The sequence below is a fragment of the Eulemur rufifrons genome, chromosome 29 (genome assembly GCF_041146395.1).
Source record: "Eulemur rufifrons isolate Redbay chromosome 29, OSU_ERuf_1, whole genome shotgun sequence".
Taxonomy (NCBI): Eukaryota; Metazoa; Chordata; class Mammalia; order Primates; family Lemuridae; genus Eulemur; species Eulemur rufifrons.
In genome coordinates this window covers 1,301,956-1,446,134 of record NC_091011.1, presented here as the reverse complement: position 1 = coordinate 1,446,134, position 144,179 = coordinate 1,301,956, and positions in this window count along the sequence as shown.

Sequence of the window (144,179 nt, the reverse complement as noted above, 5' to 3'; positions counted from 1 at the left end):
CTAACCCTAAAGCCTACACGAAGACTTATTCCTAACACTAACACAAACCCTAGCCCTTAATCTTGATCCTTACCATTAACCCTCACACTAACCCTTAACCCTAACCCTAATCCTAATCTTTAACCCTAAAGCTAACAATTAAGCCTAACACTGTACCAAATGCTAAACCTTAACCTTAACCCTAACCCTAACCCTAAAACATAACCATAAACCTGACTGTAACTGTTAAACCTAACACTAACCTTTAACCCTAACCACTGACCCTAAGACCTCACTCTAACACTAACCTTCATCCCTAAACATTACCATAATCCTACCCCTAAATCTAATTCTCAGACTTCTTGCTTTCTCAGAGTTTAGAAAGCCCACAATCCTCCCATGTCATGAGTAAAAGGAGGCTCTGCCACTGTGTCCTGCAAGAAACCCGGGGGCCCATAACTAGTGCATGATAGAGCGAGTTCCCAGTGGCAATCCAAGCCCCTAACCCACCTCCTGGTACAGACAGGGCTCGTGCGTTAATCAAAAACACTATCCCTAACAGATAACCCTAACCCCAAACATAAAACCTAACCTTGATCCTATTGCTCACCTTAAAACATAAACCTCACCATAACCTTAACTTAATCCCTTATCTTAACGTTAATGCATAGCACCCAAAGAAGAAGCCCTATCCCATAATTCTAAACCTAACCCCTAGCCAGAAGCGTAACACCTCATCCCTATTCTAAAGTGCCAACCCTAAACATCAACCTACCAACAACCCTACCCCTAACCCTAACCCCGAACCCTAAGCCCTCACCCTAACACTAATCTTCATCCCTGAACCGTGCCGTAATCCTAACCCGAAATCTAATTCTCAGAGTTTTGAAAGCCTACAATCCTACTAAGCCATGCATGAAAGCCGGCTCTGCCACAGTGTCCTGCATGAAACCCAGAGGCCCATACACTGCGTACGATAGAGTGGGTTCCCAGAGACCATCACAGACCCCTAACTTCGCCTCCTAGTGCATACAGGGCCCGTGCCCTAAGGATAAATCCTACCCCTCACCCATAACCCTAACCCAGAACATAACACCTAACCCTGATCCTACTGCTCACCTTAACAGGTAAAGCTCACCGTAACCCTAACTTTAACCCCTTATCTTAAGGGAAATGCATGACACCCTAGAACAAGCCCTATACCATAATTCTAACCCTAGCTCCTAGCCATAACCATAACACCTAATCCCTAATTGTGAAACGCCAACCCTAACGTTAACGCTACGAACAACACTAACACTAACCCTAACCGCTTATGCTAAACCTATGCCCAAAAATAACACTAACCGTTGATCCTTAGTCATAACCCCTAACCTTAACCCTAACCCTTAACCCTAATCCCAATCCTAACCAATAAACATAACCCTAACTATTAACCCTAACCCTAACCTTTACCCTAAAGCCTAGAGATCTAACTCCAACACTGACCTACAGTTAACACTAACGCTAACCCCCTAATGCTAACCTTAAACCTGAACCATACACCTGACCCTTAACCCTAAACCTATCCCTAACCCCCTAACCCTAACCCTAATTCTTCACCCTCACCCTAACCCTTAACCCTGACCCTAACCCTAAACCTGAACCCGAAACCTAAGCCTAACCCTTAACCCTAACCCTATCCCTTAACCCTAACCCCTAACCCTAACGCTAACTCCAAACCTAAAACTTACCATGGCCCCCTAAAGCAGATTTAACACTTAACCCGTAACACTAACTCTAACCCTAACCACTAATCCCTACCACCTAACCCTGAGACAAAACCTAACCCCTAACTTGCAACCCCTAACCCCAACCCTAACCCTAATTCTCACACTACTTCCATTCCCAGAGTGAAGCAAGCCTACAATACAGCCATGCCATGTGTGAAATGAGGCTCCGCCTCAGTCCTGCATGTAGGTCTTGTCCCAGGGCCCAGGGAATGATGTTGTGCTTCGTGGTGACTCCGAACAGACCCCTCTCACCATAGATTAAACAGCTCCTGTGCCCTTAAACTGACCGCTAAATCTAAGCCCTACCACCAACTCTAACCCCTGACCCTGAACCTAAGCCCCGAGCCTAAAGACCAACACTAACTCTAAACCCTTACCCTAAACCTAATCCTTAACCCTAATGCTAACCCCTAAACGTAACCCTAACCCTGAACAGTAAACCAAACCCTAACCTCTAACACAAACCCTAACACATAACTCGAACCCTAAAACTAACCCTAACCCTTAACCCTAAACCTAAACCCTAACCCTAACTCTTAACCTTAACCCTAACTGTTAACTCTCACGCTAACCTTTAATCCTAACCCTAATCCTAATCTTCAACCCTAATCCTAACACTTAACCCTAACCCTGTACCTAACCCTAACCCTATACAAAACCCTAAGCCCTCATCTTAACCCTAACCGTAAACCTCAACCCTAAACCGAACTGTAACCGTTAAACCTAACAGTAACCTTTAACCCTAACCATAATCACTAACCCTAAGCCCTCACCCTAACACTAAACTTCATCCTTAACCCTAACCAGAATCCTAACCCTAAATCTAATTCTCAGACTTCTTGCTTTCTTAGAGTATAGAAAGCCTGTAATCCTTCCATGCCATGCGTGAAAGGAGGCTCTACCACTGTGTCCTGCATGAAACCCATGGGCACATACACAGAGGACGATACAGTGGGATCCTAGTGACAATCCCAGCCCCCTAAACTCCCCCCGCCCGCCTAATGCAGACAGGGCCTGTGCGCTAAGCATAAACAATACCTGTAACAGATATCCCTCACCCTGAACATAACACCTAACCCTGTTCCTATTTCTCCCCTTAACACGTAAAACTGACCGTGAGCCTAACTTTAACCTCTTATCCTAACGTTAGTGCATAACCCATTCCTTGAGAACAACCCCTATCCCATAATTCTAACCCTATCTCCTAGTCATCACTGGAACACCTAATCCCTAACCCTAATTCTAAACCGCTAACCCTAACCGTAACCCTGCCTACAACCCTAACACTGACAGTAACCCTTACTTCTAACCCCAACGCTATGCCTAACAAAAACCCTTAACCCTTCACCGTAATCCCTACGCCTTACCCTAACCTTTAACCTTAATCCTAATCCTAACTATTAAACCTAACCCTAGCTCTTAAAGCTAACCCTAAACCTTACCCTCACGACTAGACCTAACCCTGACACTAACCTAACACCTAACCCTAACCATAACCCCTAAAGCTAACCCTAACCCTGAACCCTAAACGTAACCCTAACACTGAACCCTCACTATATCCCTAACCTCTAAGCCTAATCCTAACCGTTAACCCTCACCCTAACACTTAAACTGGACCATAACACTAAACATTAACCCTAACACTAAACTTTAACCCTAAACCTGAGCCCAACCCTTAACCCTAATCGTATCCTTTTACCCTAAACGTAACCCCTAAACCTAACCCTAACACTAACCCCAATCCTAATTCTAACCATACCACTTCATAAAACACTAACTCCTAACCCTAACACTTACCAAAACCCTGATCGCTAATCCCTAACACTAACGCTTAACCTTTACCGTAACCGATAACCCTCACCATAACCCTTAACACTAACCTTAACCTTTAATCTAAGCGTGACCCTTAACCATAAAAGTAAGGAAAACCCTTACGCCAATCTTATCCCTTATCCCTAACCCTAACACTACAACTAAACATAACCCTAACCTTTGATCCTTAAACCTAACCCCTAACACTTACTTTAACCCAAAACCCTAACCCTAATCCTAAGCATTAAACCTAACCCTATCTCTTAACCCTTACTCTAACGCCTAGATCTGAACCTAAATGTAACCTACCACCTAATCCTAACCTTAAGCCCTAATGCTAACTCTAACCCTGAACCCTAAACCTACCCGTAACCCTTAACACTAACCCTATCCATAAACCTTAACCCTGACCCTAACTATTACCCGCACCCAAACATTTAACCCTGACCCTAACCCTAATCCTTAACGATAACCCTAACACTAAACCCTAACCCTAAGCCCAACACTTAACCCTAATCCTATCCCTTAACCCTAAGCCTAACCCTAACCCCTAACCCTAAACCTAAGCCTAACCCCAACCTGAACCCTTAATCTTGACCCTTACCGTTAACCCTCACACTAACACTAATCCTAATCTTTAACCATAAAACTAACACTGAAGTCTTCCCCTGTGCCAAACGCTAAACCCAAACCTTAACCGTAACCCTGAAACTTAACCATAAACCTAATTGTAACTGTTAAACCTAACACTAACCTTTAACCCCAACCCCTAACCCAAGACCCCACCCTGACCCTAATATTCATCCCTAAACATTACCATAATCCTACCCCTAAATCTAATTCTCAGACTTCTTGCTTTCTCAGAGTTTAGAAAGCCTACAATCCTCCCATGCCATGAGTAAAATGGGGCTCTGCCACTGTGTCCTGCATGAAACCCAGGAGCCCATACCCAGCGTACGATACAGTGCGTTCCCGGGGACAATACCATCCCCCTAAACCCCGCCCACCGCCCAGTGCAGACAGGGCCCGTATGCTAAGTATAAACACTACCCCTAACAAATAACCCTCACCCTGAACATAACACCTAATTCTAAAAAGTCAACCCTAACCTTCACCCTACCAACAACCCTAACCCTAACCCTAAGCCCTAACCCTAAGCCCTCACCCTAACACTAATCTTCATCCCTAAACCGTGCCATAATCCTAACCCGATATCTAACTCTCAGACTTCTTGCTATCTCAGAGTTTTGAAAGCCTACAATCCTACTAAGCCATGCATGAAAGCCGGCTCTGCCACAGCGTCCTGCATGAAACCCAGAGGCCCATACACTGCGTACGATAGAGTGGGTTCCCAGCGACCATCACAGACCCCTAACTTCGCCTCCTAGTGCATACAGGGCCCGTGCCCTAAGGATAAGCCCTACCCCTCACCCATAACCCTAACCCAGAACATAACACCTAACCCTGATCCTACTGCTCACCTTAACAGGTAAAGCTCACCGTAACCCTAACTTTAACCCCTTATCTTAACGTTAATGCATGACACCCTGAGAACAAGCCCTATACCGTAATTCTAACCCTAACTCCTAGCTATAAACATAACACCTAATCCCTAATTCTGAAACGCCAACCCTAACCTTAACCCGACCCACAACACTAAAACTAACTCTAACCCCTTACCCTAACCCTACGCCTAAAAATAACCCTAACCGTTGATCCTTAGTCATAATCCATAACCTTAACCCTAACCCTTAAGCCTAATCCCAATCCTAACCTTTAAACATAACCCTAACTCTTAACCATAACACTAATCTTTACCCTAATGCCTAGAGATCTAAACCCAACACTGATCTACAGTTACACTAACCCTACCCTCTAATGCTAACCTTAAACCTGAACCATAAACCTAACCCTTAACCCTAACCCTATCCCTAACTCCCTTACCCTAACTCTAACTGTTAACCCTCACCCTAACCCTCAACCCTGACCCTAAACTTAAACCTTAATCCTAACCATGCGTGAGATGAGCCTCTGCCTTTGTCCTGCGTGACAGTTGAAGCCCAACACCCAGGGTACGATGAAGTGGGGACCCAGCCTTGCTCCACACCCACAGTGCCCCGTACATTAGACAGGGCCCGTGCCCTAACACACACCGTTAAACGTAAGCCCTAACCCTATCTCTAAACCAAACCCTTAGTAAGCCCTGAATCTAACTCCTAACAGTAACCCTAATCCCTGACCCTTACTCTTGCCTCTCACCCTAAACCTAAACCCAACCACTAAACATAATCCTAATCTCTAACCCTAACAGTAATCCTAACCCTAATTCTAACCTAAAACCCTAACCCCTAAACCTAATCCTAGTCCCTAACACCTAACCTTACCCTAAACCCAATTCCAATTCTCAGACTTCTTCAATTCAAAAACTTAAAAAAGCCTACAATCCACCAATGCCGTGTCTGAGATGAGGGTCCGCCCCTATGTCCTGCATGACAGGCAGGCGCCAATGCCCAGGGTACTATGGAGTGGGATCCTGGGGTCTGTAGGCTTGCTAAACTCCAGTTTGGAAGAATTGCTATAGTCATATATAGGGATGCTTACATTTACTGATAGAAAGCAACTATTGGTGTGTGATTTGTAGGCTTGCCTTACTCTAGTTTGGATGAAGAAGCTGAATCATATATAGGAATATTAGCTTTGAGTTAGAGGAAGCATCTATGGGGGGTGCTTTTTTGGCTTGTTAAACTCCGGTTTGGAAGAAGTTCGAGAGTCTTATATAGGAACGATATCATTCATTCAGAGAAAGCAATTATAGGGAGTTGGTTTGTAGGCTTGCTAAGCTCTAGTTTGGAGGAAGGCGAGAGTCATATATAGGAACGCTTACATTCACATAAAGCGTCTACGGGGGGACGGTTTCTAGGCTTCCTAAACTCTAGCTTGGAAAAAGAGGACAGTTATGTATAGGAACTCTCGGCGGGGGATTTGTAGCATTGCTAAAATCTTAGATTGGAAAAGTTGCGAGAGTCATACATAGGAATGTTAACATTCACTCAATGAAAGCAACTATAAGGGGTGCTTTCCAGGCTGGCTACACTCTAATTTGGAAAAAGTGTGACAGTCATATATAGGAAGGCTTATATTCACTCAGACAAAGCAATTATGTGTAGGTGTATAGTAGGCATGCTAACTCTAGTTTGGAAAATTTCGAGAGCCATGTATAGGAAAGCTTACAGTAACTTAGAGAAAGCAACGAACGGGGGCGGAGTGTAGGCTTGCTAAACTCTAGTTTGGAGGAAGTGCCATAGTCCTATATAGGAACGCTTAAATTCGTTCAGAGAAAACAGCTGTCGGGGATTGGTTTGTAGACATAACTCTAGTTTGGAAGAAGTGCGAGAGACATATATAGGAATGTTTACATTGACTCAAAGAAAGCAACTATGGGGGAGTGTTATTTTGGCATACCAGATGCTAGTTAGGAAGAAGTACAAGACTCATATATAGGAACGCTTACATTCACACACCGAGAGCAACTACGGAGTAGTCTCAGGTAGACATGTTAAAGTCTAGCTTGGGAGAAGTTCCAGAGTCCTATATAGGAAAGGTAACAGCCACTTTGAAAAAGCAAGTCTTGGCGGGTGGTTTGTAGGCCTGCAAAACCCTGTTTTGGTTGAAGTGTGAGAGTCATATATGAGAACGCTTACATTCCCTCAGAGAAAGCAACGATGGGGTTGTTTGTAGGCTTACTAAACTGCAGTTTGGAAGAAGCACGAGAATCACATATAGGAACACATACATTTTGACGCACTGAAAGTAACTATGGGGTGGTGTTTTATAGGCATGCTAAACTCTAGTTTGGACGAAGTTTGAGAATCACATATAAGAAAGCTTAGAGTCACTTAGAGAAAGCACATCTCTGGGTGTGGAATGTCGGCCTGCTAAACTCTATTTTGGTTTAAGAGTGAGAGTCATATATGGGAAGACTTACATTCCCTCAGAGAAAGCAACGACGGCGTGGTGGATTGTAGGCATACTAAACTCTAGTTTGGAAGAAGTAGGAGAATGATATATGGGAACGCTTACATTCACGTAGAGAAAGCAATTATGGGGTGGCATTTTTGTAGCCATGCTAATCTCTAGTTTGGAAGAAGTTAAGGAGTAATATATAGGAAAGGGTACAGTCATAGAAACCAACTCTCGGGGGATGTTTTGTACACCTGCAAAACTCCAGTTTGGAAGAAGGGGGAGAGTCATATTGGGGACCGCGTGCATTCACTCAGAGAAATCAACGATGGGATTGTGATTTGTAGGCATAGTCAACTCTAGTTTGGAAGAAGTACGAGAATCGTATATAGGAACGCTTACCTTCACGCAGAGAAAGCAACTATGGAGTGATGTTTGTATGCCTACTAAAATATAGTTTGGAGGAAGTTCGAGAGTCATATCTGGGAAGCTTACAGTCACTTAGAGAAAGCAACTCTCGGGGGGTGTTTCGTAGGCCTGCTAAACTCTATTTTCAATGAAGTGTTAGAATAATATATGGGAACTCAGTGAAAGCAACGTCGTGGTTGTGGTTCCTAGGCATACTAACCTGTCATTTGGAAGAAGCAAGAGAATCACATGTAGAGCCGCTTACATTCCGGCACCGAAAACAACTATGGGGTGGTGTTTTGTAGGCTTGCAAAACTCTAGTTTGGACGAAGTTTGAGAGTCATATATAGGAAAGTTTACAGTCACGTAGAGAAAGCAACTCTCTGGGTGTGGAATGTAGGCCTGCTAAACTCTATTTTGGTTGAAGTGTGAGAGTCATACATGGGAACGCTTACATTCACTCAGAGAAAACAACGTTTGGGTGGTGGTTTGTAGGGCATACTAAACTGTAGTTTGGAAGAAGTACGAGAGTCCTATATAGGAACACTTACATTCACGCAGAGAAAGCACTTATGGCGTCAGGTTTTGTAGGCATGCTAAACTGCAGTTTGGAAGAAGTTGGAGAACCTTATACAGGAATGATTACCATCACCTAGGGAAAGCAACTCTCGGGAGATTGTTTGTACACATGCTAAACTCTAATTTGGATGAAGTGTGAGAGTCAAACATGGGACCGCTTACATTCCCTCAGAGAAACAACATTGGGCTGGTTTTTGTAGGCATACTAAATAGTTTGGAAGAAGTACGAGAATGATATTTGGGAACGTTTACATTCACCCAGAGAAAGCAACTACGGGGTGGTGTTTTGTAAGCATGCTATAGTTTGGAAGAAGTTCTAAACCTGAACAGTCACTTAGAGAAAGCAACTCTTGGTGGGTGATTTTTAGGTCTGCTAAATTGTATTTTGAAAGAAGTACCAGAGTCATATATACTAATGCTTACATTCATGCAAAGAAAAACCTATGGGGTGATGTTTTGTGGGCATGTTAACCTGTAGTTTGGAAGAAGTTGGAGAGTCTTATTTAGGAAAGCTTACAGTCACCTAGAGAAAGCAACTCTCGGGAGATCCTTTCTTGGCCTGCTAAACTCTACTTTGCATCAATTGTGAGAGTCAAACATGGGAATGCTTTCATTCATTCAGAGAACGGAACGTTTGGGTGGTGGTTTGTAGGCATTCTAAACTGTATTTTGGAGGAAGTACGAGAGTCATATATATGAACGCTTACATTCAGGCAGAGAAAGCCACTCTGGGGTCGTATTTTGTTGGCATGCTAAACTGTGGTTTGGAAGAAGTTCGAGCGTCTTATATAGGAAAGATTACAGTGACACAGAGAAAACAACTCTCGGAAGTTTATTGGTAGGCCTGCTAAACTCTAATTTGGATGAAATGTGAGAACGCTTGCATTCATTCACTCAGAGAAAGAAACATTATCGTGATGGTTTGAAGGCATAATAACTGTAGTTGGGAAGAAGTAGGAGAGTCATATATATGAACGGTTACATTCACGCAGAGAAAGCAACTGTGGGGTGGCGCAGGTATGCATGTTAATCTGTAGTTTGGAGGAAGTGCGAGAGTCATATCTGGGGAAAATTACAGTCACTTAGAGAAAGGAACCATCTTGGGCTGGTTTGTAGATCTGCTAAATTCTATTTTGGAAACAGAGTGTGAGTCATATATGGGAACGCTTATGTTCACTCAGAGAAAGCAACCACGGTGTGGTGTTTTGTTGGCATGGTGTAGTTTGAAAGAAGTTGGAGATTCTTATATAGGAAAGTTTACAGTCACCTAGAGAAAGCAACGCACGGGGTGTGGTTTGTAGGCCTGCTAAACTCTAATTTAGATGAAGTGAGAGAGGCATATACATGAACGCTTATATTGATGCAGAGAAAGTAACTATGGGGTGGTGTTTTGTAGGCATGCTAAAATATAATTTGGAAGAAGTTCGAAAGCAGACAGTCACTTAGAGAAAGCAACTCTCGGCGGTTCATTTTTCGGTCTGCTAAATTGTATTTTGAAAGAAGTACCAGAGTCATATATACAAACGCTTACATTCATGCAGAGAAAGCAACTGTGGGGTGGTGTTTTCTAGGCATGCTAAACTCTAGTTTGGACGAAGTTTGAGAATCACATATAAGAAAGCTTAGAGTCACTTAGAGAAAGCAAATCTCTGGGTGTGGAATGTAGGCGTGCTAAACTCTATTTTGGTTTCAGAGTGAGAGTCATATATGGGAAGGCTTACATTCACTCAGAGAAAGCAACGATGATGTGGTGGTTTGTAGGCATACTAAACTCTAGTTTGGAAGAAGTAGGAGAATGATATATGGGAACGCTTACCTTCATGCAGAGAAAGCAATTATGGGGTGGATTTTTTGTAGCCATGCTAATCTCTATTTTGCAAGAAGTTAAAGAGTAATATATAGGAAAGCGTACCGTCATTTATAGAAACCAACTTTCGGGGGATGGTTTGTAGGCCTGCAAAACTCTACTTTGGAAGAAGGGGGAGAGTCATATTGGGGACTGCGTACATTCACTCAGAGAAATCAACGATGGGGTTGTGGTTTGTAGACATACTAAACTCTAGTTTGGAAGAAGTACGAGAATCATATATAGGAACGCTTACATTCATGCAGAGAAAGCAACTATGGAGTGATGTTTGTATGCCTACTAAACTATAGTTTGGGGGATGTTCGAGAGTCATATCTGGGAAGCTTACAGTCATTTAGAGAAAGCAACTCTTGGGGGGGTGGTTCGTAGGCCTGCTAAACTCTATTTTCAATGAAGTGTTAGAATCATATACAGGAACGCTTACATTCACTCAGAGAAAGCAACGTTGGGGTGGCCGTTTTTGAGCATACTAAACTCTACTTTGGAAGAGGTACGAGAGACATATACAGGAACGCTTACATTAACACAGAGAAAGCAAATACGGGGTGCTGTAGTGCAGGCATGCTAAACTATAGATTGGAAGAAGTTCGAAAGCTGACAGTCATTTACAGAAAGCAACTCTTGGCGGGTGATTTTTAGGTCTGCTAAATTCTATTTTGAAAGACGTACCAGAGTCATATAGACAAACGCTTACATTCATGGAGAGAAAGAAACTATGGGGTGATGTGTTGTTGGCATGCTAAACTGCAGTTTGGAAGGAGTTCGAGAGTGTTATATAGGATAACTTACAGTCACCTAGAGAAAGCAACACTCGGGACAGCTTTGCAAGCCTGTAAACACTAATTAGCAGCAATTGTGAGAGTCAAACATGGGAACGCTTACATTCACTCAGAGAACACAACGTTTGGGTGGTGATTTGTAGGCATCATAACTGTAGTTTGGAAGAAGTAGGAGAGTCATATATATGAACGGTTACATTCACGCAGAGAAAGCAACTGTTGGGTGGCGTATGTACGCATGTTAATGTATACTTTGGAGGAAGTTCGAGAGTCCTATCTGGGGAAAATTGCAGTCACTTAGAGAAAGCAACCATCGGGGGCCGTTTTGTAGATCTGCTAAATTCTATTTTGGAAGAAGAGTGAAAGTCATATGTGGGAACGCTTATGTTCACTCAGAGAAATCAACGATGGGGCAGTGTTTCGTTGGCATGCTAAACTGCAGTTTGGAAGAAGTTCGCGAGTCTTATGTAAGAAAGCTTACAGTCACCTAGAGAAAGTAACTCTCGGCAGATTGTTTCTAAGCATGCTAAACTCTAATTTGCATCAATTGTGAGAGTCAAACATGGGAACGCTTACATTCACTCAGAGAACGCAACGTTTGGGTGGTGGTTTGTAAGCATTCTAAACTGTATTTTGGAGGAAGTAGGAGAGTCATATATACGAATGCTTACATACACGCAGAGAAAGCAACTCTGGGGTCGTATTTTGTTGGCATGCTAAACTGTGGTTTGGAAGAAGTTCGAGAGCCTTATATAGGAAAGATTACACTGACAAAGAGAAAACAACTCTCTGTAGTTTGTTGGTAGGTCTGCTAAACTGTAATTTGGATGAAGTGTGAGAACACTTGCATTCACTCAGAGAAAGAACTTTGTCGTGGTGGTTTGTAGGAATAACAACTGTAGTTCGAAGAAGTAGGAGAGTCATATATGAACGGTTACATTCACGCAGAGAAAGCAATTGTGGGGTGGTGTATGTAATCATCATAATCTGTAGTTTGGAGGAAGTTCGAGAGTCATATCTGGGGAAAATTAGAGTCACTTAGAGAAAGGAACCATCTTGGGCTGGTGTGTAGGTCTGCTAAATTCTATTTTGGAAAAAGAGTGAGAGTCATATATGGGAATGCTTATGTTCACTCAGAGAAATCAACGATGGGGCGCTGTATTGTTGGCATGCCAAACTGTAGTTTGGAAGAAGTTCGAGAGTCTTATATAGGAAAGTTTACAGTCACCTAGAGAAAGCAACTCACAGGAGGTGGTTTGTAGGCCGCTAAACTCTAATTTGGATGAAGTGAAAGAGGCATACATGGATACGCTTCATTCACTCAGAGAAAGGTAAGTTGGGGTGGCGGTTTTTAGGTATACTAAACTCCAGTTTGGAAGAAGTACGAGAGACATATATATGAACGCTTATATGCACGCAGAGAAACCAACTATGGGGTGGTGTTTTGTTGGCATGCTAAAATATAGTTTGGAAGAAGTTCGAAAGCAGACATTCAGAGAAAGCAACTCTTGGCGGTAGATTTTTAGGTCTGCTAAATTGTATTTTGAAAGAAGTACCAGAGTCATATATACAAACGCTTACATTCATGCAGAGAAAGCAACTGTGGGGTGGTGTTTTCTAGGCGTGCTAAACTCTAGTTTGGACGAAGTTTGAGAATCACATATAAGAAAGCTTAGAGTCTCTTAGGGAAAGCAAATTTCTGGTTGTGGAATGTAGACGTGCTAAATTCTATTTTGGCTTAAGATTGAGAGTCATATATGGAAAGGGTTACATTCACTCAGAGAAAGCAACGATGATGTGGTGGTTTGTAGGCATACTAAACTCTTGTTTGGAAGAAGTAAGAAAATGATATTTGGGATTGCTTACATTCATGCAGAGAAAGCAATTATGGGGTGGCTTTTTGTACCCATGCTAATATCTAGTTTGGAAGAAGTTATATAGGATAGCGTACAGTCATTTATAGAAACCAACTTTTGGAGGATGGACGGTAGGCCTGCAAAACTCTACTTTGGAAGAACTGAGAGAGTCATATTGGGGACTACGTACATTGACTCAGAGAAATCAAGGATGGGGTTGTGTTTTGTAGGCATACTAAACTCTAGTTTGGAGGAAGTACGAGAATCATATATAGGAACGCTTACATTCATGCAGAGAAAGCAACTATGGAGTGATGTTTTTATGCCTACTAAACTATAGTTTGGAGGAAGTTTAGAATCTTATATAGCAAAGCTTACAGTCACCTAGAGAGAGCAACTCTCGGGAGATGGTTTCTAAGCCTGCTAATTTGCACCAACTGTTAAAGTCAAATATGGGAAGGTTTACATCCACTCAGAACGCAAGGTTTGGGTTGTAGTTTGTGGCCATAATAACTGTAGTTTGGAAGAAGTAGGAAAGTCATATATATGAACGGTTACATTCACGCAGAGAAAGCAACTATGGAGTGATGTTTGTATGCCTACTAAACTATAGTTTGGAGGATGTCTGAGAGGCATATCTGGGAAGCTTACAGTCATTTAGAGAAAGAAACTCTCGGGGGGTGGTTCGTAGGCCTGCTAAACTCTATTTTCAATGAAGTGTTAAAATCATATACAGGAACGCTTACATTCACTCAGAGAAAGCAACGTTGGGGTGGCCGTTTTTGAGCATACTAAACTCTACTTTGGAAGAGGTACGAGAGACATAAATACGAACGCTTACATTAACACAGAGAAAGCAAATACGGGGTGCTGTAGTGCAGGCATGCTAAACTATAGATTGGAAGAAGTTCGAAAGCTGACAGTCACTTAGAGAAAGCAACTCTTGGCGGGTGATTTTTTCAGTCTGCTAAATTGTATTTTGAAAGACGTGTCAGAGTCTTATATACAAACGCTTACATTCATGCGTAGAAAGAAACTATGGGGTGATGTGTTGTGGGGATGCTAAACTGCAGTTTGGAAGGAGTTCGAGAGTGTTATTTGGATAGCTTACAGTCACCTAGAGAAAGCAACACTCAGGAGAGCTTTGCAAGCCTGCTAAACTCTAACTAGCAGCAATTGTGAGAGTCAAACATGGGAACGCTTACATTCACTCAGAGAATACAACGTTTGGGTGGTGGTTTGTAGGCATAATAACTGTAGTTCAGAAGAAGTAGGAGAGTCATATATATGAACGGTTACATTCACGCAGAGAAAGCAACTGTTGGGTGGCGTATGTATGCATGCTAATCTGTAGTTTGGAGGAAGTGCGAGAGTCATATCTGGGGAAAATTAGAGTCACCTAGAGAAAGCAACTCTCGGGAGATTGTTTCTAAGCATGCTAAATTCTAATTTGCATCTATTGTGAGAGTCAAACATGGGAACGCTTACATTCACTCAGAGAACGCAACGTTTGGGTGGTGGTTTGTAAGCATTCTAAACTGTATTTTGGAGGAAGTAGGAGAGTCATATATACGAATGCTTACATTCACGCAGAGAAAGCAACTCTGGGGTCGTATTTTGTTGGCATGCTAAACTGTGGTTTGGAAGAAGTTCGAGAGCCTTACATAAGAAAGATTACAGTGACACAGAGAAAAACAACTCTCTGTAGTTTGTTGGTAGGTCTGCTAAACTGTAATTTGGATAAAGTGTGAGAATGCTTGCATTCACTCAGAGAAAGAACGTTGTCGTGATGGTTTGTAGGAATAAATGCTGTAGTTCAAAAGAAGGAGAGTCATATATGAACGGTTACATTCACGCAGAGAAAGCAACTGTGGGGTGGCCTATGTAATCATCATAATCTATAGTTTGGAGAAAGTTCGAGAGTCATATGTGGGGAAAATTAGAGTCACGTAGAGAATTGGAACCATCGGGTGTTGTGTAGGTCTGCTAAATTCTATTTTGGAAGAAGAGTGAGAGTCATATATGGGAACGCTTATGTTCACTCAGAGAAATCAACGATGGGGTGCTGTACTGTTGGCATGCTAAACTGTAGTTTGGAAGAAGTTCGAGAGTCTTATATAGGAAAGTTTACAGTCACCTAGAGAATGCAACTCACAGGAGGTGGTTTGTGGGCCGCTAAACTCTAATTTGGATGAAGTGAAAGAGGCATACATGGATATGCTTCATTCACTCAGAGAAAGGTAAATTGTGGTGCCGGTTTTTAGGTATACTAAACTCCAGTTTGAAAGAAGTACGAGAGTCATATATATGAACGCTTATATGGACGCAGAGAAAGCAACTATGGGGTGGTGTTTTGTAGGCATGCTAAAATATAATTTGGAAGAAGTTCGAAAGCTGACAGTGACTTAGAGTATGCAACTCTCGGCGGTTGATTTTGAGGTCTGCTAAATTGTATTTTGAAAGAAGTACCAGAGTCATATATAAAATCTCTTACATTTATGCTGAGAAAAACTATGTGGTGATGTTTTGTTGGCGTGCTGAAATGTAGTTTCGAAGAAGTTCGACAGTCTTTTATAGGAAACCTTACAGTCCCCTAGAGGAAGCAACTTTCGAGAGATGGTTTGTAAGCCTGCTAAACTCTACCTTGCATCATTTGTGACTGTCATACATGGGAACGCTAACATTCTCTCAGAGAACTTAACTTTTGGGTGGTTGTTTGTAAGCATACTAAACGGTATTTTGGAAGTAGCAGAGTCATATATATGAGCGCTTACATTCACCCAGAGAGGGCCACTATGGGGTGGTGTTTTGTAGGCCTGCTAAAATATAATTTGGAAGAAGTTCGAAAGCTGACAGTGACTTAGAGAAGGCAACTCTCGGCGGTTGATTTTGAGGTCTGCTAAATTGTATTTTGAAAGAAGTACCAGAGTCATATATAAAATCGCTTATATTTATGCTGAGAAAGAAACTATGTGGTGATGTTTTGTTGGCGTGCTGAAATGTAGTTTCGAAGAAGTTTGACAGTCTTTTATAGGAAAGCTTACAGTCCCCCAGAGGAAGCAACTTTCGAGAGATAGTTTGTAAGCCTGCTAAACTCTACTTTGCATCATTTGGAACAGTCATACTTGGGAACGCTAACATTCTCTCAGAGAACGCAACGTTTGGTTGGTTGTTTGTAAGCATACTAAACTGTATTTTGGAAGAAGTAGCGGAGTCATATATACAAGTGCTTACATTCACGCAGAGAGGGCAACTATGGGGTGGTGTTTTGTAGGCATGCAAATCTCTACTTGCGAAGAAGTTAAGAGTAATAGGAAAGCTTACAGTCTCATAGAGAAAGCAACCCTTGGAGGCCGGTTTGTAGTTCTGCTAAATTCTATTTTGGATGAAGTGTGAATCATAAACGGGAACGCTAACATTCACTCAGAGAAAGCAGGGTTGCGGTGGTGGTTTTTAGTCACACTAAACTGGAGTTTGGAGGAAGTACGAGAATAAAAGAATGCTTACATTCACTCAGAAAAAGCAAAGTTGGGGAGGTGGTTTGTAGGTGTACTATACTTTGGAAGAAGTACGAGCGTGATGCATAGGAACGCTTACATTCACGCAAACTATGGGGTGGCCTTTTGTTGGCATGCTAAACTATGTTCCAAAGTCATATATAGGAAAGCTTATAGTGAGAGAAAGCAACTCTCAGGCGGTGTTTTGTAGGTCCGGTAAATTGCATTTTGAAAGCAGTCCGAGATTCATATAAGGGAAAGCCTATATCCACTCAGAGAAAGCAATGTTGGGCTGGTGGTTTGTAGGCATACTAAACTGTATTTTGGAACTCGTATGTATGACTCTCACACTTGATCCAAATTAGAGTTCACCAGGCCTATAAACCACATTCTGAAAGTTGCTTTCTCTAGGTGAATGTAAGCTTTCCTATATAAAACTCTCGAACTTCTTCCAAACTACAGTTTAGCATGCCAACAATACACCACCGGATCGTTGCTTTCTCTGAGTGAACATAAGCATTCCCTTATATGAATCTCTTTTTCCAAAATAGAATGTAGCAGACCTACAAACCAGTCCCCGATGGTTGATTTAGCTATGTGACTGTAATTTTCCCTAGATATGACTCTCGAATTTCCTCCAAACTATAGATTAGCACGCGTACATACGGTACCCAACAGTTGCTTTCTCTGCGTCAATGTAACCATTCATATATATGACTTTCCTACTTTTTCCGAACTACAGTTATTATGGCCACAAACCACAACCCAAACGTTGCGTTCTGAGTGGATGTAAACCTTCCCATGTTTGACTTTAACAATTGGTGCAAATTAGTTTAGCAGGCTTAGAAACCATCTCCCGAGAGTTGCTTTCTCTAGGTGACTGTAAGCTTTCCTGTATAAGACTCTCGAACTTCTTAGAAGTTTTGTGGGCAGTTTAGCATGCCCACAAAACATCACCCCATAGTTTCTTTCTCTGCATGAATGTAACCGTTTGTAACTATGACTCTGGTACTTATTTCAAAACACAATTTAGCAGACCTAAAAATCACCCGCAGAGAGTTTCTTTCTCTAAGTGACAGCTTTCGAACTTCTTCCAAACTACAGTTTAGCATGCCTAAAAACACGAACCCATAGTGGCTTTCAGTGCCTGAATGTAAGAGGTTCTATATGTGATTCTTTTGCTTCTTCCAAATTACAGGTTAGTATACCCACAAACCACCACCCCAACGTTGCTTTCTCTGAGTGAATGTAAGCGTTCCTGTATATGATTCTAACACTTCATTGAAAATAGAGTTTAGCAGGCCTACGAACCACCCCCAGAGAGTTGCTTTCTCTAAATGACTGTAAGCTTCCCAGATATGACTCTCGAACATCCTCCAAACTATAGTTTAGTAGGCATACAAACATCACTCCATCGTTGCTTTCTCTGCATGAATGTAAGCGTTCCTATATATGATTCTCGTACTTCCTCCAAACTAGAGTTTAGTATGCCTACAAAACACAATCCCATCCTTGATTTCTCTGAGTCAATGTACGCAGTCCCCAATATGACTCTCCCCCTTCTTCCAAAGTAGAGTTTTGCAGGCCTACCATCCATCCCCCGTAAATTGGTTTCTATAAATGAGTGTACGCTTTCCTATATAGCTTCTTCCAAACTAGAGATTAGCATGGGTGCAAAAAATCCACCGCATAATTGCTTTCTCTGCATGAATGTAAGCGTTCCCATATATCATTCTCCTACTTCTTCCAAACTAGAGTTTAGTATGCCTACAAACCACCACACCTTCGTTGCTTTCTCTGAGTGAATGTAACCCTTTCCATATATGACGCTCAGTCTTAAACCACAATAGAGTTTAGCAAGCCTACAGTCCACAACCAGAGATTTGCTTTCTCTAAGTGACTCTAAGCTTTCTTATATGTGATTCTCAAACTTCGTCCAAACTAGAGTTTAGCATGCCTAGAAAACACCACCCCACAGTTGCTTTCTCTGCATGAATGTAAGCGTTTGTATATATGACTCTGGTACTTCTTTCAAAATACAATTTAGCAGACCTAAAAATCCACCGCCAAGAGTTGCTTTCTCTAAGTGACTGTCTGCTTTCGAACTTCTTCCAAATTATATTTTAGCATGCCTACAAAACACCACCCCATAGTTACTTTCTCTGCATCAATATAAGCGTTCATATATATGCCTCTCTCACTTCATCTAAATTAGAGTTTAGCAGGCCTACAAACAACGCCCCGTGAGTTGCTTTCTCTAGGTGACTGTAAACTTTCCTATATAAGAATCTCCAACTTCTTTCAAACTACACCATGCCAACAAAACACCACACCGTGGTTACTTTCTCTGAGTGAACATAAGCGTTCCCATATATGACTCACACTCTGTTTCCAAAATAGAATTTAGCAGATTTACAAACCAGCCCAAGATGGCTCCTTTCTCTAAGTGACTCTAATTTTCCCCAGATATGACTCTCGAACTTCCTCCAAACTACAGATTAACATGCATACCTGCGCCACCCCACAGTTGCTTTCTCTGCGTGAATGTAACCGTTCATATATATGACTCTCCTACTTCTTCCCAACTACAGTTATTATGCCTTCAAACCATCACGATAATGTTTCTTTCTCTGAGTGAATGAATGCAAGCGTTCTCACATTTCATCCAAATTAGAGTTTAGCAGGCCTACCAATAAACTTCCGAGAGTTGTTTTCTCTGTGTCACTGTAATCTTTCCTATATAAGACGCTCGAACTTCTTCCAAACCACAGTTTAGCATGCCAACAAAATACGACCCCAGAGTGGCTTTCTCTGCCTGAATGTAAGCGTTCATATATATGACTCTCGTACTTCCTCCAAAATACAGTTTAGAATGCCTACAAACCACCACCCAAACGTTGCGTTCTCTGAATGAATGAAAGCATTTCCATGTTTGACTCTCACAATTGATGCAAAGTAGAGTTTAGCAGGCCAAGAAAGGATCTCCCGAGAGTTGCTTTCTCTAGGTGACTGTAAGCTTTCCTAAATAAGACTCTCCAACTTCTTCCAAACTACAGGTTAACATGCCCACAAAACATCACCCCATAGTTTTTTCTTTGCATGAATGTAAGCATTAGTATATATGACTCTGGTACTTCTTTCAAAATACAATTTAGCAGACCGAAAAATGAACCGCCGAGAGTTGCTTTCTCTAAGTGACTGTCTGCTTTCGAACTTCTTCCAAATTATATTTTAGCATGCCTACAAAACACCACCCCAACGTTGCTTTCTCTGAGTGAATGTAAGCGTTCCTGTATATGATTCTAACACTTCATTGAAAATAGAGTTTAGCAGGCCTACGAACCACCCCCAGAGAGTTGCTTTCTCTAAATGACTGTAAGCTTCCCAGATATGACTCTCGAACATCCTCCAAACTATAGTTTAGTAGGCATACAAACATCACTCCATAGTTGCTTTCTCTGCATGAATGTAAGCGTTCCCATATATCATTCTCCTACTTCTTCCAAACTAGAGTTTAGTATGCCTACAAACCACCACGCCGTCGTTGCTTTCTCTGAGGGAATGTAAGCCTTCCCATATATGACTCTCACTCTTAAACCAAAATAGAGTTTAGCAGGCCTACATTCCACACCCAGAGATTTGCTTTCTCTAAGTGACTCTAAGCTTTCTTTTTTTTTCTTTTTTTTTTTTTTAAAGGTAAATTTTGTTTTTGTTTTTTTTTTTTGTTTAATTTTACAGAATCAAAGAGTCTAACAGTATATCTTGTTAGATACAGTATGTCCTCATAATGTATACATTATTTCTTGTACAGTGATATGAAATAATATGGGAAATATTCATGATAAATTAAGTGAACAGTGCAAGTTAAAAACAATAGTTTCATATTTTTTTCCCCACCCCCCCTTTCCCGAGTCAGCACCTTCAAGTGTTACCACTCCCCAAACGGTGCGCAATGCACTCATTGTGTAGGCATACCCCCATCCCCTCCCCCACCCCCCACCTCAGTCTGATGTGCAATTGGTGTCGTTTCCAGATTTGTATTTAGGTGATGATCAAGGAAACCAATTTTCTGGTGAGTACATGTGATGCTTGTTTTTCCATTCTTGGGATACTTCACTTAATATAATGGGTTCCAACTCTCTCCAGGAGAACCATAGAGATGTTGTATCTTCATCATTCCTTATAGCTGAGTAGTATTCCATGGTATACATATACCACAGTTTACTAATCCAATCATGTATTGATGGGCATTTGGGTTGTTTCCACATCTTTGCTATTGTGAATTGTGCTGCTATAAACATTTGGGTACATGTGCCTTTGTTACAGAATGACCTTTTTTCCTTTGGGTATATGCCCAGTAATGGGATTGCTGGGTCAAATGGCAGGTCTACTTGAATCTGTTTAAGATACCTCCATAATGCTTTCCACAGAGGTTGCACTAGTTTGCAGTCCCACCAGCAGTGTATTAGTGTTCCTGTCTCTCCACACCCACGTTGAGAATCACATATAAGAAAGATTAGAGTCTTAGAGTCTTAGAGACAAAGACTCTAAGCTTTCTTATATGTGATTCTCAAACTTCGTCCAAACTAGAGTTTAGCATGCCTATAAAACACCACCCCATAGTTACTTTCAGTGCGTCAAAATGTATGTGTTCCTATATGTGATTCTCGTGCTTCTTCCAAACTGCAGTTTAGTAAGCCTACAAACAACCCCATCGTTGCTTTCTCTGAGGGAATGTAAGCGTTCTCATATATGACTCTCACACTTCAACCAAAACAGGGTTTTGCAGGCCTACAAACCACCCGCCAAGACTTGCTTTTTCAAAGTGGCTGTTACCTTTCCTATATAGGACTCTGGAACTTCTCCCAAGCTAGACTTTAACATGTCTACCTGACACTACTCCGTAGTTGCTCTCGGTGTGTGAATGTAAGCGTTCCTATATATGAGTCTTGTACTTCTTCCTAACTAGCATCTGGCATGCCAAAATAACACTCCCCCATAGTTGCTTTCTTTGAGTCAATGTAAACATTCCTATATATGTCTCTCGCACTTCTTCCAAACTAGAGTTATGTCTACAAACCAATCCCCGACAGCTGTTTTCTCTGAACGAATTTAAGCGTTCCTATGTAGGACTATGGCACTTCCTCCAAACTAGAGTTTAGCAAGCCTACACTCCACCCCCGTTCGTTGCTTTCTCTAAGTTACTGTAAGCTTTCCTATACATGGCTCTCGAAATTTTCCAAACTAGAGTTAGCATGCCTACTATACACCTACACATAATTGCTTTGTCTGAGTGAATATAAGCCTTCCTATATATGACTGTCACACTTTTTCCAAATTAGAGTGTAGCCAGCCTGGAAAGCACCCCTTATAGTTGCTTTCATTGAGTGAATGTTAACATTCCTATGTATGACTCTCGCAACTTTTCCAATCTAAGATTTTAGCAATGCTACAAATCCCCCGCCGAGAGTTCCTATACATAACTGTCCTCTTTTTCCAAGCTAGAGTTTAGGAAGCCTAGAAACCGTCCCCCCGTAGACGCTTTATGTGAATGTAAGCGTTCCTATATATGACTCTCGCCTTCCTCCAAACTAGAGCTTAGCAAGCCTACAAACCAACTCCCTATAATTGCTTTCTCTGAATGAATGATATCGTTCCTATATCAGACTCTCGAACTTCTTCCAAACCAGAGTTTAACAAGCCAAAAAAGCACCCCCCATAGATGCTTCCTCTAACTCAAAGCTAATATTCCTATATATGATTCAGCTTCTTCATCCAAACTAGAGTAAGGCAAGCCTACAAATCACACACCAATAGTTGCTTTCTATCAGTAAATGTAAGCATCCCTATATATGACTATAGCAATTCTTCCAAACTGGAGTTTAGCAAGCCTACAGACCCCAGGATCACACTCCCTAGTACCCTGGGCATTGGCGCCTGCCTGTCATGCAGGACATAGGGGCGGACCCTCATCTCAGACACGGCATTGGTGGATTGTAGGCTTTTTTAAGTTTTTGAATTGAAGAAGTCTGAGAATTGGAATTGGGTTTAGGGTAAGGTTAGGTGTTAGGGACTAGGATTAGGTTTAGGGGTTAGGGTTTTAGGTTAGAATTAGGGTTAGGATTACTGTTAGGGTTAGAGATTAGGATTATGTTTAGTGGTTGGGTTTAGGTTTAGGGTGAGAGGCAAGAGTAAGGGTCAGGGATTAGGGTTACTGTTAGGAGTTAGATTCAGGGCTTACTAAGGGTTTGGTTTAGAGATAGGGTTAGGGCTTACGTTTAACGGTGTGTGTTAGGGCACGGGCCCTGTCTAATGTACGGGGCACTGTGGGTGTGGAGCAAGGCTGGGTCCCCACTTCATCGTACCCTGGGTGTTGGGCTTCAACTGTCACGCAGGACAAAGGCAGAGGCTCATCTCACGCATGGTTAGGATTAAGGTTTAAGGTTAGGGTCAGGGTTGAGGGTTAGGGTGAGGGTTAACAGTTAGAGTTAGGGTAAGGGGGTTAGGGATAGGGTTAGGATTAAGGGTTAGGTTTATGGTTCAGGTTTAAGGTTAGCATTAGAGGGTAGGGTTAGTGTAACTGTAGATCAGTGTTGGGTTTAGATCTCTAGGCATTAGGGTAAAGGTTAGTGTTATGGTTAAGAGTTAGGGTTAGGGTTAGTGTTGGTAGGGTTAAGGTTAGGGTTGGCATTTCAGAATTAGGGATTAGGTGTTATGGTTATGGCTAGGAGTTAGGGTTAGAATTACGGTATAGGCTTGTTCTCAGGGTGTCATGCATTAACGTTAAGATAAGGGGTTGAACTTAGGGTTACGGTGAGGTTTACGTGTTGAGGTGAGCAGTAGGATCAGGGTTAGGTGTTATGTTCTGGGTTAGGGTTATGGGTGATGGGTAGGGTTTATGCTTAGGGCATGGGCCCTGTATGCACTAGGAGGCGAAATTAGGAGTCTGTGAAGGTCGCTGAGAACACACTCTATCCCACGCAGTGTATGGGCCTCTCGGTTTCATGCCGGACACTGTGGCAGAGCCGGCTTTCATGCATGGCTTAGTAGGATTGTAGGCTTTCAAAACTCTGAGAAAACAAGAAGTCTGAGAATTAGATTTAGGGTTAAAATTACGGCACGGTTTAGGGATGAAGATTAGTGATAGGGTGAGGGCTTAGGGTTAGGGGATAGGGTTAGGGTTAGGGTTGTGGTAGGGTGAAAGTTAGGGATTTCATTTTAGAAATAGGGATGAGGTGTTATGGTTATGACTATGGTTTAGGATTAGAATTATGGGATAGGGCTTCTTCTCAGGGTGTTATGCATTAACGTTAATTTAAGGGGATAAATTAGCATTACGGGGAGGTTTATGGTTTACATTTAGGAATAGGATCATGGTTAGGTGTTATGTTCAGGGTGAGGGTTATCTGTTAGGGGCAGTGCTTATACTTAGCGTACAGGCCCTGTCTGCACTGGGTGGCGGGCGGGGGTTAGGGGGATAGGATTGTCCCCGGGAACACACTCTATTGAACGCTGGGTGTGGATTCCTGGGTTTCATGCAGGACACACTGGCAGAGCACCCTTTAACTCATGGCATGGGAGGATTGTAGGCTTTCTAAACTCTGAGAAAGCAAGAAGTCTGAGAATTAGATTTAGGGGTAGGATTATGGTAATGTTTAGGGATGAAGATTAGTGTTAGGGTGGAGTCTTAGGGTTAGGTGTTAGGGTTAAATGTTAGTGTTAGGTTTAACAGTTACAGTTAGGTTTACGTTTAAGATTCAGGGTTAGGGTTAAGGTTTGGGTTTAGCGTTTGGCACAGGGTTAGGCTTCAGTATTAGCCTTATGGATAAGGATTAGGAGTAGGGTTAGGGTTAAGGGTTAGTGTCAGGGTTAATGGTAAGTTTCAAGATTGAGGGTTAGGGTTGCGGTTAGGGTTAGGTTTAGCATTAGGGGTTAGGTTTAGGCTTAGGGTTAAAGGATAGTATTATGGTTAAGTGTTGGGCTTAGGGTTAGGGTTTAGTGTTAGCATTATCATTAAGGATTAGGGTTAGGGTCAGGGTTAAATGCTTGGGTGCGGGTAATGGTTAGGGTCAGGGTTAAGGTTTACGGATAGCGTTAGTGTTAAGGGTTATGGGTAGGTTTAGGGTTCAGGGTTAGAGTTACCATTAGGGCTTAAGGTTAGGATTAGGCGGGAAGTTAGATTAGGGTTAGATCTAGGCGTTAGGGTAAGGGCTAGGGTTAGGGTTAAGAGATAGGGTTAGGTTTAATGCTTAGGATTAGGGTTAGGGTTTGGGGTTAAAGTAAGTGTTAGGGGTTAGGTTTAAGGATCCAAGGTTAGGGTTATTTTTAGCTGTAGTGTTAGGGTTAGGGATAAGGGATACCATTAGCATTAAGGGTCTTCCTTACTGTAGGGTTAAGGGTTAGACTTAGAGTTAAAGGTTAAGGTTAGGGTCAGTGTTAAGAATTAGGCTGGACGCGGTGCCTCACGCCTGTAATCCTAGCACGCTGGGAGGCCGAGGTGGGAGGATCGTTTGAGCTCAGGAGTTCGAGACCAGCCTTAGCAAGAGCGAGGCCCCATCTCTACTAAAAATAGAAAGACATTATATGGACAGCTAAAAAATCTATATAGAAAAAATTAGCCGGGCATGGTGGTGCATGCCTGTAGTCCCAGCTACTCGGGAGGCTGAGACAGGAGGATCGCCTGAGCTCAGGAGTTTGAGGTTGCTGTGAGCTAGACTGATGCCACGGCACTCAATCTAGCCTGGGCAACAGAGTGAGACTCTCTCAAAAAAAAAAAAAAAAGAATTAGGGTGAGGGTTAATAGTTACGGTAAAGGTTAAGCATTAGAGTTAGGGATTAGCGATTAGGGTATTTGGTTAGTGTTAGGGTTAGAGGTTAGGAGTTCGTGTTTTATGAAGGGGTATAGTTAGAATTAGGATTGGGGTTAGAGTTAGGGTTAGGTATAGGGGTTACGTTTAGGGGTTAGTTTTAGGGTAAAAAGATAGGATTAGGGTTATGGGTTGCGCTTAGGTTTAGGGTTAAAGTTTACTGCTAGGGTTAGGGATAGGGTTCAGGGTTAGCTTTAGGGGTTCTGGTTAAGGTTAGGTGTTAGGTTAGTGTCAGGGTTAGGTCTAGTCGTGAGGGTAAGGTTTAGGGTTAGCTTTAAGAGCTAGGGTTAGGTTTAATGGTTAGGATTAGGATTAGGGTTAAGGGTTAGCGTAAGGCTTAGGGGTTTGGGTGAAGGGTTAGGGTTTTTGTTAGGCATAGCGTTGGGGTTAGAAGTAAGGGTTACTGTCAGTGTTAGGGTTGTAGGTAGGGTTCCGGTTAGGGTTAGCGGTTTAGAATTAGGGTTAGGGATTAGGTGTTCCAGTGATGACTAGGAGATAGGGTTAGAATTATGGGATAGGGGTTGTTCTCAGGGAATGGGTTATGCATTAACGTTAGGATAAGAGTTTAAAGTTAGGCGCACGGTGAGGTTTACGTGTTAAGGGGAGAAATAGGAACAGGGTTGGGTGTTATGTTCAGGGTTAGGGTTATCTGTTAAAGGTATTGTTTAGGCCTAGCGCACGGGCCCTGTCTGCATTGGGCGGGCGGGGGGAGTTTAAGGGGCTGGGATTGTACCCGGGAACCCACTCTATCATACTCTGGGTATGGGCCCGTGGGTTTGATGCAGGACACAGTGGTAGAGCCTCCTTTCACGCATGGCATGGGAGGATTGCAGGCTTTCAAAACTCTAAGAAAGCAAGAAGTCTGAGAATTAGATTTAGGGTTAGGATTCTGGTTAGGGTTAAGGATGAAGTTTAGTGTTAGGGTGAGGGCTTAAGGTTAGCGATTAGGGTTAGGGTTAAAGGTTACTCTTAGATTTAACGGTTACACTTTGGTTTAGGGTTGAGGTTTACGGTTAGGGTTAAGATGAGGGGTTAGGGTTTGGTAGACGTTTAGGGTTAAGTGTTAGGTTTAGGGTTGAAGATTAGGATTAGGGTTAGGATTAAAGTTTAGCGTGAGAGTTAACGCTTAGGGTTAAGGTTAAGAGTTAGGGTTTACGGTTAGGCTTAGGGTTAGATTTAGGGTTAGAGTTATGTGCTATGGTTTGTGTTAGGGGTTAGGGTTAGGTTTACTGGTCACGGTTAGGGTTGAGTTTAGGGGTTAGCATTAGGGTTAGGGTAAGGGTCTAGAGTTAATGTTGGGCTTTAGGCTCGGGACTTAGGTTCAGGTCAGGGGTTAGCGTTGGTGGTAGGGCTTAGCTTTAGCAGTCAGTTTAAGGGCACAGGACCTGGTTAATCTACGGTGAGAGGGGTGCGGTCGGAGTCACCACGAAAGCACAACATCATTCCCTGGGCCTTGGGACAGGACCTCCATGCAGGACTCAGGCGGAGCCTCATCTCACACATGGCATGTCTGTATTGTAGGCTTGCTTCACTCTGGGAATGGAAGTAGTGTGAGAATTAGGGTTGGGGTTGGGGTTAGGGTTTTTCGTGTTAGGGGTTAGGTTTCGAGTCAGGGTTAGGTGCTAGGGATTAGTGGTTAGGGTTAGAGTTAGTGTTAGGGGTAAGGTGTTAAGTCTGGGTTAGGGGGCCAGGGTAAGGTTTAGGGTTGGAGTTAGCGTTAGGGTTAGGTGTTAGGGTTAAGGGATAAGGTTAGGATTCAGGGTGAGGGTTAGAGGGTTAACAGTTGGGGTTAGGCTTAGGGGTAAGGGATAGTGTTAGGGTTAAGGGTTAGGAGCTTGGTTCAGGTTTAAGGTTAGCATTAGGGGTTGGGGTTAGTGTTAACTGTAGGTCAGTGTTGGGGTTAGATCTCTAGGCATTAGGGTAAAGGTTAGGGTTAGGGTTAAGAGTTAGGGTTATGTTTAATGGTTAGGATTGGGAATAGGGTTAAGGGTTAGGGTTAAGGTTAGGGGTTATGACGAAGGATCAACGGTTAGGGTTACTTTTAGGCGTAGGGTTAGGGTAAGGGTTTAGGGTTAGTGTTAGTGTTGTTGGTCGCTTTAAGGTTAGGGTTGGCGTTTCAGAATTAGGGATTAGGTGTTTCGGTTATAGCTAGGAGTTAGGGTTATAATGACGGTATAGGGCTTGTTCTCAGGGTGTCATGCATTAACGTTAAGATATGGGGTTTAAGGTAGGGTTATGGTGAGGTTTACCTGTTAAGGTGAGCAGTAGGATCAGGGTTAGGTGTTATGTTGTGGGTTAGGCTTATGGGTGAGGGGTAGGGTTTATGCTTAGGGCACGGGCCCTGTATGCCCTAGGAGGCAAAGTTAGGTGTCTGTGATGGTCGCTGGGAACCCACTCTACCGCACGCAGTGTATGGGCCTCTGGGTTTCATGCAGGACACTGTGGCAGAGCCTCCTTTCACGCATGGCATGGGAGGATTGCAGGCTTTCTAAACTCTAAGAAAGCAAGAAGTCTGAGAATTAGATTAGGGTTAGGGTTATGGTTAGGGTTAAGGATTAAGTTTAGCGTTAGGGTGAGGGCTTAGGGTTAGGGATTACGGGTAGGGTTCAAGGTTACTCTTAGGTTTAACTGTTACACTTTGGTTTAGGGTTGAGGTTTAAGGTTAGGGTTAAGATGAGGGGTTAGGGTTTGGTACAGGGTTAGGGTTAAGTGTTAGGTTTAGGGTTGAAGATTAGGATTAGGGTTAGGATTAAAGGTTAGCGTGAGAGTTAACGCTTAGGGTTAAGGTTAAGAGTTAGGGTTTAGGGTTAGGGTAAGGGTTAGGGTTAGTTTTAGGTTTAGAGTTATGTGCTATGGTTTGTGTTAGAGGTTAGGGTTAGGTTTACTGGTCACGGTTAGGGTTACGTTAAGGGGGTAGCATTAGGGTTAGGGTTAGGGTTAAGGAATAGTATTAGGGATAAGTGTTGGGTTTAGGGTTAGGGTTTAGTGTTAGAGTTAGCATTAAGGATTAGGGTTAGGGTCAGGGTTAAATGCTTGGGTGCGGGTAATGGTTAGGGTCAGGGTTAAGGTTAACGGATAGGGTTAGTGTTAAGGGTTACGGGTAGGTTTAGGGTTCAGGGTTAGTGTTAGCATTAGTGCTTAAGGTTAGGATTAGGTGGTAGTTTAGATTTAGGGTTAGATCTAGGCGTTAGGGTAAGGGCTAGCGTTAGGGTTAAGAGATAGGGTTAGGTTTAATGCTTAGGATTAGGGTTAGGATTTGGGGTTAAAGTAAGTGTTAGGGGTTAGGTTTAAGGATCCAAGGTTAGGGTTATTTTTAGCTGTAGTGTTAGGGTTAGGGATAAGCGACCCCATTAGCATTAAGGGTCTTCCTTACTGTAGGGTTAAGGGTTAGGCTTAGAGTTAAAGGTTAAGGTTAGGGTCAGTGTTAAGATTTAGGGTGAGGGTTAACGGTTAGGGTAAAGGTTAAGCGTTAGGGTTAGGGATTAGTGATTAGGGTTTTTGGTTAGTGTTAGGGTTAGCGGTTAGGAGTTAGCGTTTTATGAAGGGGTATGGTTAGAATTACGATTGGGGTTAGAGTTAGGGTGAGGTATAGGGGTTAGGTTTAGGGGTTAGTTTTAGGGTAAAAGGATAGGATTAGGGTTACGGGTTGGGCTTAAGTTTAGGGTTAAATTTTACTGCTAGGGTTAGGGATAGGGTTCAGGGTTAGCTTTAGGGGTTCTGGTTAGCGTTAGGTGTTAGGTTAGTGTCAGGGTTAGGTCTAGTCGTGAGGGTAAGGTTTAGGGATAGCTTTAAGAGCTAGGGTTAGATTTAATGGTTAGGATTAGGATTAGGGTTAAGGGTTAGGGTAAGACTTAGGGGTTAGGGTGAAGGATTAGGGTCAAGGGTTAGGGTTTTTGTAAGGCATAGCGTTGGGGTTAGATGTAAGGGTTACTGTCAGTGTTAGGGTTGTAGGTAGGGTTACGGTTAGGGTTAGCGGTTTAGAATTAGGGTTAGGGATTAGGTGTCAGGGTGATGACTAGGAGATAGGGTTAGAATTATGGGATAGGGGTTGTTCTCAGGAAATGGGTTATGCATTAACGTTAGGATAAGAGGTTAAAGTTAGGCGCACGGTGAGGTTTACGTGTTAAGGGGAGAAATAGGAACAGGGTTGGGTGTTATGTTCAGGGTTAGGGTTATCTGTTAAAGGTATTGTTTATGCTTAGCGCACGGGCCCTGTCTGCATTATGCGGTGGGGGAGTTTAGGGGGCTGGGATTGTACCCGGGAACCCACTCTATCATACTCTGGGTATGGGCCCGTGGGTTTCATGCAGGACACAGTGGTAGAGCCTCCTTTCACGGATGGCATGGGAGGATTGCAGGCTTCCGAAACTCTAAGAAAGCAAGAAGTCTGAGAATTAGATTTAAGGTTAGGATTATGGTTAGGGTTAAGGATGAAGTTTAGTGTTAGGGTGAGGGCTTAGGGTTAGGCATTAGGGTTAGGGTTAAAGGTTACTCTTAGGTTTAACGGTTACACTTTGGTTTAGGGTTGAGGTTTACGGTTACGGTTAAGATGAGGGGTTAGGGTTTGGTACAGGGTTAGGGTTTAGTGTTAGGTTTAGGGTTGAAGATTAGGATTAGGGTTAGGATTAAAGTTTAGCGTGAGAGTGAAGGCTTAGGGTTAAGGTTAAGAGTTAGGGTTTAGGGTTAGGGTTAGGGTTAGTTTTAGGGTTAGAGTTATGTGCTATGGTTTGTGTTAGAGGTTAGGGTTAGGTTTAGTGGGCACGGTTAGGGTTACGTTTAGGGGTTAGCATTAGGGTTAGGGTTAGGGTTAGGGTTAAGGGATAGGATTAGGGTTAAGCGTTGGGCTTAGGGTTAGGGTTTAGTGTTAGGGTTAGCATTAAGGGTTAGGGTTAGGGTCAGGGTTAAATGCTTGGGTGCGGGTAATGGTTAGGGTCAGGGTTAAGGTTCACGGATAGGGTTAGTGTTAAGGGTTACGGGTAGGTTTAGGGTTCAGGGTTAGTGTTAGCATTAGGGCTTAAGGTTAGGATTAGGCGGTAGGTTAGATTTAGGGTTAGATCTAGGCGTTAGGGTAAGGGCTAGCGTTAGGGTTAAGAGATAGGGTTAGCTTTAATGCTTAGGATTAGGGTTAGGGTTTGGGGTTAAAGTAAGTGTTAGGGGTTAGGTTTAAGGATCCAAGGTTAGGGTTATTTTTAGCTGTAGTGTTAGGGTTAGGGATAAGGGATCCCATTAGCATTAAGGGTCTTCCTTACTGTAGGCTTAAGGGTTAGGCTTAGAGTTAAAGGTTAAGGTTAGGGTCAGTGTTAAGATTTAGGGTGAGGGTTAACGGTTAGGGTAAAGGTTAAGCGTTAGGGTTAGGGATTAGTGATTAGGGTTTTTGGTTAGTGTTAGGGTTAGCGGTTAGGAGTTAGTGTTTTATGAAGGGGTATGGTTAGAATTAGGATTGGGGTTAGAGTTAGGGTGAGGTATAGGGGTTAGGTTTAGGGGTTAGTTTTAGGGTAAAATGATAAGATTAGGGTTACGGGTTGGGCTTAGGTTTAGGGTTAAAGTTTACTGCTGGGGTTAGGGATAGGGTTCAGGGTTAGCTTTAGGGGTTGTGGTTAGGGTTAGGTGTTAGGTTAGTGTCAGGGTTAGGTCTAGTCGTGAGGGTAAGGTTTAGGGTTAGCTTTAAGAGCTAGGGTTAGGTTTAATGGTTAGGATTAGGATTAGGGTTAAGGGTTAGGGTAAGGCTTAGGGGTTAGGGTGAAGGGTTAGGGTCAAGGGTTAGGGTTTTTGTTAGGCATAGCGTTGGGGTTAGAAGTAAGGGTTACTGTCAGTGTTAGGGTTGTAGGTAGGGTTCCGGTTAGGGTTAGCGGTTTAGAATTAGGGTTAGGGATTAGGTGTTCCAGTGATGACTAGGAGATAGGGTTAGAATTATGGGATAGGGGTTGTTCTCAGGGAATGGGTTATGCATTAACGTTAGGATAAGAGGTTAAAGTTAGGCTCACGGTGAGGTTTACGTGTTAAGGGGAGAAATAGGAACAGGGTTGGGTGTTACGTTCAGGGTTAGGGTTATCTGTTAAAGGTATTGTTTATGCTTAGTGCACGGGCCCTGTCTGCATTAGGCGGGCGGGGGGAGTTTAGGGGGCTGGGGTTGTACCCGGGAACCCACTCTATCATACTCTGGGTATGGGCCCGTGGGTTTCATGCAGGACACAGTGGTAGAGCCTCCTTTCACGCATGGCATGGGAGGATTGCAGGCTTTCTAAACTCTAAGAAAGCAAGAAGTCTGAGAATTAGATTTAGGGTTAGGATTCTGGTTAGGGTTAAGGATGAAGTTTAGTGTTAGGGTGAGGGCTTAGGGTTAGGGATTAGGGTTAGGGTTAAAGGTTACTCTTAGGTTTAACGGTTACACTTTGGTTTAGGGTAGAGGTTTACGGTTAGGGTTAAGATGAGGGGTTAGGGTTTGGTACAGGGTTAGGGTTAAGTGTTAGGTTTAAGTTTGAAGATTAGGATTAGGGTTAGGATTAAAGGTTAGCGTGAGAGTTAACGCTTAGGGTTAAGGTTAAGAGTTAGGGTTTAGGGTTAGGGTTAGGGTTAGTTTTAGGGTTAGAGTTATGTGCTATGTTTTGTGTTAGAGGTTAGGGTTAGGTTTACTGGTCACGGTTAGGGTTACGTTTATGGGTTAGCATTAGGGTTAGGGTTAGGTTTAGGGTTAAGGGATAGGATTAGGGTTAAGTGTTGGGCTTAGGGTTAGGGTTTAGTGTTAGAGTTAGCATTAAGGATTAGGGTTAGGGTCAGGGTTAAATGCTTGGGTGCGGGTAATGGTTAGGGTCAGGATTAAGGTTCACGGATAGGGTTAGTGTTAAGGGTTACGGGTATGTTTCGGGTTCAGGGTTAGTGTTAGCATTAGGGCTTAAGGTTAGGATTAGGCGGTAGGTTAGATTTAGGGTTAGATCTAGGCGTTAGGGTAAGGGCTAGCATTAGGGTTAAGAGATAGGGTTAGGTTTAATGCTTAGGATTAGGGTTAGGATTTGGGGTTAAAGTAAGTGTTAGGGGTTAGGTTTAAGGTTCCAAGGTTAGGGTTATTTTTAGCTGTAGTGTTAGGGTTAGGGATAAGGGATCCCGTTAGCATTAAGGGTCTTCCTTACTGTAGGGTTAAGGGTTGGGCTTAGAGTTAAAGGTTAAGGTTAGGGTCAGTGTTAAGATTTAGGGTGAGGGTTAACGGTTAGGGTAAAGGTTAAGCGTTAGGGTTAGGGATTAGTGATTAGGGTTTTTGGTTAGTGTTAGGGTTAGCGGTTAGGAGTTAGTGTTTTATGAAAGGGTATGGTTAGAATTAGGATTGGGGTTAGAGTTAGGGTGAGGTATAGGGGTTAGGTTTAGGGGTAAGTTTTAGGGTAAAAGGATAGGATTAGGGTTACGGGTTGGGCTTAGGTTTAGGGTTAAAGTTTACTGCTAGGGTTAGGGATAGGGTTCCGGGTTATCTTTAGGGGTTCTGGTTAGGGTTAGGTGTTAGGTTAGTGTCAGGGTTAGGTCTAGTCGTGAGGGTAAGGTTTAGGGTTAGCTTTAAGAGCTAGGGTTAGGTTTAATGGTTAGGATTAGGATTAGGGTTAAGGGTTAGCGTAAGGCTTAGGGGTTTGGGTGAAGGGTTAGGGTTTTTGTTAGGCATAGCGTTGGGGTTAGAAGTAAGGGTTACTGTCAGTGTTAGGGTTGTAGGTAGGGTTCCGGTTAGGGTTAGCGGTTTAGAATTAGGGTTAGGGATTAGGTGTCACAGTGATGACTAGGAGATAGGGTTAGAATTATGGGATAGGGGTTGTTCTCAGGGAATGGGTTATACATTAACGTTAGGATAAGAGGTTAAAGTTAGGCGCACGGTGAGGTTTACGTGTTAAGGGGAGAAATAGGAACAGGGTTGGGTGTTATGTTCAGGGTTAGGGTTATCTGTTAAAGGTATTGTTTATGCTTAGCGCACGGGCCCTGTCTCCATTAGGCGGGCGGGGGGAGTTTAGGGGGCTGGGATTGTACCCGGGAACCCACTCTATTATACTCTGCGTATGGGCCCGTGGGTTTCATGGAGGACACAGTGGTAGAGCCTCCTTTCACGCATGGCATGGGAGGATTGCAGGCTTTCAAAACTCTAAGAAAGCAAGAAGTCTGAGAATTAGATTTAAGGTTAGGATTATGGTTAGGGTTAAGGATGAAGTTTAGTGTTAGGTTGAGGGCTTAGGGTTAGGCATTAGGGTTAGGGTTAAAGGTTACTCTTAGGTTTAACGGTTACAGTTCGGTTTAGGGTTGAGGTTTACGGTTAGGGTTAAGATGAGGGGTTAGGGTTTGGTAGACGTTTAGGGTTAAGTGTTAGGTTTAGGGTTGAAGATTAGGATTAGGGTTAGGATTAAAGGTTAGCGTGAGAGTTAACGCTTAGGGTTAAGGTTAAGAGTTAGGGTTTACGGTTAGGCTTAGGGTTAGATTTAGGGTTAGAGTTATGTGCTATGATTTGTGTTAGAGGTTAGGGTTAGGTTTACTGTGCACGGTTAGGGTTGAGTTTAGGGGTTAGCATTAGGGTTAGGGATTAGGTTTAGGGTAAGGGTCTAGAGTTAATGTTGGGCTTTAGGCTCGGTGCTTAGGTTCAGGTTCAGGGGTTAGCGTTGGTGGTAGGGCTTAGCTTTAGCGGTCAGTTTAAGGGCACAGGACCTGGTTAATCTACGGTGAGAGGGGTGCGGTCGGAGTCACCACGAAAGCACAACATCATTCCCTGGGCCTTGGGACAGGACCTCCATGCAGGACTCAGGCGGAGCCTCATCTCACACATAGCATGGCTGTATTGTAGGCTTGCTTCACTCTGGGAATGGAAGTAGTGTGAGAATTAGGGTTGGGGTTGGGGTTAGGGTTTTTCGTGTTAGTGGTTAGGTTTCGAGTCAGGGTTAGGTGCTAGGGATTAGTGGTTAGGGTTAGAGTTAGTGTTAGGGGTAAGGTGTTAAGTCTGGGTTAGGGGGCCAGGGTAAGGTTTAGGGTTGGAGTTAGCGTTAGGGTTAGGGGTTAGGGTTAAGGGATAGGGTTAGGATTCAGGGTGAGGGTTAGATTGTTAACAGTTGGGGTTAGGCCTAGGGGTTAGGGATAGTGTTAGGGTTAAGGGTGAGGAGCTTGGTTCAGGTTTAAGGTTAGCATTAGGGGTTGGGGTTAGTGTTAACTGTAGGTCAGTGTTGGGGTTAGATCTCTAGGCATCTTGGTAAAGGTTAGGGTTAGGGTTAAGAGTTAGGGTTCTGTTTAATGGTTAGGATTGGGAATAGGGTTAAGGGTTAGGGTTAAGGTTAGGGGTTATGACGAAGGATCAACGGTTAGGGTTACTTTTAGGCGTAGGGTTAGGGTAAGGGGTTAGGGTTAGTGTTAGTGTTGTTGGTCGGGTTAAGGTTAGGGTTGGCGTTTCAGAATTAGGGATTAGGTGTTACGGTCATAGCTAGGAGTTAGGGTTATAATGACGGTATAGGGCTTGTTCTCAGGGTGTCATGCATTAACGTTAATATATGGGGTTAAAGTTAGGGTTATGGTGATGTTTACCTGTTAAGGTGAGCAGTAGGATCAGGGTTAGGTGTTATGTTGTGGGCTAGGCTTATGGGTGAGGGGTAGGGTTTATGCTTAGGGCACGGGCCCTGTATGCCCTAGGAGGCAAAGTTAGGTGTCTGTGATGGTCGCTGGGAACCCACTCTACCGCACGCAGTGTATGGGCCTCTGGGTTTCATGCAGGACACTGTGGCAGAGCCTCCTTTGACGCATGGCGTGGGAGGATTGCAGGCTTTCTAAACTCTAAGAAAGCAAGAAGTCTTAGAATTAGATTTAGGGTTAGGGTTATGGTTAGGGTTAAGGATGAAGTTTAGTGTTAGGGTGAGGGCTTAGGGTTAGGGATTACGGTTAGGGTTAAAGGTTACTCTTAGATTTAACGGTTACACTTTGGTTTAGGGTTGAGGTTTAAGGTTAGGGTTAAGATGAGGGGTTAGGGTTTGGTACAGGGTTAGGGTTAAGTGTTAGGTTTAGGGTTGAAGATTAAGATTCGGGTTAGGATTAAAGGTTAGCGTGAGAGTTTACGCTTAGGGTTAAGGTTAAGAGTTAGGGTTTAGGGTTAGGGTTAGGGTTAGGGTTAGTTTTAGGGTTAGAGTTATGTGCTATGGTTTGTGTTAGAGGTTAGGGTTAGGTTTAGTGTTCACGGTTAGGGTTACGTTTAGGGGTTAGCATTAGGGTTAGGGTTAGGGTTAGGGTTAAGAATAGGTTTAGGGTTAAGTGTTGGGCTTAGGGTTAGGGTTTAGTGTTTGGGTTATCATTAAGGATTAGGGTTAGGGTCAGGGTTAAATGCTTGGGTGCGTGTAATGGTTAGGGTCAGGGTTAAGGTTTACGGATAGGGTTAGTGTTAAGGGTTACGGGTAGGTTTAGGATTCAGGGTTAGCGTTAGCATTAGGGTTTAAGTTTAGGATTAGGCGGGAGGTTAGATTTAGGGTTAGAACTAGGCGTTAGGGTAAGGGCTAGGGTTAGGGTTAAGAGATAGGGTTAGGTTTAATGCTTAGGATTAGGGTTAGGGTTTGGGGTTAAAGTAAGTGTTAGGGGTTAGGTTTAAGGATCAAAGGTTAGGGTTATTTATAGCTGTAGTGTTAGGGTTAGGGATAAGGGATACCATTAGCATGAAGGGTCTTCCTTACTGTAGGGTTAAGGGTTAGGCTTAGAGTTAAAGGTTAAGGTTAGGGTCAGTGTTAAGAATTAGGGTGAGGATTAACGGTTAGGGTAAAGGTTAAGCGTTAGGGTTAGGGATTAGCGATTAGGGTTTTTGGTTAGTGTTAGGGTTAGAGGTTAGGAGTTCGTGTTTTAGGAAGGGGTATGGTTAGAATTAGGATTGGGGTTAGAGTTAGGGTTAGGTATAGGGGTTAGGTTTAGGGGTTAGTTTTAGGGTAAAAGGATAGGATTAGGATTATGGGTTGGGCTTAGGTTTAGGGTTAAAGTTTACTGCTAGGGTCAGGGATAGGGTTCAGGGTTAGCTTTAGGGGTTCTGGTTAGGATTAGGTGTTAGGTTAGTGTCAGGGTTAGGTCTAGTCGTGAGGCTAAGGTTTAGGGTTAGCTTTAAGAGCTAGGGTTAAGTTTAATGGTTACGATTAGGATTAGGGTTAAGGGTTAGCGTAAGGCTTAGGGATTTGGGTGAAGGGTTAGGGTTTTTGTTAGGCATAGCGTTGGGGTTAGAAGTAAGGGTTACTGTCAGTGTTAGGGTTGTAGGTAGGGTTCCGGTTAGGGTTAGCGGTTTAGAATTAGGGTTAGGGATTAGGTGTTCCAGTGATGACTAGGAGATAGGGTTAGAATTATGGGATAGGGGTTGTTCTCAGGGAATGGGTTATGCATTAACGTTAGGATAAGAGGTTAAAGTTAGGCTCACGGTAAGGTTTACGTGTTAAGGGGAGAAATAGGAACAGGGTTGGGTGTTATGTTCAGGGTTAGGGTTATCTGTTAAAGGTATTGTTTATGCTTAGCACACGGGCCCTGTCTGCATTAGGCGGGCGGCGGGAGTTTAGGGGGCTGGGATTGTACCCGGGAACCCACTCTATCATACTCTGGGTATGGGCCCGTGGGTTTCATGCAGGACACAGTGGTAGAGCCTCCTTTCACGCATGGCATGGGAGGATTGCAGGCTTTCAAAACTCTAAGAAAGCAAGAAGTCTGAGAATTAGATTTAGAGTTAGGATCATGGTTAGGGTTAAGGATGAAGTTTAGTGTTAGGGTGAGGGCTTAAGGTTAGGGATTATGGTTAGGGTTAAAGGTTACTCTTAGGTTTAACGGTTACAGTTCGGTTTAGGGTTGAAGTTTACGGTTAGGGTTAAGATGAGGGGTTAGGCTTTGGTAGACGTTTAGGGTTAAGTGTTAGGTTTAGGGTTGAAGATTAGGATTAGGGTTAGGATTAAAGGTTAGCGTGAGAGTTAACGCTTAGGGTTAAGGTTAAGAGTTAGGGTTTACGGTTAGGCTTAGGGTTAGATTTAGGGTTAGAGTTATGTGCTATGGTTTGTGTTAGAGGTTAGGGTTAGGTTTACTGTTCACGGTTAGGGTTGGGTTTAGGGGTTAGCATTAGGGTTAGGGATTAGGTTTAGGGTAAGTGTCTAGAGTTAATGTTGGGCTTTAGGCTCGGGGCTTAGTTTCAGGGCCAGGGGTTAGCGTTGGTGATAGGGCTTAGCTTTAGCGGTCAGTTTAAGGGCACAGGACCTGGTTAATCTACGGTGAGAGGGGTGCGGTCGGAGTCACCACGAAAGCACAACATCATTCCCTGCGTCTTGGGACAGGACCTCCATGCAGGACTCAGGCGGAGCCTCATCTCACACATGGCATGGCTGTATTGTAGGCTTGCTTCACTCTGGGAATGGAAGTAGTGTGAGAATTAGGGTTGGGGTTGGGGTTAGGGTTTTTCGTGTTAGGGGTTAGGTTTCAAGTCAGGGTTAGGTGCTAGGGATTAGTGGTTAGGGTTAGAGTTAGTGTTAGGGGTAAGGTGTTAAGTCTGGGTTAGGGGGCCAGGGTAAGGTTTAGGGTTGGAGTTAGTGTTAGGGTTAGGGGTTAGGGTTAAGGGATAGGGTTAGGATTCAGGGTGAGGGTTAGAGGGTTAACAGTTGGGGTTAGGCTTAGGGGTAAGGGATAGTGTTAGGGTTAAGGGTTAGGAGCTTGGTTCAGGTTTAAGGTTAGCATTAGGGATTAGGGTTAGTGTTAACTGTAGGTCAGTGTTGGGGTTACATCTCTAGGCATTAGGGTAAAGGTTAGGGTTAGGGTTAAGAGTTAGGGTGATGTTTAATGGTTAGGATTGGGAATAGGGTTAAGGGTTAGGGTTAAGGTTAGGGGTTATGACGAAGGATCAACGGTTAGGGTTACTTTTAGGCGTAGGGTTAGGGTAAGGGGTTAGGGTTAGTGTTAGTGTTGTTGTTCGGGTTAAGTTTAGGGTTGGCATTTCAGAATTAGGGATTAGGTGTTACGGTTATAGCTAGGAGTTAGGGTTATAATGACGGTATAGGACTTGTTCTCAGGGTGTCATGCATTAACGTTAAGATATGGGGCTAAAGTGAGGGTTATGGTGAGGTTTACCTGTTAAGGTGAGCAGTAGGATCAGGGTTAGGTGTTATGTTGTGGGTTAGGCTTATGGGTGAGGGGTAGGGTTTATGCTTAGGGCACGGGCCCTCTATGCCCTAGGAGGCAAAGTTAGGCGTCTGTGATGGTCACTGGGAACCCACTCTACCGCATGCAGTGTATGGGCCTCTGGGTTTCATGCAGGACACTGTGGCAGAGCCCCCTTTCACGCATGGCATGGGAGGATTGCAGGCTTTCTAAACTCTAGGAAAGCAAGAAGTCTGAGAATTAGATTTTGGATTAGGGTTATGGTTAGGGTTAAGGATGAAGTTCGTGTTAGGGTGAGTGCTTAGGGTTAGGGATTACGGTTAGGGTTAAATGTTACTCTTAGATTTAACGGTTACACTTTGGTTTAGGGTTGAGGTTTAAGGTTAGGGTTAAGATGAGGGGTTAGGGTTTGGTACAGGGTTAGGGTTAAGTGTTAGGTTTAGGGTTGAAGATTAGGATTAGGGTTAGGATTAAAGGTTAGCGTGAGAGTGAACGCTTAGGGTTAAGGTTAAGAGTTAGGGTTTAGGGTTAGGGTTAGGGTTAGGGTTAGTTTTAGGGTTAGAGTTATGTGCTACGGTTTGTGTTAGAGGTTAGGGTTAGGTTTACTGTTCACGGTTAGGATTAGCTTTAGGGGTTAGCATTAGGGTTAGGGTTAGGGTTAGGGTTAAGGGATAGGATTAGGGTTAAGTGTTGGGCTTAGGGTTAGGGTTTAGTGTTAGGGTTATCATTAAGGATTAGGGTTAGGGTCTGGGTTAAATGCTTGGGTGCGGGTAATGGTTAGGGTCAGGGTTAAGGTTTACAGATAGGGTTAGTGTTAAGGGTTATGGGTATGTTTAGGGTTCAGGGTTAGCGTTAGCATTAGGGCTTAAGTTTAGGATTAGGCGGGAGGTTAGATTTAGGGTTAGAACTAGGCGTTAGGGTAAAGGCTAGGGTTAGGGTTAAGAGATAGGATTAGGTTTAATGCTTAGGATTAGAGTTAGGGTTTGGGGTTAAAGTAAGTGTTAGGGGTTAGGTTTAAGGATCAAAGCTTAGGGTTATTTTTAGCTGTAGTGTTAGGGTTAGGGATAAGGGATACCATTAGCATTAAGTGTCTTCCTTACTGTAGGGTTAAGGTTTAGGCTTAGAGTTAAAGGTTAAGGTTAGGGTCAGTGTTAAGAATTAGGGTGAGGGTTAACGGTTAGGGTAAAGGTTAAGCGTTAGGGTTAGGGATTAGCGATTAGGGTTTTTGGTTAGTGTTAGGGTTAGAGGCTAGGAGTTCGTGTTTTATGAAGGGGTATGGTTAGAATTAGGATTGGGGTTAGAGTTAGGGTTAGGTATAGGGGTTAGGTTTAGGGGTTAGTTTTAGGGTAAAAGGATAGGATTAGGGTTATGGGTTGGGCTTAGGTTTAGGGTTAAAGTTTACTGCTAGGGTTAGGGATAGGGTTCAGGGTTAGCTTTAGGGGTTCTGGTTAGGGTTAGGTGTTAGGTTAGTGTCAGGGTTAGGTCTAGTCGTGAGGGTAAGGTTTAGGGTTAGCTTTAAGAGCTAGGGTTAGGTTTAATGGTTAGGATTAGGATTAGGGTTAAGGGTTAGCGTAAGGCTTAGGGGTTTGGGTGAAGGGTTAGGGTTTTTGTTAGGCATAGCGTGGGGGTTAGAAGTAAGGGTTACTGTCAGTGTTAGGGTTGTAGGTAGGGTTACGGTTAGGGTTAGCGGTTTAGAATTAGGGATAGGGATTAGGTGTCACAGTGATGACTAGGAGATAGGGTTAGAATTATGGGATAGGGGTTGTTCTCAGGAAATGGGTTATGCATTAACGTTAGGATAAGAGGTTAAAGTTAGGCGCATGGTGAGGTTTACGTGTTAAGGGGAGAAATAGGAACAGGGTTGGGTGTTATGTTCAGGGTTAGGGTTATCTGTTAAAGGTATTGTTTATGCTTAGCGCACGGGCTCTGTCTGCATTAGGCGGGCGGGGGGAGTTTAGGGAGCTGGGATTGTACCCGGGAACCCACTCTATAGTACTCTGGGTATGGGCCCGTGGGGTTCATGCAGGACACAGTGGTAGAGGCTCCTTTCACGCATGGCATGGGAGGATTGCAGGCTTTCTAAACTCTAAGAAAGCAAGAAGTCTGAGAATTAGATTTAGGGTTAGGATTCTGGTTAGGGATAACGATGAAGTTTAGTGTTAGGGTGAGGGCTTAGGGTTAGGGATTAGGGTTAGGGTTAAAGGTTACTCTTAGGTTTAACGGTTACAGTTCGGTTTAGGGTTGAGGTTTACGGTTAGGGTTAAGATGAGGGGTTAGGGTTTGGTAGACGTTTAGGGTTAAGTGTTAGGTTTAGGGTTGAAGATTAGGATTAGGGTTAGGATTAAAGGTTAGCGTGAGAGTTAACGCTTAGGGTTAAGGTTAAGAGTTAGGGTTTACGGTTAGGCTTAGGGTTAGATTTAGGGTTAGAGTTATGTGCTATGGTTTGTGTTAGGGGTTAGGGTTAGGTTTACTGTTCACGGTTAGGGTTGGGTTTAGGGGTTAGCATTAGGGTTAGGGATTAGGTTTAGGGTAAGGGTCTAGGGTTAATGTTGGGCTTTAGGCTCGGGGCTTAGGTTCAGGGCCAGGGGTTAGCGTTGGTGGTAGGGCTTAGCTTTAGCGGTCACTTTAAGGGCACAGGACCTGGTTAATCTACGGTGAGAGGGGTGCGGTCGGACTCACCACGAAAGCACAACATCATTCCCTGGGCCTTGGGACAGGACCTCCATGCAGGACTCAGGCGGAGCCTCATCTCACACATGGCATGGCTGTATTGTAGGCTTGCTTCACTCTGGGAATGGAAGTAGTGTGAGAATTAGGGTTGGGGTTGGGGTTAGGGTTTTTCGTGTTAGGGGTTAGGTTTCGAGTCAGGGTTAGGTGCTAGGGATTAGTGGTTAGGGTTCGAGTTAGTGTTAGGGGTAAGGTGTTAAGTCTGGGTTAGGGGGCCAGGGTAAGGTTTAGGGTTGGAGCTAGCGTTAGGGTTAGGGGTTAGGGTTAAGGGATAGGGTTAGGATTCAGGGTGAGGGTTAGAGGGTTAACAGTTGGGGTTAGGCTTAGGGGTTAGGGATAATGTTAGGGTTAAGGGTTAGGAGCTTGGTTGAGGTTTAAGGTTAGCATTAGGGGTTGGGGTTAGTGTTAACTGTAGGTCAGTGTTGGGGTTAGATCTCTAGGCATTAGGGTAAAGGTTAGGGTTAGGGTTAAGAGTTAGGGTTATGTTTAATGGTTAGGATTGGGAATAGGGTTAAGGGTTAGGGTTAAGGTTAGGGGTTATGACGAAGGATCAACGGTTAGGGTTACTTTTAGGCGTAGGGTTAGGGTAAGGGGTTAGGATTAGTGTTAGTGTTGTTGGTCGGGTTAAGGTTAGGGTTGGCGTTTCAGAATTTGGGATTAGGTGTTACGGTCATAGCTAGGAGTTAGGGTTATAATGACGGTATAGGGCTTGTTCTCAGGGTGTCATGCATTAACGTTAAGATATGGGGTCAAAGTTAGGGTTATGGTGAGGTTTACCTGTTAAGGTGAGCAGTAGGATCAGGGTTAGGTGTTATGTTGTGGGTTAGGCTTATGGGTGAGGGGTAGGGTTTATGCTTAGGGCACGGGCCCTGTATGCCCTAGGAGGCAAAGTTAGGTGTCTGTGATGGTCGCTGGGAACTCACTCTACCGCACGCAGGGTATGGGCCTCTGGGTTTCATGCAGGACACTGTGGCAGAGCCTCCTTTGACGCATGGCGTGGGAGGATTGCAGGCTTTCTAAACTCTAAGAAAGCAAGAAGTCTGAGAATTAGATTTAGGGGTAGGGTTATGGTTAGGGTTAAGGATGAAGTTTAGAGTTAGGGTGAGGGCTTAGGCTTAGGGATTACGGTTAGGGTTAAAGGTTACTCTTAGATTTAATGGTTACACTTTGGTTTAGGGTTGAGGTTTAAGGTTAGGGTTAAGATGAGGGGTTAGGGTTTGGTACAGTGTTAGGGTTAAGTGTTAGGTTTAGGGTTGAAGATTAGGATTGGGGTTAGGATTAAAGGTTAGCGTGAGAGTTAACGCTTAGGGTTAAGGTTACGAGTTAGGGTTTAGGGTTAGGGTTAGGGTTAGGGTTAGTTTTAGGGTTAGAGTTATGTGCTATGGTTTGTGTTAGAGGTTAGGGTTAGGTTTACTGTTCACGGTTAGGGTTACGTTTAGGGGTTAGCATTAGGGTTAGGGTTAGGGTTAGGGTTTAGGGATAGGATTAGGGTTAAGTGTTGGGCTTAGGGTTAGGGTTTAGTGTTAGGGTTAGGGTTAGGGTTAGGGTTTGGGGTTAAAGTAAGTGTTAGGGGTTAGGTTTAAGGATCAAAGGTTAGGGTTATTTTTAGCTGTAGTGTTAGGGTTAGGGATAAGGTATACCATTAGCATTAAGGGTCTTCCTTACTGTAGGGTTAAGGTTTAGGCTTAGAGTTAAAGGTTAAGGTTAGGGTCAGTGTTAAGAATTAGGGTGAGGGTTAACGGTTAGGGTAAAGGTTAAGCGTTAGGGTTAGGGATTAGCGATTAGGGTTTTTGGTTAGTGTTAGGGTTAGAGGCTAGGAGTTAGTGTTTTATGAAGGGGTATGGTTAGAATTAGGATTGGGGTTAGAGTTAGGGTTAGGTATAGGGGTTAGGTTTAGGGGTTAGTTTTAGGGTAAAAGGATAGGATTAGGGTTACGGGTTGGGCTTAGGTTTAGGGTTAAAGTTTACTGCTAGGGTTAGGGATAGGGTTCAGGGTTAGCTTTAGGGGTTCTGGTTAGGGTTAGGTGTTAGGTTAGTGTCAGGGTTAGGTCTAGTCGTGAGGGTAAGGTTTAGGGTTAGCTTTAAGAGCTAGGGTTAGGTTTAATGGTTAGGATTAGGATTAGGGTTAAGGGTTAGCGTAAGGCTTAGGGGTTTGGGTGAAGGGTTAGGGTTTTTGTTAGGCATAGCGTTGGGGTTAGAAGTAAGGGTTACTGTCAGTGTTAGGGTTGTAGGTAGGGTTACGGTTAGGGTTAGCGGTTTAGAATTAGGGTTAGGGATTAGGTGTCACAGTGATGACTAGGAGATAGGGTTAGAATTATGGGATAGGGGTTGTTCTCAGGGAATGTGTTATGCATTAACGTTAGGATAAGAGGTTAAAGTTAGGCGCACGGTGAGGTTTACGTGTTAAGGGGAGAAATAGGAACAGGGTTGGGTGTTATGTTCAGGGTTAGGGTTATCTGTTAAAGGTATTGTTTATGCTTAGCGCACGGGCCCTGTCTGCATTAGGCGGGCGGGGGGAGTTTAGGGGGCTGGGATTGTACCCGGGAACCCACTCTATAGTACTCTGGGTATGGGCCCGTGGGGTTCATGCAGGACACAGTGGTAGAGGCTCCTTTCACGCAAGGCATGGGAGGATTGCAGGCTTTCTAAACTCTAAGAAAGCAAGAAGTCTGAGAATTAGATTTAGGGTTAGGATTATGGTTAGGGATAACGATGAAGTTTAGTGTTAGGGTGAGGGCTTAAGGTTAGGGATTAGGGTTAGGGTTAAAGGTTACTCTTAGGTTTAACGGTTACAGTTCGGTTTAGGGTTGAGGTTTACGGTTAGGGTTAAGATGAGGGGTTAGGGTTTGGTAGACGTTTAGGGTTAAGTGTTAGGTTTAGGGTTGAAGATTAGGATTAGGGTTAGGATTAAAGGTTAGCGTGAGAGTTAACGCTTAGGGTTAAGGTTAAGAGTTAGGGTTTACGGTTAGGCTTAGGGTTAGATTTAGGGTTAGAGTTATGTGCTATGGTTTGTGTTAGAGGTTAGGGTTAGGTTTACTGTTCACGGTTAGGGTTACGTTTAGGGGTTAGCATTAGGGTTAGGGTTAGGGTTAGGGTTAAGGAATAGGATTAGGGTTAAGTGTTGGGCTTAGGGTTAGGGTTTAGTGTTAGGGTTACCATTAAGGATTAGGGTTAGGGTCAGGGTTAAATGCTTGGGTGCGGGTAATGGTTAGGGTCAGGGTTAAGGTTTACGAATAGGGTTAGTGTTAAGGGTTACGGATAGGTTTAGGGTTCAGGGTTAGCGTTAGCATTAGGGATTAAGGTTAGGATTAGGCGGGAGGTTAGATTTAGGGTTAGAACTAGGCGTTAGGGAAAGGGCTAGGGTTAGGGTTAAGAGATAGGGTTAGGTTTAATGCTTAGGATTAGGGTTAGGGTTTGGGGTTAAAGTAAGTGTTAGGGGTTAGGTTTAAGGATCCAAGGTTAGGGTTATTTTTAGCTGTAGTGTTAGGGTTAGGGATAAGGGATACCATTAGCATTAAGGGTCTTCCTTTCTGTAGGGTTAAGGGTTAGGCTTAGAGTTAAAGGTTAAGGTTATGGTCAGTGTTAAGAATTAGGGTGAGGGTTAACGGTTAGGGTAAAGGTTAAGCGTGAGGGTTAGGGATTAGCGATTAGGGTTTCTGGTTAGTGTTAGGGTTAGAGGTTAGGAGTTCGTGTTTTATGAAGGGGTATGGTTAGAATTAGGATTGGGGTTAGAGTTAGGGTGAGGTATAGGGGTTAGGTTTAGGGGTTAGTTTTAGGGTAAAAGGATAGGATTCGGGTTATGGGTTGGGCTTAGGTTTAGGGTTAAAGTTTACTGCTAGGGTTAGGGATAGGGTTCAGGGTTAGCTTCAGGGGTTCTGGTTAGGGTTAGGTGTTAGGTTAGTGTCAGGGTTAGGTCTAGTCGTGAGGGTAAGGTTTAGGGTTAGCTTTAAGAGCTAGGGTTAGGTTTAATGGTTAGGATTAGGATTAGGGTTAAGGGTTAGCGTAAGGCTTAGGGGTTTGGGTGAAGGGTTAGGGTTTTTGTTAGGCATAGCGTTGGGGTTAGAAGTAAGGGTTACTGTCAGTGTTAGGGTTGTAGGTAGGGTTCCGGTTAGAGTTAGCGGTTTACAATTAGGGTTAGGGATTCGGTTTTCCAGTGATGACTAGGGAATGGGTTAGAATTATGGGATAGGGGTTGTTCTCAGGAAATGGGTTATGCATTAACATTAGGATAAGAGGTTAAAGTTAGGCTCACGGTGAGGTTTACGTGTTAAGGGGAGAAATAGGAACAGGGTTGGGTGTTATGTTCAGGGTTAGGGTTATCTGTTAAAGGTATTGTTTATGCTTAGCGCACGGGCCCTGTCTGCACTAGGCGGGCGGGGGGAGTTTAGGGGGCTGGGATTGTACCCGGGAACCCACTCTATCATACTCTGGGTATGGGTCCGTGGGTTTCATGAAGGACACAGTGGTAGAGCCTCCTTTCACGCATGGCATGGGAGGATTGCAGGCTTTCTAAACTCTAAGAAAGCAAGAAGTCTGAGAATTAGATTTACGGTTAGGATTATGGTTAGGGTTAAGGATGAAGTTTAGTGTTAGGGTGAGAGCTTAAGGTTAGAGATTAGGTTAGGGTTAAAGGTTACTCTTAGGTTTAACGGTTACAGTTCGGTTTAGGGTTGAGGTTTACGGTTAGGGTTAAGATGAGGGGTTAGGGTTTGGTGGACGTTTAGGGTTAAGTGTTAGGTTTAGGGTTGAAGATTAGGATTAGGGTTAGGATTAAACGTTAGCGTGAGAGTTAACGCTTAGGGTTAAGGTTAAGAGTTAGGGTTTACGGTGAGGCTTAGGGTTAGATTTAGGGTTAGAGTTATGTGCTATGGTTTGTGTTAGGGGTTAGGGTTAGGTTTACTGTGCACGGTTAGGGTTGGGTTTATGGGTTAGCATTAGGGTTAGGGATTAGGTTTAGGGTAAGGGTCTAGAGTTAATGTTGGGCTTCAGGCTCGGGGCTTAGGTTCAGTGTCAGGGGTTAGCGTTAGTGGTAGGGCTTAGCTTTAGCGGTCAGTTTAAGGGCACAGGACCTGGTTAATCTACGGTGAGAGGGGTGCGGTCGGAGTCACCACGAAAGCACAACATCATTCCCTGGGCCTTGGGACAGGACCTACATGCAGGACTCAGGCGGAGCCTCATCTCACACATGGCATGGCTGTATTGTAGGCTTGCTTCACTCTGGGAATGGAAGTAGTGTGAGAATTAGGGTTGGGGTTGGGGTTAGGGTTTTTCATGTTAGGGGTTAGATTTCGAGTCAGGGTTAGGTGCTAGGGATTAGTGGTTAGAGTTAGAGTTAGTGTTAGGGGTAAGGTGTTAAGTCTGGGTTAGGGGGCCAGGGTAAGGTTTAGGGTTGGAGTTAGCATTAGGGTTAGGGGTTAGGGTTAAGGGATAGGGTTAGGATTCAGGGTGAGGGTTAGACGGTTAACAGTTGGGGTTAGGCTTAGGGGTTAGGGATAGTGTTAGGGTTAAGGGTTAGGAGCTTGGTTGAGGTTTAAGGTTAGCATTAGGGGTTGGGGTTAGTGTTAACTGTAAGTCAGTGTTGGGGTTAGATCTCTAGGCATTAGGGTAATGGTTAGGGTTAGGGTTAATAGTTAGGGTTATGTTTAATGGTTAGGATTGGAAATAGGGTTAAGGGTTAGGGTTAAGGTTAGGGGTTATGACTAAGGATCAACGGTTAGGGTTACTTTTAGGCGTAGGGTTAGGGTAAGGGGTTAGGGTTAGTGTTAGTGTTGTTGGTCGGGTTAAGGTTAGGGTTGGCGTTTCAGAATTAGGGATTAGGTGTTACAGTTATAGCTAGGAGTTAGGGTTATAATGACGGTATAGGGCTTGTTCTCAGGGTGTCATGCATTAACGTTAAGATATGGGGTTTAAGGTAGGGTTATGGTGAGGTTTACCTGTTAAGGTCACCCTATCCTATAATTCTAATCCTAAACCATAGTCATAACCGTAACACCTCATCCCTAATTCTAAAACGTCAAGCCTAACCTTCACCCTACCAACAACCCTAAACCTAACCCTAACCCCTAACCCTAAGCCCTCACCCTATCACTAATCTTCATCCCTATACCGTGCCGTAATCCTAACCCGAAATCTAATTGTCAGACTCCTTGCTTTCTCAGAGTTTTGAAAGCCTACAATCCTACTAAGCCATGCATGAAAGCCGGCTCTGCCACAGTGTCCTGCATGAAACCCAGAGGCCCATACACTGCGTACGATAGAGTGGGTTTCCAGCGACCATGACAGATCCCTAAAATCGCCTCCTAGTGCATACAGGGCCCCTGCCCTAAGGATAAACCCTACCCCTCACCCATAACCCTAACCCAGAACATAACACCTAACCCTGATCCTACTGCTCACCTTAACAGGTAAAACCTAACACCTAACCTTAAACCTGAACCATACACCTGACCCTTAACCCTAAACCTATCCCTAACCCCATAACCCTAACCCTAACTCTTCACCCTCACCCTAACCCTTAACCCTGACCCTAACCCTAAACCTGAACCCGAAACCTAAGCCTAACCCTTAACCCTAACCCTATCCCTTAACCCTAACCCCTAACCCTAACGCTAACTGCAAACCTAAAACTTACCATGGCCCCCTAAAACAGACTTAACACTTAACCCGTAACAGTAACTCTAACCCTAAGCACTAATCCCTACCACCTAACCCTGAGTCAAAACCTAACCCCTAACTTGCAAACCCTAACCCCAACCCTAACCCTAATTCTCACACTACTTCCATTCCCAGAGTGAAGCAAGCCTACAATACAGACATGCCATGTGTGAGATGAGGCTCTGCCTGAGTCCTGCATGTAGGTCCTGTCCCAAGGCCCAGGGAATGATGTTGTGCTTTGGTGGTGACTCTGACCGCACCCCTCTCACCGTAGATTAAACAGCTCCTGTGCCCTTAAACTGACCCCTAAATCTAAGCCCTACCACCAACTCTAACCCCTCACCCTGAACCTAAGCCCCGAGCCTAAAGACCAACACTAACTCTAAACCCTTACCCTAAACCTAATCATTAACCCTAATGCTAACCCCTAAACGTAATCCTAACCCTGAACAGTAAACCAAACCCTAACCTCTAACACAAACCCTAACACATAACTCGAACCCGAAAACTAACCCTAACCCTTAACCCTAAACCTAAACCCTAACCCTAACACTTAACCTTAACCCTAACCGTTAACTCTTACACTAACCTTTAATCCTAACCCTAATCCCAAACTTCAACCCTAATCCTAACACTTAACCCTAACCCTGTACCTAACCCTAACCCTATACCAAACCCTAACCCCTCATCTTAACCCTAACCGTAAACCTCAACCCTAAACCGAACTGTAACCGTTAAACCTAAGAGTAACCTTTAACCCTATCCATAATCACTAACCCTAAGCCCTCACCCTAACACTAAACTTCATCCTTAACCCTAACCATAATCCTAAACCTAAATCTAATTCTCAGACTTCTTGCTTTCTTAGAGTATAGAAAGCCTGCAATCCTCCCATGCCATGCGTGAAAGGAGGCTCTACCACGGTGTCCTGCATGAAACCCACGGGCACATACCCAGAGGACGATACAGTGGGATCCTAGTGACATCCCAGCCCCCGAACCTCCTCCCCCGCCTAATGCAGACAGGGCCCGTGCGCTAAGCATAAACAATACCTGTAACAGATATCCCTCACCCTGAACATAACACCTAACCCTGTTCCTATTTCTCCCCTTAACACGTAAAACTGACCGTGAGCCTAACTTTATCCTCTTATCCTAACGTTAGTGCATAACCCTTTCCTTGAGAACAACCCCTATCCCATAATTCTAACCCTATCTCCTAGTCATCACTGGAACACCTAATCCCTAACCCTAATTCTAAACCGCTAACCCTAACCGTAACCCTACCTACAACCCTAACACTGACAGTAACCCTTACTTCTAACCCCAAATCTATGCCTAACAAAAGCCCTTAACCCTTCACCCTAACCCCTAAGCCTTACCATAACCTTTAACCTTAATCCTAATCCTAACCATTAAACCTAACCCTAGCTCTTAAAGCTAACCCTAAACCTTACCCTCACGACTAGACCTAACCCTGACACTAACCTAACACCTAACCCTAACCATAACCCCTAAAGCTAAGCCTAACCCTGAACCCTAAACCTAACCCTAACACTGAACCCTCACTATATCCCTAACCTCTAAGCCTAATCGTAACCGTTAACCCTCACCCTAACACTTGAACTGGACCATAACTCTAAACATTAACCCTAACACTAAACTTTAACCCTAAACCTGAGCCCAACCCTTAACCCTAATTCTATCCTTTTACCCTAAAGCTAACCCCTAAACCTAACCCTAACACTAACCCCAATCCTAATTCTAACCATACCACTTCATAAAACACTAACTCCTAACCCTAACACTTACCAAAAACCCTAATCGCTAATCCCTAACACTAACGCTTATCCTTTACCGTAACCGTTAACCCTCACCATAACCCTTAACACTAACCTTAACCTTTAATCTAAGCGTGACCCTTAACCATAAAAGTAAGGAAAACCCTTACGCCAATCTTATCTCTTATCCCTAACCCTAACACTACAACTAAACATAACCCTAACCTTTCATCCTTAAACCTAACCCCTAACACTTACTTTAACCCAAAACCCTAACCCTAATCCTAAGCATTAAACCTAACCCTATCTCTTAACCCTTACTCTAACGCCTAGATCTAAACCTAAATGTAACCTACCCCGTAATCCTAACCTTAAGCCCTAATGCTAACTCTAACCCTGAACCCTAAACCTACCCGTAACCCTTAACACTAACCCTATCCGTAAACCTTAACCCTGACCCTAACTATTACCCGCACCCAAACATTTAACCCTGACCCTAACCCTAATCCTTAACGATAACCCTAACACTAAACCCTAACCCTAAGCCCAACACTTAACCCTAATCCTATCCCTTAACCCTAAGCCTAAACCCAACCCCTAACCCTAAACCTAAGCCTAACCCCAACCTGAACCCTTAATCTTGACCCTTACCGTTAACCCTCACACTAACACTAATCCTAATCTTTAACCATAAAGCTAACACTGAAGTCTTCCCCTGTGCCAAACGCTAAACCCAAACCTTAACCATAACCCTGAAACTTAACCATAAACCTAATTGTAACTGTTAAACCTAACACTAACCTTTACCCCAACCCCTAACCCAAGACCCCACCCTGACCCTAATATTCATCCCTAAACATTACCATAATCCTACCCCGAAATCTAATTCTCAGACTTCTTGCTTTCTCAGAGTTTAGAAAGCCTACAATCCTCCCATGCCATGAGTAAAAGGGGGCTCTGCCACTGTGTCCTGCATGAAACCCAGGAGCCCATACCCAGCGTACGATACAGTGCGTTCCCGGGGACAATACCATCCCCCTAAACCCCGCCCACCGCCCAGTGCAGACAGGGCCCGTATGCTAAGTATAAACACTACCCCTAACAAATAACCCTCACCCTGAACATAACACCCAACCCTGATCCTATAGCTCAGCTTAAAACATAAACCTCCCCGTAACCCTAACTTAGCCCCTTAACTCTATGTGAATGCAAAACACCTTGAGAAGAAGCCCTATCCCATAATTCTAATCCTAAACCATAGTCATAACCGTAACACCTCATCCCTAATTCTAAAACGTCAACTCTAACCTTCACCCTACCAACAACCCTAACCCTAACCCTAACCCCTAACCCTAAGCCCTCACCCTAACACTAATCTTCATCCCTAAACCGTGCCGTAATCCTAACCCGATATCTAATTCTCAGACTTCTTGCTTTCTCAGAGTTTTGAAAGCCTACAATCCTACTAAGCCATGCATGAAAGCCGGCTCTGCCACAGTGTCCTGCATGAAACCCAGAGGCCCATACACTGCGTACGATAGAGTGGGTTCCCAGCGACCATCACAGACCCCTAACTTCACTTCCTAGTGCATACAGGGCCCGTGCCCTAAGGATAAGCCCTACCCCTCACCCATAACCCTAACCCAGAACATAACACCTAACCCTGATCCTACTGCTCACCTTAACAGATAAAGCTCACCGTAACCCTAACTTTAACCCCTTATCTTAACGTTAATGCATGACACCCTGAGAACAAGCCCTATACCGTAATTCTAACCCTAACTCCTGGCTATAAACATAACACCTAATCCCTAATTCTAAAACGCCAACCCTAACCTTAACCCGACCAACAACACTAACACTAACTCTAACCCCTTACCCTAACCCTACGCCTAAAAATAACCCTAACCGTTGATCCTTAGTCATAATCCATAACCTTAACCCTAACCCTTAAGCCTAATCCCAATCCTAACCTTTAAACATAACCCTAACTCTTAACCATAACACTAACCTTTACCCTAATGCCTAGAGGTCTAAACCCAACACTGATCTACAGTTACACTAACCCTACCCTCTAATGCTAACCTTAAACCTGAACCATAAACCTAACCCTTAATCCTAACCCTATCCCTAACCCCCTTACCCTAACTCTAACTGTTAACCCTCACCCTAACCCTCAACCCTGACCCTAACCTTAAACCTTAATCCTAACCATGCGTGAAATGAGCCTCTGCCTTTGTCCTGCGTGACAGTTGAAGCCCAACACCCAGGGTACGGTGAAGTGGGGACCCAGCCTTGCTCCACACCCACAGTGCCCCGTACATTAGACAGGGCCCGTGCCCTAACACACACCGTTAAACGTAAGCCCTAACCCTATCTCTAAACCAAACCCTTAGTAAGCCCTGAATCTAACTCCTAACAGTAACCCTAATCCCTGACCCTTACTCTTGCCTCTCACCCTAAACCTAAACCCAACCACTAAACATAATCCTAATCTCTAACCCTAACAGTAATCCTAACCCTAATTCTAACCTAAAACCCTAACCCCTAAACCTAATCCTAGTCCCTAACACCTAACCTTACCCTAAACCCAATTCCAATTCTCAGACTTCTTCAATTCAAAAACTTAAAAAAGCCTACAATCCACCAATGCCGTGTCTGAGATGAGGGTCCGCCCCTATGTCCTGCATGACAGGCAGGCGCCAATGCCCAGGGTACTATGGAGTGGGGTCCGGGGGTCTGTAGGCTTGCTAAACTCCAGTTTGGAAGAATTGCTATAGTCATATATAGGGATGCTTACATTTACTGATAGAAAGCAACTATTGGTGTGTGATTTGTAGGCTTGCCTTACTCTAGTTTGGATGAAGAAGCTGAATCATATATAGGAATATTAGCTTTGAGTTAGAGGAAGCATCTATGGGGGGTGCTTTTTTGGCTTGTTAAACTCTGGTTTGGAAGAAGTTCGAGAGTCTGATATAGGAACGATATCATTCATTCAGAGAAAGCAATTATAGGGAGTTGGTTTGTAGGCTTGCTAAGCTCTAGTTTGGAGGAAGGCAAGAGTCATATATAGGAACACTTACATTCACATAAAGCGTCTACGGGGGGACGGTTTCTAGGCTTCCTAAACTCTAGCTTGGAAAAAGAGGACAGTTATGTATAGGAACTCTCGGCGGGGGATTTGTAGCATTGCTAAAATCTTAGATTGGAAAAGTTGCGAGAGTCATACATAGGAATGTTAACATTCACTCAATGAAAGCAACTATAAGGGGTGCTTTCCAGGCTGGCTACACTCTAATTTGGAAAAAGTGCGACAGTCATATATAGGAAGGCTTATATTCACTCAGACAAAGCAATTATGTGTAGGTGTATAGTAGGCATGCTAACTCTAGTTTGGAAAATTTCGAGAGCCATGTATAGGAAAGCTTACAGTAACTTAGAGAAAGCAACGAACGGGGGTGGAGTGTAGGCTTGCTAAACTCTAGTTTGGAGGAAGTGCCATAGTCCTATATAGGAACGCTTAAATTCGTTCAGAGAAAACAGCTGTCGGGGATTGGTTTGTAGACATAACTCTAGTTTGGAAGAAGTGCGAGAGACATATATAGGAATGTTTACATTGACTCAAAGAAAGCAACTATGGGGGAGTGTTATTTTGGCATGCCAGATGCTAGTTAGAAAGAAGTACAAGACTCATATATAGGAACACTTACATTCACACACCGAGAGCAACTACGGAGTAGTGTCAGGTAGACATGTTAAAGTCTAGCTTGGGAGAAGTTCCAGAGTCCTATATAGGAAAGGTAACAGCCACTTTGAAAAAGCAAGTCTTGGCGGGTGGTTTGTAGGCCTGCAAAACCCTGTTTTGGTTGAAGTGTGAGAGTCATATATGAGAACGCTTACATTCCCTCAGAGAAAGCAACGATGGGGTTGTTTGTAGGCTTACTAAACTGCAGTTTGGAAGAAGCACGAGAATCACATATAGGAACACATACATTTTGACGCACTGAAAGTAACTATGGGGTGGTGTTTTATAGGCATGCTAAACTCTAGTTTGGACGAAGTTTGAGAATCACATATAAGAAAGCTTACAGTCACTTAGAGAAAGCAAATCTCTGGGTGTGGAATGTAGGCCTGCTAAACTCTATTTTGGTTTAAGAGTGAGAGTCATATATGGGAAGGCTTACATTCCCTCAGAGAAAGCAACGACGGCGTGGTGGATTGTAGGCATACTAAACTCTAGTTTGGAAGAAGTAGGAGAATGATATATGGGAACGCTTACATTCACGTAGAGAAAGCAATTATGGGGTGGCGTTTTTGTAGCCATGCTAATCTCTAGTTTGGAAGAAGTTAAGGAGTAATATATAGGAAAGGGTACAGTCATAGAAACCAACTCTCGGGGGATGTTTTGTACACCTGCAAAACTCCAGTTTGGAAGAAGGGGGAGAGTCATATTGGGGACCGCGTGCATTCACTCAGAGAAATCAATGATGGGATTGTGATTTGTAGGCATAGTCAACTCTAGTTTGGAAGAAGTACGAGAATCGTATATAGGAACGCTTACCTTCACGCAGAGAAAGCAACTATGGAGTGATGTTTGTATGCCTACTAAAATATAGTTTGGAGGAAGTTCGAGAGTCATATCTGGGAAGCTTACAGTCACTTAGAGAAAGCAACTCTCGGGGGGTGTTTCGTAGGCCTGCTAAACTCTATTTTCAATGAAGTGTTAGAATAATATATGGGAACTCAGTGAAAGCAACGTCATGGTTGTGGTTCCTAGGCATACTAACCTGTCATTTGGAAGAAGCAAGAGAATCACATGTAGAGCCGCTTACATTCCGGCACCGAAAACAACTATGGGGTGGTGTTTTGTAGGCTTGCAAAACTCTAGTTTGGACGAAGTTTGAGAGTCATATATAGGAAAGTTTACAGTCACGTAGAGAAAGCAACTCTCTGGGTGTGGAATGTAGGCCTGCTAAACTCTATTTTGGTTGAAGTGTGAGAGTCATACATGGGAACGCTTACATTCACTCAGAGAAAACAACGTTTGGGTGGTGGTTTGTAGGGCATACTAAACTGTAGTTTGGAAGAAGTACGAGAGTCCTATATAGGAACACTTACATTCACGCAGAGAAAGCACTTATGGCGTCAGGTTTTGTAGGCATGCTAAACTGCAGTTTGGAAGAAGTTGGAGAACCTTATACAGGAATGATTACCATCACCTAGGGAAAGCAACTCTCGGGAGATTGTTTGTATACATGCTAAACTCTAATTTGGATGAAGTGTGAGAGTCAAACATGGGACCGCTTACATTCCCTCAGAGAAACAACATTGGGCTGGTTTTTGTAGGCATACTAAATAGTTTGGAAGAAGTACGAGAATGATATTTGGGAACGTTTACATTCACCCAGAGAAAGCAACTACGGGGTGGTGTTTTGTAAGCATGCTATAGTTTGGAAGAAGTTCTAAACCTGAACAGTCACTTAGAGAAAGCAACTCTTGGTGGGTGATTTTTAGGTCTGCTAAATTGTATTTTGAAAGAAGTACCAGAGTCATATATACTAATGCTTACATTCATGCAAAGAAAAAACTATGGGGTGATGTTTTGTGGGCATGTTAACCTGTAGTTTGGAAGAAGTTGGAGAGTCTTATTTAGGAAAGCTTACAGTCACCTAGAGAAAGCAACTCTCGGGAGATCCTTTCTTGGCCTGCTAAACTCTACTTTGCATCAATTGTGAGAGTCAAACATGGGAATGCTTTCATTCATTCAGAGAACGGAACGTTTGGGTGGTGGTTTGTAGGCATTCTAAACTGTATTTTGGAGGAAGTACGAGAGTCATATATATGAACGCTTACATTCAGGCAGAGAAAGCCACTCTGGGGTCGTATTTTGTTGGCATGCTAAACTGTGGTTTGGAAGAAGTTCGAGCGTCTTATATAGGAAAGATTACAGTGACACAGAGAAAACAACTCTCGGAAGTTTATTGGTAGGCCTGCTAAACTCTAATTTGGATGAAATGTGAGAACGCTTGCATTCATTCACTCAGAGAAAGAAACATTATCGTGATGGTTTGAAGGCATAATAACTGTAGTTGGGAAGAAGTAGGAGAGTCATATATATGAACGGTTACATTCACGCAGAGAAAGCAACTGTGGGGTGGCGCAGGTATGCATGTTAATCTGTAGTTTGGAGGAAGTGCGAGAGTCATATCTGGGGAAAATTACAGTCACTTAGAGAAAGGAACCATCTTGGGCTGGTTTGTAGATCTGCTAAATTCTATTTTGGAAACAGAGTGTGAGTCATATATGGGAACGCTTATGTTCACTCAGAGAAAGCAACCATGGTGTGGTGTTTTGTTGGCATGGTGTAGTTTGAAAGAAGTTGGAGATTCTTATATAGGAAAGTTTACAGTCACCTAGAGAAAGCAACTCACGGGGCATTGTTTGTAGGCCTGCTAAACTCTAATTTAGATGAAGTGAGAGAGGCATATATATGAACGCTTATATTGATGCAGAGAAAGTAACTATGGGGTGGTGTTTTGTAGGCATGCTAAAATATAATTAGGAAGAAGTTCGAAAGCAGACAGTCACTTAGAGAAAGCAACTCTCGGCGGTTCATTTTTCGGTCTGCTAAATTGTATTTTGAAAGAAGTACCAGAGTCATATATACAAACGCTTACATTCATGCAGAGAAAGCAACTGTGGGGTGGTGTTTTCTAGGCATGCTAAACTCTAGTTTGGACGAAGTTTGAGAATCACATATAAGAAAGCTTACAGTCACTTAGAGAAAGCAAATCTCTGGTTGTGGAATGTAGGCGTGCTAAACTCTATTTTGGTTTCAGAGTGAGAGTCATATATGGGAAGGCTTACATTCACTCAGAGAAAGCAACGATGATGTGGTGGTTTGTAGGCATACTAAACTCTAGTTTGGAAGAAGTAGGAGAATGATATATGGGAACGCTTACCTTCATGCAGAGAAAGCAATTATGGGGTGGATTTTTTGTAGCCATGCTAATCTCTATTTTGCAAGAAGTTAAAGAGTAATATATAGGAAAGCGTACCGTCATTTATAGAAACCAACTTTCGGGGGATGGTTTGTAGGCCTGTAAAACTCTACTTTGGAAGAAGGGGGAGAGTCATATTGGGGACTGCGTACATTCACTCAGAGAAATCAACGATGGGGTTGTGGTTTGTAGACATACTAAACTCTAGTTTGGAAGAAGTACGAGAATCATATATAGGAACGCTTACATTCATGCAGAGAAAGCAACTATGGAGTGATGTTTGTATGCCTACTAAACTATAGTTTGGGGGATGTTCGAGAGTCATATCTGGGAAGCTTACAGTCATTTAGAGAAAGCAACTCTTGGGGGGGTGGTTCGTAGGCCTGCTAAACTCTATTTTCAATGAAGTGTTAGAATCATATACAGGAACGCTTACATTCACTCAGAGAAAGCAACGTTGGGGTGGCCGTTTTTGAGCATACTAAACTCTACTTTGGAAGAGGTACGAGAGACATATACAGGAACGCTTACATTAACACAGAGAAAGCAAATACGGGGTGCTGTAGTGCAGGCATGCTAAACTATAGATTGGAAGAAGTTCGAAAGCTGACAGTCATTTACAGAAAGCAACTCTTGGCGGGTGATTTTTAGGTCTGCTAAATTGTATTTTGAAAGACGTACCAGAGTCATATAGACAAACGCTTACATTCATGGAGAGAAAGAAACTATGGGGTGATGTGTTGTTGGCATGCTAAACTGCAGTTTGGAAGGAGTTCGAGAGTGTTATATAGGATAACTTACAGTCACCTAGAGAAAGCAACACTCGGGACAGCTTTGCAAGCCTGTAAACACTAATTAGCAGCAATTGTGAGAGTCAAACATGGGAACGCTTACATTCACTCAGAGAACACAACGTTTGGGTGGTGATTTGTAGGCATCATAACTGTAGTTTGGAAGAAGTAGGAGAGTCATATATATGAACGGTTACATTCACGCAGAGAAAGCAACTGTTGGGTGGCGTATGTACGCATGTTAATGTATACTTTGGAGGAAGTTCGAGAGTCCTATCTGGGGAAAATTGCAGTCACTTAGAGAAAGCAACCATCGGGGGCCGTTTTGTAGATCTGCTAAATTCTATTTTGGAAGAAGAGTGAAAGTCATATGTGGGAACGCTTATGTTCACTCAGAGAAATCAACGATGGGGCAGTGTTTCGTTGGCATGCTAAACTGCAGTTTGGAAGAAGTTCGCGAGTCATATGTAAGAAAGCTTACAGTCACCTAGAGAAAGTAACTCTCGGCAGATTGTCTCTAAGCATGCTAAACTCTAATTTGCATCAATTGTGAGAGTCAAACATGGGAACGCTTACATTCACTCAGAGAACGCAACGTTTGGGTGGTGGTTTGTAAGCATTCTAAACTGTATTTTGGAGGAAGTAGGAGAGTCATATATACGAATGCTTACATTCACGCAGAGAAAGCAACTCTGGGGTCGTATTTTGTTGGCATGCTAAACTGTGGTTTGGAAGAAGTTCAAGAGCCTTATATAGGAAAGATTACACTGACACAGAGAAAACAACTCTCTGTAGTTTTTTGGTAGGTCTGCTAAACTGTAATTTGGATGAAGTGTGAGAACGCTTGCATTCACTCAGAGAAAGAACTTTGTCGTGGTGGTTTGTAGGAATAACAACTGTAGTTCGAAGAAGTAGGAGAGTCATATATGAACGGTTACATTCACGCAGAGAAAGAAATTGTGGGGTGGCGTATGTAATCATCATAATCTGTAGTTTGGAGGAAGTTCGAGAGTCATATCTGGGGAAAATTAGAGTCACTTAGAGAAAGGAACCATCTTGGGCTGGTGTGTAGGTCTGCTAAATTCTATTTTGGAAAAAGAGTGAGAGTCATATATGGGAACGCTTATGTTCACTCAGAGAACTCAATGATGGGGCGCTGTATTGTTGGCATGCCAAACTGTAGTTTGGAAGAAGTTCGAGAGTCTTATATAGGAAAGTTTACAGTCACCTAGAGAAAGCAACTCACAGGAGGTGGTTTGTAGGCCGCTAAACTCTAATTTGGATGAAGTGAAAGAGGCATACATGGATACGCTTCATTCACTCAGAGAAAGGTAAGTTGGGGTGCCGGTTTTTAGGTATACTAAACTCCAGTTTGGAAGAAGTACGAGAGTCATATATATGAACGCTTATATGGATGCAGAGAAAGCAACTATGGGGTGGTGTTTTGTAGGCATGCTAAAATATAATTTGGAAGAAGTTCGAAAGCAGACAGTCACTTAGAGAAAGCAACTCTTGGCGGTGGATTTTTAGGTCTGCTAAATTGTATTTTGAAAGAAGTACCAGTGTCATATATAAGAACGCTTACATTCATGCAGAGAAAGCATCTGTGGGGTGGTGTATTGTAGGCATGCTAAAATCTAGTTTGGACGAAGTTTGAGAATCACATATAAGAAAGCTTAGAGTCACTTAGAGAAAGCAAATCTCTGGTTGTGGACTGTAGGCTTGCTAAACTCTATTGTGGTTTAAGACTGAGTGTCATATATGGAAAGGGTTACATTCACTCAGAGAAAGCAACGATGGTATGGTGGTTTGTAGGCATACTAAACTCTAGTTTGGAAGAAGTAGGAGAATGATATATGGGAACGCTTACATTCATGCAGAGAAAGCAATTATGTGGTGGATTTTTTGCACCCATGCTAATCTCTTGTTTGGAAGAAGTTATATAGGAAAGCGTACACTCATTTATAGAAACCAATTTACGGGGGATGGATGGTAGGCCTGCAAAACTCTACTTTGGAAGAAGGGGGAGAGTCATATTGGGGACCACGTAGATTGACTCAGAGAAATCAAGGATGGGGTTGTGTTTTGTAGGCATACTAAACTCTAGTTTGGAGGAAGTACGAGAATCATATATAGGAACGCTTACATTCATGCAGAGAAAGCAACGATGGAGTGATGTTTGTATGCCTACTAAACTATAGTTTGGAGGATGTTCGAGAGTCATATCTGGGAAGCTTACAGTCATTTAGAGAAAGCAACTCTCTGGGGGTGGTTCGTAGGCCTGCTAAACTCTATTTTCAATGAAGTGTTAGAATCATATACAGGAACGCTTACATTCACTCAGAGAAAGCAACGTTGGGGTGGTGGTTTGTAGGTACACTAACCTGTAATTTGGAAGAAGCAAAAGAATCACATACAGAACCGCTTACATTCAGGCACTGAAAGCCACTATGGGTTCGTGTTTTTAGGCATGCTAAACTGTAGTTTGGAAGAAGTTCGAAAGCTGTCACTTAGAGAAAGAAACTCTCTGCGGGTGATTTTTAGGTCTGCTAAATTGTGTTTTGAAATAAGTACCAGAGTCATAGTTACAAACGGTTACATTCATGCAGAGAAAGAAACTATGGGGTGATGTTTTGTGGGCATGCTAAACTGCCCACAAAACTTCTAAGAAGTTCGAGAGTCTTATACAGGAAAGCTTACAGTCACCTAGAGAAAGCAACTCTCGGGAGATGGTTTCTAAGCCTGCTAAACTAATTTGCACCGATTGTTAAAGTCAAACATGGGAAGGTTTACATCCACTCAGAACGCAACGTTTGGGTTGTGGTTTGTGGCCATAATAACTGTAGTTCGGAAAAAGTAGGAAAGTCATATATATGAATGGTTACATTCACGCAGAGAAAGCAACTGTTGGGTACCATATGTACGCGTGCTAATCTATAGTTTGGAGGAAATTCGAGAGTCATATCTAGGGAAAATTACAGTCACATAGCTAAATCAACCATCGGGGACTGGTTTGTAGGTCTGCTACATTCTATTTTGGAAAAAGAGATTCATATAAGGGAATGCTTATGTTCACTCAGAGAAAGCAACGATCCGGTGGTGTATTGTTGGCATGCTAAACTGTAGTTTGGAAGAAGTTCGAGAGTTTTATATAGGAAAGCTTACATTCACCTAGAGAAAGCAACTTTCAGGATGTGGTTTATAGGCCTGGTGAACTCTAATTTGGATCAAGTGTGAGAGTCATACATACGAGTTCCAAAATACAGTTTAGTATGCCTACAAACCACCAGCCCAACATTGCTTTCTCTGAGTGGATATAGGCTTTCCCTTATATGAATCTCGGACTGCTTTCAAAATGCAATTTACCGGACCTACAAAACACCGCCTGAGAGTTGCTTTCTCTCACTATAAGCTTTCCTATATATGACTTTGGAACATAGTTTAGCATGCCAAGAAAAGGCCACCCCATAGTTTGCGTGAATGTAAGCATTCCTATGCATCACGCTCGTACTTCTTCCAAAGTATAGTACACCTACAAACCACCTCCCCAACTTTGCTTTTTCTGAGTGAATGTAAGCATTCTTTTATTCTCGTACTTCCTCCAAACTCCAGTTTAGTGTGACTAAAAACCACCACCGCAACCCTGCTTTCTCTGAGTGAATGTTAGCGTTCCCGTTTATGATTCACACTTCATCCAAAATAGAATTTAGCAGAACTACAAACCGGCCCCCAAGGGTTGCTTTCTCTATGAGACTGTAAGCTTTCCTATTACTCTTAACTTCTTCGCAAGTAGAGATTTGCATGCCTACAAAACACCACCCCATAGTTGCCCTCTCTGCGTGAATGTAAGCACTTGTATATATGACTCCGCTACTTCTTCCAAAATACAGTTTAGTATGCTTACAAACAACCAACCAAACATTGCGTTCTCTGAGAGAATGTTAGCGTTCCCAAGTATGACTGTTCCAAATGATGCAAAGTAGAGTTTAGCAGGCTTACAAACTATCTCTCGAAAGTTGCTTCCTCTGGGGGACTGTAAGCTTTCCTATAAAAGACTGTCAAACTTCTTCGAAACTACATTTCAGCACGCCAACAAAACATCACCACATAGTTTCTTTCTCAGCATAAATATAAGCGATTTTATATATGACTCTGGTACTTCTTTCAAAATACAATTTAGCAGACCTCAAAATCAACCGCCGAGAGTTGCCTTCTCTAAGTCACTGTCAGCTTTCGAACTTCTTCCAAATTATATTTTAGCAGGCCTACAAAACACCACCCCATAGTGGCCCTCTCTGCGTGAATGTAAGCGCTCATATATATGACTCTGCTACTTCCAAAATACCGTTTAGTATGCTTACAAACAACCACCCAAAAGTTAAGTTCTCTGAGAGAATGTTAGCGTTCCCATGTATGACAGTCACAAATGATGCAAGGTAGAGTTTAGCAGGCTTACAAACCATCTCTCGAAAGTTGCTTCCTCTAGGGGACTGTAAGGTTTCCTATAAAAGACTGTCGAACTTCTTCGAAACTACATTTCAGCACGCCAACAAAACATCACCACATAGTTTTTCTCAGCATAAATGTAAGAGATTTTATATATGACTCTGGTACTTCTTTCAAAATACAATTTAGCAGACCTCAAAATCAACCGCCGAGAGTTGCATACTCTAAGTCACTGTCAGCTTTCGAACTTCTTCCAAATTATATTTTAGCATGCCTACAAAACACCACCCCATAGTTGCTTTCTCTGCGTCCATATAAGCGTTCATATATATGACTCTCGTACTTCTTTCAAACTGGAGTTTAGTATACCTAAAAACCGGCACCACAATTTACCTTTCTCTGAGTGAATGAAGCATATCCATGTATGCCTCTTTCACTTCATCCAAATTAGAGTTTAGCGGCCCACAAACCACCTCCTGTGAGTTGCATTCTCTAGGTGACTGTAAACTTTCCTATATAAGACTCTCGAACTTCTTCCAAACTACAGTTTAGCATGCCAACAATACAGCGCCCCATCGTTGATTTCTCTGAGTGAACATAAGCGTTCCCATATATGACTCTCACTCTTCTTCCAAAATAGAATTTAGCAGACCTACACAACACCCGATGGTTCCAATTCTCTACGTGACTCTAATTTTCCCCACATATGACTCTCGAACTTTCTCCAAACTATAGATTATGATGATTACATAGGCCACCCCACAGTTGCTTTCTCTGCGTGAATGTAACCGTTCATATATGACTCTCCTTCTTTTGAACTACAGCATTTATTCCTACAAACCATCACGACAACGTTCTTTCTCTGAGTGAATGCAAGCATTCTGACACTTCATCCAAATTACAGTTTAGCAGACCTACCAACAAACTACAGAGAGTTGTTTTTCTCTGTGTCACTGTAATCTTTCTTATGTAAGGCTCTCGAACTTCTTCCAAACCACAGTTTAGCATGCCAACAAAATACGACCCCAGAGTTGCTTTCTCTGCGTGAATGTAAGCATTCGTATATATGACTCTCCTACTTCCTCCAAAATACAGTTTAGAATGCTTACAAACCACCACCCAAACGTTGCGTTCTCTGAGTGAATGTAAGCGTTCCCATGTTTGACTCTCACAATAGATGCAAATTAGAATTTAGCATGCTTAGAAACAATCTCCCGAGAGTTGCTTTCTCTAGGTGACTCTAATTTTCCCCAGATATGACTCTCGCACTTCCTCCAAACTACAGATTAGCATGCATACATACGCCACCCAACAGTTGCTTTCTCTGTGTGAATGTAACCGTTCATATATATGACTCTCCTACTTCTTCTGAACTACAGTTATTATGCCTACAAACCACCACCCAAACGTTGTATTCTCTGAGTGAATGTAAGCGTTCCCATGTTTGACTCTCACAATTGCTGCTAGTTAGAGTTTAGCAGGCTTGCAAAGCTCTCCTGAGTGTTGCTTTCTCTAGGTGACTGTAAGCTATCCAAATAACACTCTCGAACTACTTCCAAACTGCAGTTTAGCATCCCCAAAACACATCACCCCATAGTTTCTTTCTACGCATGAATGTAAGCGTTTGTATATAAGACTCTGACACGTCTTTCAAAATACAATTTAGCAGACTGAAAAAATCACCCGCCAAGAGTTGCTTTCTCTAAGTGACTGTCAGCTTTCGAACTTCTTCCAATCTATAGTTTAGCATGCCTGCACTACAGCACCCCGTATTTGCTTTCTCTGTGTTAATGTAAGCGTTCGTATTTATGTCTCTCATACCTCTTCCAAAGTAGAGTTTAGTATGCTCAAAAACGGCCACCCCAACGTTGCTTTCTCTGAGTGAATGTAATCGTTCCTGTATATGATTTTAACACTTCATTGAAAATAGAGTTTAGCAGGCCTACGAACCACCCCCCGAGAGTTTCTTTCTCTAAATGACTGTAAGCTTCCCAGATATGCCTCTAAGACATCCTCCAAACTATCGTTTAGTAGGCATACAAACATCACTCCATAGTTGCTTTCTCTGCGTGAATGTAACCGTTCATATATATGACTTTCCTACTTCTTCCGAACTACAGTTATTATGGCCACAAACTACAACCCAAACCTTGCGTTCTGAGTGGATGTAAACCTTCCCATATTTGACTTTAACAGTTGGTGCAAATTAGCAGGCTTAGAAACCATCTCCCGAGAGTTGCTCTCTCTAGGTGACTGTAAGCTTTGCTATATAAGATTCTAAACTTCCTCCAAACTATAGCTTAGTAAGCATAAAAACATCACTCCATAGTTGCTTTCTCTGCATGAATGTAAGCGTTCCTATATATGATTCTCGTACTTCCTCCAAACTAGAGTTTAGTATGCCTACAAAACACAAGCCCATCCTTGATTTCTCTGAGTCAATGTACGTGGTCCCCAATATGACTCTCCCCCTTCTTCCAAAGTAGAGTTTTGCAGGCCTACCGTCCATCCTCCGAAAGTTGGTTTCTATAAATTACTGTACGCTTTCCTATATAACTTCTTCCAAACTAGAGATTAGCATGGGAACAAAAAAGCCACCCCATAATTGCTTTCTCTGCATGAATGTAAGCAATCCCAAATATCATTTTCCTACTTCTTCCAAACTAGAGTTTAGTATGCCTACAAACCACCACATCATCGTTGCTTTCTCTGAGTGAATGTAACCCTTTCCATATATGACTCTCAATCTTAAACCAAAATAGAATTTAGCACGCCTACATTCCACAACCAGAAATTTGCTTTCCCTAAGAGACTCTAAGCTTTCTTATATGTGATTCTCAAACTTCGTCCAAACTAGAGTTTAGCACGCCTAGAAAACACCACCCCACAGTTGCTTTCTCTGCATGAATGTAAGCGTTTGTATATATGACACTGGTACTTCTTTCAAAATACAATTTAGCAGACCTAAAAATCTACCGCCAAGAGTTGCTTTCTCTGACTGTCTGCTTTCGAACTTCTTCCAAACTATATTTTAGCATGCCAACAAAACACCACCCCATAGTTGCTTTCTCTGCATCCATATAAGCGTTCATATATATGTCTCTCGTACTTCTTCCAAACTGGAGTTTAGTATACCTAAAAACCGCCACCCGAACTTACCTTTCTCTGAGTGAATGAAGCGTATCCATGTATGCCTCTTTCACTTCATCCAAATTAGAGTTTAGCGGCCTACAAACCACCTCCTGTGAGTTGCTTTCTCTAGGTGACTGTAAACTTTCCTATATAAGACTCTCGAACTTCTTCCAAACTACAGTTTGGCATGCCAACAATACAGCGCACCATCGTTGATTTCTCTGAGTGAACATAAGCGTTCCCATATATGACTCTCACTCTTTTTCCAAAATAGAATTTAGCAGACCTACACACCAGCCCAAGGTGGTTCCTTTCTCTAAGTGACTCTAATTTTCCCCAGATATGACTCTCGAACTTCCTCCAAACTACAGATTATGATGATTACATACGCCACCCCACAATTGCTTTCTCTGCGTGAATGTAACCGTTCATATATGACTCTCCTACTTCTTCGAACTACAGTTGTTATTCCTACAAACCACCACGACAAAGTTCTTTCTCTGAGTGAATGCAAGCGTTCTCACACTTCATCCAAATTACAGTTTAGCAGACCTACCAACAAACTACAGAGAGTTGTTTTCTCTGTGTCAGTGTAATCTTTCCTATATAAGGCTCTTGAACTTCTTCCAAACCACAGTTTAGCATGCCAACAAAATACGACCCCAGAGTTGCTTTCTCTGCGTGAATGTAAGCATTCGTATATATGACTCTCCTACTTCCTCCAAAATACAGTTTAGAATGCTTACAAACCACCACCCAAACGTTGCGTTCTCTGAGTGAATGTAAGCGTTCCCATGTTTGACTCTCACAACTGATGCAAATTAGAGTTTAGCATGCTTAGAGACAATCTGCCGAGAGTTACTTTCTCTAGGTGACTGTAAGCTTTCTTACATAAGACTCGCGAACTTCTTCCAAACTGCAGTTTAGCATGCCAACGAAACACTGCCCCATCGTTGATTTCTCTGAGTGAACATAAGTGTTCCCACATATGACTTTCACTCTTCTTCCAAAATAGAATTTAGCAGATCTACAAAACGGCCCCCGATGGTTGCTTTCTCTAAGTGACTGCAATTTTCCCCAGATAGGACTCTCGAACTTCCTCCAAAGTATACATTAACATGCGTACACACGCCACCCAACAGTTGCTTTCTCTGCGTGAATGTAACCGTTCATATATATGACTCTCCTACTTCTTCCAAACTACAGTTATGATGCCTACAAATCACCACCCAAACGTTGTGTTCTCTGAGTGAATGTAAGCGTTCCCATGTTTGACTCTCACAATTGCTGCTAATTAGTGTTTACAGGCTTGCAAAGCTGTCCCGAGTGTTGCTTTCTCTAGGTGACTGTAAGTTATCCTATATAACACTCTCGAACTCCTTCCAAACTGCAGTTTAGCATGCCAACAACACATCACCCCATAGTTTCTTTCTCTCCATGAATGTAAGCGTTTGTCTATATGACTCTGGTACGTCTTTCAAAATACAATTTAGCAGACCTAAAAATCACCCGCCAAGAGTTGCTTTCTGTAAATGACTGTCAGCTTTCGAACTTCTTCCAATCTATAGTTTAGCATGCCTGCACTACAGCACCCCGTATTTGCTTTCTCTGTGTTAATGTAAGCGTTCCTGCATATTCTCTTGTACCTCTTCCAAAGTAGAGTTTAGTATGCTCAAAAACGGCCACCCCAACGTTGCTTTCTCTGAGTGAATGTAAGCGTTCCTGTATATGATTCTAACACTTCATTGAAAATAGAGTTTAGCAGGCCTACGAACCACCCCCAGAGAGTTGCTTTCTCTAAATGACTGTAAGCTTCCCAGATATGACTCTCGAACATCCCCCAAACTATAGTTTAGTAGGCATACAAACATCACTCCATAGTTGCTTTCTCTGCATGAATGTAAGCGTTCCTATATATGATTCTCGTACTTCTTCCAAACTAGAGTTTAGTATGTCTACAAACCACAACCCCATCGTTGATTTCTCTGAGTGAATGTACGCAGTCCCCAATATGACTCTCCCCCTTCTTCCAAAGTAGAGTTTTGCAGGCCTACAAACCATCCCCCGAAAGTTGGTTTCTATAAATGACGGTACGCTTTCCTATATATTACTCTTTAACTTCTTGCAAAATAGAGATTAGCATGGCTACAAAAAATCCACCCCATAATTGCTTTCTCTGCATGAAGGTAAGCGTTCCCATATATCATTCTCCTACTTCTTCCAAACTAGAGTTTAATATGCCTACAAACCACCACATCATCGTTGCTTTCTCTGAGTGAATGTAAGCCTTCCCATATATGACTCTCACTCTGAAACCAAAATAGAGTTTAGCACGCCTACATTCCACACCCAGAGATTTGCTTTCTCTAAGTGACTCTAAGCTTTCTTATATGTGATTCTCAAACTTCGTCCAAACTAGAGTTTAGCATGCCTAGAAAACACCACCCCACAGTTGCTTTCTCTGCATGAATGTAAGCGTTTGTATATATGACTCTGGTACTTCTTTCAAAATACAATTTAGCAGACCGAAAAATGAACCGCCGAGAGTTGCTTTCTCTAAGTGACTGTCTGCATTCGAACTTCTTCCTAATTATATTTTAGCATGCCTACAAAACACCACCCCATAGTTACTTTCTCTGCATCAATATAAGCGTTCATATATATGCCTCTCTCACTTCATCTAAATTAGAGTTTAGCAGGCCTACAAACAACGCCCCGTGAGTTGCTTTCTCTAGGTGACTGTAAACTTTCCTATATAAGAATCTCCAACTTCTTTCAAACTACACCATGCCAACAAAACACCACACCGTGGTTGCTTTCTCTGAGTGAACATAAGCGTTCCCATATATGACTCACACTCTGTTTCCAAAATAGAATTTAGCAGATCTACAAACCAGCCCAAGATGGTTCCTTTCTCTAAGTGACTGTAATTTTCCCCAGATATGACTCTCGCACTTCCTCCAAACTACAGATTAACATGCATACCTGCGCCACCCCACAGTTGCTTTCTCTGCGTGAATGTAACCGTTCATATATATGACTCTCCTACTTCTTCCCAACTACAGTTATTATGCCTTCAAACCATCACGATAATGTTTCTTTCTCTGAGTGAATGAATGCAAGCGTTCTCACATTTCATCCAAATTAGAGTTTAGCAGGCCTACCAATAAACTTCCGAGAGTTGTTTTCTCTGTGTCACTGTAATCTTTCCTATATAAGACGCTCGAACTTCTTCCAAACCACAGTTTAGCATGCCAACAAAATACGACCCCAGAGTGGCTTTCTCTGCCTGAATGTAAGCGTTCATATATATGACTCTCGTACTTCCTCCAAAATACAGTTTAGAATGCCTACAAACCACCACCCAAACGTTCCGTTCTCTGAATGAATGAAAGCATTCCCATGTTTGACTCTCACAATTGATGCAAAGTAGAGTTTAGCAGGCCAAGAAAGGATCTCCCGAGAGTTGCTTTCTCTAGGTGACTGTAAGCTTTCCTAAATAAGACTCTCCAACTTCTTCCAAACTACAGGTTAACATGCCCACAAAACATCACCCCATAGTTTTTTCTTTGCATGAATGTAAGCATTAGTATATATGACTCTGGTACTTCTTTCAAAATACAATTTAGCAGACCTAAAAATCACCCACCAAGAGTTGCTTTCTCTAAGTGACTGTTCAGGTTTAGAACTTCTTCCAAACTATAGCATGCTTACAAAACACCACCCCGTAGTTGCTTTCTCTGGGTGAATGTAAACGTTCCCAAATATCATTCTCGTACTTCTTCCAAACTATTTAGTATGCCTACAAAAACCAGCCCAATGTTGTTTCTCTGAGGGAATGTAAGCGGTCCCATGTTTGACTCTCACACTTCATCCAAATTAGAGTTTAGCATGTGTACAAACAATCTCCCGAGAGTTGCTTTCCCTAGGTGATGGTAATCATTCCTGTATAAGGTTCTCCAACTTCTTCCAAACTGCAGTTTAGCATGCCTACAAAACCTGACGCCATAAGTGCTTTCTCTGCGTGAATGTAAGTGTTCCTATATAGGACTCTCGTACTTCTTCCAAACTACAGTTTAGTATGCCCTACAAACCACCACCCAAACGTTGTTTTCTCTGAGTGAATGTAAGCGTTCCCATGTATGACTCTCACACTTCAACCAAAATAGAGTTTAGCAGGCCTACATTCCACACCCAGAGAGTTGCTTTCTCTACGTGACTGTAAACTTTCCTATATATGACTCTCAAACTTCGTCCAAACTAGAGTTTTGCAAGCCTACAAAACACCACCCCATAGTTGTTTTCGGTGCCGGAATGTAAGCGGCTCTACATGTGATTCTCTTGCTTCTTCCAAATGACAGGTTAGTATGCCTAGGAACCACAACCATGACGTTGCTTTCACTGAGTTCCCATATATTATTCTAACACTTCATTGAAAATAGAGTTTAGCAGGCCTACGAAACACCCCCCGAGAGTTGCTTTCTCTAAGTGACTGTAAGCTTCCCAGATATGACTCTCGAACTTCCTCCAAACTATATTTTAGTAGGCATACAAACATCACTCCATAGTTGCTTTCTCTGCGTGAAGGTAAGCGTTCCTATATACGATTCTCGTACTTCTTCCAAACTAGAGTTGACTATGCCTACAAATCACAATCCCATCATTGATTTCTCTGAGTGAATGCACGCGGTCCCCAATATGACTCTCCCCCTTCTTCCAAACTGGAGTTTTGCAGGTGTACAAAACATCCCCCGAGAGTTGGTTTCTATGACTGTACCCTTTCCTATATATTACTCCTTAACTTCTTCCAAACTAGAGATTAGCATGGCTACAAAAACGCCACCCCATAATTGCTTTCTCTACGTGAATGTAAGCGTTCCCATATATCATTCTCCTACTTCTTCCAAACTAGAGTTTAGTATGCCTACAATCCACCACGCCGTCGTTGCTTTCTCTGAGGGAATGTAAGCCTTCCCATATATGACTCTCACTCTTAAACCAAAATAGAGTTTAGCAGGCCTACATTCCACACCCAGAGATTTGCTTTCTCTAAGTGACTGTAAGCTTTCTTATATGTGATTCTCAAACTTCGTCCAAACTAGAGTTTAGCATGCCTATAAAACACCACCCCATAGTTACTTTCAGTGCGTCAAAATGTATGTGTTCCTATATGTGATTCTCGTGCTTCTTCCAAACTGCAGTTTAGTAAGCCTACAAACAACCCCATCGTTGCTTTCTCTGAGGGAATGTAAGCGTTCTCATATATGACTCTCACACTTCAACCAAAACAGGGTTTTGCAGGCCTACAAACCACCCGCCAAGACTTGCTTTTTCAAAGTGGCTGTTACCTTTCCTATATAGGACTCTGGAACTTCTCCCAAGCTAGACTTTAACATGTCTACCTGACACTACTCCGTAGTTGCTCTCGGTGTGTGAATGTAAGTGTTCCTATATATGAGTCTTGTACTTCTTTCTAACTAGCATCTGGCATGCCAAAATAACACTCCCCCATAGTTGCTTTCTTTGAGTCAATGTAAACATTCCTATATATGTCTCTCGCACTTCTTCCAAACTAGAGTTATGTCTACAAACCAATCCCCGACAGCTGTTTTCTCTGAACGAATTTAAGCGTTCCTATATAGGACTATGGCACTTCCTCCAAACTAGAGTTTAGCAAGCCTACACTCCACCCCCGTTCGTTGCTTTCTCTAAGTTACTGTAAGCTTTCCTATACATGGCTCTCGAAATTTTCCAAACTAGAGTTAGCATGCCTACTATACACCTACACATAATTGCTTTGTCTGAGTGAATATAAGCCTTCCTATATATGACTGTCGCACTTTTTCCAAATTAGAGTGTAGCCAGCCTGGAAAGCACCCCTTATAGTTGCTTTCATTGAGTGAATGTTAACATTCCTATGTATGACTCTCGCAACTTTTCCAATCTAAGATTTTAGCAATGCTACAAATCCCCCGCCGAGAGTTCCTATACATAACTGTCCTCTTTTTCCAAGCTAGAGTTTAGGAAGCCTAGAAACCGTCCCCCCGTAGACGCTTTATGTGAATGTAAGCGTTCCTATATATGACTCTCGCCTTCCTCCAAACTAGAGCTTAGCAAGCCTACAAACCAACTCCCTATAATTGCTTTCTCTGAATGAATGATATCGTTCCTATATAAGACTCTCGAACTTCTTCCAAACCAGAGTTTAACAAGCCAAAAAAGCACCCCCCATAGATGCTTCCTCTAACTCAAAGCTAATATTCCTATATATGATTCAGCTTCTTCATCCAAACTAGAGTAAGGCAAGCCTACAAATCACACACCAATAGTTGCTTTCTATCAGTAAATGTAAGCATCCCTATATATGACTATAGCAATTCTTCCAAACTGGAGTTTAGCAAGCCTACAGACCCCCGGACCCCACTCCATAGTACCCTGGGCATTGGCGCCTGCCTGTCATGCAGGACATAGGGGCGGACCCTCATCTCAGACACGGCATTGGTGGATTGTAGGCTTTTTTAAGTTTTTGAATTGAAGAAGTCTGAGAATTGGAATTGGGTTTAGGGTAAGGTTAGGTGTTAGGGACTAGGATTAGGTTTAGGGGTTAGGGTTTTAGGTTAGAATTAGGGTTAGGATTACTGTTAGTGTTAGAGATTAGGATTATGTTTAGTGGTTGGGTTTAGGTTTAGGGTGAGAGGCAAGAGTAAGGGTCAGGGATTAGGGTTACTGTTAGGAGTTAGATTCAGGGCTTACTAAGGGTTTGGTTTAGAGATAGGGTTAGGGCTTACGTTTAACGGTGTGTGTTAGGGCACGGGCCCTGTCTAATGTACGGGGCACTGTGGGTGTGGAGCAAGGCTGGGTCCCCACTTCATCGTACCCTGGGTGTTGGGCTTCAACTGTCACGCAGGACAAAGGCAGAGGCTCATCTCACGCATGGTTAGGATTAAGGTTTAAGGTTAGGGTCAGGGTTGAGGGTTAGGGTGAGGGTTAACAGTTAGAGTTAGGGTAAGGGGGTTAGGGATAGGGTTAGGATTAAGGGTTAGGTTTATGGTTCAGGTTTAAGGTTAGCATTAGAGGGTAGGGTTAGTGTAACTGTAGATCAGTGTTGGGTTTAGATCTCTAGGCATTAGGGTAAAGTTTAGTGTTATGGTTAAGAGTTAGGGTTAGGGTTAGTGTTGGTAGGGTTAAGGTTAGGGTTGGCATTTCAGAATTAGGGATTAGGTGTTATGGTTATGGCTAGGAGTTAGGGTTAGAATTACGGTATAGGCTTGTTCTCAGGGTGTCATGCATTAACGTTAAGATAAGGGGTTGAACTTAGGGTTACGGTGAGGTTTACGTGTTGAGGTGAGCAGTAGGATCAGGGTTAGGTGTTATGTTCTGGGTTAGGGTTATGGGTGATGGGTAGGGTTTATGCTTAGGGCATGGGCCCTGTATGCACTAGGAGGCGAAGTTAGGAGTCTGTGATGGTCGCTGAGAACACACTCTATCCCACGCAGTGTATGGGCCTCTCGGTTTCCTGCCGGACACTGTGGCAGAGCCGGCTTTCATGCATGGCTTAGTAGGATTGTAGGCTTTCAAAACTCTGAGAAAACAAGAAGTCTGAGAATTAGATTTAGGGTTAAAATTACAGCACGGGTTAGGGATGAAGATTAGTGATAGGGTGAGGGCTTAGGGTTAGGGGATAGGGTTAGGGTTAGGGTTGTGGTAGGGTGAAAGTTAGGGATTTCATTTTAGAAATAGGGATGAGGTGTTATGGTTATGACTATGGTTTAGGATTAGAATTATGGGATAGGGCTTCTTCTCAGGGTGTTATGCATTAACGTTAATTTAAGGGGATAAATTAGCATTACGGGGAGGTTTATGGTTTACATTTAGGAATAGGATCATGGTTAGGTGTTATGTTCAGGGTGAGGGTTATCTGTTAGGGGCAGTGCTTATACTTAGCGTACAGGCCCTGTCTGCACTGGGCGGCGGGCGGGGGTTAGGGGGATAGGATTGTCCCCGGGAACACACTCTATTGAACGCTGGGTGTGGATTCCTGGGTTTCATGCAGGACACACTGGCAGAGCACCCTTTAACTCATGGCATGGGAGCATTGTAGGCTTTCTAAACTCTGAGAAAGCAAGAAGTCTGAGAATTAGATTTAGGGGTAGGATTATGGTAATGTTTAGGGATGAAGATTAGTGTTAGGGTGGAGTCTTAGGGTTAGGGGTTAGGGTTAAATGTTAGTGTTAGGTTTAACAGTTACAGTTAGGTTTACGTTTAAGATTCAGGGTTAGGGTTAAGGTTTGGGTTTAGCGTTTGGCACAGGGTTAGGCTTCAGTATTAGCCTTATGGATAAGGATTAGGAGTAGGGTTAGGGTTAAGGGTTAGTGTCAGGGTTAATGGTAAGTTTCAAGATTGAGGGTTAGGGTTGCGGTTAGGGTTAGGTTTAGCATTAGGGGTTAGGTTAAGGCTTAGGGTTAAAGGATAGTATTATGGTTAAGTGTTGGGCTTAGGGTTAGGGTTTAGTGTTAGCATTATCATTAAGGATTAGGGTTAGGGTCAGGGTTAAATGCTTGGGTGCGGGTAATGGTTAGGGTCAGGGTTAAGGTTTACGGATAGCGTTAGTGTTAAGGGTTATGGGTAGGTTTAGGGTTCAGGGTTAGAGTTACCATTAGGGCTTAAGGTTAGGATTAGGCGGGAAGTTAGATTAGGGTTAGATCTAGGCATTAGGGTAAGGGCTAGGGTTAGGGTTAAGAGATAGGGTTAGGTTTAATGCTTAGGATTAGGGTTAGGGTTTGGGGTTAAAGTAAGTGTTAGGGGTTAGGTTTAAGGATCAAAGGTTAGGGTTATTTTTAGCTGTAGTGTTAGGGTTAGGGATAAGGGATCCCATTAGCATTAAGGGTCTTCCTTACTGTAGGGTTAAGGTTTAGGCTTAGAGTTAAAGTTTAAGGTTAGGGTCAGTGTTAAGAATTAGGCTGGACGCGGTGCCTCACGCCTGTAATCCTAGCACGCTGGGAGGCCGAGGTGGGAGGATCGTTTGAGCTCAGGAGTTCGAGACCAGCCTTAGCAAGAGCGAGACCCCATCTCTACTAAAAATAGAAAGACATTATATGGACAGCTAAAAAATCTATATAGAAAAAATTAGCCGGGCATGGTGGTGCATGCCTGTAGTCCCAGCTACTCGGGAGGCTGAGACAGGAGAATCGCCTGAGCTCAGGAGTTTGAGGTTGCTGTGAGCTAGACTGATGCCACGGCACTCAATCTAGCCTGGGCAACAGAGTGAGACTCTCTCAAAAAAAAAAAAAAAAAGAATTAGGGTGAGGGTTAATAGTTAGGGTAAAGGTTAAGCATTAGAGTTAGGGATTAGCGATTAGGGTTTTTGGTTAGTGTTAGGGTTAGAGGTTAGGAGTTCGTGTTTTATGAAGGGGTATAGTTAGAATTAGGATTGGGGTTAGAGTTAGGGTTAGGTATAGGGGTTACGTTTAGGGGTTAGTTTTAGGGTAAAAAGATAGGATTAGGGTTATGGGTTGCGCTTAGGTTTAGGGTTAAAGTTTACTGCTAGGGTTAGGGATAGGGTTCAGGGTTAGCTTTAGGGGTTCTGGTTAAGGTTAGGTGTTAGGTTAGTGTCAGGGTTAGGTCTAGTCGTGAGGGTAAGGTTTAGGGTTAGCTTTAAGAGCTAGGGTTAGGTTTAATGGTTAGGATTAGGATTAGGGTTAAGGGTTAGCGTAAGGCTTAGGGGATTGTTTGAAGGGTTAGGGTTTTTGTTAGGCATAGCGTTGGGGTTAGAAGTAAGGGTTACTGTCAGTGTTAGGGTTGTATGTAGGGTTCCGGTTAGAGTTAGCGGTTTAGAATTAGGGTTAGGGATTAGGTGTTCCAGTGATGACTAGGAGATAGGGTTAGAATTATGGGATAGGGGTTGTTCTCAGGGAATGGGTTATGCATTAACGTTAGGATGAGAGGTTAAAGTTAGGCGCACGGTGAGGTTTACGTGTTAAGGGGAGAAATAGGAACAGGGTTGGGTGTTATGTTCAGGGTTAGGGTTATCTGTTAAAGGTATTGTTTAGGCCTAGCGCACGGGCCCTGTCTGCATTGGGCGGGCGGGGGGAGTTTTAGGGGCTGGGATTGTACCCGGGAACCCACTCTATCATACTCTGGGTATGGGCCCGTGGGTTTGATGCAGGACACAGTGGTAGAGCCTCCTTTCACGCATGGCATGGGTGGATTGCAGGCTTTCAAAACTCTAAGAAAGCAAGAAGTCTGAGAATTAGATTTAGGGTTAGGATTCTAGTTAGGGTTAAGGATGAAGTTTAGTGTTAGGGTGAGGGCTTAAGGTTAGCGATTAGGGTTAGGGTTAAAGGTTACTCTTAGGTTTAACGGTTACAGTTCGGTTTAGGGTTGAGGTTTACGGTTAGGGTTAAGATGAGGGGTTAGGGTTTGGTCGACGTTTAGGGTTAAGTGTTAGGTTTAGGGTTGAAGATTAGGATTAGGGTTAGGATTAAAGTTTAGCGTGAGAGTTAACGCTTAGGGTTAAGGTTAAGAGTTAGGGTTTACGGTTAGGCTTAGGGTTAGATTTAGGGTTAGAGTTATGTGCTATGGTTTGTGTTAGGGGTTAGGGTTAGGTTTACTGTTCACGGTTAGGGTTGAGTTTAGGGGTTAGCATTAGGGTTAGGGATTAGGTTTAGGGTAAGGGTCTAGAGTTAATGTAGGGCTTTAGGCTCGGGACTTAGGTTCAGGGTCAGGGGTTAGCGTTGGTGGTAGGGCTTAGCTTTAGCGCTCAGTTTAAGGGCACAGGACCTGGTTAATCTACGGTAAGAGGGGTGTGGTCGGAGTCACCACGAAAGCACAACATCATTCCCTGGGCCTTGGGAGAGGACCTACATGCAGGACTCAGGCGGAGCCTCATCTCACACATGGCATGGCTGTATTGTAGGCTTGCTTCACTCTGGGAATGGAAGTAGTGTGAGAATTAGGGTTGGGGTTGGGGTTAGGGTTTTTCGTGTTAGGGGTTAGGATTCGAGTCAGGGTTAGTTGCTAGGGATTAGTGGTTAGGGTTAGAGTTAGTGTTAGGGGTAAGGTGTTAAGTCTGGGTTAGGGGGCCAAGTAAGGTTTAGGGTTGGAGTTAGCGTTAGGGTTAGGGGTTAGGGTTAAGGGATAGGGTTAGGATTCAGGTGAGGGTTAGAGGGTTAACAGTTGGGGTTAGGCTTAGGGGTAAGGGATAGTGTTAGGGTTAAGGGTTAGGAGCTTGGTTCAGGTTTAAGGTTAGCATTAGGGGTTGGGGTTAGTGTTAACTGTAGGTCAGTGTTGGGGTTAGATCTCTAGGCATTAGGGTAAAGGTTAGGGTTAGGGTTAAGAGTTAGGGTTAGGGTTAGGGTTAGGGTTAGGGTTAGTTTTAGGGTTAGAGTTATGTGCTATGGTTTGTGTTAGAGGTTAGGGTTAGGTTTACTGGTCACGGTTAGGGTTACGTTTAGGGGGTAGCATTAGGGTTAGGGTTAGGGTTAAGGGATAGGATTAGGGTTAACTGTTGGGCTTAGGTTTAGGGTTTAATGTGAGGTTTATCATTAAGAATTAGGGTTAGGGTCAGGGTTAAATGCTTGGGTGCGGGTAATGGTTAGGGTCAGGGTTAAGGTTCACGGATAGGGTTAGTGTTAAGGGTTACGGGTAGGTTTAGGGTTCAGGGTTAGTGTTAGCATTAGGGCTTAAGGTTAGGATTAGGCGGACGGTTAGATTTAGGGTTAGATCTAGGCGTTAGGGTAAGGGCTAGCGTTAGGGTTAAGAGATAGGGTTAGGTTTAATGCTTAGGATTAGGGTTAGGGTTTGGGGTTAAAGTAAGTGTTAGGGGTTAGGTTTAAGGATCCAAGGTTAGGGTTATTTTTAGCTGTAGTGTTAGTGTTAGGGATAAGGGATCCCATTAGCATTAAGGGTCTTCCTTCCTGTAGGGTTAAGGGTTAGGCTTCGAGTTAATGGTTAAGGTTAGGGTCAGTGTTAAGATTTAGGGTGAGGGTTAACGGTTAGGGTAAAGGTTAAGCGTTAGGGTTAGGGATTAGTGATTAGGGTTTTTGGTTAGTGTTAGGGTTAGCGGTTAGGAGTTAGTGTTTTATGAAGGGGTATGGTTAGAATTAGGATTGGGGTTAGAGTTAGGGTGAGGTATAGGGGTTAGGTTTAGGGGTTAGTTTTAGGGTAAAAGGATAGGATTAGGGTTACGGGTTGGGCTTAGGTTTAGGGTTAAAGTTTCCTGCTAGGGTTAGGGATAGGGTTCAGGGTTAGCTTTAGGGGTTCTGGTTAGGGTTAGGTGTTAGGTTAGTGTCAGGGTTAGTTCTAGTCGTGAGGGTAAGGTTTAGGGTTAGCTTTAAGAGCTAGGGTTAGGTTTAATGGTTAGGATTAGGATTAGGGTTAAGGGTTAGGGTAAGGCTTAGGGGTTAGGGTGAAGGGTTAGGGTCAAGGGTTAGGGTTTTTGTTAGGCATAGCGTTGGGGTTAGAAGTAAGGGTTACTGTCAGTGTTAGGGTTGTAGGTAGGGTTCCGGTTAGGGTTAGCGGTTTAGAATTAGGGTTAGGGATTAGGTGTCACAGTGATGACTAGGAGATAGGGTTAGAATTATGGGATAGGGGTTGTTCTCAGGAAATGGGTTATGCATTAACGTTAGGATAAGAGGTTAAAGTTAGGCGCACGTTGAGGTTTACGTGTTAAGGGGAGAAATAGGAACAGGGTTGGGTGTTATGTTCAGGGTTAGGGTTATCTGTTAAAGGTATTGTTTATGCTTAGCGCACGGGCCCTGTCTGCATTAGGCGGGCGGGGGGAGTTTAGGGGGCTGGGATTGTACCCGGGAACCCACTCTATCATACTCTGGGTATGGGCCCGTGGGTTTCATGCAGGACACAGTGGTAGAGCCTCCTTTCACGCATGGCATGGGAGGATTGCAGGCTTTCTAAACTCTAAGAAAGCAAGAAGTCTGAGAATTAGATTTAGGGTTAGGATTCTGGTTAGGGTTAAGGATGAAGTTTAGTGTTAGGGTGAGGGCTTAGGGTTAGGGATTAGGGTTAGGGTTAAAGGTTACTCTTAGGTTTAACGGTTACACTTTGGTTTAGGGTTGAGGTTTACGGTTAGGGTTAAGATGAGGGGTTAGGGTTTGGTACAGGGTTAGGGTTAAGTGTTAGGTTTAGGGTTGAAGATTAGGATTAGGGTTAGGATTAAAGGTTAGCGTGAGAGTTAACGCTTAGGGTTAAGGTTAAGAGTTAGGGTTTAGGGTTAGGGTTAGGGTTAGGGTTAGTTTTAGGGTTAGAGTTATGTGCTATGGTTTGTGTTAGAGGTTAGGGTTAGGTTTACTAGTGACGGTTAGGGTTACGTTTAGGGGGTAGCATTAGGGTTAGGGTTAGGGTTAATGGATAGGATTAGGGTTAAGTGTTGGGCTTAGGGTTAGGGTTTAGTGTTAGGTTTATCATTAAGGATTAGGGTTAGAATCAGGGTTAAATGCTTGGGTGCGGGTAATGGTTAGGGTCAGGGTTAAGGTTCACGGATAGGGTTAGTGTTAAGGGTTACGGGTAGCTTTAGGGTTCAGGGTTAGTGTTAGCATTAGGGCTTAAGTTTAGGATTAGGCGGTAGGTTAGATTTAGGGTTAGATCTAGGCGTTAGGGTAAGGGCTAGCGTTAGGGTTAAGAGATAGGGTTAGGTTTAATGCTTAGGATTAGGGTTAGGGTTTGGGGTTAAAGTAAGTGTTAGGAGTTAGGTTTAAGGATCCAAGGTTAGGGTTATTTTTAGCTGTACTGTTAGGGTTAGGGATAAGGGATCCCATTAGCATTAAGGGTCTTCCTTCCTGTAGGGTAAAGGGTTAGGCTTCGAGTTAATGGTTAAGGTTAGGGTCAGTGTTAAGATTTAGGGTGAGGGTTAACGGTTAGGGTAAAGGTTAAGCGTTAGGGTTAGGGATTAGTGATTAGGGTTTTTGGTTAGTGTTAGGGTTAGCGGTTAGGAGTTAGTGTTTCATGAAGGGGTATGGTTAGAATTAGGATTGGGGTTAGAGTTAGGGTGAGGTATAGGGGTTAGGTTTAGGGGTTAGTTTTAGGGTAAAAGGATAGGATTAGGGTTACGGGTTGGGCTTAGGTTTAGGGTTAAAGTTTCCTGCTAGGGTTAGGGATAGGGTTCAGGGTTAGCTTTAGGGGTTCTGGTTAGGGTTAGGTGTTAGGTTAGTGTCAGGGTTAGGTCTAGTCGTGAGGGTAAGGTTTAGGGTTAGCTTTAAGAGCTAGGGTTAGGTTTAATGGTTAGGATTAGGATTAGGGTTAAGGGTTAGGGTAAGGCTTAGGGGTTAGGGTGAAGGGTTAGGGTCAAGGGTTAGGGTTTTTGTTAGGCATAGCGTTGGGGTTAGAAGTAAGGGTTACTGTCAGTGTTAGGGTTGTAGGTAGGGTTCCGGTTAGGGTTAGCGGTTTAGAATTAGGGTTAGGGATTAGGTGTCACAGTGATGACTAGGAGATAGGGTTAGAATTATGGGATAGGGGTTGTTCTCAGGAAATGGGTTATGCATTAACGTTAGGATAAGAGGTTAAAGTTAGGCGCACGGTGAGGTTTACGTGTTAAGGGGAGAAATAGGAACAGGGTTGGGTGTTATGTTCAGGGTTAGGGTTATCTGTTAAAGGTATTGTTTATGCTTAGCGCACGGGCCCTGTCTGCATTAGGCAGGCGGGGGCAGTTTAGGGGGCTGGGATTGTACCCTGGAACCCACTCTATCATACTCTGGGTATGGGCCCGTGGGTTTCATGCAGGACACAGTGGTAGAGCCTCCTTTCACGCATGGCATGGGAGGATTGCAGGCTTTCTAAACTCTAAGAAAGCAAGAAGTCTGAGAATTAGATTTAGGGTTAGGATTCTGGTTAGGGTTAAGGATGAAGTTTAGTGTTAGGGTGAGGGCTTAGGGTTAGGGATTAGGGTTAGGGTTAAAGGTTACTCTTAGGTTTAACGGTTACACTTTGGTTTAGGGTTGAGGTTTACGGTTAGGGTTAAGATGAGGGGTTAGGGTTTGGTACAGGGTTAGGGTTAAGTGTTAGGTTTAGGGTTGAAGATTAGGATTAGGGTTAGGATTAAAGGTTAGCCTGAGAGTTAACGCTTAGGGTTAAGGTTAAGAGTTAGGGTTTAGGGTTAGGGTTAGGGTTAGGGTTAGGGTTAGTTTTAGGGTTAGAGTTATGTGCTATGGTTTGTGTTAGAGGTTAGGGTTAGGTTTACTGGTCACGGTTAGGGTTACGTTTAGGGGGTAGCATTAGGGTTAGGGTTAGGGTTAAGGGATAGGATTAGGGTTAAGTGTTGGGCTTAGGGTTAGGGTTTAATGTGAGGTTTATCATTAAGAATTAGGGTTAGGGTCAGGGTTAAATGCTTGGGTGCGGGTAATGGTTAGGGTCAGGGTTAAGGTTCACGGATAGGGTTAGTGTTAAGGGTTACGGGTAGGTTTAGGGTTCAGGGTTAGTGTTAGCATTAGGGCTTAAGGTTAGGATTAGGCGGTCGGTTAGATTTAGGGTTAGATCTAGGCGTTAGGGTAAGGGCTAGCGTTAGGGTTAAGAGATAGGGTTAGGTTTAATGCTTAGGATTAGGGTTAGGGTTTGGGGTTAAGTAAGTGTTAGGGGTTAGGTTTAAGGATCCAAGGTTAGGGTTATTTTTAGCTGTAGTGTTAGTGTTAGGGATAAGGGATCCCATTAGCATTAAGGGTCTTCCTTACTGTAGGGTTAAGGGTTAGGCTTCGAGTTAATGGTTAAGGTTAGGGTCAGTGTTAAGATTTAGGGTGAGGGTTAACGGTTAGGGTAAAGGTTAAGCGTTAGGGTTAGGGATTAGTGATTAGGGTTTTTGGTTAGTGTTAGGGTTAGCGGTTAGGAGTTAGTGTTTTATGAAGGGGTATGGTTAGAATTAGGATTGGGGTTAGAGTTAGGGTGAGGTATAGGGGTTAGGTTTAGGGGTTAGTTTTAGGGTAAAAGGATAGGATTAGGGTTACGGGTTGGGCTTAGGTTTAGGGTTAAAGTTTCCTGCTAGGGTTAGGGATAGGGTTCAGGGTTAGCTTTAGGGGTTCTGGTTAGGGTTAGGTGTTAGGTTAGTGTCAGGGTTAGTTCTAGTCGTGAGGGTAAGGTTTAGGGTTAGCTTTAAGAGCTAGGGTTAGGTTTAATGGTTAGGATTAGGATTAGGGTTAAGGGTTAGGGTAAGGCTTAGGGGTTAGGGTGAAGGGTTAGGGTCAAGGGTTAGGGTTTTTGTTAGGCATAGCGTTGGGGTTAGAAGTAAGGGTTACTGTCAGTGTTAGGGTTGTAGGTAGGGTTCCGGTTAGGGTTAGCGGTTTAGAATTAGGGTTAGGGATTAGGTGTCACAGTGATGACTAGGAGATAGGGTTAGAATTATGGGATAGGGGTTGTTCTCAGGAAATGGGTTATGCATTAACGTTAGGATAAGAGGTTAAAGTTAGGCGCACGTTGAGGTTTACGTGTTAAGGGGAGAAATAGGAACAGGGTTGGGTGTTATGTTCAGGGTTAGGGTTATCTGTTAAAGGTATTGTTTATGCTTAGCGCACGGGCCCTGTCTGCATTAGGCGGGCGGGGGGAGTTTAGGGGGCTGGGATTGTACCCGGGAACCCACTCTATCATACTCTGGGTATGGGCCCGTGGGTTTCATGCAGGACACAGTGGTAGAGCCTCCTTTCACGCATGGCATGGGAGGATTGCAGGCTTTCTAAACTCTAAGAAAGCAAGAAGTCTGAGAATTAGATTTAGGGTTAGGATTCTGGTTAGGGTTAAGGATGAAGTTTAGTGTTAGGGTGAGGGCTTAGGGTTAGGGATTAGGGTTAGGGTTAAAGGTTACTCTTAGGTTTAACGGTTACACTTTGGTTTAGGGTTGAGGTTTACGGTTAGGGTTAAGATGAGGGGTTAGGGTTTGGTACAGGGTTAGGGTTAAGTGTTAGGTTTAGGGTTGAAGATTAGGATTAGGGTTAGGATTAAAGGTTAGCGTGAGAGTTAACGCTTAGGGTTAAGGTTAAGAGTTAGGGTTTAGGGTTAGGGTTAGGGTTAGGGTTAGTTTTAGGGTTAGAGTTATGTGCTATGGTTTGTGTTAGAGGTTAGGGTTAGGTTTACTAGTGACGGTTAGGGTTACGTTTAGGGGGAAGCATTAGGGTTAGGGTTAGGGTTAATGGATAGGATTAGGGTTAAGTGTTGGGCTTAGGGTTAGGGTTTAGTGTTAGGTTTATCATTAAGGATTAGGGTTAGAATCAGGGTTAAATGCTTGGGTGCGGGTAATGGTTAGGGTCAGGGTTAAGGTTCACGGATAGGGTTAGTGTTAAGGGTTACGGGTAGCTTTAGGGTTCAGGGTTAGTGTTAGCATTAGGGCTTAAGTTTAGGATTAGGCGGTAGGTTAGATTTAGGGTTAGATCTAGGCGTTAGGGTAAGGGCTAGCGTTAGGGTTAAGAGATAGGGTTAGGTTTAATGCTTAGGATTAGGGTTAGGGTTTGGGGTTAAAGTAAGTGTTAGGGGTTAGGTTTAAGGATCCAAGGTTAGGGTTATTTTTAGCTGTAGTGTTAGGGTTAGGGATAAGGGATCCCATTAGCATTAAGGGTCTTCCTTCCTGTAGGGTTAAGGGTTAGGCTTCGAGTTAATGGTTAAGGTTAGGGTCAGTGTTAAGATTTAGGGTGAGGGTTAACGGTTAGGGTAAAGGTTAAGCGTTAGGGTTAGGGATTAGTGATTAGGGTTTTTGGTTAGTGTTAGGGTTAGCGGTTAGGAGTTAGTGTTTCATGAAGGGGTATGGTTAGAATTAGGATTGGGGTTAGAGTTAGGGTGAGGTATAGGGGTTAGGTTTAGGGGTTAGTTTTAGGGTAAAAGGATAGGATTAGGGTTACGGGTTGGGCTTAGGTTTAGGGTTAAAGTTTCCTGCTAGGGTTAGGGATAGGGTTCAGGGTTAGCTTTAGGGGTTCTGGTTAGGGTTAGGTGTTAGGTTAGTGTCAGGGTTAGGTCTAGTCGTGAGGGTAAGGTTTAGGGTTAGCTTTAAGAGCTAGGGTTAGGTTTAATGGTTAGGATTAGGATTAGGGTTAAGGGTTAGGGTAAGGCTTAGGGGTTAGGGTGAAGGGTTAGGGTCAAGGGTTAGGGTTTTTGTTAGGCATAGCGTTGGGGTTAGAAGTAAGGGTTACTGTCAGTGTTAGGGTTGTAGGTAGGGTTCCGGTTAGGGTTAGCGGTTTAGAATTAGGGTTAGGGATTAGGTGTCACAGTGATGACTAGGAGATAGGGTTAGAATTATGGGATAGGGGTTATCCCAGGAAATGGGTTATGCATTAACGTTAGGATAAGAGGTTAAAGTTAGGCGCACGGTGAGGTTTACGTGTTAAGGGGAGAAATAGGAACAGGGTTGGGTGTTATGTTCAGGGTTAGGGTTATCTGTTAAAGGTAATGTTTATGCTTAGCGCACGGGCCCTGTCTGCATTAGGCAGGCGGGGGCAGTTTAGGGGGCTGGGATTGTACCCGGGAACCCACTCTATCATACTCTGGGTATGGGCCCGTGGGTTTCATGCAGGACACAGTGGTAGAGCCTCCTTTCACGCATGGCATGGGAGGATTGCAGGCTTTCTAAACTCTAAGAAAGCAAGAAGTCTGAGAATTAGATTTAGGGTTAGGATTCTGGTTAGGTTTAAGGATGAAGTTTAGTGTTAGGGTGAGGGCTTAGGGTTAGGGAATAGGGTTAGGGTTAAAGGTTACTCTTAGGTTTAACGGTTACACTTTGGTTTAGGGTTGAGGTTTACGGTTAGGGTTAAGATGAGGGGTTAGGGTTTGGTACAGGGTTAGGGTTAAGTGTTAGGTTTAGGGTTGAAGATTAGGATTAAAGGTTAGCGGGAGAGTTAACGCTTCGGGTTAAGGTTAAGAGTTAGGGTTTAGGGTTAGGGTTAGGGTTAGGGTTAGTTTTAGGGTTAGAGTTATGTGCTATGTTTTGCGTTAGAGGTTAGGGTTAGGGTTTACTGGTCACGGTTAGGGTTACGTTTAGGGGGTAGCATTAGGGTTAGGGTTAGGGTTAAGGGATAGGATTAGGGATAAGTGTTGGGCTTAGGGTTAGGGTTTAGTGTTAGGCTTAGCATTAAGGATTACGGTTAGGGTCAGGGTTAAATGCTTGGGTGCGGGTAATGGTTAGGGTCAGGGTTAAGGTTCACGGATAGGGTTAGAGTTAAGGGTTACTGGTAGGTTTAGGGTTCAGGGTTAGTGTTAGCATTAGGGCTTAAGTTTAGGATTAGGCGGTAGGTTAGATTTAGGGTTAGATCTAGGCGTTAGGGTAAGGGCTAGCGTTAGGGTTAAGAGATAGGGTTAGGTTTAATGCTTAGGATTAGGATTAGGGTTTGGGGTTAAAGTAAGTGTTAGGGGTTAGGTTTAAGGATCCCAGGTTAGGGTTACTTTTAGCTGTAGTGTTAGGGTTAGGGATAACGGAATCCATTAGCATTAAGGGTCTTCCTTCCTGTAGGGTTAAGGGTTAGGCTTCGAATTAAATGTTAAGGTTAGGGTCAGTGTTAAGATTTAGGGTGAGGGTTAACGGTTAGAGTAAAGGTTAAGCGTTAGGGTTAGGGATTAGTGATTAGGGTTTTTGGTTAGTGTTAGGATTAGCGATTAGGAGTTAGCGTTTTATGAAGGAGTATGGTTAGAATTAGGATTGGAGTGAGAGTTAGGGTGAGGTATAGGGGTTAGGGTTAGGGGTTACTTTTAGGGTAAAAGGATAGGATTAGGGTTACGGGTTGGGCTTAGGTTTAGGGTTAAAGTTTCCTGCTAGGGTTAGGGATAGGGTTCAGGGTTAGCTTTAGGGGTTCTGGTTAGGGTTAGGTGTTACGTTAGTGTCAGGGTTAGGTCTAGTCGTGAGGGTAAGGTTTAGGGTTAGCTTTAAGAGCTAGGGTTAGGTTTAATGGTTAGGATTAGGATTAGGGTTAAGGGTTAGGGTAAGGCTTAGGGGTTAGGGTGAAGGGTTAGGGTCAAGGGTTAGGGTTTTTGTTAGGCATAGCGTTGGGGTTAGAAGTAAGGGTTACTGTCAGTGTTAGGGTTGTAGGTAGGGTTCCGGTTAGGGTTAGCGGTTTAGAATTAGGGTTAGGGATTAGGTGTCACAGTGATGACTAGGAGATAGGGTTAGAATTATGGGATAGGGGTTGTTCTCAGGAAATGGGTTATGCATTAACGATAGGATAAGAGGTTAAAGTTAGGCGCACGGTGAGGTTTACGTGTTAAGGGGAGAAATAGGAACAGGGTTGGGTGTTATGTTAAGGGTTAGGGTTATCTGTTAAAGGTATTGTTTATGCTTAGCGCACGGGCCCTGTTTGCATTAGGTGGGCGGGGGGAGTTTAGGGAGCTGGGATTGTACCCTGGAACCCACTCTATCATACTCTGGGTATGGGCCCGTGGGTTTCATGCAGGACACAGTGGTAGAGCCTCCTTTCACGCATGACATGGGAGGATTGCAGGCTTTCTAAACTCTAAGAAAGCAAGAAGTCTGAGAATTAGATTTAGGGTTAGGATTCTGGTTAGGGTTAAGGATGAAGTTTAGTGTTAGGGTGCGGGCTTAGGGTTAGGGATTAGGGTTAGGGTTAAAGGTTACTCTTAGGTTTAACGGTTACACTTTGGTTTAGGGTTGAGGTTTACGGTTAGGATTAAGATGAGGGGTTAGGGTTTGGTACAGGGTTAGGGTTAAGTGTTAGGTTTAGGGTTGAAGATTAGGATTAGGGTTAGGATTAAAGGTTAGCCTGAGAGTTAACGCTTAGGGTTAAGGTTAAGAGTTAGGGTTTAGGGTTAGGGTTAGGGTTAGTTTTAGGGTTAGAGTGATGTGCTATGGTTTGTGTTAGAGGTTAGGGTTAGGTTTACTGGTCACGGGTAGGGTTACGTTTAGGGGGTAGCATTAGGGTTAGGGTTAGGGTTAAGGGATAGGTTTAGGGTTAAGTGTTGGGCTTAGGGTTAGTGTTCAGTGTTAGGTTTATCATTAAGGATTAGGGTTAGAATCAGGGTTAAATGCTTGGGTGCGGGTAATGGTTAGGGTGAGGGTTAAGGTTCACGGATAGGGTTAGTGTTAAGGGTTACGGGTAGTCTTAGGGTTCAGGGTTAGTGTTAGCATTAGGGCTTAAGGTTAGGATTAGGCGGTAAGTTAGATTTAGGTTTAGATCTAGGCGTTAGGGTAAGAGCTAGCGTTAGGGTTAAGAGATAGGGTTAGGTTTAATGCTTAGGATTAGGGTTAGGGTTTGCGGTTAAAGTAAGTGTTAGGGGTTAGGTTTAAGGATCCAAGGTTAGGGTTATTTTTAGCTGTAGTGTTAGGGTTAGGGATAAGGGATCCCATTAGCATTAAGGGTCTTCCTTACTGTAGGGTTAAGGGTTAGGCTTAGAGTTAAAGGTTAAGGTTAGGGTCAGTGTTAAGATTTAGGGTGAGGGTTAACGGTCAGGGTAAAGTTTAAGCGTTAGGGTTAGGGATTAGTGATTAGGGTTTTTGGTTAGTGTTAGGGTTAGCGGTTAGGAGTTAGTGTTTTATGAAGGGGTATGGTTAGAATTAGGATTGGGGTTAGAGTTAGGGTGAGGTATAGGGGTTAGGTTTAGGGGTTAGTTTTAGGGTAAAAGGATAGGATTAGGGTTACGGATTGGGCTTAGGTTTAGGGTTAAAGTTTCCTGCTAGGGTTAGGGATAGGGTTCAGGGTTAGCTTTAGGGGTTCTGGTTAGGGTTAGGTGTTAGGTTAGTGTCAGGGTTAGGTCTAGTCGTGAGGGTAAGGTTTAGGGTTAGCTTTAAGAGCTAGGGTTAGGTTTAATGGTTAGGATTAGGATTAGGGTTAAGGGTTAGGGTAAGGCTTAGGGGTTAGGGTGAAGGGTTAGGGTCAAGGGTTAGGGTTTTTGTTAGGCATAGCGTTGGGGTTAGAAGTAAGGGTTACTGTCAGTGTTAGGGTTGTAGGTAGGGTTACGGTTAGGGTTAGCGGTTTAGAATTAGGGTTAGGGATTAGGTGTCACAGTGATGACTAGGAGATAGGGTTAGAATTATGGGATAGGGGTTGTTCTCAGGAAATGGGTTATGCATTAACGTTAGGATAAGAGGTTAAAGTTAGGCGCACGGTGAGGTTTACGTGTTAAGGGGAGAAATAGGAACAGGGTTGGGTGTTATGTTCAGGGTTAGGGTTATCTGTTAAAGGTATTGTTTATGCTTAGCGCACGGGCCCTGTCTGCATTAGGCGGGCGGGGGGAGTTTAGGGGGCTGGGATTGTACCCGGGAACCCACTCTATCATACTCTGGGTATGGGCCCGTGGGTTTCATGCAGGACACAGTGGTAGAGCCTCCTTTCACGCATGGCATGGGAGGATTGCAGGCTTTCTAAACTCTGAGAAAGCAAGAAGTCTGAGAATTAGATTTAGGGTTAGGATTCTGGTTAGGGTTAAGGATGAAGTTTAGTGTTAGGGTGAGGGCTTAGGGTTAGGATTAGGGTTACGGTTAAAGGTTACTCTTAGGTTTAACGGTTACACTTTGGTTTAGGGTTGAGGTTTACGGTTAGGGTTAAGATGAGGGGTTAGGGTTTGGTACAGGGTTAGGGTTAAGAGTTAGGTTTAGGGTTGAAGATTAGGATAAGGGTTAGGATTAAAGGTTAGCGTGAGAGTTAACGCTTAGGGTTAAGGTTAAGAGTTAGGGTTTAGGGTTAGGGTTAGGTTTAGGGTTAGTTTTAGGGTTAGAGTGATGTGCTATGGTTTGTGTCAGAGGTTAGGGTTAGGTTTACTGGTCACGGTTAGGGTTACGTTTAGGGGGTAGCATTAGGGTTAGGGTTAGGGTTAAGGGATAGGATTAGGTATAAGTGTTGCGTTTAGGGTTAGGGTTTAGTGTTAAGGTTAGCATTAAGGATTAGGGTTAGGGTCAGGGTTAAATGCTTGGGTGCGGGTAATGGTTAGGGTCAGGGTTAAGGTTCACGGATAGGGTTAGTGTTAAGGGTCACGGGTAGGTTTAGGGTTAAGGGTTAGTGTTAGCATTAGGGCTTAAGGTTAGGATTAGGCGGTAGGTTAGATTTAGGGTTAGATCTAGGCGTTAGGGTAAGGGCTAGCGTTAGGGTTAAGAGATAGGGTTAGGTTTAATGCTTAGGATTAGGGTTAGGGTTTGGGGTTAAAGTAAGTGTTAGGGGTTAGGTTTAAGGATCCAAGGTTAGGGTTATTTTTAGCTGTAGTGTTAGGGTTAGGGATAAGGGATCCCATTAGCATTAAGGGTCTTCCTTACTGTAGGGTTAAGGGTTAGGCTTAGAGTTAAAGGTTAAGGTTAGGGTCAGTGTTAAGATTTAGGGTGAGGGTTAACGGTTAGGGTAAAGGTTAAGCGTTAGGGTTAGGGATTAGTGATTAGGGTTTTTGGTTAGTGTTAGGGTTAGCGGTTAGGAGTTAGTGTTTTATGAAGGGGTATGGTTAGAATTAGGATTGGGTTTAGAGTTAGGGTGAGGTATAGGGGTTAGGTTTACGGGTTAGTTTTAGGGTAAAAGGATAGGATTAGGGTTAAGGGTTGGGCTTAGGTTTAGGGTTAAAGTTTACTGCTGGGGTGAGGGATAGGGTTCAGGGTTAGCTTTAGGGGTTCTGGTTAGGGTTAGCTGTTAGGTTAGTGTCAGTGTTAGGTCTAGTCGTGAGGGTAAGTTTTAGGGTTAGCTTTAAGAGCTAGGGTTAGGTTTAATGGTTAGCATTAGGATTAGGGTTAAGGGTTAGGGTAAGGCTTAGGGGTTAGGGTGAAGGGTTAGGGTCAAGGGTTAGGGTTTTTGTTAGGCATAGCGTTGGGGTTAGAAGTAAGGGTTACTGTCAGTGTTAGGGTTGTAGGTAGGGTTACGGTTAGGGTTAGTGGTTTAGAATTAGGGTTAGGGATTAGGTGTCACAGTGATGACTAGGAGATAGGGTTAGAATTATGGGATAGGGGTTGTTCTCAGGAAATGGGTTATGCATTAACGTTAGGATAAGAGGTTAAAGTTAGGCGCACGGTGAGGTTTACGTGTTAAGGGGAGAAATAGGAACAGGGTTGGGTGTTATGTTCAGGGTTAGGGTTATCTGTTAAAGGTATTGTTTATGCTTAGCGCACGGGCCCTGTCTGCATTAGGCGGGCGGGGGGAGTTTAGGGGGCTGGGATTGTACCCGGGAACCCACTCTATCATACTCTGGGTATGGGCCCGTGGGTTTCATGCAGGACACAGTGGTAGAGCCTCCTTTCACGCATGGCATGGGAGGATTGCAGGCTTTCTAAACTCTAAGAAAGCAAGAAGTCTGAGAATTAGATTTAGGGTTAGGATTCTGGTTAGGGTTAAGGATGAAGTTTAGTGTTAGGGTGAGGGCTTAGGGTTGGGGATTAGGGTTAGGGTTAAAGGTTACTCTTAGGTTTAACGGTTACACTTTGGTTTAGGGTTGAGGTTTACGGTTAGGGTTAAGATGAGGGGTTAGGGTTTGGTACAGGGTTAGGGTTAAGTGTTAGGTTTAGGGTTGAAGATTAGGATTAGGGTTAGGATTAAAGGTTAGCGTGAGAGTTAACGCTTAGGGTTAAGGTTAAGTGTTAGGGTTTAGGGTTAGGGTTAGGGTTAGTTTTAGGGTTAGAGTTATGTGCTATGGTTTGTGTTAGAGGTTAGGGTTAGGTTTACTGGTCACGGTTAGGGTTACGTGTAGGGGTAGCATTAGGGATACGGTTTGGGTTATGGTTAAGGGATAGGATTAGGGTTAAGTGTTGGGCTTAGGGTTAGGGTTTAGTGTTAGGGTTAGCATTAAGGATTAGGGTTAGGGTCAGGGTTAAATGCTTGGGTGCGCGTAATGGTTAGGGTCAGGGTTAAGGTTCACGGATAGGGTTAGTGTTAAGGGTTACGGGTAGGTTTAGGGTTCAGGGTTAGTGTTAGCATTAGGGCTTAAGGTTAGGATTAGGCGGTAGGTTAGATTTAGGGTTAGATCTAGTCATTAGGGTAAGGGCTAGCGTTAGGGTTAAGAGATAGGTTTAGGTTTAATGCTTAGGATTAGGGTTAGGGTTTGGGGTTAAAGTAAGTGTTAGGGGTTAGGTTTAAGGATCCAAGGTTAGGGTTATTTTTAGCTGTAGTGTTAGGGTTAGGGATAAGGGATCCCATTAGCATTAAGGGTCTTCCTTACTGTAGGGTTAAGGTTTAGGCTTAGAGTTAAAGGTTAAGGTTAGGGTCAGTGTTAAGATTTAGGGTGAGGTTAACGGTTAGGGTAAAGGTTAAGCGTTAGGGTTAGGGATTAGTGATTAGGGTTTTTGGTTAGTGTTAGGGTTAGCGGTTAGGAGTTAGTGTTTTATGAAGGGGTATGGTTAGAATTAGGATTGGGGTTAGAGTTAGGGTGAGGTATAGGGGTTAGGTTTAGGGGTTAGTTTTAGGGTAAAAGGAAAGGATTAGGGTTACGTGTTGGGCTTAGGTTTAGGGTTAAAGTTTACTGCTAGGGTTAGGGATAGGGTTGAGGGTTAGCTTTAGGGGTTCTGGTTAGGATTAGGTGTTAGGTTAGTGTCAGGGTTAGGTCTAGTCGTGAGGGTAACGTTTAGTGTTAGCTTTAAGAGCTAGGGTTAGGTTTAATGGTTAGGATTAGGATTAGGGTTAAGGGTTAGGGTAAGGCTTAGAGGTTAGGGTGAAGGTGAAGCGTTAGGGCTTTTGTTAGGCATAGCGTTGGGGTTAGAAGGAAGGGTTCCTGTCAGTGTTAGGGTTGTAGGCAGCATTACGGTTAGGCTTAGCGGTTGAGAATTAGGGTTAGGGATTAGGTGTTACAGTTATGACTAGGAGATAGGGTTAGAATTATGGGATAGAGGATGTTCTCAGGGAATGGGTTATGCATTAACGTTACGATAAGAGGTTAAAGTTAGGCTCACGGTGAGGTTTCCGTGTTAACGGGAGAAATAGGAACAGGGTTAGGTGCCATGTTCAGGGTTAGGGTTATCTGTTAAAGGTATCATTTATGCTTAGTGCACTGGCCCTGTCCTCATTAAGCTGGGGGGAGGTTAGGGGCCTGGGGTTGTCACCGGGAACCCACTGTATCGGATTCTGGGTATGGGCCCGTTGGTTTCCTGCAGGACACAGTGGTAGAGCCTCCTTTCACACATGGCATGGGAGGATTGCAGGCTTTCTAAACTCTAAGAAAGCAAGAAGTCTGAGAATTAGATATAGGGTTAGGATTATGGTTAGTGTTCAGGATGAAGTGTAGTGTTATGGTGACGGGATAGGGTTACAGATTAGGGTTACGGTTTAAGGTTACTGTTAGGTTTAACGGTTACAGTTCGTATTGGGGTTGAGGTTTGCGGATAGGGTTAAGATGAGGGGTTAGGGTTTGGTACAGGGTTAGGGTTGTGTTAGGTTTAGGGTTGAAGATTAGGATTAGGGTTAGGATTAAAGGTTAGCATGAGAGTTAACGGTTAAGGTTAAGGGTTAGGGTTAGGGTTTAGGTTTAGGGTTAAGGGTTAGGGTTAGTTTTAGGGTTAGAGTTATGTGTTAGGTGTGTGTTAGAGATTAGGGTTAGGTTTATTGTTCACGGTTAGGGTTACGTTTAGAGGTTAGCATTAGGGTTAGGGATTAGGTTTAGGGTAAGTGTTTAGAGTTAGTGTTGGGCTTTAGGCTCAGGGCTTAGGTTCAGGGTCAGGGGTTAGGGTTGGTGGTAGGGCTTAGATTTAGCGGTCAGTTTAAGGTCACAGGACCTGGTTAATCTACAGTGAGAGGGGTGTGGTCGGAGTCACCACTAAAGCACAACATCATTTCCTGGGCCTTGGGACAAAACCTACATGCAGGACTCAGGCGGAGCCTCATCTCACACATGGCATGGCTGTATTATAGGCTTGCTTCACTCTGGGAATGGAAGTAGTGTGAGAATTAGGGTTAGGTTTGGGGTTAGGGGTTTCGAGTTAAGGGTTAGGTTTCGAGTCAGGGTCAGGTGCTAGGGATTAGTGGTTAGGGTTAGAGTTAGTGTTAGGGGTTAGGTGTTAAGTCTCGGTTAGGGGGCCAGGGTTAGGTTTAGGTTTGGGGTTAGCGTTAGGGTTAGGGTTTAGGGTTAAGGGTTAGGCTTAGGGTTAGGGTTCAGGGTTAGGGTTAGGGTTTAGGGTTAGAGGCAGGGTTAAGTGTTAGGGTGAGGCTTAACAGCTAGGGTTAGGGTTAGGGGGTTAGGGATAAGGTTAGGGTTAAGGGTTAGGTTTATGGTTCAGGTTTAAGGTTAGGATTAGGGGTTAGGGTTAGTGTTAACTGTAGGTCAGTGTTGGCGTTAGATCTCTAGGCATTAGCGTATAGGTTAGGGTTAGGATTAATTAGGGTTATGTATAATGGTTAGGATTCGGATTAGCGTTAAGGGTTAGGGTTAAGCTTTAGGGGTTATGACTAAGGATCAATGGTTAGGGTTATTTTTAGGCGTAGGGTTAGGGTAAGTGTTTTAGGGTTAGTGTTAGTGTTGTTGGTAGGGTTAAGGTTAGGGTTGGCGTTTCAGAATTAGGGATTAGGTGTTATGGTTATGGCTAGGAGTTAGGGTTAGAATTATGGTATAGGGCTTGTTCTCAGGGTGTCATGCATTAACGTTAAGATAAGGGGTTAAGTTAGGGTTAGGGTGAGGTTTACATGTTAAGGTGAGCAGTAGGATCAGGGTTAGGTGTTATGTTCTGGGTTAGGGTTATGGGTGTGGGGTAGGGTTTATGCTTAGGGCACGGGCCCTGTATGCACTAGGAGGCGAAGTTAGGGGTCTGTGATGGTCGCTGGGAACCCACTCTGTCTTATGCAGTGTATGGGCCTCTGGGTTTCATGCAGGACACTGTGGCAGAGCGGGCTTTCATGCGTGGCTTAGTAGGATTGTAGGCTTTCAAAACTCTGAGAAAGCAAGAAGTCTGAGAATTAGATTTAGGGTTAGGATTACTGTACGGTTTAGGGATGAAGATTAGTGATAGGGTGAGGCTTAGGGTTAGGGGTTAGGGTTAGGGTTAGGGTTGTTGGTAGGGTGAAGGTTAGGGTTGGCATTTTAGAATTAGGGATGAGGTGTTACGGTTATGGCTCGGGGTTAGGATTAGAATTATGGGATAGGACTTCTTCTCAGGGTGTTATGCATTAAGGTTAAGATAAGGGGATAAGTTAGGGTTACGGGGAGGTTTATGTTTTAAGGTGAGCAATAGGATCAGGGTCAGGTGCTATGTTCAGGGTGAGGGTTATCTGTTAGGGGTAGTGTTTATACTTAGCGTACAGGCCCTGTCTGCACTGGGCGGGGGGCTGGGGTTAGGGGGATGGGATTGTCCCCGGGAACCCACTCTATCATACGCTAGGTATGGGCTCCTGGTTTCATGCAAGAGAGAGCTGCAGAGCCCCCTTTTACTCATGGCATGGGAGGATTTTAGGCTTTCTAAACTCTAAGAAAGCAAGAAGTCCGAGAATTAGATTTAGGGGTAAGATTATGATAATGTTTAGGGTTAGGGTTAGTGTTAAGGTGGGGTCTTAGGGTTAGGGGTTAGGGTTAGAGGTTAGTGTTAGGTGTAACAGTTACAGTTAGGTTTATGGTTAAGTTTCAGGGATAGGGTTAAGGTTTGGGTTTAGCGTTTGGCACAGGGTTAGGCTTCAGTGTTAGCTTTATGGTTAAAGATTAGGATTAGGGTTAGTGTGAGGGTTCATGGTAAGGGTCAAGATTAAGGGTTAGGGTTGGGGTTAGGGTTAAGTTTAGGGTTAGGGCTTAGGGTTAAGGGATAGGATTAGGGTTAAGTGTTGGGCTTATTGTTAGGGTTAAAGTTTAGTGTTAGGGTTAATGTTTAGTGTTATGGTCCAGTTTAAGTGTTAGGGTGAGGGTTAACAGTTAGGATTAGGCTTAGGGGTTAGGGATATAGTGAAGGTTCAGTGTTAGGGTTAGGTTTAGGGTTCAGGGTTAGGGTTAGCTTTAGGGGTTATGGTTAGGGTTAGGTGTTATGTTAGTGTCAGGGTTAGGTCTAGTCGTGAGGGTAAGGTTTAGGGTTAGCTTTAAGAGCTAGGGTTAGGTTTAATGGTTAGGATTAGGATTAGGGTTAAGGGTTAGGGTAATGCTTAGGGGTTAGGGTGAAGGGTGAAGGGTTAGGGCTTTTGTTAGGCATAGCGTTGGGGTTAGAAGTAAGGGTTCCTGTCAGTGTTAGGGTTGTAGGCAGCGTTACGGTTAGGCTTAGCGGTTGAGAATTAGGGTTAGGGTTTAGGTGTTACAGTTATGACTAGGAGATAGGGTTAGAATTATGGGATAGGGGATGTTCTCAGGGAATGGGTTATGCATTAACGTTACGATAAGAGGTTAAAGTTAGGCTCACGGTGAGGTTTCCGTGTTAAGGGGAGAAATAGGAACAGGGTTAGGTGCCATGTTCAGGGTTAGGGTTATCTGTTAAAGGTATCATTTATGCTTAGCGCTCGGGCCCTGTCGGCATTAAGCTGGGGGGAGGTTAGGGGGCTGGGATTGTCACTAGGAACCCACTGTATCGGACTCTGGGTATGGGCCCGTGGGTTTCATGCAGGACACAGTGGTAGAGCCTCCTTTCACACATAGCATGGGAGGATTGCAGGCTTTCTAAACTCTAAGAAAGCAAGAAGTCTGAGAATTAGATTTAGGGTTAGGATTATGGTTAGGGTTCAGGATGAAGTGTAGTGTTATGGTGAGGGGATAGGGTTACAGATTAGGATTACGGTTTAAGGTTACTGTTAGGTTTAACGGTTACAGTTCGTTTTAGTGTTGAGGTTTGCGGATAGGGTTAAGATGAGGGGTTAGGGTTTGGTACAGGGTTAGGGTTGTGTTAGGTTTAGGGTTGAAGATTAGGATTAGGGTTAGGATTAAAGGTTGGCATGAGAGTTAACGGTTAAGGTTAAGGGTTAGGGTTAGGGTTTAGGTTTAGGGTTAAGGGTTAGGGTTAGCTTTAGGGTTAGAGTTATGTGTTAGGGTTTGTGTTAGAGGTTACGGTTAGGTTTACTGTTCACAGTTAGGGTTACGTTTAGGGGTTAGCATTAGGGTTAGGGATTAGGTTTAGGGTAAGTGTTTAGAGTTAGTGTTGGGCTTTAGGCTCGTGGCTTAGGTTCAGGGTCAGGGGTTAGGGTTGGTGGTAGGGCTTAGATTTAGCGGTCAGTTTAAGGGCACAGGACCTGGTTAATCTACGGTGAGAGGGGTGTGGTCGGAGTCACCACTAAAGCACAACATCATTCCCTGGGCCTTGGGACAAAACCTACATGCAGGACTCAGGCGGAGCCTCATCTCACACATGGCATGGCTGTATTGTACACTGCATCACTCTGGGAATGGAAGCAGTGTGAGCATTTGGGTTAGGTTTGGGGTTAGGGGATTCGAGTTAGGGGTTAGGTTTGGAGTCAGGGTTAGGTGCTAGGGATTAGTGGTTAGGGTTACAGTTAGTGTTAGGGGTTAGGTGTTAAGTCTGGGTTAGGGGGCCAGGGTTGGGGTTAGCGTTAGGGTTAGGGGTTCGGGTTAAGGGGTAGGGTTATGGTTAAGGGTTAGGCTTAGGGTTAGGGTTCAGGGTTAGGGTTAAGGTTTAGGGTTAGAGTCAGGGTTAAGTGTTAGGGTGAGGCTTAACAGTTAGGGTTAAGGTTAGGGGGTTAGGGATAGGGTTAGGATTAAGGGTTAGGTTTATGGTTCAGGTTTAAGGTTAGGATTAGGGGTTAGGGTTAGTGTTAACTGTAGGTCAGTGTTGGGGTTAGATCTCTAGGCATTAGCGTATAGGTGAGGGTTAGGGTTAATTAGGGTTATGTTTAATGGTTAGGATTGGGATTAGCGTTAAGGGTTAGGGTTAAGCTTTAGGGGTTATGACTAAGGATCAATGGTTAGGGTTATTTTTAGGCGTAGGGTTAGGGTAAGGGTTTTAGGGTTAGTGTTAGTGTTGTTGGTAGGGTTAAGGTTAGGGTTGGCGTTTCAGAATTAGGGATTAGGTGTTATGGTTATGGCTAGGAGTTAGGGTTAGAATTACGGTATAGGGCTTGTTCTCAGGGTGTCATGCATTATCGTTAAGATAAGGGGTTAAGTTAGGGTTAGGGTGAGGTTTACGTGTTAAGGTGAGCAGTAGGATCAGGGTTAGGTGTTATGTTCTGGTTTAGGGTTATGGGTGTGGTGTAGGGTTTATGCTTAGGGCACGGGCCCTGTATGCACTAGGAGGCGAAGTTAGGGGTCTGTGATGGTCTCTGGGAACCCACTCTATCGTACGCAGTGTATGGGCCTCTGGGTTTCATGCAGGACACTGTGGCAGAGCGGGCTTTCATGCGTGGCTTAGTAGGATTGTAGGCTTTCAAAACTCTGAGAAAGCAAGAAGTCTGAGAATTAGATTTAGGGTTAGGATTACTGTACGGTTTAGGGATGAAGATTAGTGATAGGGTGAGGCTTAGGGTTAGGGGTTAGGGTTAGGGTTAGGGTTGTTGGTAGTGTGAAGGTTAGGGTTGGCATTTTAGAATTAGGGATGAGGTGTTACGGTTATGGCTCGGAGTTAGGATTAGAATTATGGGATAGGACTTCTTCTCAGGGTGTTATGCATTAAGGTTAAGATAAGGGGATAAGTTAGGGTTACGGGGAGGTTTATGTTTTAAGGTGAGCAATAGGATCAGGGTCAGGTGCTATGTTCAGGGTGAGGGTTATCTGTTAGGGGTAGTGTTTATACTTAGCGTACAGGCCCTGTCTGCACTGGGCGGGGGGCTGGGGTTAGGGGGATGGGATTGTCCCCGGGAACCCACTCTATCATACGCTAGGTATGGGCTCCTGGTTTCATGCAAGAGAGAGCTGCAGAGCCCCCTTTTACTCATGGCATGGGAGGATTTTAGGCTTTCTAAACTCTAAGAAAGCAAGAAGTCCGAGAATTAGATTTAGGGGTAGGATTATGATAATGTTTAGGGTTAGGGTTAGTGTTAAGGTGGGGTCTTAGGGTTAGGGGTTAGGGTTAGAGGTTAGTGTTAGGTTTAACAGTTACAGTTAGGTTTATGGTTAAGTTTCAGGGATAGGGTTAAGGTTTGGGTTTAGCGTTTGGCACAGGGTTAGGCTTCAGTGTTAGCTTTATGGTTAAAGATTAGGATTAGGGTTAGTGTGAGGGTTAATGGTAAGGGTCAAGAATAAGGGTTAGGATTGGGGTTAGGGTTAAGTTTAGGGTTAGGGTTTAGGGTTAGGCTTAGGGTTAAAGGATAGGATTAGGGTTAAGTGTTGGGCTTATTGTTAGGGTTAAAGTTTAGTGTTAGGGTTAATGTTTAGTGTTATGGTCCAGTTTAAGTGTTAGGGTGAGGGTTAACAGTTAGGATTAGGCTTAGGGGTTAGGGATATAGTGAAGGTTCAGTGTTAGGGTTAGGTTTAGGGTTCAGGGTTAGGGTTAGCTTTAGGGGTTATGGTTAGGGTTAGGTGTTATGTTAGTGTCAGGGTTAGGTCTACTCGTGAGGGTAAGGTTTAGGGTTAGCTTTAAGAGCTAGGGTTAGGTTTAATGGTTAGGATTAGGATTAGGGTTAAGGGTTAGGGTAAGGGTTAGTGGTTAGGGTGAAGGGTTAGGGTCAAGGGTTAGGGTTTTTGTTAGGCATAGCGTTGGGGTTAGAAGTAAGGGTTACTGTCAGTGTTAGGGTTGTAGGTAGGGTTACGGTTAGGGTTAGCGGTTTAGAATTAGGGTTAGGGATTAGGTGTCACAGTGATGACTAGGAGATAGGGTTAGAATTATGGGATAGGGGTTGTTCTCAGGAAATGGGTTATGCATTAACGTTAGGATAAGAGGTTAAAGTTAGGTGCACGGTGAGGTTTACGTGTTAAGGGGAGAAATAGGAACAGGGTTGGGTGTTATGTTCAGGGTTAGGGTTATCTGTTAAAGGTATTGTTTATGCTTAGCACACGGGCCCTGTCTGCATTAGGCAGGCGGGGGGAGTTTAGGGGGCTGGGATTGTACCCGGGAACCCACTCTATCATACTCTGGGTATGGGCCCGTGGGTTTCATGCAGGACACAGTGGTAGAGCCTCCTTTCACGCATGGCATGGGAGGATGGCAGGCTTTCTAAACTCTAAGAAAGCAAGAAGTCTGAGAATTAGATTTAGGGTTAGGATTACTGTACGGTTTAGGGATGAAGATTAGTGATAGGGTGAGGCTTAGGGTTAGGGGTTAGGGTTAGGGTTAGGGTTGTTGGTAGGGTGAAGGTTAGGGTTGGCATTTTAGAATTAGGGATGAGGTGTTACGGTTATGGCTACGGGTTAGGATTAGAATTATGGGATAGGACTTCTTCTCAGGGTGTTATGCATTAAGGTTAAGATAGGGGATAAGTTAGGGTTACGGGGAGGTTTATGTTTTAAGGTGAGCAATAGGATCAGGGTCAGGTGCTATGTTCATGGTGAGGGTTATCTGTTAGGGGTAGTGTTTATACTTAGCGTACAGGCCCGGTCTGCACTGGGCGGGGGCCTGGGGTTAGGGGGATGAAATTGTCCCCGGGAACCCACTCTATCATACGCTAGGTATGGGCTCCTGGTTTCATGCAAGAGAGAGCTGCAGAGCCCCCTTTTACTCATGGCATGGGAGGATTTTAGGCTTTCTAAACTCTAAGAAAGCAAGAAGTCCGACAATTAGATTTAGGGGTAGGATTATGATAATGTTTAGGGTTACCGTTAGGTTTAGGGTTAAGGGTTAGTCTTAGGGTTAGGATTCAGGTTTAGAGTTAAGGTTTAGGGTTAGGGTCAGGGTTAAGGGTTAGGGTGAGGGTTAACAGGTACGGTTAGGGTTAGGGTGTTAGGGATAGGGTTAGGGTTAAGGGTTAGGTTTATGGTTCATGTTTAAGGTTAGCATTAGGGATTAGGGTTAGTGTTAACTGTAGGTCCTGTTGGGGTTGGATCTCTAGGCATTATGGCAAAGGTTAGGGTTAGGGTTAAGAGTCAGGGTTATGTTTAATGGTTAGGATTGGGATTAGGATTAAGTGTTAGGGTAAGGCTTAGGGGTTAGGGTGAAGGGTGAAGTGTTAGGGCTTTTGTTAGGCATAGCGTTGGGGTTAGAAGTAAGGGTTACTGTCAGTGTTAGTGTTGTAGGTAGGGTTACGGTTGGGGTTAGCAGTTTAGAATTACGGTTAGGTGTCAGGTGCTACAGTTATCACTAGGAGATAGGGTTAGAATTATGGGATAGGGAATGTTCTGGGGGAATAGGTTATGCATTAACATTAGAATAAGAGGTTAAAGTTAGACTCATGGTCAGGTGTATGTGTTAAGGGGAGAAATAGTAACAGGGTTGGGTGTTATGTTCAGGGTTAGGGTTATCTGTTAAAGGTATTGTTTATGCCTAGCGCACGGGCCCTGTCTGCGTTAGCCAGGGGGAGTTTAGGGGGCTTGCATTGTCACCGGGAACCCACTGTGTCAGACTCTGGGTATGGGCCCGTGGGTTTCATGCCGGACACATTGGTAGAGCTTCCTTTCACACATGGCATGGGAGGATTGCAGGCTTTCTAAACTCTAAGAAAGCAAGAAGTCTCAGAATTAAATTTAGAGTTAGGACTATGGTTAGGGTTCAGGATGAAGTGTAGTGTTACAGTGAGGGCTTAGGGTTACGGATTAGGGTTAGGGTTTAAGGTTACTGTTAGGTTTAACGGTTACAGTTCGTTTAGGGTTGAGGTTTGCGGATAGGGTTAAGATGAGGGATTAGTGTTTGGTACAGGATTAGGGTTAAATGTTAGGTTTAGGGTTCAAGATTAGGATTAGGGTTAGGATTAAAGGTTAGCATGAGAGTTAACGGTTAAGGTTAAGGGTTAGGGTTAGGGTTTAGGTTTAGGGTTAAGGGTTAGGGTTAGTTTTAGGGTTAGAGTTATGTGTTAGGGTTTGTGTTAGAGGTTAGGGTTAGGTTTACTGTTCATGGTTGGGGTTACGTTTAGGGGTTAGCATTAGGGTTAGGGATTAGGTTAACGGTAAGTGTTTAGAGTTAGTGTTGGGCTTTAGGCTTGGGGATTAAGTTCAGGGTAAAGGTTTAGGGTTGGTGATAGGGCTTAGATTTAGCGGTCAGTTTAAGGGCACAGGACCTGGTTAATCTACGGTGAGAGGGGTGCGGTCGGAGTCATCACGAAAGCACAACATCATTCCTGGGCCCTGGGACAAGACCTACATGCAGGACTCAGGCGGAGCCTCATCTCACACATGGCATGGCTGTATTGTAGGCTTGCTTCACTCGGGAATGGAAGTAGTGTGAGAATTAGGGTTAGGGTTGGGGTTAGGGGTTTCAAGTTAGGGGTTAGTTTCGAGTCAGGGTCAGGTGCTAGGGATTAGTGGTTAGGGTTAGAGTTAGTGTTAGGGGTTAGGTGTTAAGTGTGGGTTTGGGGGCCAGGGTTAGGTTTAGGGTTGGGGTTAGTGTTAGCTGTAGGTGTCAGGGTTAAGGGATAGGGTTAGGGTTAAGGGTTAGGCTTAGGGTTAGGGTTCAGGGTTAGGGTTAAGGTTTAGGGTTAGAGTCAGGGTTAAGGGTTAGGGTGAGGCTTAACAGTTAGGGTTAGGGTTAGGGGGTTGGGATAGGGTTAGGGTTAAGGGTTAGGTTTATGGTTCAGGTTTAAAGTTAGCATTAGGTGTTAGGGTTAGTGTTAACTGTAGGTCAGTGTTGGGGTTAGATCTCTAGGCATTAGGGTAAAGGTTACGGTTAGCGTTAAGAGTTAGGGTTAAGTTTAATGGTTAGGATTGGGATTAGCGTTAAGGGTTAGGGTTAAAGTTTAGGGGTTATGACTAAGGATCAATGCTTAGGGTTATTTTTAGGCGTAGGGTTAGGGTAAGGGTTTAGGGTTAGTGTTAGAGTTGTTGGTAGGGTTAAGGTTAGGGTTGGCGTTTCAGAATTAGGGATTAGGTGTTATGGTTATGGCTAGGAGTTAGGGTTAGAATTACGGTATAGGGCTTGTTCTCAGGGTGTCATGCATTATCGTTAAGATAAGGGGTTAAAGTTAGGGTTACAGTGAGGTTTACGTGTTAAGGTGAGCAGTAGGATCAGGGATAGTTGTTATGTTCTGGGTTAGGGTTATGGGTGAGGGGTAGGGTTTATGCTTAGGTCACAGGCCCTGTATGCACTAGAAGGCGAAATTAGGGGTCTGTGATGGTCGCTGGGAACCCACTCTATCGTAGGCAGTGTATGGGCCTCTGGGTTTCATGCAGGACACTGTGGTAGAGCCGGCTTTCATGCATGGCTTAATAGGATTGTAGGCTTTCAAAACTCTGAGAAAGCAAGAAGTCTGAGAATTAGATTTAGGGTTAGGATTATGGTACGGTTTAGGGATGAAGACTAGTGATAGGGTGAGGGCTTAGGGTTAGCGGTTTTGGTTAGGGTTAGGGTTTTTGGTAGGGTGAAAGCTAGGGTTGGCATTTTAGAAATAGGGATGAGGTGTTACGGTTATGACCAGGTCATAGGATTAGAATTATGGGATAGGGCTTCTTCTCAGGGTGTTATGCATTAAGGTTAAGATAAGGGGATAAGTTAGGGTTACGGGGAGATTTATGTTTTCAGGTGAGCAATAGGATCAGGGTTAGGTTTTATGTTCAGGGTGAGGGTTATCAGTTAGGGGTATTGATTATACTTAGGGCACGGGCCCTGTATGCACTTGGCGGCGGGCGGGGATTATAGCGATGGGATTGTCCCCGGGAACCCACTCTATCATACGCTGGGTATGGGCTCCTGGGTTTCATGCAGGACACAGTGGCAGAGCCCCCTTTTACTCATGGCATGGGAGGATTGTAGGCTTTCTTAACTCTGAGAAAGCAAGAACTCTGAGAATTAGATTTAGGGGTAGGATTATGGTAATGTTTAGGGATCAAGATTCGTGTTAGGGTGGCGTCTTAGGGTTAGGGGTTAGGGTTAAAGGTTAATGTTAGTTTTAACAGTTACAGTTAGGTTTACGGTTCAGTTTGAGGGTTAGGGTTTATGTTTGGGTCTAGTGTTTGACACAGGGTTAGGCTTCAGTGTTAGCTTTATGGTTAAAGATTAGGGTTAGAGTCACGGTTAAGGTTTAGTGTGATGGTTAATGGTAAGGGTCAATATTATGGGTTAGGGTGGGGTTAGGGTTAGGAATAAGGCTTCATGTAACCTTTAGGGTTAGAGTTAATTGTTGTGGTTACGGGTAGAGGTTAGGGTTAGGTTTAGGATTCATGGTTAGGGTTATGTTTAGCGGTTAGTGTTAGGGTTAGTGGTCAGGTTTAAGGTAAGGTTTTAGAGTTAGTGTTCGGCGTTACAGTCTGAGCTTATGTTTACGGTTAGGGGTTAGTGTTAGTGTTAGGGCTGAGATTTATCTGTTAGTATAAGGGCACAGGACTTGTTTAATCTATGGTGAGAAGGGTGTGGACAGGTCGCTGTGACACCACACCATCGTACCCTTTGTATTTGGCCCAGACCTACATGTGGGACACAGGCAGAGCCTCATCTCAGGAATGGCATGGCTGTATTGTAGGTTTGCTTAAGGCTGAGAATGGAAGAGGTGTGAGAATTAGGGTTAAGTTTAGGGTTACGGGTTTGGGGTTAGGGGTTTAGGGTTAGAGGGAGGGTTAGGGGTTAGGGATTAGTAGTTAGGGTTACTGTTAGCATTAAAGGTTAGGTCTTAGGGTTGGGATACGAGCTAGGCTTAGGTTTAGGGTTGGGTTCAGTGTTAGGTTTAGGGTTAGGGGTTAGGGTTAGGCTTAGGGTTAAGGGATAGGATTCGGGTTAAGTGTTGGGCTTAGGGTTAGGGTTTAGTGTTAGGGTTATCGTTAAAGATTAGGGTTAGGGTCAGGGTTAAATGTTTGGGTGCGGGTAATGGTTAGGGTCAGGGTTAAGGGTTACGGATAGGGTTAGTGTTAAGGGTTATGGGTAGGTTTAGGGTTCAGGGTTAGAGTTAGCATTAGGCCTTAAGGTTAGGATTGGGTTGTAGGTTAGATTTAGGGTTAGATCTAGGCGTTAGGGTAAGGGCTAGGGTTAGGATTAAGAGATAGGGTTAGGTTTAATGCTTAGGATTAGGGTTAGGGTTTGGGGTTAAAGTAAGTGTTAGGGGTTAGGTTTAAGGTTCAAAGGTTAGGGTTATTTTTAGCCGTAGTGTTAGGTTTAGGGTTAAGGGATAAGGTTAGCGTTAAGGGTTTCCCTTACTGTTAGGGTTAAGGGTTAGGCTTAGAGTTAAAGGTTAATGTTAGGGTCAGTGTTAAGGGTTAGGGTGAGGGTTAATGGTTAGGGAAAAGCTTAAGCCTTAGGGTTAAGGGTTAGCAATTAGGGTTTATGATTAGTGTTAGGGTTAGGGGTTAGGAGTTAGTGTTTTATGAAGAGGTATGGTTAGAGTTAGGTTTGGGGTTAGTATTAGGGTTAGGTTTAGGGGTTAGTTTTAGGGTAAAAGGATAGGATTAGGGTTAAGGGTTGGGCTCAGGTTTAGGGTTAAAGTTTAGTGTTCGGGTTAATGTTTAGTGTTATGGTCCAGTTTAAGTGTTAGGGTGAGGGTTAACGGTTAGGATTAGGCTTAGAGGTTGGGGATATAGTGAGGGTTCAGTGTTAGGGTTAGGTTTAGGATTCAGGGTTAGGGTTAGCTTTAGGGGTTATGGTTAGTGTTAGATGTTAGGTTAGTGTCAGGGTTAGGTCTAGTCGTGAGGGTAAGGTTTAGGGTTAGCTTTAAGAGCTACGGTTAGGTTTAATGGTTAGGATTAGGATTAGGGTTAAGGGTTAGGGTAAGGCTTACGGGTTAGGGTGAAGGGTGAAGGGTTAGGGCTTTTGTTAGGCATAGCGTTGGGGTTAGAAGTAAGGGTTACTGTCAGTGTTATGGTTGTAGTTAGGGTTACGGTTAGGGTTAGCAGTTTAGAATTAGGGTTAGGGATCAGGTTTTACAGTTATGACTAGTAGATAGGGTTAGAATTATGGGATAGGGGTTGTTCTCAGGGAATGGGTTATGCATGAACGTTATGATAAGAGGTTACAGTTAGGCTCACGGTGAGGTTTACGTGTTAAGGGGAGAAATAGGAACAGGGTTAGGTGTTATGTTCAGGGTTAGGGTTACCTGTTAAAGGTATTGTTTATGCTTAGCGCATGGGCCCTGTCTGCATTAGGCGGTCTGGGAGGTTAGGGGGCTGGGATTGTCACCAGGAACCCACTGTATCGTACTCTGGATATGGGCCCGTGGGTTTCATGCAGGACACAGTGGTAGAGCCTCCTTTCACGCATGGCATGGGAGGATTGCAGGCTTTCTAAACTCTAAGAAAGCAAGAAGTCTGAGAATTAGATTTAGGGATAGGATTATGGTTAGGGTTAAGGATGAAGTTTAGTGTTAGGGTGAGGGCTTAGGGTTAGGGATTAGGGTTAGGATTAAAGGTTATTCTTAGGTTTAACGGTTACAGTTCGGTTTATGGTTGAGGTTTACTGTTAGGGTTAAGATGAGGGGTTAGTGTTTGGTACAGGGTTAGGATTAAGTGTTAGGTTTAGGGTTGAAGATTAGGATTAGTGTTAGGATTAAAGGTTAGCGTGAGAGTTAACGGTTAGGGTTAAGGTTAAGAGTTACGGTAGGGTTTAGGTTTAGGGTTAAGGGTTAGGGTAAGTTTTAGGGTTAGAGTTATGTGTTAGGGTTTGTGTTAGAGGTTAGGGTTAGGTTTACTGTTCACGGTTAGGGTTACGTTTAGGGGTGAGCATTAGGGTTAGGGATTAGGTTTAGGGTAAGGGTTTAGTGTTAGTGTTGGGCTTTAGGCTCGGGGCTTAGGTTCAGGGTTAGTGGTTAGGGTTGGTGGTAGAGCTCAGATTTAGCGGTCAGTTTAAGGGCACAGGACTTGGTTAATCTAAGGTGAGAGGGGTGCGGTCAGAGTTACCATGAAAGCACAGCATCATTCCCTGGGCCTTGGGACAAAACTTACATGCAGAACTCAGGTGGAGCCTCATCTCACACATGGCATGTCTGTATTGTAGGCTTGCTTCACTCTGGGAATGGAAGTAGTGTGAGAATTAGGGTTAGGTTTGCGGTTAGGGGTTTCGAGTTAGGGGTTAAGTTTCGAGTCAGGGTTAGGTGCTAGTGGTTAGGGGTAGAGTTAGTGTTACGGGTTTGGTGTTAATTCTGGGTTAGGGGGCCAGGGTTAGGTTTAGGGTTGGGGTTAGTGTTATGGTTAGCGGTTAAGGTTAATGGATAGGGTTAGGGTTAAGGGTTAGGCTTAGGGTTAGGGTTTAGGGTTAGGGTTCAGGTTTAGGGTTAGGGTCAGGGTTAAGGGTTAGGGTGAGGATTAATCGTTAGGGGGTTAGGGTTAAGGATTAGGTTTATTGTTCAGGTTTAAGGTTATAATTAGGGGTTTGTGTTACTTGTAACTGTAGGTCAGTGTTGGGGTTAGAACTCTAGGCATTAATGTAAAGGTTAGAGTTAGGGTTCAGAGTTAGGGTTATGTTTAATTGTTAGGATTGGGATTAGGGTTAAGGGTTAGGGTTAAGGTTAGGGGTTATGAATAAGGATCAACGGTTAGGGTTATTTTTAGGCATAGGGTTAGGGTAAGGGTTTAGGGTTAGTGTTAGTGTTGTTGGTAGGGTTAAGGTTAGGGTTGGCGTTTCAGAATTAGAGATTAGGTGTTATGGTTATGGCTAGGAGTTAGGGTTAGAATTACAGTACAGGGCTTGTTCTCAGGGTGTCATGCATTAACGTTACGATATGGGGTTAAAGTTAGGGTTACGGTGAGGTTTACGTGTTAAGGTGAGCAGTAGTATCAGGGTTAGGTGTTATGTTCTGGGTTAGGGTTATGGGTGAGGGCTAGTGTTTATGCTTAGGGCATGGGCCCTGTATGCCCTAGGAATCGAAGTTAGGGGTCTGTTGTGGTCGCTGGGAACCCACTCTATCGTACGCTGTGTATGGGCCTCTGGGTTTCTTGCAGGACACTGTGGCAGAGTGGGCTTTCATGCATGGCTTAGTAGGATTGTAGGCTTTCAAAACTCTGAGAAAGCAAGAAGTCTGAGAATTAGATTTAGGGTTAGGATTACTGTACGGTTTAGTGATGAAGATTAGTGATAGGGTGAGGGCTTGGGGTTAGAGGTTAGGGTTAGGGTTAAGGTTGTTGGTAGGGTGAAGGTAGGGTTGGCATTTTAGAATTAGGGATGAGGTGTTATGGTTATGGCTGGGGATTAGGATTGGAATTATGGGATGGGGCTTCTTCTCAGGGTGTTATACATTAACGTTAAGATAAGGGGATAAGTTAGGGTTATGGGGAGGTTTATGTTTTAAGGTGAGCAATAGGATCAGGGTCAGGTGTTATATTCAGGGTGAGTGTTATCTGTTAGGGGTAGTGTTTATACTTAGCGTACGGGCCCTGTCTGCACTGGGCGGGGGGCGGGGGTTAGGGGGATGGGATTGTGCCCGGGAACGCACTGTATCGTACGCTGGGTATGGGCTCCTGGGTTTCATGCAGGACACAGTGGCAGAGCCCCCTTTTACTCATGGCATGGGAGGATTGTAAGCTTTCTAAACTCTGAGATAGCAAGAAGTCTGAGAATTAGATTTAGGGGTAAGATTATGGTAATGTTTAGCGAGGAAGATTAGTGTTAGGGTGGGCTCTTAGGGTTAGGGGTTAGGGTTAAAGGTTCGTGTTATTTTTAACAGTTGCAGTTACGTTTTCGGTTAAGTTTCAGGGTTAGGGTTAGGGTTAAGGTTTGGTTTTATCGTTTGGCACAGGGTTAGGCTTCAGTGTTAGCTTTATGGTTAAAGATTAGGATTAGGGTTAGGGTTAAGTGTTAGTGTGAGGTTTAATGGTAAGGGTCAAGATTAAGTGTTAGGGTTGGGCTTAGGGTTAGGAATAAGGCTTCGTGTAACGTTTAGGTTTAGAGTTAAGTGTTATGGTTATGGCTAGAGGTTAGGGTTAGGTTTAGGGTTCATGGTTAGGGTTACATTTAGGGGTTCGGGTTATGGGTTAAGTTTAGGGTGAGTGTTTAGTGTTACTGTTGGGCGTTAGGATAAGGGCCGAGGTTTAGGGGTAGGATTTAGGTTTAGTATTAGGGCTTAGATTTAGTGGTTAGTTTAAGGGCACATGCTCTGTTTAATCTATGGTGGGAAGGGTGCAGACTGGGTCGCCTCAACACCACACCATCGTACCTTGGGCCCAGACCTACATGCAGGACTCAGGCAGAGCCTCTTCTCACTCGTGGCATGGCTCTATTGTAGGCTTGGTCAACTCTGAGAACGAAGGAAGTGTGAGAATTAGGGTTATGGTTAGGGTTATGTGTTTGGGGTTAGAGGTTTAGGTTTGAGTGAAGTTTAGTGGTTAGGAATTAGAAGTTAGGATTAGTGTGTCAGGGGTTAGGTGTTAGGTTTTTGTAAGGGGCTAGCGTTAGATTTAGGTTTAGGGTTAATATTCAGGTGGGTTAGGGGTCAGCGTTAGGGTTAGGCTTACAAGATAGGATTAAGGTAAAGGGTGAAGGCTTAAGATTAGCAGTAAGGGTTAAGGTTAGGGTTAAGGGTTAGGGTTTCGGTCCAAGTTAAGGGTGAGAGTGAGGGTTAACAGTTGCGATTAGGGTAATGGTTTAGGGATAGTAATAGGTTTAAGGGATAGGGTTAGGGTTAGGTTTAGGGTTCGGGGTTAGGGTTAGCATTAGCGGTTAGGGTTAGGGTTAGGGGTTAGGGTTACAGTTAGGGTTAGGTCTAGGCATTATGGTAATGGTTCGTGTTAGGGTTAAGAATTAGGGTTAGGTTTAATTGTTAGGATTATGATCAGGGTAATGGTTAGGGTTAGGGTTAGCGGTTAGAGTTAGGGTTAGTGTTAGGGTTGTTTGTAGGGTGAAGGTAATGTTTAGCAGTTTAGAATTAAGGTTAGGGATTAGGTGTTACGGTTATGCTAGGAGTTAGGCTTAGAATTAAGGGATAGGGTTTGTTCTTAGGGTAAGTGTTATGCAATAACATTAGGATAGGGGTTAAAGTTAGGGTTACAGTGAGGTTTACGTGTTAAGGTGAACAATAACATCAGGGTTAGGTGTTATGTTCAGGGTTAGGGTTATGGGTGAGGTGCAGGGTTTTTGCTTAGGGCATGGGCCCTGTCAGCACTAGCAGGGGGAGTTAGGGGGCTGTGATTGTCCCCGGGAACCCACTCTATCGTACGCAGTGTATGGGCTCCTGGGTTTCATGCAGGACACTGTGGCAGAGCCAGCTTTCACGCATGGCTTTGGAGAATTGTAGGCTTTTAAAACTCTGAGATAGCAAGAAGTCTGAGAATTAGATTTAGGGTTAGGATTATGGTTAGGGTTAGGGATGAAGATTAGTCAGGGAGAGGGCTTAGGGTTAGGGCTTAAGCTTCGAGTGAGGATTAGGGGTTAGGGAGTAGGTGTTGGGTTTAGTGATAGGGTTAGGGCTTAGGGGTTAGGGTTGGGTTAGGGGCTAGGGTTAGATTTAGAGTGGGGTTAGGGTTAGCGTTAGGGGTTAGGGTTAGGGTTAAGGGATAGGATAAGGGTTAAGCGTTAAGGCTTAGGGTTAGCGTTAAGTGTTAGGTTTAGTTTTAAGGGTTAGGGTTACAGTTCGAGTTAAGGGTTAGTGTGGGGTTAACGGTTAGGGCTAGGGTTATGGGTTAAGGATAGAGTTAGGTTTAAGTCTTAGGATTAGGGGTCAGTGTTAGGGTTAGCATTAGGGATTAGCGTTAGGGTTAGGGGTTACGTTTACTCTTAGGGTTAGGTCTAGGCATTAGGGTACGTGTTAGTGTTAGGCTTAAGAGTTAGGGTTAGGTTTAATTGTTAGGATTAGGATCAGGGTTAAGGGTTAGGGTTAAGTGTCAAGTGTTACGGTTATTTTTAGGTGTACGGTTAGGGTTAGCAGTTAGGGTTAGGGTTAGTTTGTAGAGATAAGGTAATGTTTAGCAGTTTTGAATTAGCCTTAGGGATTAGGTGTTACAATTGTGGCTAGGAGTTAGGGTTAGAATTAAGGGATAGGGGTTGTTCTTAGGGTAAGTCTTATGCATTAACGTTAGGATAACGGGTTCAAGTTAGAGTTATGGTGAGGTTGATGTGTTAAGGTGAGCAATAGTATCAGGGTGAGCTGTGATGTTCAGGGTTAGGGTTATGGGTGAGGGGTAGTGTTTATGCTTATATCACGAGCCCTCTCTGCTCTAGGAGGGGGCTTAGAGGGCTGGGATAGATGCCGGAAGCCACTCTATCATACGCTGGGTATGGGCCCCTTGGTTTCATGCCGGACACAGTGGCCGAGCCTCCTTCTACACATGGCATGGGAGGATTGTAGGCTTTGTAAACTCTGAGAAAGCAAGAAGTCTGAGAATTAAATTTAGGGCTAGGATTAGGGTTAGGGTTAGCAATATAGGTTACTGTTATGGTGAGGGCTTAGGGTTAGGGGTTTCGGTTAGGGTCAGGGTTAAAGGTTAGTGTTAGGTTTAACAGTTACAGTTAGGTTTAGGGTTAAGCTTTAAGGTTTAAGCTTAGGGTTAAGATTAGGGGTTAGGTTTTGGTACAGGGTAAGGGTTAAGTGCTAGGTTTAGGCTTAAAGATTAGGATTAGGGTTAGGGTTAAGGTTTAGTGTGAGGGTTAACGGTTAGGGTTAAGGTTAAGTGTTAGGTTTATGGGTTAGGGTTAGGGTTAAGTGTTCATGTTAGGTTTAGGGTTAGAGTTAAGTGTTATGGTTAGGGTTAGGGGTTTGGGTTAGGTTTAGGGTTCATGGTTAAGGTTACATTTAGGGGTTAGGTTTAGGGTAAGCGTTTAGTGTTAGTGTTGGGCATTAGGGTGAGGGCTTAGGTTTAGGGTTAGGGGTTAGGGTCAGTGTTTGGGCTTTGATTTGGCGGTTAGTTTAAGGGTACAGGACCTGTGTAATCTATGGTGAGGAGGGTGCAGAATGTTTCCATGCGACACCACACCATCGGATCCTGGGACTTTGGCCCAGACCTACTTGCAGGACTCATGCGGAAACTCTACTCACGCATTGCATGGTTGTATTTTAGCCTTGGTTAACTCTGAGAATGGAAGTAGTGTGAGAAATAGGGTTATGGTTAGGGTTAAGGGTTTGGTGTTAGGGGTTAGGGTTCAAGTGAGGTTTAGTGGTTAGGGACTAGGATTTAGGGTTAGTGTTAGGGTTAGGGGTTAGTTTTGCGTTAGGGGCTAGGGTTAGATTTATGGTTGGGGTTAGTGTTAGGGTTAGGATTAGGCATCAGGGTTAGTATTAGGGTTAAAGGATAGGATTGGAGTTAAGTGTTAAGGCTTAGGGTTTGTGTTAAGTGTTAGGGTTGGGGTTTAGGCTTAGGGTTACGGTTTGAGTTAAGCTCTAGGGTGAGGGTTAAAGATTAGGCTTAGGATTATTGGTTAGGGATAGAGTTATGTTTAAGGGTTAGGGATAGGGTTAGGTTTAGGGTTCAGTGTTAGGGTTAGCATTAGGGGTTAGGGTTAGGGTTAGGGGTTAGGCGTAGTGATGTATTAAGGGCTATGGTTAGAATTAGGATTGGGGTTAGTGTTAGGTTTAGGGTTAGGGGTTAGGTTTAGGGTTAAGGGATAGGATTATGGTTAAGGGTTGGGCGTAGGTTTAGGGTTAAGATTTAGTGTTAGGGTCCGGTTTAAGGGTTAGGGTGAGGGTTAACGGTTAGGGTTAGGGTTGGGGTTAGGGGTTAGGGATATAGTTAGTATTAAGTGTTAGGGTTAGGTTTAGGGTTCAGGGTTAGGGTTAGCTTTAGGGGTTATGGTTAGGGTTAGGTGTTAGGTTAGTGTCAGGGTTAGGTCTAGGCGTCAGGGTAAGGTTTAGGGTTAGGGTTAAGAGCTAAGGTTGGGTTTAGTGGTTAGGATTAGGATTAGGGTTAGGAGTTAGGGTAAAGAGTCAAGGGTTAGCATTATTTTTAGCCATAGCTTTGGCGTTAGGAGTAAGGATTAGGTTCAGTGTTAGGGTAACAGTAGGTTACCGTAACAGTAACTACGTAGGGTAACAGTTAGTGTTAGTGGTTTAGAATTAGGGTTAGGGATTAGTTGTCACAGTTATGACTAGGAGATAGGGTTAGAATTATGGGATAGGGGTTAATCTCAGGGTAAGTGTTATGCATTAACGTTAGGATAAGAGGTGAAAGTCCAGGTTACGGTGAGGTTTACATTCTAAGGTGAGCAATAGAATCAGGGTTAAATGTTATTTTCAGGGTTAGAGTTTTGGGTGAGGTGTAGAGTTTATGCTTAGGGCACGGGCCTTGTCTGCATTAGGCGGGGGGGGGGGTTAGGGGGCTGGGATTGTCACCAGGAACCCACTCTATCGTACTCTGGCCATGGGCCCCAGCGGTTCATTCAGGACACAGTGGAAGAGCCTCCTTTCACGCATGGCATGGGAGGATTGTAGGCTTTCTAAACTCTAAGAAAGCAAGAAGACTGAGAATTAGATTTAGGGTTTGGGTTAGGGTTCGGGTTAAGGATCAAGGTTAGTGTTAGGGTGAAGGCTTAGAGTTAGGGGTTATGGGTAGCGTTACAGGTTACTCTTAGTTTTAACCATTACAGTTAGGTTCAGGGTTAAGGTTTATGGTTAGGTTTAAGGTTAGGGTTTAGGGTTTGGTACAGGATTAGGGTTAAATATTAGGTTTAGGGTTAAAGATTACGATTAAGGTTAGGTTTAAAGGTTAGTGTGAGGGTTAACAGTCAGGGTTAAAGTTAAGAGTTAGGGTTAGGGTTAGTGTTAGGATTAAGGGTTCATGTTAGGTTTAGGGTTAGAGTTAAGTGCTATGGTTAGCGCTCGAGGTTAGGGTTAGGTTTAGGGTTCACAGTTAGGGTTACGTTTAGAGGTTAGCATTAGGGTTAGGGATTAGCTTTAGGGTAAGAGTTTAGAGTTAGTGTTGGGCTTTAGGCTCAGGGCTTAGGTTTAGGGTCAGAGGTTAGGGTTGATGTTAGGGCTTAGATTTAGTGGTTAGTTTAAGGGCACAGGACCTGTTTATTCTACAGTGAGAGGGGTTAGGGTTAGGGTTAGGGTTGTCGTAGGGGTTAAGGTTAGATTTAACCTTGGGGTTAGTGTTAGGGTTAGGATTAGGGGGTTAGTGTTAGGGTTAGGGGTTAAAAACACCTACAGCCAGCCCTAACCCGATTTCTGACACTTCTTCCATTCTCAGAGTTAACCAAGCCTACAATACGGCCATGTCATGCGTGAGAAGAGGCTCCACCTGAGTCCTGTATGTAGGTCTTGGCCCAAGGCCCAGCGTACGGTGGTGTTGTGTCGCAGCGACCCTGTGCACCACTCTCACCATAGATTAAACAGGTCCTGTGCCCTTAAACTAACCGCTAAATCTCAGCCCTAACACTAATCCTAACCCCTAACCCTAAAAGTTATCCTTAACCCTACTGTTAACACTCAAACTAACCCTTAACTCTAACCCTTGTCATGATCTTTAACCCTAACCCTAACACTTAACCCTAACCCTGTACCAAACCATAACCCCTAAGCTTAACCCTAACCCTAAACCTAAACCCTAAGTCTAACTGTAACTGTTAAACCTAACAGTAACTTTTAACCCTAAAACTAACCGTATCCCCTTACCCGAAGCCCTCACCCTAAGATTAAACTTCATCCCTAACCATAACGATAATCCTAACCTTAAATCTAATTCTCAGACTTCTTACTTTCTTAGAGATTGGAAAGCTTACAATCCTCCTTTACCATGCGTGAAATCAGGCTCTGCCAGAGTGTCCTACAAGAAACCCATGGGCCCATACCCTGCATACGATAGAGTGGGTTTCTGGTGACAATCGCATCCCCCTCAGTCCCACTCCTAGGGAAGACAGGGCCCATAACCTAAGCAAAACCCTACCCCTCACTCATAATTCTAACCCTGATCCTATTGCTCACCTTAACACATAAACCTCACCGTAAACCTAACTTTAACCACTTATCCTAACATTAATGCATAACACTTATGCTAAGAACAACCCCTATCACTTAATTCTAACCCTAACTCCTAGCCATAACAGTAACCCCTAATCCCTAACCCTAATTCTAACCACTAAACATTACCTTAACCCTACAAACAACCCTAATACTAACCCTAACCTTAAACGCTAACCCTAACCTTATCCCTAAACATAACCTTAAAAGTTTACCCTAAACCCTAACCCTATCCCCTAACCCTAAGCCTAACCCTTAATTCTGATCCTAATCCTAACAATTAAACCTAACCCTAACCCTTAACCCTAACACTAACCCTTACCTTAATGCCGAGACCTAATCTTAGCAGTAAAGCTACCTCTAACCCTAACGCTAGACCTTAAACCTAACACTATCCCTAACTTATAACCCTAACCCTAACTGTTAACCCTCACCCTAACCCTTAACTCGGACCGTAACCCTAACCCTTAACCCTAACCCTATCCCTTAATGCTAACCCTAAGCCTTAACCCTTAACCCTAATCCTATCCCTTAACCCTAAACCCTAACCCCTAACCCTAACCCTAACCCCAACGCTAAATCTATCCCTAGTCCCTAACCCAACCCTAACCGTTAACCCCTAATGCTAACATTAACCCTAACCCCTAATCCCTAACACCTCACCCTCACGCAAACACTAACCCCTAACCCTAAACACCTAACCCTAATCATAACCATAATTCTCACACTTCCTCCATTCTCAGAGTTAGCCAAGCCTACAATAAAACCATGCCATGCGTGAGAAGAGGCTCTGCCTGAGACCTGCATGTAGGTCTGGGCCCAAGGCCTCGGGTACGATGGTGTGGTGTGGCGATGACCCATTCTGCACACTTCTCACCATAGATTACACAGGTCCTGTGCCCTTAAAATAACCTCTAAATCTAAGCCCTAACGCTAACTCTAACACTAACCCTTAACCCTAAACTTAAGCCCTGACCCTAACGCCCAACACTAACATTAAACCCTTACCCTAATCCTTACCCATAACCCTAATGCCTAAACGTAACCCTAACGATGAACGCTAAACCTAACCCTAACCCCAAACCCTAACCATAACACTTAACTCTAACCCTAAACCTAACACGAACACTTAAACCTAAACTTAACCACTAACCCTAACACTTAACCTTAACCCTAACCGTTAACTCTCACACTAACCCTTAAACCTAACCCTAATCGTAATCTTTAACCCTAAACCTAACAGTTAACCCTTACCCTGTACCAAAACCTAACCCCTAACCTTAACCTTAACCCTAACACTTGACCCTAAAGCTAACTGTAACCATTAAACCTAACACTAACCTTTAACCCTGACCGTAACTCTAACCCCTAACCCTAAGCCCTCACCCTAATGCTAAACTTTATCCTTAACACTAACCATAATCCTATCCCTAAATCTAATTCTCAGACTTCTTGCTTTCTCAGAGTTTAGAAAGCCTACAATCCTCCCATGCCATGCGTGAAAAGAGGCTCTGCCACTGTGTCCTGCATGAAACCCAGGGACCCATACCCAGTGTACGATAGAGAAAGTTCTCGGCCACAATCCTAGACCCCTAATCCTCCCGCCTAGTTCAGACAGGGCCCGTGCCCTAAGCATAAAAAGTACGCCTAACATATAACCCTAACCTTGAACGTAACACCTAACCCTGATCCTACTGCTCACCTTATCATGTAGACCACACTGTAACCCTAACTTTAACCGCATCTCCTAAAGTTAATGCATAACACTTACACTGAGAACAACGCCTATCCCATAATTCTAACCCTAAATCTTAGCCATAACCATAAAACCTAATCCCTAACCCTAATTCTAAACTGCTAACCCTAACCTTAACACTACCAACAACCCTAACACTAACCCTAACCCTAACCCTCACCCCTAATCCTACCCTATGCCTAAAAGTAACCCTAACTCCTAACCCTTATCCCTAACCAAAAGCCCTGTCCCTAACCATAAGACTTAAGTCTCACCCTTATACCCTAACCCTAATACGAATCCTTAAGCCTAACCCCCAATCCTAACAATTAACCTTAACCCTAACTGTTAACGCTCACCCTAACCCTTAAATCAGACCAAAACCCTAACACTTAACCCTAACCCTAATCCCTAATGCTAACCCTAAGCCTTAACCCTTTACCCTAATCCTATCCCTTAAGCCTAACCCTAACCCTAATTCCTAACCCTAACCATAATCCCTAACCCTAACCCTAACACTAACCCTAACTCTGAATCTAACCCTAGCCCCTAAACCAACACTAACCCCTAACCCCTAACCCTAACACTAACACTAACTCCTAATTTCTAACCCCTGAACCACACTCGAACCCTAACCCCTAACCCCAAACAATTAACCATAACCATAACCCTAATTCTCACATTTCCTCCATTTTCAGAGTTCACCAAGCCTACAATAGAGCCATGCCATGAGTGAGAAGAGGCTCCGCCTGAGTCCTGCATGTAGGTCTGGTCCCAAGGCCCAGGTACGATGGTGTGGTGTCAAGGGGACCAATTCTGCACCCTTCTCACCATAGATTAAACAGGTCCTGTGCCCTTAAACTAACCGCTAAATCTAAGCCCTAACACTAAACCTAAACGCTAACCCTAAACCTAAGCCCTTATCCTAATGCCCAACACTAACACCAAACACTCACCCTAAACCTAACCCGTAACCCTAACCCCTAAACGTAACCCTAACCATGCACCCTATATCTAACCCTAACCCCTAACCCTAACCATAACACTTAACTCTAACCCTAAACTAACATAAACCCTTAACACTAAACCTAATCCCTAACCCTCATGCTTAACCCTAACCGTTAATCCTCACACTTACCTTTAAACCTAACCCTAATTGTAATCTTTAACTCTAAACTTAACACTTAAACCTTAACCTGTACCAAAACCTATCCCCTAAACTGAACCCTAACACTAAACCTTAACGCTACACCTAACTGTAACTGTTAAACCTAACACTAACCTTTAACTCTGACCCTAAACCTAACCCCTAACCCTAAGGCATCACCTTAACACTAAACTTCATCCCTAATTCTAACCATAATCCTAACCCTAAATCTAATTCTCAGACTTTTTCTTTCTCAGAGTTTAGAAAGCCTATAATCCTCCCATGCCATGTGTGAAAGGAGGCCCTGCCACTGTGTCCAGCATGAAACCCAGGGGCCAATACCCAGCATACGATAGAGTGATTTCCCGGCGAATATGCTAGCCCCCTAACCTCTCCGCCTAGTGCAGACAAGGCACGTGCCCTAAGCATAAACACAACCCCTAACCAATAACCCTAACCATAACTGTTAACTCTCACCCTAACATTTAACCCTGACACTATCCCTAACCCGTAAACCTATCCCTAAACCTTTACCCAAAGCCTAAGCCTTAACTCTAACACTATCATTTAACCCTAGCCCTAACCCCTAAATGTTACACTAACCATGAACCCTAAGCCTAACCGTAACCCCTAACACTAACCATAACTCTTAACTGTAACCCTAAACCTAACAAGACCCCTTAACCCTAACACTAACCCCTAACCCTAGCCCTTAAACTTAACCCTAAACTTTTACCCTCACACTAACCTTTAACACTAACCATAATGCTAATCTTTAACCCTAAACCTAACACTTAACTCTTACCCTGTACGAAACCCTAACCCCTGACCTTAACCCTGACAATAAACCTTAACCCTAAACCTAACTTTAACCGTTAAAACTAACACTAACCTTAACCCTAACTCTAACCCTAACCCTTAACCCTAAGCCCTCACCCTAACACTAATCGTCATCCCTAATCCTAACCATAATCCTAACCCTAAATCTTAATCTCAGACGTCTTCCTCTCTCAGAGTTTAAAAAGCCCTCACCCTAAAATTTAACCCTAAACCTAACTGTAACTGTTTAAACTAACACTAATCTTTAACCATAACCCTAACCCTTAACCTGAACCCTAAGCCAAACTCTTAACCCTAATCCTATCCCTTAACCCTAACTCTAATCCCTAACTCGAATGCTAACACTAACCCCAACCCTAAACCTAACCCTAGCCCCTAACCCAACCCTCACCCCAACCCCTAACCCTAACACTAACCCTAACCCCTAATGCCTAACCCCTAACCCCCATTTGAACACTCTCTCCTAAACCCAAATCCCTAACCCTAACCATAACCCTAATTCTCACACTTCCATTCTAAGAGTTAACCAAGCCTATAATACAATCATGCCATGCATGAGAACAGGCTCCCCCTGATTCCTGCATGTAGGTCTGAGCCCAAGGCCCAGGGTACAATGCTGTGGTGTCTCAGCGACCCATTCCACACCCTTCTCACCATAGATTAAACAGGTCCTCTGACCTTAAACTAATCGCTAAATCTAAGTCCTAACACTAACAGTAATCCCTACCCTAAACAGAAACCCTGACCCAAACTCCCTTCACTAACACTATACCCTTACACCAAACCTAACCCCTAAACCTAACCCCTAAACATAACCCTAACCATGAACCCTAAACCTGAACCTAAACCCTAACACTTAAGTGTAACCCTAAACCTAACACGAACCCCTAATCCTAACCCTAAACCCTAACCCTAACCCTTCACCTTAACCCTAACCGTTAACCCTCAGCTAACCCTTAAACCTAACACTAATCCTAATCTGTACCCCTAAGCTGAACACTTAACCCTAACCCTGTACCAAACCCTAATCCCTAACACTAAGCCCTCTCCCTAACACTAAACTTCATCCCTAACCCTAACCGTAATCCTAACCCTAAATCTAATTCTCAGACTTCTTGCTTTCTCAGAGTTTAGAAAGCCTACAATCCTCCCATGCCATGCATGAAAGGAGGCTCTGCCACTGTGCCCTGCATGAAACCCAGAGGCCCATACCCAGCATACGATAGAGTGGGTTCCTGGTGACAATCCCAGCCTCCGACCCCCCCCCCACCTAGTGAAGACAGGGCCTGTGCCCTAAGCATAAACACTGCCCCTAACCCATAACCATAACCCTGAACATAAAACCTAACCCTGATCCTATTGCTCACCTTAACATGTAAAGCTCACCGTAACACTAACTTTAACCGCTTACCCTAACTTTAAGCATAAAACTGACCCTGAGACCAACCCCTATGCCATAATTCTAACCCTAACTCCTTACCATAACCGTTACACCTAATCCCTAACCCTAATTCTAAACTGCTAAACCTAACCTTAAGCCTACAAAAAACCTTAACGGTAACACTAACCCTAACACCTAATCCTAACCCTGTGCCTGAAAATAAACCTAACCCTTAACCTTAAACCCTAATGCTAACCCATAACCCTAACCATAACACTTTACTCTAACCCTAAATCTAACACGAACGCTTAACACTAGCCCTAAACCCTAACCCTAACCCTTAAACACAAACCTAACCATTAACACTCACACTAACCTTCAACCCTAATCCGAATTCTAATCTTTAACCCTAAACCTAACACTTAACCCTAACCCTGTACCAAACCCTAACCCCTAACCATAACCCTCACCCTAAAACGTAACCCTAAACCTAACTGTAACCGTTAAACCTAACTCTAACATTTAACCTTTACTCTACCCATAATCCCTAGCCCTAATCCCTCACCCTAGCACTAACCTCATTCCTAACCCTAACTATAATCCTAACCCTAAATCTAATTATCAGACTTCTTGCTTTCTCAGCGTTAGAAAGCCTACAATCCTCCCATGCCATGAATAAAAGGAGGCTCTACCACTGTGTCCTGCCTGAAACCCCAGTGCCCATACTCAGCATACACTAGAGTGGGTTCCCGATGACAATCGCAACCCCAAACCCCTCCCCCCCTGCCTAGTGCAGACAGGGCCCGAGTCGTAAGCATAAACCCTACCCCTCACCCCTAACCATAACCCTGAACATAACACCTGACCCTGATCCCATTGCTCACCTTAAAATGTAAATCTCACCATAACCCTAAATTTAACCCCTTATCATAACGTTAATGCATAACACTTACCCTGAGAACAACTCCTATCTCTGAATTCTAACCCTAACTCCAAGCCATAACCATAACACCTAATCCCTAATGCGAATTCTAAACCGCTAACCCTAACCTTAAACCTACCATCAAACCAAACATTACCCTAGCCCCTAACTTTAAAACTATGCCTAAAAATAACCCTAACACTTCACCCTTAATCCTAACCCCTAACTCTAACCCTAACCCTACCCCTAAGACCCTAACCATAACCCTAACTGTTAACCCTCACCCTAACACGTAACCCTGACCTTAACCCTAAACCTTAACACTAACCCTTAACCCTAACCCTAAGCCAAACCCTTAACCATAATCCTATCCTTTAACCCTAAACGCTAACCCTAATATTAACCCCAACCCTAAACCTAACCCTAGCACCCTAACCCAAACCCAACAACTAACCCTTATCCCTAACACTAACCCTAACTCCTAATCCCTAGGACCTAACCCTGACTCGAACCATAATCCCAAACTCCAAACCCCTAACCCAAACCCTAACCCTGATTCTCACACTACTTCCATTCTCAGAGTGAAGCAAGCCTACAATACAGCTATACTATGCGTGAGATGAGGCTCCACCTGAGTCCTGCATGTAGGTCCTTTCCCAAGGATCAGGGAATGATTTTGTGCTTTCGTGGAGACTCCGACAGCACCCTTCTCACTGTAGATAAAACAGGTCCTGTGCCCTTAAACTAACAGATAAATCTCAGCCCTAACACTAACACTAACCCCTAACCGTAAACATAAGCTCCGACCGTAATGCTGAACACGAACTCTAAAACCTTACCCTAAACCTAAGCCCTAACCCTAACACTAACCCCTAAACATAACACTAACCATGAACCCTAAACCTAACCCTAACCATAACACTTAAAGCTAACCCTAAAGCCTACACGAAGACTTATTCCTAACACTAACAAAAACCCTAGCCCTTAGTCTTGATCCTTACCATTAACCCTCACACTAGCCCTTAACTCTAACCCTAATCCTAATCTTTAACCCTAAAGCTAAAACTTAAGCCTAACACAGTACCAAACGCTAAACCTTAACCTTAACCCTAACCCTAAAACATAACCATAAACCTGACTGTAACTGTTAAACCTAACACTAACCTTTAACCCTAACCACTGACCTTAAGAACGCACCCTAACACTAACCTTCATCCCTAAACATTACCATAAACCTACCCCTAAATCTAATTCTCAGACTTCTTGCTTTCTCAGAGTTTAGAAAGCCCACAATCCTCCCATGTCATGAGTAAAAGGAGGCTCTGCCACTGTGTCCTGCAAGAAACCCGGGGGCCCATAACTAGTGCATGATAGAGCGGGTTCCCAGTGGCAATCCTAGTCCCTAACCCCCCCCCCCTCCTGGTGAAGACAGGGCCCGTGCGCTAAGCAAAAACACTATCCCTAACAGATAACCCTAATTCCAAACATAAAACCTAACCCTGATCCTGTTACTCACCTTAAAACATAAACCTCCCCGTAACCCTAATTTATCCCCTTATCTTAACGTTAATGCATAGCACCCAAAGAAGAAGCCCTATCCCATAATTCTAAACCTAACCCCTAGCCATAACCATAACACCTCATCCATATTCTAAAGTGCCAACCCTAAACTTCAACCTACCATCAACCCTAACCCTAACGCTAACCCCTAACCCTAAGCCCTCACCCTAACACTAATCTTCATCCCTAAACCGTGCCGTAATCCTAACCCTAAATCTAATTCTCAGACTTCTTGCTTTCTCAGAGTTTTGAAAGCCTACAATCCTACTAAGCCATGCATGAAAGCCCGCTCTGCCACAGTGTCCTGCAGGAAACCAGAGACCCATACACTGCATACGATAGAGTAGGTTACCAGCGACCATCACAGGCCCCTATCTTTGCCTCCTAGTGCATACAGGGCCCGTGCCCTAAGCATAAACCCTACCCCTCACCCATAAGCCTAACCCAGAACATAACACCTAACCCTGATCATACTGCTCACCTTAAGAGGTAAAGCTCACCATAACCCTAACTTTAACACCTTATATTAACGTTAATGCATGACACCCTGAGAACAAGCACTATACTGTAATTCTAACGCTAACACCTAGCCATAACCATAACACCTGATCCCTAATTCTGAAACGCCAACCCTAACCTTAACCCTACCAACAACACTAACACTAACCCTAAGCCCTTACCCTAAACCTATGCATAAAAATAACCCTAACCGTTGATCCTTAGTCATAACCCCTAACCTTAACCCTAACCCTTAACCCTAATCCCAAGCCTAACCATTAAACATAACCCTAACACTTAACCCTAAACCTAACCTTTACCTTAATGCCTAGAGATCTAACCCTAACACTGACTTACAGTTAACACTAAACCTAATCCCCCAATGTTAACCTTAAACCTGAACCATAAACCTAACCCTTAACCCTAATCCTATCCCTAACCCCCTAACCCTAACCCTAACTGTTAACCCTCACCCTAACCCTTAACCCTGACCGTAACCCTAAACCTGAACCCTAACCCTAAGCCTAACCCTTAACCCTAACCCTATCCCTTAACCCTAACGCCTAACCCTAACGCTAACTCCAAACCTAAACCTTACCCTGGCCCCCTAAACCAGACTTAACACCTAACCCGTAACACTAACTCTAACCCTAACCACTAATCCCTAGCACCTAAGCCTGACTCCAAACCTAACCCCTAACTCGAAACCCCTAACCCCAACCCTAACCCTAATTCTCACACTACTTCCATTCCCGAGTGAAGCAAGCCTACAATACAGCCATGCCATGTGAGAGATGAGGCTCCGCCTGAGTCCTGCATGTAGGTCTTGTCCCAGGGCCCAGGGAATGATGTTGTGCTTTCGTGATGACTCCGACCGCACCCCTCTCACCGTAGATTAACCAGGTCCTGTGCCCTTAAACTGACCGCTAAATCTAAGCCCTACCACCAACCCTAACCCCTGACCCTGAACCTAAGCCCCGAGCCTAAAGCCCAACACTAACTCTAAACCCTTACCCTAAACCTAATCCTTAACCCTAATGCTAACCCCTAAACGTAACCCTAACCGTGGACAGTAAACCTAACCCTAACCTCTAACACAAACCCTAACACATAACTTGAACCCTAAAACTAACCCTAACCCTTAACCCTAAACCTAACCCTAACCCTAACTCTTAACCTTAACCTAACCGTTAACTCTCACGCTAACCTTTAATCCTAACCCTAATCCTAATCTTCAACCTGAAACCTAACACTTAACCCTAACCCTGTACCTAACCCTAACTCTATACCAAACCCTAACCCCTCATCTTAACCCTAACCGTAAACCTCAACCCTAAACCAAACTGTAACCGTTAAACCTAAGAGTAACCTTTAACCCTAACCCTAATCCCTAACCCTAAGCCCTCACCCTAACACTAAACTTCATCCTTAACCCTAACCAGAATCCTAACCCTAAATCTAATTCTCAGACTTCTTGCTTTCTTAGAGTTTAGAAAGCCTGCAATCCTCCCATGCCATGCGTGAAAGGAGGCTCTACCACTGTGTCCTGCATCAAACCCACGGGCCCATACCCAGAGTACGATACAGTGGGATCCTGGTGACAATCCCAGCCCCCTAACCTCCCCCCACCCCCGCTTAAGGCAGACAGGGCCCGTGCGACAGCATAAACAATACCTGTAACAGATATCCCTCACCCTGAACATAACACCCAACCCTGTTCCTATTTCTCCCCTTAACACGGAAACCTCACCGTGAGCCTAACTTTAACCTCTTATCCTAACGTTAGTGCATAACCCATTCCCTGAGAACAACCCCTATCCCATAATTCTAACCCTATCTCCTAGTCATCGCTGTAACACCTAATCCCTAACCCTAATTCTAAACCGCTAACTCTAACCGTAACCCTGCCTACAACCCTAACACTGACAGTAACCCTTACTTCTAACCCCAACGCTATGCCTAACAAAAACCCTTAACCCTTCACCCTAACCCCTAAGCCTTACCCTAACCCTTAACCCTAATCCTAATCCTATCCATTCAACCTAACCCTAGCTCTTAAAGCTAACCCTAAACCTTACCCTCACGACTAGACCTAACCCTGACACTAACCTAACACCTAACCCTAACCATAACCCCTACAGCTAACCCTAACCCTGAACCCTAAACCTAACCCTAACACTGAACCCTCACTATATCCCCAACCTCTAAGCCTAATCCTAACCGTTAACCCTCACCCTAACACTTAAACTGGACCATAACACTAAACATTAACCCTAACACTAAACTTTAACCCTAAACCTGAGCCCAACCCTTAACCCTAATCCTATCCTTTTACCCTAAACCTAACCCCGAAACCTAACCCTAACAGTAACCCCAATCCTAGTTCTAACCATACCCCTTCATAAAACACTAACTCCTAACCCTAACACTTACCAAAAACCCTAATCGCTAATCCCTAACACTAACGCTTAACCTTTACCGTAACCGTTAACCCTCACCCTAACCCTTAAAGCTGACCCTAACCTTAACCTTTAATCTAAGCCTCACCCTTAACCCTAACAGTAAGGAAAACCCTCACGTCAACCTTATCCCTTATCCCTAACCCTAACACTACAGCTAAAAATAACACTAACCTTTGATCCTTAAACCTAACCCCTAACACTTGCTTTAACCCCAAACCCTAACCCTAATCCTAAGCATTAAACCTAACCCTATCTCTTAACCCTTACTCTAACGCCTAGATCTAACCCTAAATCTAACCTACCACCTAATCCTAACCTTAAGCCCTAATGCTAACTCTAACCCTGAACCCTAAACCTACCCGTAAACCCTTAACACTAACCCTATCCATAAACCTTAAATCTGACCCTAACCATTACCTGCACCCAAACATTTAACCCTGACCCTAACCCTAATCCTTAACGATAAACTTAACACTAAACCCCAACCCTAAGCCCAACACTTAACCCTAATCCTAACCCTTGACCCTAAGCCTAACCCTAACCCCTAACCCGAAACCTAAGCCTAACCCCAACCTGAACCCTTAATCTTGACCCTTACCCTTAACCCTCACACTAACCCTACTCCTAATCTTTAACCATGAAGCTAACACTGAAGCCTACCCCTGTGCCAAACGCTAAACCCAAACCTTAACCCTATCCCTGAGACTTAACCGTAAACCTAACTGTAACTGTTAAACCTAACACTAACCTTTAACCCCAACCCCTAACCCAAGACCCCACCCTGACACTAATCTTCTCCCTAAACATTACCAGAATCCTACCCCTAAATCTAATTCTCAGAGTTCTTGCTTTCTCAGAGTTTAGAAAGCCTACAATCTTCTAATGCCATGAGTAAAAGGGGGCTCTGCCACTGTGTCCTGCATGAAACCCAGGAGCCCATACCCAGCGTACGATAGAGTGGGTTCCCGGGGACAATCCCATCCCCCTAACCCCCGCCCCCTGCCCAGTGCAGACAGGGCCCGTACGCTAAGCATAAACACTACCCCTAACAGATAACCCTCACCCTGAACATAACACCTAACCCTGATCCTATTGCTCACCTTAAAACATAAACCTCCCCGTAACCCTAACTTAGCCCCTTAACTTAACGTGAATGCATAAAACCTTGAGAAGAAGCCCTATCCCGTAATTCTAATCCTAAACCATAGTCATAACCATAACACCTGATCCCTAATTCTAAAACGTCAACCCTAACCTTCACCCTACCAGCAACCCTAACCCTAACCCTAACCCCTAACCCTAAGCCCTCACCCTAACCACTAATCTTCATCCCTAAACCGTGCCGTAATCCTAACCCGAAATCTAATTCTCAGACTTCTTGCTTTCTCAGAGTTTTGAAAGCCTACAATCCTACTAAGCCATGCATGAAAGCCGGCTCTGCCACAGTGTCCTGCATGAAACCCAGAGGCCCATACACTGCGTACGATAGAGTGGGTTCCCAGCGACCATCACAGACCCCTAACTTCGCCTCCTAGTGCATACAGGGCCCGTGCCCTAAGGATAAACCCTACCCCTCACCCATAACCCTAACCCAGAACATAACACCTAACCCTGATCATACTGCTCACCTTAACACGTAAACCTCACCGTAACCTTAACTTTAACTCCTTATCTTAACGTTAATGCATCACACCCTGAGAACAAGCCCTATAGTGTAATTCTAACCCTAACTCCTAGCTATAACCATAACACCTAATCCCTAATTCTGAAACGCCAACCCTAACCTTAACCCTACCAACAACACTAACACTAACCCTAACCCCTTACCCTATCCCTACGCCTAAAAATAACCCTAACCTTTGATCCTTTGTCATTACCCATAACCTTAACCCTAACCCTCAAACCTAATCCCAATCCTTAACCATTAAACTTAACCCTACCTCTTAACCCTAACCCTAACCTTTACCCTAATGCCTAGAGTTCTAACCCCAACACTGACCTACAGTTACACTAACCCTACCCTCTAATGCTAACCTTAAACCTGAACTATACACCTGACCCTTAACCCTAACCCTATCCCTAACCCCCTTACCCTAACTCTAACTGTTAACTCTCACCCTAACCCTCAACCCTGACCCTAACCTTAAACCTTAATCCTAACCATGCGTTTGATGAGCCTCTGCCTTTGTCCTGCGTGACAGTTGAAGCCCAACACCCAGGGTAAGATGAAGTGGGGTCGCAGCCTTGCTCCACACCCACAGTGCCCCGTACATTAGACAGGGCCCGTGCCCTATCACACACCGTTAAACGTAAGCCCTAACCCTATCACTAAACCAAACCCTTAGTAAGCCCTGAATCTAACTCCTAACAGTAACCCTAATCCCTGACCCTTACTCTTGCCTCTCACCCTAAACCTAAACCCAACCACTAAACATAATCCTATTCTCTAACCCTAACAGTAATCCTAATCTTAATTCTAACCTAAAACCCTAACCCCTAAACCTAATCCTAGTCCCTAACACCTAACCTTAACCTAAACCGAATTCCAATTCTCAGAGTTCTTCAATTCAAAAACTTAAAAAAAAGCCTACAATCCACCAATGCCGTGTCTGAGATGAGGGTCTGCCCCTATGTCCTGCATGACAGGCAGGCGCCAATGCCCAGGGTACTATGGAGTGGAGTCCTGGGGTCTGTAGGCTTGCTAAACTCCAGTTTGGAAGAATTGCTATAGTCATATATAAGGACGCTTACATTTACTTATAGAAAGCAACTATTGGTGTGTGATTTGTAGGCTTGCCTTACTCTAGTTTGGATGAAGAAGCTGAATCATATATAGGAATATTAGCTTTGAGTTAGAGGAAGCATCTATGGGGGGTGCTTTTTTGGCTTGTTAAACTCTGGTTTGGAAGAAGTTCGAAAGTCTTATATAGGAACGATATCATTCATTCAGAGAAAGCAATTATAGGGAGTTGGTTTGTAGGCTTGCTAAGCTCTAGTTTGGAGGAAGGCGAGAGTCATATATAGGAACGTTTACGTTCACATAAAGCGTCTACGGGGGGACGGATTCTAGGCTTCCTAAACTCTAGCTTGGAAAAAGAGGACAGTTATGTATAGGAACTCTCGGCGGGGGATTTGTAGCATTGCTAAAATCTTAGATTGGAAAAGTTGCGAGAGTCATACATAGGAATGTTAACATTCACTCAATGAAAGCAAGTATAAGGGGTGCTTTCCAGGCTGGCTACACTCTAATTTGGAAAAAGTGCGACAGTCATATATAGGAAGGCTTATATTCACTCAGACAAAGCAATTATGTGTAGGTGTATAGTAGGCATGCTAACTCTAGTTTGGAAAATTTCGAGAGCCATGTATAGGAAAGCTTACAGTAACTTAGAGAAAGCAATGAACAGGGGTGGAGTGTAGGCTTGCTAAACTCTAGTTTGGAGGAAGTGCCATAGTCATATATAGGAACGCTTAAATTCGTTCAGAGAAAACAGCTGTCGGGGTTTGGTTTGTAGACTTAACTCTAGTTTGGAAGAAGTGCGAGAGACATATATAGGAATGTTTACATTGACTCAAAGAAAGCAACTATGGAGGAGTGTTATTTTGGCATGCCAGATGCTAGTTAAGAAGAGGTACAAGACTCATATATAGGAACACTTACATTCACACAGCAAGAGCAACTACGGAGTAGTGTCAGGTAGACATGTTAAAGTCTAGCTTGGGAGAAGTTCCAGAGTCCTATATAGGAAAGGTAACAGCCACTTTGAAAAAGCAAGTCTTGGCGGGTGGTTTGTAGGCCTGCAAAACCCTGTTTTGGTTGAAGTGTGAGAGTCATATATGAGAACGCTTACATTCACTCAGAGAAAGCAACGATGGGGTTGTTTGTAGGGTTACTAAACTGCAGTTTGGAAGAAGCACGAGAATCACATATAGGAGCACATACATTTTGACGCACTGAAAGTAACTATGGGGTGGTGTCTTATAGGCATGCTAAACTTTAGTTTGGACGAAGTTTGAGAATCACATATAAGAAAGCTTAGAGTCACTTAGAGAAAGCAAATCTCTGGGTGTGGAATGTAGGCCTGCTAAACTCTATTTTGGTTTAAGAGTGAGAGTCATATATGGGAAGGCTTACATTCCCTCAGAGAAAGCAACGACGGCGTGGTGGTTTGTAGGCATACTAAACTCTAGTTTGGAAGAAGTAGGAGAATGATATATGGGAACGCTTACATTCATGTAGAGAAAGCAATTATGGGGTGGCGTTTTTGTAGCCATGCTAATCTCTAGTTTGGAAGAAGTTAAGGAGTAATATATAGGAAAGGGTACAGTCATAGAAACCAACTCTCGGGGGATGTTTTGTACACCTGCAAAACTCCAGTTTGGAAGTGGGGGAGAGTCATATTGGGGACCGCGTGCATTCACTCAGAGAAATCAACGATGGGATTGTGATTTGTAGGCATAGTCAACTCTAGTTTGGAAGAAGTATGAGAATCGTATATAGGAACGCTTACCTTCACGCAGAGAAAGCAACTATGGAGTGATGTTTGTATGCCTACTAAAATATAGTTTGGAGGAAGTTCGAGAGCCATATCTGGGAAGCTTACAGTCACTTAGAGAAAGCAACTCTCGGGGGTGTTTCGTAGGCCTGCTAAACTCTATTTTCAATGAAGTGTTAGAATAATATATGGGAACTCAGTGAAAGCAACGTTGTGGTTGTGGTTCCTAGGCATACTAACCTGTAATTTGGAAGAAGCAAGAGAATCACATGTAGAACCGCTTACATTCCGGCACCGAATGCAACTATGGGGTGGTGTTTTGTAGGCTTGCAAAACTCTAGTTTGGACGAAGTTTGAGAGTCATATATAGGAAAGTTTACAGTCACGTAGAGAAAGCAACTCTCTGGGTGTGGAATGTAGAGTTATTTTGGTTGAAATAGAGTTATTTTGGTTGAAGTGTGAGAGTCATATATGGGAACGCTTACATTCACTCAGAGAAAACAACGTTTGGGTGGTGGTTTGTAGGGCATACTAAACTGTAGTTTGGAAGAAGTACGAGAGTCCTATATAGGAACACTTACATTCACGCAGAGAAAGCACTTATGGCGTCAGGTTTTGTAGGCATGCTAAACTGCAGTTTGGAAGAAGTTGGAGAACCTTATACAGGAAAGATTACCGTCACCTAGGGAAAGCAACTCTGGGGAGATTTTTTTGTACACATGCTAAACTCTAATTTGGATGAAGTGTGAGAGTCAAACATGGGACCGCTTACATTCCCTCAGAGAAACAACACTGGGGTGGTTTTTGTAGGCATACTAAATAGTTTGGAAGAAGTACGAGAATGATATTTGGGAACGCTTACATTCACACAGAGAAAGCAACTACGGGGTGGTGTTTTGTAAGCATGCTATAGTTTGGAAGAAGTTCTAAACCTGAACAGTCACTTAGAGAAAGCAACTCTTGGTGGGTGATTTTTAGGTCTGCTAAATTGTATTTTGAAAGAAGTACCAGAGTCATATATACTAATGCTTACATTCATGCAAAGAAAAAACCATGGGGTGATGTTTTGTGGGCATGTTAACCTGTAGTTTGGAAGAAGTTGGAGAGTCTTATTTAGGAAAGCTTACAGTCACCTAGAGAAAGCAACTCTCGGGAGAGCCTTTCTTGGCCTGCTAAACTCTACTTTGCATCAATTGTGAGAGTCAAACATGGGAATGCTTTCATTCATTCAGAGAACGCAACGTTTGGGTGGTGGTTTGTAGGCATTCTAAACTGTATTTTGGAGGAAGTACGAGAGTCATGTATATGAACGCTTACATTCAGGCAGAGAAAGCAACTCTGGGGTCGTATTTTGTTGGCATGCTAAACTGTGGTTTGGAAGAAGTTCGAGAGTCTTATATAGGAAAGATTACAGTGACACAGAGAAAACAACTCTCGGAAGTTTATTGGTAGGCCTGCTAAACTCTAACTTGGATGAAATGTGAGAACGCTTGCATTCATTCACTCAGAGAAGGAAACATCGTGATGGTTTGAAGGCATAATAACTGTAGTTGGGAAGAAGTAGGAGAGTCATATATATGAACCGTTACATTCACGCAGAGAACACAACTGTGGGGTGGCGATGTATGCATGTTAATCTGTAGTTTGGAGGAAGTGCGAGAGTCATATCTGGGGAAAATTACAGTCACATAGAGAAAGGAACAATCTTGGGCTGGTTTGTAGATCTGCTAAATTCTATTTGGAAAACAGAGTGTGAGTCATATATGGGAACGCTTATGTTCACTCAGAGAAAGCAACCACGGTGTGGTGTTTTGTTGGCATGGTGTAGTTTGAAAGAAGTTGGAGATTCTTATATAGGAAAGTTTACAGTCACCTAGAGAAAGCAACTCACGGGGTGTTGTTTGTAGGCCTGCTAAACTCTAATTTAGATGAAGTGAGAGAGGCATATATATGAACGCTTATATTGATGCAGAGAAAGCAACTATGGGGTGGTGTTTTGTAGGCATGCTAAAATATAATTTGGAAGAAGTTCGAAAACAGTCACTTAGAGAAAGCAACTCTCGGCGGTTGATTTTTCGGTGTGCTAAATTGCATTTTGAAAGAAGTACCAGAGTCATATATACAAACGCTTACATTCATGCAGAGAAAGCAACTGTGGGGTGGTGTTTTCTAGGCATGCTAAACTCTAGTTTGGACGAAGTTTGAGAATCACATATAAGAAAGCTTAGAGTCGCTAAAGCAAATCTCTGGGTGTGGAATGTAGGCGTGCCAAACTCTATTTTGGTTTCAGAGTGCGAGTCATATATGGGAAGGCTTACATTCACTCAGAGAAAGCAACGATGGTGTGGTGGTTTGTAGGCATACTGAACTCTAGTTTGGAAGAAGTAGGAGAATGATATATGGGAACGCTTACATTCATGCAGAGAAAGCAATTGTGGGGTGGCTTTTTTGTAGCCATGCAAATCTCTATTTTGCAAGAAGTTAAAGAGTAATATATAGGAAAGCGTACCGTCATTTATAGAAACCAACTTTCGGGGGATGGTTTGTAGGCCTGCAAAACTCTACTTTGGAAGAAGGGGGAGAGTCATATGGGGGACTGGGTACATTCACTCGGAGAAATCAACGATGGGGTTGTGGTTTGTAGGCATACTGAACTCTAGTTTGGAAGAAGTACGAGAATCATATATAGGAACGCTTACATTCATGCAGAGAAAGCAACTATGGAGTGATGTTTGTATGCCTACTAAACGATAGTTTGGAGGATGTTCGAGAGTCATATCTGGAAAGCTTACAGTCATTTAGAGAAAGCAACTCTCTGGGGATGGTTCGTAGGCCTGCTAAACTCTATTTTCAATGAAGTGTTAGAATCATATGCAGGAACGCTTACATTCACTCAGAGAAAGCAACGTTGGGGTGGCCGTTTTTGAGCATACTAAACTCTACTTTGGAAGAGGTACGAGAGACATAAATATGAACGCTTACATTAACACAGAGAAAGCAAATACGGGGTGCTGTAGTGCAGGCATGCTAAACTATAGATTGGAAGAAGTTGGAAAGCTGACAGTCACTTAGAGAAAGCAACTCTTGGCGGGTGATTTTTAGGTCTGCTAAATTGTATTTTGAAAGACGTACCAGAGTCATATATACAAACGCTTACATTCATGCAGAGAAAGAAACTATGGGGTGACGTGTTGTTGGCATGCTAAACTGCAGTTTGAAAGGTGTTCCAGAGCGTTATATAGGATAGCTTACAGTCACCTAGAGAAAACAACACTCGGGACAGCTTTGCAAGCCTCTAAACACTAATTAGCAGCAATTGTGAGATTCAAATATGTGAACGCTTACATTCACGGAGAGAACACAACGTTTGGGTGGTGGTTTGTAGGCATAATAACTGTAGGTCGGAAGAAGTAGGAGAGTCATATATATGAACAGTTACATTCACGCAGAGAAAGAAACTGTTGGGTGGTGTATGTACCCATGTTAATCTATACTTTGGAGGAAGTTTGAGAGTCATATCTGGGGAAAATTACAGTCACATAGCTAAATCAACCATCGGGGACTGGTTTGTAGGTCTGCTAAATTCTATTTTGGAAAAAGTGATTCATATAAGGGAATTCTTATATTCACTCAGAGAAAGCAACGATGCGGTGGTGTATTGTTGGCATGCTAAACTTTAGTTTGGAAGAAGTTCGAGAGTTTTACATAGGAAAGCTTACATTCACCTAGAGAAAGCAACTCTCAGGATGTGGTTTATAGGCCTGGTGAACTCTAATTTGGATCAAGTGTGAGAGTCATACATACGAGTTCCAAAATACAGTTTAGTATGCCTACAAACCACCAGCCTAACATTGCTTTCTCTGAGTGGATATAGGCCTTCCCTTATATGAATCTCGGACTGCTTTCAAAATGCAATTTGCTGGACCTACAAAACCCTGCCCGAGAGTTGCTTTCTCTCACTATAGCTTTCCTATATATGACTTTGGAACATAATTTAGCATGCCAACAAAAGGTCACCCCATAGTTTGCGTGAATGTAAGCGTTCCTATGCATCACGCTCGTACTTCTTCCAAAGTATAGTACACCTACCAACCACCTCCCCAACGTTGCTTTTTCTGAGTGAATGTAAGCATTCTTTTATTCTCGTACTTCCTCCAAACTCCAGTTTAGTGTGACTAAACACACCACCGCAACCCTGCTTTCTCTGAGTGAATGTTAGCGTTCCCGTTTATGATTCACACTTCATCCAAAATAGAATTTAGCAGAACTACAAACCGGCCCCCAAGGGTTGCTTTCTCTGTGAGACTGTAAGCTTTCCTATTACTCTTAACTTCTTCGCAACTAGAGATTTGCATGCCTACAAAACACCACCCCATAGTTGCCCTCTCTGCGTGAATGTAAGCACTCACATATATGACTCTGCTACTTCTTCCAAAATACAGTTTAGTATGCTTACAAACAACCACCCAAAAGTTAAGTTCTCTGAGAGAATGTTAGTGTTCCCATGTATGACAGTCACAAATGGTGCAAGGTAGAGTTTAGCAGGCTTACAAACAATCTCTCGAAAGTTGCTTCCTCTAGCGGACTGTAAGCTTTCCTATAAAAGACTGTCGAACTTTTTCGAAACTACATTTCAGCACGCCAACAAAACATCACCACATAGTTTTTCTCAGCATAAATGTAACAGATTTTATATATGACTCTGGTACTTCTTTCAAAATACAATTTAGCACACCTCAAAATCAACCGCCGAGAGTTGCATTCTCTGTCACTGTCAGCTTTCGAACTTCTTCCAAATTATATTTTATCATGCCTACAAAACACCACCCCATAGTTGCTTTCTCTGCATCCATATAAGCGTTCATATATATGACTCTCGTACTTCTTCCAAACTGGAGTTAGTATACCTACAAACCGGCACCCCAATTTACCTTTCTCTGAGTGAATGAAGCGTATCCATGTATGCCTCTTTCACTTCATCCAAATTAAAGTTTAGCGGCCCACAAACCACCTCCTGTGAGTTGCTTTCTCTAGGTGACTATAAACTTTCCTATATAAGACTCTCGAACTTCTTCCAAACTACAGTTTAGCATGCCAACAATACAGCGCACCATCGTTGATTTCTCTGAGTGAACATAAGCGTTCCCATATATGACTCTCACTCTTCTTCCAAAATAGAATTTAGCAGACCTACACAACACCCGATGGTTCCAATTCTCTAGGTGACTCTAATTTTTCCCACATATGACTCTCGAACTTCCTCCAAACTACAGATTATGATGATTACATACGCCACCCCACAGTTGCTTTCTCTGCATGAATGTAACCGTTCATATATGACTCTCCTACTTCTTCGAACTACAGTTGTTATTCCTACAAACCACCACGACAAAGTTCTTTCTCTGAGTGAATGCAAGCGTTCTCACACTTCATCCAAATTACAGTTTAGCAGACCTACCAACAAACTACAGAGAGTTGTTTTCTCTGTGTCACTGTAATCTTTCCTATATAAGGCTCTCGAACTTCTTCCAAACCACAGTTTAGCATGCCAACAAAATACGATCACAGAGTTGCTTTCTCTGCGTGAATGTAACCATTCGTATATATGACTCTCCTACTTCCTCCAAAATACAGTTTAGAATGCTTACAAACCACCACCCAAACGTTGCGTTCTCTGAGTGAATGTAAGCGTTCCCATGTTTGACTCTCACAATTGATGCAAATTAGAGTTTAGCACGCTTAGAAACAATCTGCCAAGAGTTACTTTCTCTAGGTGACTGTAAGCTTTCTTATATAAGACTCGCGAACTTCTTCCAAACTACAGTTTAGCATGCCAACAATACACCACCGCATCGTTGCTTTCTCTGAGTGAATATAAGAATTCCCTTATATGAATCACTTTTTCCAAAATAGAATTTAGCAGACCTACAAACCAGTCCCCGATGGTTGATTTAGCTATGTGACTGTAATTTTCCCCAGCTATGACTCTCAAACTTCCTCCAAAGTATAGATTAACATGGGTACATACACCACCCAACAGTTTCTTTCTCTGCGTGAATGTAACTGTTCATATATATGACTCTCCTACTTCTTCCGACCTACAGTTATTATGCCTACAAACCACCACCCAAACGTTGTGTTCTCTCCGTGAATGTAAGCGTTCACATATTTGAATCTCACAATTGCTGCTAATTAGTGTTTAGAGGCTTGCAAAGCTGTCCCGAGTGTTGTTTTCTCTAGGTGACTGTAAGCTATCCTATATAACGCTCTGGAACACCTTTCAAACTGCAGTTTAGCATGCCAACAACACGTCACCCCATAGTTTCTTTCTCTGCATGAATGTAAGCGTTTGTATATATGACTCTGGTATGTCTTTCAAAATACAATTTAGCAGACCTAAAAATCACCCGCCAAGAGTTGCTTTCTCTAAGTGACTGTCAGCTTTCCAACTTCTTCCAATCTATAGTTTAGCATGCCTGCACTACAGCACCCCGTATTTGCTTTCTCTGTGTTAATGTAAGCGTTCGTATTTATGTCTCTCGTACCTCTTCCAAAGTAGAGTTTAGTATGCTCAAAAACGGCCACCCCAACGTTGCTTTCTCTGAGTGAATGTAAGCGTTCCTGCATATGATTCTAACACTTCATTGAAAATAGAGTTTAGCAGGCCTACGAACCATCCCCAGAGAGTTGCTTTCTCTAAATGACTGTAAGCTTTCCAGATATGACTCTCGAACATCCTCCAAACTATCGTTTAGTAGGCATACAAACATCACTCCATAGTTGCTTTCTCTGCATGAATGTAAGCGTTCCTATATATGATTCTCGTACTTCTTCCAAACTAGAGTTTAGTATGCCTACAAACCACAACCCCATCGTTGATTTCTCCGAGTGAATGTACCCAGTCCCCCATATGACTCTCCCCCTTCTTCCAAAGTAGAGTTTTGCAGGCCTACAAACCATCCCCCGAAAGTTGGTTTCTATAAATGACGGTACGCTTTCCTATATATTACTCTTTAACTTCTTGCAAAATAGAGATTTGCATGGCTACAAAAAAGCCACCCCACAATTGCTTTCTCTGCATGAATGTAAGCGTTCCCATATATCATTCTCCTACTTCTTCCAAACTAGAGTTCAGTATGCCTACAAACCACCACACCATCGTTGCTTTCTCTGAGTGAATGTAAGCCTTCCCATATATGACTCGCACTCTGAAACCAAAATAGAGTTTGGCACGCCTACATTCCACACCCAGAGATTTGCTTTAGCGACTCTAAGCTTTCTTATATGTGATTCTCAAACTTCGTCCAAACTAGAGTTTAGCATGCCTAGAAAACACCACCCCACAGTTGCTTTCTCTGCATGAATGTAAGCGTTTGTATATATGACTCTGGTACTTCTTTCAAAATGCAATTTAGCACACCGAAAAATCAACCGCCGAGAGTTGCTTTCTCTAAGTGACTGTTTTCGAACTTCTTCCAAATTATATTTTAGCATGCCTACAAAACACCACCCCATAGTTGCTTTCTCTGCATCAATATAAGCGTTCATATATATGCCTCTCTCACTTCATCTAAATTAGAGTTTAGCAGGCCTACAAACAACACCCCGTGAGTTGCTTTCTCTAGGTGACTGTAAACTTTCCTATATAAGAATCTCCAACTTCTTTCAAACTACACCATGCCAACAAAACACCACACCGTGGTTGCTTTCTCTGAGTGAACATAAGCGTTCCCATATATGACTCACACTCTGTTTTCCAAATAGAATTTAGCAGATCTACAAACCAGCCCAAGATTGTTCCTTTCTCTATGTGACTGTAATTTTCCCCAGATATGACTCTTGCACTTCCTCCAAACTACAGATTAACATGCATACATCGCCACCCCACAGTTGTGTTCTCTGCGTGAATGTAACGGTTCATATATATGACTCTCCTACTTCTTCCCAACTACAGTTATTATGCCTTCAAACCATCACGATGTTTCCTTCTCTGAGTGAATGAATGCAAGCGTTCTCACATTTCATCCAAGTTAGAGTTTAGCAGGCCTACCAATAAACTTCCGAGAGTTGTTTTCTCTGTGTCACTGTAATCTTTCCTATATAAGACTCTCGAACTTCTTCCAAACCACAGTTTAGCATGCCAACAAAATACGACCCCAGAGTTGCTTTCTCTGCCTGAATGTAAGCGTTCATATACATGACTCTCGTACTTCCTCCAAAATACAGTTTAGAATGCCTACAAACCACCACCCAAACGTTGCGTTCTCTGAATGAATGAAAGCATTCCCATGTTTGACTCTCACAATTGATGCAAAGTAGAGTTTAGCAGGCCAAGAAAGGCTCTCCCGAGAGTTGCTTTCTCTAGGTGACTGTAAGCTTTCCTAAATAAGACTCTCCAACTTCTTCCAAACTACAGGTTAACATGCCCACAAAACATCACCCCATGGTTTTTTCTTTGCATGAATGTAAGCATTAGTATATATGACTCTGGTACTTCTTTCAAAATACAATTTAGCAGACCTAAAAATCACCCACCAAGAGTTGCTTTCTCTAAGTGACTGTTCAGGTTTAGAACTTCTTCCAAACTATAGCATGCTTACAAAACACCACCCCGTAGTTGCTTTCTCTGTGTGAATGTAAGCGTTCCCAAATATCATTCTCGTACTTCTTCCAAACTATTTAGTATGCCTACAAAAACCACCCCAGTGTTGTTTCTCTGAGGGAATGTAAGCGGTCCCATGTTTGACTCTCACACTTCATCCAAATTAGAGTTTAGCATGTGTACAAAAAAATCTCCCCAGAGTTGCTTTCCCTAGGTGACAGTAATCTTTCCTGTATAAGGTTCTCCAACTTCTTCCAAACTGCAGTTTAGCATGCCTACAAAACCTGACGCCATAAGTGCTTTCTCTGCGTGAATGTAAGTGTTCCTATATAGGACTCTCGTACTTCTTCCAAACTACAGTTTAGTATGCCCTACAAACCACCACCCAAACGTTGTTTTCTCTGAGTGAATGTAAGCGTTCCCATATATGACTCTCACACTTCAACCAAAATAACTCTATTTCAACCAAAATAACTCTACATTCCACACCCAGAGAGTTGCTTTCTCTACGTGACTGTAAACTTTCCTATATATGACTCTCAAACTTCGTCCAAACTAGAGTTTTGCAAGCCTACAAAACACCACCCCATAGTTGCATTCGGTGCCGGAATGTAAGCGGTTCTACATGTGATTCTCTTGCTTCTTCCAAATTACAGGTTAGTATGCCTAGGAACCACAACCACAACGTTGCTTTCACTGAGTTCCCATATATTATTCTAACACTTCATTGAAAATAGAGTTTAGCAGGCCTACGAAACACCCCCGAGAGTTGCTTTCTCTAAGTGACTGTAAGCTTCCCAGATATGGCTCTCGAACTTCCTCCAAACTATATTTTAGTAGGCATACAAACATCACTCCATAGTTGCTTTCTCTGCGTGAAGGTAAGCGTTCCTATATACGATTCTCATACTTCTTCCAAACTAGAGTTGACTATGCCTACAAATCACAATCCCATCGTTGATTTCTCTGAGTGAATGCACGCGGTCCCCAATATGACTCTCCCCCACTTCCAAACTGGAGTTTTGCAGGTGTACAAAACATCCCCCGAGAGTTGGTTTCTATGACTATACCCTTTCCTATATATTACTCCTTAACTTCTTCCAAACTAGAGATTAGCATGGCTACAAAAACGCCACCCCATAATTGCTTTCTCTACGTGAATGTAAGCGTTCCCATATATCATTCTCCTACTTCTTCCAAACTAGAGTTTAGTATGCCTACAAACCACCACGCCGTCGTTGCTTTCTCTGAGGGAATGTAAGCCTTCCCATATATGACTCTCACTCTTAAACCAAAATAGAGTTTAGCAGGCCTACATTCCACACCCAGAGATTTGCTTTCTCTAAGTGACTCTAAGCTTTCTTATATGTGATTCTCAAACTTCGTCCAAACTAGAGTTTAGCATGCCTATAAGACACCACCCCATAGTTACTTTCAGTGCGTCAAAATGTATGTGCTCCTATATGTGATTCTCGTGCTTCTTCCAAACTGCAGTTTAGTAACCCTACAAACAACCCCATCGTTGCTTTCTCTGAGTGAATGTAAGCGTTCTCATATATGATTCTCACACTTCAACCAAAACAGGGTTTTGCAGGCCTACAAACCACCCGCCAAGACTTGCTTTTTCAAAGTGGCTGTTACCTTTCCTATATAGGACTCTGGAACTTCTCCCAAGCTAGACTTTAACATGTCTACCTGACACTACTCCGTAGTTGCTCTCGCTGTGTGAATGTAAGTGTTCCTATATATGAGTCTTGTACCTCTTCTTAACTAGCATCTGGCATGCCAAAATAACACTCCTCCATAGTTGCTTTCTTTGAGTCAATGTAAACATTCCTATATATGTCTCTCGCACTTCTTCCAAACTAGAGTTAAGTCTACAAACCAAACCCCGACAGCTGTTTTCTCTGAACGAATTTAAGCGTTCCTATATATGACTATGGCACTTCCTCCAAACTAGAGTTTAGCAAGCCTACACTCCACCCCTGTTCGTTGCTTTCTCTAAGTTACTGTAAGCTTTCCTATACATGGCTCTTGAAATTTTCCAAACTAGAGTTAGCATGCCTACTATACACCTACACATAATTGCTTTGTCTGAGTGAATATAAGCCTTCCTATATATGACTGTCGCACTTTTTCCAAATTAGAGTGTAGCCAGCCTGGAAAGCACCCCTTATACTTGCTTTCATTGAGTGAATGTTAACATTCCTATGTATGACTCTCGCAACTTTTCCAATCTAAGATTTTAGCAATGCTACAAATCCCCCGCCGAGAGTTCCTATACATAACTGTCCTCTTTTTCCAAGCTAGAGTTTAGGAGCCTAGAAACCGTCCCCCCGTAGACGCTTTATGTGAACGTAAGCGTTCCTATATATGACTCTCGCCTTCCTCCAAACTAGAGCTTAGCAAGCCTACAAACCAACACCCTATAATTGCTTTCTCTGAAAGAATGATATCGTTCCTATATAGGACTCTCGAACTTCTTCCAAACCAGAGTTTAACAAGCCAAAAAAGCACCCCCATAGATGCTTCCTCTAACTCAAAGCTAATATTCCTATATATGATTCAGCTTCTTCATCCAAACTAGAGTAAGGCAAGCCTACAAATCACACACCAATAGTTGCTTTCTATAAGTAAATGTAAGCATCCCTATATATGACTATAGTAATTCTTCCAAACTGGAGTTTAGCAAGCCTACAGACCCCAGGACTCCACTCCATAGTACCCTGGGCATTGGCGCCTGCCTGTAATGCAGGACATAGGGGCGGACGCTCATCTCAGACACTGCATTGGTGGATTGTAGGCTTTTTTAAGTTTTTGAATTGCAAAAGTCTGAGAATTGGAATTGGGTTTAGGGTAAGGTTAGGTGTTAGGGACTAGGATTAGGTTTAGGGGTTAGGGTTTTAGGTTAGAATTAGGGTGAGGATTACTGTTAGGGATAGAGATTAGGATTATGTTTAGTGGTTGGGTTTAGGTTTAGGATGAGAGGCAAGTGTAAGGGTCAGGGATTAGGCTTACTATTAGGAGTTAGATTCAGGGCTTACGAAGGGTTTGGTTTAGTGATAGGGTTCGGGCTTACGTTTAACGGTGTGTGTTAGGGCACGGGTCCTGTCTAACGTACGGGGCACTGTGGGTGTGGAGCAAGGCTGCGTCCCCACTTCATCGTACCCTGGGTGTTGGGCATCAACTGTCACGCAGGACAAAGGCAGAGGCTCATCTCACGCATGGTTAGGATTAAGGTTTAAGGTTAGGGTCAGGGTTGAGGGTTAGGGTGAGGGTTAACAGAGTCAGGGTAAGGGGGTTAGCGATAGGGTTAGTGTTAAGGGTTACGGGTAGGTTTAGTGTTCAGGGTTAGAGTTAGCATTAGGGCTTAAGGTTAGGATTAGGCGGTAGGTTAGATTTAGGGTTAGATCTAGGCGTTAGGGTAAGGGCTAGCGTTAGGGTTAAGAGATAGGTTAGGTTGAATGCTTAGGATTAGGATTAGGGTTTGGGGTTAAAGTAAGTGTTAGGGGTTAGGTTTAAGGATCGAAGGTTAGGGTTATTTTTAGCTGTAGTGTTAGGGTTAGGGATAAGGGATCCCATTAGCATTAAGGGTCTTCCATACTGTAGGGTTAAGGGTTAGGCTTAGAGTTAAAGGTTAAGGTTAGGGTCAGTGTTAAGATTTAGGGTGAGGGTTAACGGTTAGGGTAAAGGTTAAGCGTTAGGGTTAGGGATTAGTGATTAGGGTTTTTGGTTAGCGTTAGGGTTAGCAGTTAGGAGTTAGTGTTTTATGAAGGGGTATGGTTAGAATTAGGATTGGGGTTAGAGTTAGGGTGAGGTATAGGGGTTAGGTTTAGGGTTTAGTTTTAGGGTAAAAGGATAGGATTAGGGTTACGGGTTGGGCTTAGGTTTAGGGTTAAAGTTTACTGCTAGGGTTAGGGATAGGGTTCAGGGTTAGCTTTAGGGGTTCTGGTTAGGGTTAGGTGTTAGGTTAGTGTCAGGGTTAGGTCTAGTCGTGAGGGTAAGGTTTAGGGTTACCTTTAAGAGCTAGGGTTAGGTTTATGGTTAGGATTAGGATTAGGGTTAAGGGTTAGGGTAAGGCTTAGGGGTTAGGGTGAAGGGTTAGGGTCAAGGGTTAGGGTTTTTGTTAGGCATAGCGTTGGGGTTAGAAGTAAGGGTTACTGTCAGTGTTAGGGTTGTAGGTAGGGTTACGGTTAGGGTTAGCGGTTTAGAATTAGGGTTAGGGATTAGGTGTCACAGTGATGACTAGGAGATAGGGTTAGAATTATGGGATAGGGGTTGTTCTCAGGAAATGGGTTATGCATTAACGTTAGGATAAGAGGTTAAAGTTAGGCGCACGGTGAGGTTTACGTGTTAAGGGGAGAAATAGGAACAGGGTTGGGTGTTATGTTCAGGGTTACGGTTATCTGTTAAAGGTATTGTTTATGGTTAGCGGACGGGCCCTGTCTGCATTAGGCGGGCGGGGGGAGTTTAGGGGGCTGGGATTGTACCCGGGAACCCACTCTATCATACTCTGGGTATGGGCCCGTGGGTTTCATGCAGGACACAGTGGTAGAGCCTCCTTTCACGCATGGCATGGGAGGATTGCAGGCTTTCTAAACTCTAAGAAAGCAAGAAGTCTGAGAATTAGATTTAGGGTTAGGATTATGGTAAGGGTTAAGGATGAAGTTTAGTGTTAGGGTGAGGAATTAGGGTTAGGGTTAAAGGTTACTCTTAGGTTTAACGGTTACACTTTGGTTTAGGATTGAGGTTTACGGTTAGGGTTAAGATGAGGGGTTAGGGTTTGGTACAGGGTTAGGATTAAGTGTTAGGTTTAGGGTTCAAGATTAGGATTAGGGTTAGGATTAAAGGTTCGCGTTAGAGTTAACGCTTAGGGTTAAGGTTAAGAGTTAGGGTTTAGGGTTAGGGTTAGGGTTAGTTTTAGGTTTATAGTTATGTGCTATGGTTTGTGTTAGATGTTAGGGTTAGGTTTACTGGTCCCGGTTAGGGATACGTTTAGGGGGTAGCATTAGGGTTAGGGTTAAGGGATAGGATTAGGGTTAAGTGTTCGGCTTAGGGTTAGGGTTTAGTGTTAAGGTTAGCATTAAGGATTAGGGTTAGGGTCAGGGATAAATGCTTGGGTGCGGGTGATGGCTAGGGTCAGGGTTAAGGTTAGGGTTAGGGTTAGTGTTAAGGGATACGGGTAGGTTTAGGGTTCAGGGTTAGTGTTAGCATTAGGCCTTAAGGTTAGGATTAGGCGGTAGGTTAGATTTAGGGTTAGATCTAGGCGTTAGGGTAAGGGCTAGCGTTAGGGTTAAAAGATAGGGTTAGGTTTAATGCTTAGGATTAGGGTTAGGGTTTGGGGTTAAAGTAAGTGTTAGGGGTTAGGTTTAAGGATCCAAGGTTAGGGTTATTTTTAGCTATAGTGTTAGCGTTAGGGATAAGGGATCCCATTAGCATTAAGGGTCTTCCTTACTGTAGGCTTAAGGGTTGGGCTTTGAGTTAAAGTTTAAGGTTAGGGTCAGTGTTAAGATTTAGGGTGAGGGTTAACGGTTAGGGTAAAGGTTAAGCGTTAGGGTTAGGGATTAGTGATTAGGGTTTTTGGTTAGTGTTAGGGTTAGCGGTTAGGAGTTAGTGTTTTATGAAGGGGTATGGTTAGAATTAGGATTGGGGTTAGAGTTAGGGTGAGGTATAGGGGTTAGGTTTAGGGGTTAGTTTTAGGGTAAAAGGATAGGATTAGGGTTACGGGTTGGGCTTAGGTTTAGGGTTAAAGTTTACTGCCGGGGTTAGGGATAGGGTTGAGGGTTAGCTTTAGGGGTTCTGGTTAGGGTTAGTTGTTAGGTTAGTGTCAGGGTTAGGTCTAGTCGTGAGGGTAAGGTTTAGGGTTAGCTTTAAGAGCTAGGGTTAGGTTTAATGGTTAGGATTAGGATTAGGGGTAAGGGTTAGGGTAAGGCTTAGGGGTTAGGCTGAAGGGTTAGGGTCAAGGGTTAGGGTTTTTGTTAGGCATAGCGTTGGGGTTAGAAGTAAGGGTTACTGTCAGTGTTAGGGTTGTAGGTAGGGTTACGGTTAGGGTTAGCGGTTTAGAATTAGGGTTAGGGATTAGGTGTCACAGTGATGACTAGGAGATAGGGTTAGAATTATGGGATAGGGGTTGTTCTCAGGAAATGGATTATGCATTAACGTTAGGATAAGAGGTTAAAGTTAGGCGCACGGTGAGGTTTACGTGTTAAGGGGAGAAATAGGAACAGGGTTGGGTGTTATGTTCAGGGTTACGGTTATCTGTTAAAGGTATTGTTTATGCTTAGCGCACGGGCCCTGTCTGCATTAGGCGGGCGGGGGGAGTTTAGGGGGCTGGGATTGTAAACGGGAACCCACTCTATCATACTCTGGGTATGGGCCCGTGGGTTTCATGGAGGACACAGTGGTAGAGCCTCCTTTCACGCATGGCATGGGAGGATTGCAGGCTTTCTAAACTCTAAGGAAGCAAGAAGTCTGAGAATTAGATTTAGGGTTAGGATTATGGTTAGGTTTAAGGATGAAGTTTAGTGTTAGGGTGAAGGCTTAGGGCTAGGGATTAGGGTTAGGGTTAAAGGTTACTCTTAGGTTTAACGGCTACACTTTGGTTTAGGGTTGAGGTGTACGGTTAGGGTTAAGATGAGGGGTTAGGGTTTGGTACAGGGTTAGCGTTAAGTGTTAGGTTTAGGGTTGAAGATTAGGATTAGGGTTAGGATTAAAGGTTAGCGTGAGAGTTAACGTTTAGGGTTAAGGTTAAGAGTTAGGGTTTAGGGTTAGGGTTAGGGTTAGGGTTAGTTTTAGGGTTAGAGTTATGTGCTATGGTTTGTGTTAGAGGTTAGGGTTAGGTTTACTGGTCACGGTTAGGGTTACGTTTAGGGGGTAGCATTAGGGTTAGGTTTAGGGTTAAGGGATAGGATTAGGGTTAAGTGTTGGCCTTAGGGTTAGGGTTTAGTGTTAGGGTTAGCATTAAGGATTAGGGTTAGGGTAGGGTTAAATGCTTGGGTGCGGGTAATGGTTAGGGTCAGGGTTAAGGTTCACGGATAGGGTTAGTGTTAAGGGTTACGGGTAGGTTTAGGGTTCAGGGTTAGTGTTAGCATTAGGCCTTAAGGTTAGGATTAGGCGGTAGGTTAGATTTAGGGTTAGATCTAGGCGTTAGGGTAAGGGCTAGCGTTAGGGTTAAGAGACAGGGTAAGGTTTATTGCTTAGGAGTAGGGTTAGGGTTTGGGGTTAAAGTAAGTGTTAGGGGTTAGGTTTAAGGATCCAAGGTTAGGGTTATTTTTAGCTGTAGTGTTAGGGTTAGGGATAAGGGATCCCATTAGCATTAAGGGTCTTCCTTACTGTAGGGTTAAGGGTTAGGCTTAGAGTTAAAGGTTAAGGTTAGGGTCAGTGTTAAGATTTAGGGTGAGGGTTAACGGTTAGGGTAAAGGTTAAGCATTAGGGTTAGGGATTAGTGATTAGGGTTTTTGGTTAGTGTTAGGGTTAGCGGTTAGGAGTTAGTGTTTTCTGAAGGGCTATGGTTAGAATTAGGATTGGGGTTAGAGTTAGGGTAAGGTATAGGGGTTAGGTTTAGGGGTTAGTTTTAGGGTGAAAGGATAGGATTAGGGTTACGGGTTGGGCTTAGGTTTAGGGTTAAAGTTTACTGCTGGGGTTAGGGATAGGGTTCTGGGTTAGCTTTAGGGGTTCTGGTTAGGGTTAGGTGTTAGGTTAGTGTCAGGGTTAGGTCTAGTCGTGAGGGTAAGGTTTAGGGTTAGCTTTAAGAGCTAGGGTTAGGTTTAATTGTAAGGATTAGGATTAGGGTTAAGAGTTAGGGTAAGGCTTAGGGGTTAAGGTGAAGGGTTAGGGTCAAGGGTTAGGGTTTTTGTTAGGCATAGCGTTGGGGTTAGAAGTAAGGGTTACTGTCAGTGTTAGGGTTGTAGGTAGGGTTACGGTTAGGGT